At 39.0% G+C, this 141,997-nt stretch overlaps 10 protein-coding genes and 1 non-coding gene across 19 annotated transcripts in view; 4 read left to right on the top strand and 7 right to left on the bottom strand.

Moving 5' to 3' along the window:
• LOC131892253 (uncharacterized) overlaps positions 1-6,202 on the bottom strand; it is a 25,594-nt gene extending 19,392 nt beyond the window's left edge. Inside the window, exons 1-3 of one of the 2 annotated variants that reach the window (XM_059242043.1) lie at positions 5,097-6,202; positions 4,515-4,709; positions 4,169-4,307 (exon numbers count right to left, since the gene is read on the bottom strand). In XM_059242043.1, the coding sequence (XP_059098026.1) occupies positions 4,169-4,307; positions 4,515-4,709; positions 5,097-5,741 (979 nt within the window). In that variant the 5' untranslated portion in view covers positions 5,742-6,202. The remainder of the gene's footprint in view (positions 1-4,168; positions 4,308-4,514; positions 4,710-5,096) is intronic. The other variant, XM_059242044.1, reaches the window with a different exon arrangement.
• Positions 6,203-7,036: 834 nt separating this feature from the next.
• On the bottom strand, positions 7,037-8,165 carry LOC131892259 (uncharacterized). Its single transcript, XM_059242052.1, has 4 exons — positions 8,005-8,165; positions 7,812-7,938; positions 7,319-7,435; positions 7,037-7,250 (listed from the first exon to the last, which is right to left on the bottom strand). The coding sequence occupies exons 1-4, from the start codon at positions 8,106-8,108 to the stop codon at positions 7,083-7,085; spliced, it is 516 nt and encodes a 171-aa protein (XP_059098035.1). The 5' UTR covers positions 8,109-8,165; the 3' UTR covers positions 7,037-7,082.
• Positions 8,166-8,251: 86 nt separating this feature from the next.
• On the bottom strand, positions 8,252-15,632 carry LOC131892258 (uncharacterized). Of its 2 annotated transcripts, none has more exons than XM_059242050.1 (3): positions 15,454-15,632; positions 11,074-11,378; positions 8,252-9,179 (listed from the first exon to the last, which is right to left on the bottom strand). In XM_059242050.1, the coding sequence occupies exons 2-3, from the start codon at positions 11,362-11,364 to the stop codon at positions 8,859-8,861; spliced, it is 612 nt and encodes a 203-aa protein (XP_059098033.1). In that variant the 5' UTR covers positions 11,365-11,378; positions 15,454-15,632; the 3' UTR covers positions 8,252-8,858. The 2 variants fall into 2 exon arrangements, with proteins under 2 accessions (XP_059098033.1, XP_059098034.1); XM_059242051.1 differs by lacking the exon at positions 15,454-15,632 and adding an exon at positions 13,545-13,574.
• A 13,086-nt stretch (positions 15,633-28,718) lies between these two features.
• LOC131892255 (neurogenic locus Notch protein-like) lies at positions 28,719-42,278 on the bottom strand. The gene is made up of 16 exons (XM_059242046.1): positions 42,119-42,278; positions 38,546-38,725; positions 35,909-36,208; positions 35,724-35,829; positions 34,707-34,848; positions 34,213-34,634; positions 33,265-33,352; positions 32,758-32,868; positions 32,512-32,648; positions 32,272-32,435; positions 30,800-30,905; positions 30,618-30,731; positions 30,259-30,507; positions 29,659-29,838; positions 29,459-29,578; positions 28,719-29,362 (listed from the first exon to the last, which is right to left on the bottom strand). The coding sequence occupies exons 2-16, from the start codon at positions 38,645-38,647 to the stop codon at positions 29,208-29,210; spliced, it is 2,496 nt and encodes an 831-aa protein (XP_059098029.1). The 5' UTR covers positions 38,648-38,725; positions 42,119-42,278; the 3' UTR covers positions 28,719-29,207.
• A 5,915-nt stretch (positions 42,279-48,193) lies between these two features.
• LOC131892254 (protein tolkin-like) lies at positions 48,194-67,585 on the bottom strand. Its single transcript, XM_059242045.1, has 20 exons — positions 67,014-67,585; positions 64,068-64,140; positions 62,977-63,261; positions 60,130-60,308; positions 58,970-59,076; positions 58,761-58,893; positions 58,582-58,682; positions 58,018-58,165; positions 57,828-57,950; positions 57,457-57,602; positions 57,189-57,384; positions 56,990-57,115; positions 53,210-53,370; positions 52,280-52,466; positions 52,110-52,196; positions 51,207-51,385; positions 50,915-51,128; positions 49,439-49,558; positions 48,852-48,982; positions 48,194-48,452 (listed from the first exon to the last, which is right to left on the bottom strand). Exons 1-20 carry the CDS (start codon positions 67,216-67,218, stop codon positions 48,294-48,296), a joined length of 3,060 nt encoding a protein of 1,019 aa, XP_059098028.1. The 5' UTR covers positions 67,219-67,585; the 3' UTR covers positions 48,194-48,293.
• On the top strand, positions 53,938-57,143 carry LOC131892257 (glutamate receptor U1-like). Of its 2 annotated transcripts, none has more exons than XM_059242048.1 (5): positions 53,938-54,261; positions 54,338-54,906; positions 54,967-55,143; positions 55,944-56,534; positions 56,588-57,143. In XM_059242048.1, the coding sequence occupies exons 2-5, from the start codon at positions 54,378-54,380 to the stop codon at positions 56,965-56,967; spliced, it is 1,677 nt and encodes a 558-aa protein (XP_059098031.1). In that variant the 5' UTR covers positions 53,938-54,261; positions 54,338-54,377; the 3' UTR covers positions 56,968-57,143. The 2 variants fall into 2 exon arrangements, with proteins under 2 accessions (XP_059098031.1, XP_059098032.1); XM_059242049.1 differs by having other exon boundaries at positions 53,938-54,906; positions 56,588-56,841; positions 56,900-57,143.
• On the top strand, positions 60,763-60,835 carry Trnav-uac (transfer RNA valine (anticodon UAC)). The gene has a single exon. It is a non-coding gene; the product is annotated as a tRNA-Val (tRNA).
• A 3,312-nt stretch (positions 67,586-70,897) lies between the features above and the next one.
• On the top strand, positions 70,898-116,250 carry LOC131891709 (RYamide receptor-like). Of its 5 annotated transcripts, XM_059241335.1 has the most exons (16): positions 70,898-71,216; positions 86,914-87,054; positions 87,179-87,562; positions 98,734-99,121; positions 100,942-101,030; positions 102,936-103,040; positions 104,755-104,857; positions 105,058-105,218; positions 108,866-109,059; positions 110,046-110,114; positions 110,282-110,438; positions 110,744-110,924; positions 111,789-111,992; positions 112,057-112,181; positions 112,251-112,456; positions 115,979-116,250. In XM_059241335.1, the coding sequence occupies exons 4-16, from the start codon at positions 98,967-98,969 to the stop codon at positions 116,102-116,104; spliced, it is 1,875 nt and encodes a 624-aa protein (XP_059097318.1). In that variant the 5' UTR covers positions 70,898-71,216; positions 86,914-87,054; positions 87,179-87,562; positions 98,734-98,966; the 3' UTR covers positions 116,105-116,250. The 5 variants fall into 5 exon arrangements, with proteins under 5 accessions (XP_059097318.1, XP_059097319.1, XP_059097322.1 ...); XM_059241336.1 differs by lacking the exons at positions 86,914-87,054; positions 87,179-87,562; XM_059241339.1 differs by lacking the exons at positions 70,898-71,216; positions 86,914-87,054; positions 87,179-87,562 and adding an exon at positions 89,048-89,395 and having other exon boundaries at positions 112,251-112,532; positions 115,979-116,069.
• Positions 116,251-117,777: 1,527 nt separating this feature from the next.
• Positions 117,778-136,580, top strand: LOC131891707 (cytosolic carboxypeptidase 2-like). Its single transcript, XM_059241333.1, has 13 exons — positions 117,778-118,062; positions 119,166-119,338; positions 119,625-119,794; positions 120,618-120,761; positions 122,027-122,228; positions 123,092-123,372; positions 124,660-124,792; positions 125,657-125,806; positions 132,552-132,694; positions 132,759-132,812; positions 134,654-134,775; positions 134,835-134,997; positions 135,068-136,580. Exons 1-13 carry the CDS (start codon positions 117,942-117,944, stop codon positions 136,239-136,241), a joined length of 3,030 nt encoding a protein of 1,009 aa, XP_059097316.1. The 5' UTR covers positions 117,778-117,941; the 3' UTR covers positions 136,242-136,580.
• On the bottom strand, positions 129,457-130,900 carry LOC131891711 (uncharacterized). Of its 2 annotated transcripts, XM_059241342.1 has the most exons (4): positions 130,617-130,900; positions 130,469-130,541; positions 130,222-130,326; positions 129,457-129,895 (listed from the first exon to the last, which is right to left on the bottom strand). In XM_059241342.1, exons 2-4 carry the CDS (start codon positions 130,527-130,529, stop codon positions 129,702-129,704), a joined length of 360 nt encoding a protein of 119 aa, XP_059097325.1. In that variant the 5' UTR covers positions 130,530-130,541; positions 130,617-130,900; the 3' UTR covers positions 129,457-129,701. The 2 variants fall into 2 exon arrangements, with proteins under 2 accessions (XP_059097325.1, XP_059097324.1); XM_059241341.1 differs by lacking the exon at positions 130,617-130,900 and having other exon boundaries at positions 130,469-130,610.
• Positions 136,581-138,772: 2,192 nt separating the features above from the next.
• Positions 138,773-141,997, bottom strand: part of LOC131891710 (uncharacterized) — a 12,567-nt gene continuing 9,342 nt past the window's right edge. Inside the window, exons 11-12 of the mRNA XM_059241340.1 lie at positions 140,914-141,003; positions 138,773-138,972 (exon numbers count right to left, since the gene is read on the bottom strand). Coding sequence (XP_059097323.1) covers positions 138,938-138,972; positions 140,914-141,003 — 125 coding nt within the window. The 3' untranslated portion in view covers positions 138,773-138,937. The remainder of the gene's footprint in view (positions 138,973-140,913; positions 141,004-141,997) is intronic.

Genomic DNA, 141,997 nt, shown 5'->3' with positions numbered 1-141,997 from the left:
TTTCCGTACCTATGCCTTTTACCGAATCTTAACCTAGTGCTTTTCATAAGTACCACGGAACCAAAATGAAAACATCACAATTTCAGGGAAAATGGGAGGCAATTTGGTGTAGATTCCTAGTATGAGGGATGTTCTCAGTTCAATTACCCACCCCTACAATTCAATTTTCAAGCAAGAATACTAAAGGTGACATTGGTTGTCAGAACTATATATGAAGGATATGTGATGGTGAAGCTCAGCCCTCCCACCCTTGCACCCCAAGTACGAGAAAATAGAGTTTTTCAGACTGGTGAAAAGCGCCCTCTGCCTCGTCTAGATGTTGACAAACAATCTTGAAGAGCTTAAAGGGAAGTAATATATCTTATTATCAATTCTTACTTGACTTTAATTTAAAGAGTTAGATATCATGCTTATGAAATGCACTTGATTGTCTTAAGAAATTTTACAGTTCATTTGAATTGGCAAAAATCCAAACTATGTATCATCTAATAAAATAATTTAAAAAGAAACCACATTTTTGTAGTCCAATCTGAGAAGGAATGAAAGTTGTTAATGCATTTATTGTGTCACAGTGCTTAAACAGTAAGTTGCAAACCAAAGTCAGTTTGTTGTTTCATGTCAACTAAGAGCAGGTTCTATGGTTTCTAGTTTTGTTTGTCTGCACCTAAACAAGGCAGAGGGCGCTCACTACCTCTGCTCAACAAATAGGACAAGTGTATTTTGGGTTTCAGCCCATTTCTTGTCTGGTGACGCTCTTGCAAAGTTCTATGCTGTGGGTTTAGGATATACTTTGCACAAGTAAAGATGTCATCACTGCGTAGTTCATGAATTAAGAGAAGTCCAAGAGGATTGGCAAAACAATTACTTGGCAGAGTCTGGACTTTTTCTCCTGCAAGGATGTAACAGAACTTTTCTTTTTGAACAACTTGGAATAGTTCTAAATAGCAAAATTAAATGCATTTCATCATTCAATCAATTAAAAATGCCAATACTTCCTTTGTAAGGTTTGTATTTTCTTGTGAAACTTTAAAGGAAGACAAAGTTTTCTAGCAATGCAAAATAAATCTGTGTTGTAACTCATAAAGTAAATTGCCAACCTGAAAAATATTACATAATTTCAAAGTTTTGCCAACATGCCTCAAAACAATTAGTTTTTCATATTAAATCAGCATACCATAACTTGTTGTACAAAATGAGCAAATAGAGCACTTGGGAGTGGAGTGGAAATGGAGTTCAAGAAAAACTCATCTAGGGGTAGGGTTGAAACTTATACAATATAGTAATCCATGTTCTCATTATTATAAGTAAGTCATCATAACATTATTCTAAAATTGATCATGGACAATTTTGAGTTAAATTTTTTGTGAACAAGGTTGAAAGTCCCGTTAGGATACAATACTTGTGCAACTATAAGCAATATCAAACTGAGAGAAGACTGCATGGGTTTGTGTGAATTGTGTGGAAATTCTTGCACATTTTGAACAGATCTTGACCTTTATCCCTTCATTACTCAAGTACCTATATAGAGCTCAGCCCTTGTGGCGTTTGCGTTCAAGAGAGGGAGGAGGAGAGTTGATTGATTGACTTACGAATAACTTCAGACTTCAAAGCTTCAAGAAAATGAAAGCCACTTGCATCCGTATTCTCGAACCGCTCATTTTTTTTGAAGTGAGTGCAAATTGGCTCAACTTAAGAGGGGAGAGACTTCTCCGTTCCACCTTTTCGGAATCAAATTCCAATTTGAGATACACGGAAAACACGGACCCATGTTGTTGTTTTCCACGGGCATGGATCTTATTTTTTTTTGCTCTTTGGGAAATTAGATATGATACAATCGCGGACGAAGGATTAGATGGCGTAATACGAGATCTTACGGAGGCATTTTTTGGGTCCAGAGTGCCACTTTTTTGTCCATGTTGTCGGGGCAGTAACTCAAAAATTATTCAGCAAATTGTCAGCCTGCGTGAATAATGAGCCAAGTTCAACCCTAAAACATGGGGAAATTGCCCCCTCTTCGATAGCCATCCTTCTTCCTGGACGAGATTTCATATGTGCTCACACCCAGTTTTCAGTTAAAAAAAAGCCTTGTGACCATCCTCGTTCAGTTTCAACTGTTAATGAACTGTCCAAGACGTGGGTTGAATATGTTACGGCCAAGGCGGATGTAAAAAGCCTTGTGACCATCCTCGTTCAGTTTCAACTGTTAATGAACTGTCCAAGACGTGGGTTGAATATGTTACCATTTTATGGCAGGATTTAATGATTAGTGCCATCGTTGAGGGTCACTTTATGGGCGACGTTAGCGCTGTTTCAAGGCAATTTAAAATCTGTCACCCTGCAATCAGTCCGGGTAATCTCACTCCCATTTCTCATACCGGACGGCGAGATTTCGAATATATTGTACTTTTCGCTCGTCGGGAATGCATTTTCGGCTTTGTTTTCTCAATTAGGAAGCTTTCATCAATGAGGTTCTCTTTCGCTTGCACCGCAATCAGCAATCTCGCCTCGATATTGCCGAACTGAGCGGAGGTCAATGTCGGAACACAAATAACAATTAGGGGAGACCTCGAGTCGACGTTTATCGATCCCGTTTGAAGGATTGATTGGCCGCCGCGATAGCTCCGGCACCCAAAGAGGTCCAAGGGGAAGACTATAAGTAGGACTTGCTAAAAGTCCGCAGTTAATGGCAACTCTTAAACTGTGAAACCTTCAATTAAAGATTTCATGTCAGACACATAGCTTACATATCACTTGGGCCGCCTGACACTTTCGAGAGTTGCGGGCGGCCGGAACTTGACATATTTCATTAGAGGGTGACCAAGGACATTCTACCGTACGAGAAGAACTCAGGGGATGGAGCAAAAGAGACAGATCCATTGACATCACAAATCTCGACTCAAAATTTCGCTCGAAAACGCTAGAAATGTGGAAGAATGTATAGTGACCGGAGTGAGAGAAGAGTTCTTTATCTGTCATGGTAGTGCCTTTCAATCGATCTGAATGCGCCCGCTAGAATGACCGTGCAACATGGGCGTCATGAGAAATAAACGAGTGTGGTGTGTTAGTGGCGTTTTGGATGATGTCTTCTGCTCTTTGAACGACGTTGAAGATCAACGTCTCAAGTATTATATCAATGCTGTTTCATCTATTCATCTTGACAATAAATGAGGACGGCTTGTCCAAAATGTCTTTTGATGGCACATTAATTTCCTTGCAGTCTGTGCAGCTTGGATCAAAGCAAGCGAGGCAAAAGCTTAATCCACTTTTTTCTTTCACTCTCATCTAAGATATCTTTCAGAACAGCATAGCCATTGTTTTGTGGCGCGATGTTTGCTTGCTAAAATGGCCTGCAAATTTGAATGACAACACAAGCATTCAAGATGTTCGTTCATGTTTTGTTATCCAGGATTTTCAGCAAGTTCAGGGAGTTGATTTTCTCCCCCAAATATAGAGCTGAGAAGTTCTATTCAACTTTCCAATGTCTAAGACCTGACAGCATGCTGGAAAGAGGTTGCCAATCGAAGCTAAGTATTGCTCAAGTTCCTGATATTTCTATGATAAAGGTGGAACACTTCAAAAGAAATGCTACTGCACCAAAACACACGCCAAAGTCTCATAAGGACTTAAATATTGCCACACATGCTCTTTACTTTGGAAATGTTATTTGGTTCAATGGACATGGAATGAGTCTAGAGTCTGATCTTGGGTAATTGGAACGGACCTCTTAACATGATATTGGCTGAAATCAGCAGACATGAAATCATGCAAGAATGGCGGTAGTAACTGTTATGTAGTGCTTTACGTTTAATAATTGAAATGTTCTTTGCTATACATACAGTTATCCTTGATAAATGGAGATCCGACGTTCATTTTACACCTCTGAAGGGTTGGAATGTGGGCATTTCGTCCGTGCGATCAGGCCACCAATCTTCAAAATTCTTGCCCGCATTTTGCCAAACTTGTTATAATTTCAATTACGAATGAAGATTTTCCTTTGATCCTTTTAAAGGCAATAGCCTCATCTGACTCTCAACATTTTCATCCAGATTACATCTTTGGAAAGACACACTTTGCGGTCTTAGGCAATTTACGAGTGTATTCTTCCCTCTGATTCTCAATCTTTTTCCGTTCGTTCAAATGGTCAGATTTCAATTCATTTGTCGCTTACCCACTACAGAAACGAGGACTTCGGCCACGTGGCGGGCTTGGGCTCCTCTTCGAACCAACTGGCTTTGAACCATCATCATCTTGGCCAGATTTTCTGCGGTCACCCCACAATGGGCAAGGATTCTTTGACACAGCACCAACTGCGGATAAAGGTCACTTATCATTATTATACCTATATAAACTTACAACTACTTTACAAAAAAGGATATGATGAATCGAGTTAGAACTTTGGTTGGGTTGATGCTAAACAAACCAGGTCATGATATCTGAAGGTGACCGATTAGTGAGCGTCAATCCAATACAATACCAAGGCTGAAAAGGCTCTCGGAAGTGCCCGTATGTAGTACCTTGGCAAACTCTTTGGGCGAGATCTGTGCTTGTTTGAGAGCGCTGTTGGATTGCTTGCTCACGAGCGAGAAGTCGAGCATGGAGCTGGACTTGTCCTCTTTGCCAAAGGCTTTCATGATGGTCTTGGTCTTGTGAAGAATCTCGTCCTCGGTGAGATCGCTTTTGCTCAACTCGTCTTTCATGCATCGCATCACCTTGGGGGATAAACAAGAGGGAAAAAATAGATCGCATTGTGCCCCGCCTTCTCCATCTCTTTTCTACTACAGGAAGACATATAGCAAGCTGATCCCATTGTTCCAATTGTGATCCATGGAGGTCCCCTGACTTGTCAATGTGACACTCATCTATCAACGCAACTCGCAAAGTCTGCTTTCTGTTATTGATGACTTGGCGAGGCATTCTTTACTAAGGGAAAGTCTTCTTAAGAATTATTTGAAGTCGTTTTCAAGCCCGAGCCATGACAGAAAAAAACGCAGCTACGTTGAAGGTTTACTTTGCAATTAGTTCATGAGCTCTCAAGGCCGTGACTGTTGTTGACCGGTCAAGCATGCAAACTCTTGGAAGGTTCGTTTTTTACCAACCTCTTCAATGGTGGCGCCCGCATTAATCATGGACGAGGAACTCATCAGAGCAGCCATCATGTTCTGATCGACTTTGGCACCCATTTCCGGCACCAACAATTGGGCAATATTCTCCCCGATCTGAGGATCGCCGCCGGAGTAGGTCGCAGCTAAAAGAGCCGCTGCCGTGGTTGTGTCTATTGAAGTCCCCTCTTTGCCAAACACGGCCTTCATGAACTTGGTCCGACTGCCTTCAGTCATCTTGTGGAAGCCTTTCTGCCGTCCAGAGAGCTTCCCGGCCGTCTTTTTGCGGCCGGACGCATCTGCGGAGGGCCCGGCAAACATGGTCTCGATCCCGGGGATGCCGGATTTGAGGAGGTTCTTCAGGGCGGTCTTAGCCTCGGCGGCCGTCTCTTTGGAACGCTTGGCCCGATCTTCGCTGTCCTCGTCCAGCATCTTCATCATCATCTCGTCCAAGGCCGAGAACACGGGGCCATCCTCACTGAGGTCGAGGGTGACCTTGAGCGTGTCTTCCTGGGGGATGAACCGGAAAGCCGGACCCTCATTCCTGGAGTCCGTGATGGCATTTTTATTCTGTCCTTTGCGTTTCTTCCGGCCTCTACGGGTCACGGGGCAAAACACGATCTCGACCATAAAGGGACCCATGGTGGAGTTGGTGGTGTCGGTGGTGTCGGTGGAATATCAATGTTAAGGTGATGTCCACTCACTCGAATGTCATTGTTTGCACAGACTAATCCCAATCGATGGTCACTGACATCTCGGCTCGCCAATTAGAGCTCACTCAAATGTGCAATCCGTATCTCTCCTACATTCTACCGAGCCCCTTGAACCTTCCGAAGTAATCACGGAGCTTCGGCAAGCCAAGGATCGCGAATTTCGACGGTTGGAATCCGGGTGAGACGAGGATGCTCAAGTAAGTGTTGCGGGTCGGTAACGTCAGATTTCGGGGCGGCTTGTAATTGGGAAATGCTTCTCGTTCATTGTCAGGACGGCGACTGTTGCAATTCAGGGAATGCAAATGAAAGGCTGAAGGATGGGTCGACAAAGCCATGAACACCGACCGTGGAACATGAAGCAGACATATTAGGACACGAACACGTCGGAGTCAGCCACCGAGCGAGGCTCGAGAGAATGAACAAGAAAAAAAAATAGGTTCGACCCGACCTCACTCAATGGATGGACGGCGAGAGTCTTTTCCCAGTATCGTAGCGTACTCATTTCTTGAGTACGTAGACACCTTATGAATAGGAACGGGATTGTCACGTCAATGGATTCATTGATGGGATAAACGTAGAGAAGGTAGTGTGGATCACTGGTACAGGCTCTTTGATTTGAGCTAACATCTATTTTGATAGACATTATTGGAAGTACGTAATGTTTATCCAACTATGGGAATTGAACGCTGTAAATGCAGGTCTTCAGACTCAAATGCAAACTTATGTGGGAAATTGATTGATGGGATTGGTTTATGATTGATTGTCATGTAGGTAGCCTTTTTTTTAAAATTGAATTGAAAAATCCCCTTGTGAGAGGCGTTTTCTGTGGATTGGTTTTCTTTCAAATCAAATTAGTTTTAACCTATACCTTTTGGACCGCTTGTTCTTAGTCCAGAACTAGCAGGCTTCAGAGTTCAGCTGAATATTTCTTACTTTAGATAAATGGGAAAAAAGCGTCATGAGGTTTCTTAACACACTCGTCCGGGCTCTAATTTTTGGAAATCTCTTTGCGGGCATGAGCTCATTCCCTAAAATTCTGGTGGGAGCAAGAACGCGCTTTAAACCTATTCAAACTGGCTTATCCTTCCTGCCCCATTCAAGAAATGAATCTTGTTTTGCCAAATCAAAAGAAAAATTTCCTTTTACTCCGTCCAATTATTGTCAAGTTATTTCAAAAGATTCATCTTGGGCCTCGCCCAGAGACAAATGAACCAACCCTTATCGTCGCTTCAGGAATTGGGATATATTTCAATTTCAAGACCCAGCGTCGTTAGTAGATGTCACAATCCGCCGACGAATATTGGGTGCAAACAGAATTGGAGGAGGTTTCCGTATATCCGGGATCTTGGGTCAGTCCGGATCCATCCATCAGGTTAAAGACGTTGCAATAATTGGTGCCATAATCCAAAAGCGAAAGAGTTTGGGATTTGCTGTGTCCCTAAAGAAGAGTAACCACTTGGGCAATGATATCGAGTTATCGTTACGGTTATCGAGTCAAGTACTCACATCAATTTGACAGCTGCCATCAGATTGGGGGATAAAAGTGAAGTCGATATCATCCACGTAACGGGCAATGGGAGTGGTGTGAGTGCCATAAGTGTACAATCCATCGGAGCCCCCGTACTAAAATGTGAACAGAACTCTTGAAGTTCTATAATTACACCAGCAGAAAGTATTTCGTGCTTTGGCACTGAATCGCAAACATATGGTTAGAGTTGTTAGTGAGATTTCGGAAGTTATATGTATGCACATAATATTTTTATGAAAATGGGTTCACAAAACCTAAGAGACACCAAAGGTACTGAATTATGGATGCCACTAAGATGGGGCTCATTGTATTAGTCTTCTACGTTCCAGAAGGAGAGCACTTTCAAAAAGCAGGCAAATCCTTCTTTTTTTGTCGTATTTGTGCTTTTTGCGCGTTTGTGAACCTCATTCATTAAAGAAGGCGCTATCGATTTTGGGGGGTTGAGTGATAAATCTGTGACAATTTACGCACCTTGTACAGACACTTCTGTCCGTTTGGTTCCGTGTCTCCTGGTTGGGTTCCACAGTCCTCATTGTCCCAAGCATTGATTTGGTCAATGATCTTTTCTTGAGACGACTCACAAGCCTCATTAACGGTCCTGATTTAGATACGCGTATAGGGACTATCAATACACAAATGTTAGTAGATGAATAATCATGCTTACCACGTGACGGAGCACTCTGCGTGCAAGGCGTCCTTTGGGACCTTCAAGGCCGATGCCAAAGCCACTGAGGCCAATACGAAACAAGTCAGTGAGAAAGACTTCATTTTTAAGTTCTGGATTGTCTAGAAATGCCTGGACAAGTGAGTGGAAGATTTTAGATTGTAGATACTGCAATGTCATTCTTATCAGTTTCTTTGTCTAATTAGGAAAGCACATATTGTTTGACCCCATTCGTATTAGGTAAGTGTTACTTTTTTGAAAATAAGTTTATTCCTCTTTGTTTTAGGGGATACTTCGTAATACATGTTTTTTTCTTTATTTTTGTTCATGGATATGAATAAATTGATTTTTTTTATGGTTGTGACACTATTTTAAAAGGGTGTGAGATTATTTTTTGTTGGTAATGTTGATGGTGTTGGTGTTGGTGTTATTATTGTTGTTGGTGTTGTGAGATAAAGGGCAGATACAAAGTCAATCAACATCACTCTTTGGTTGGTGAGTTTAGTTTTTACATAAGAGCAGCATATCCAGTTCGTTTTTGGTCCTGGGGTGGGCGTGTCAAGCCTGTTCGTTCGCATTAGTACGTGTGTCATCGTCTTGGTGGACATGGAGTCGATAAAAGGCCAGGTTTGTGAATAAGTCGTCACGTAAATATGTTATTGTTCATTGAGATATGATATATGTATGGTCTTGCATGGGAGCGGGGGAGGAACTCCAAAAGTTGTGGAAACCAGAGGAAAAATGAATCGGCATGGTTGGGGAAAGGAGGCTCAACTATCCAGAAAAGGGCGGGTTAATAATCCATCATAAACAAAGTGATCATGATTATGAGTGCTGGGTGTGCCGCCGGTGGATTAACCAATGCTGGCCAAGCCCTCGTTGGCATTCTCCACCTGGGATTGGTTGCGGAGGAGACTCCGACGGGCCAACTCGGCATAGAGCTTCTCTCGGAGCACGTCAATGTTATTGGTGAGCGACAGGCGGAGATGTTTGTTTCGCTTGGCACGCCCACCGACCTCCGGAGTGGCGCTGAGTGAGTTGAACAGGTTGGCTAGAACCTCCGTTGGAATCAGGTCCAAATCCACCTCAGGCATGGTTGGCCCGGCACGAGGAGCGCTCTGCACATGGCCACCCTGAAAGTCCCGGTCTTGGAAGTTTTGCAACAGCTGCAGCTCCTAAAAGAGTGGATAGCACTTTTTTTAACGATGCCTTCCGGATTCTTTAAACATGCTCAACAGTTCACGAGGAACTGGATTTCTGTTCAGACCCTCAAAAAGTAATCACGGGTTTCTAAGGATCCTCCAATTTTTGAGACACAGTTTAAAACCCATTTGAGAGACTTTTTCCCAGACGTTTCATAATGGCTATACATATGCTTTATCAGTTTGAGAACTTTGTGTCAGATTTCCAGATCCTGTTTTTGTTCGGCCACAAGAACAAGATCCCGAATATCTGGGGCACAGTGCTGAGAATAATAAAAAAGTTAATTTTAAACTCATTGCAAGACTCCGGAAAAAGACCCCATGGACCTGATGCGATAATTTCAATGATGTTTTCAAAACTACTATTCCTCTACTCTGCAATAATAAAATTATCATTATTATTATTATTATTATTATTATTATTATTATTATTATTATTATTATTATTATTATTATTATTATTACCATTATTCAGAAATCGCTGAAATTTGATACGCCTATTCACGAATGTCATACTTATCAGCTGAGTCATTCTCATAATTATTGCTCAAGTCCTTTCATGAGCTTGATGTGTGAAATTGAGTAGCTGCAATTATGAAACGCTGTGTTGATGTGAGTGCCCATTAGCTTTTAATTATCGGGTCCAAAGACCCAGTGACTGGGTTATGACCTGCTAACAACTTGGAGGCAAGTCGTGGGGGCCTACTACTGGCATGAATGCCCACATTTTGAACATTTGCCAGTACGTCTTATTTGCGCTGAAACTCCCTTGCTGTTGTTGCTCTTCTTGTATCTTAATCAGAGAAGGATACTTCTAACCACTCCTTTTAGCACCAGAGGAGTAATCATGCCAATGGACGTCCTTATTTAAAATAACTGTCATGCAACATGGATTTTTAACGCAGCTTAGTTCTCACAGAAACGTGTGGGATTGAGCAAAGAGTGTCAAAAGCCAATAATAATAAGCCAATAAAAGCTTACGTACATCCAAAGCAAAGGGTATGTATATCCGCATTCATTTTTCACAATTCAATGCGATGACCCTAGCCTATTCCTGCATCTTGCAGCTTTTAGGGGATGGAAGGCAAATAAATATAAAAATATGAGGCCTGACTTCTGTAATTGGTGCATTATGAAAAGGACCAGGAAAACTAAATTCAGGCTTATTCCATACTAAAAGGACCAAAAAACCTGTGGTCATCATTTTTAGGCAAAGTTTTTTTGCTCATTTTCTTAAGTGATTTTTTTTTTGCGCCCAAACCTCAATTTTGATACCTTTTTTTATGGCCAAACAAATGGTGTCGCTGATTCCTTATTTTGAAAGAAATATGACTAGCCTTATGCCACAAAACGTCTCACGAACAAAAACTATGTTGTTTCGTCGTCTTTCGATATTTTTCTTCGAAAATTTTAATTGATTACAACTGACCTTAAACAATGAGTTTGCCTCTATCTGTAATAATTAAGATGCGTTGTAAAATATCAAATTCCTAAGGAAATGACACTCCTTGTGATTCATACTTATATTTCAAATTGACCCATTGCACCAACATTTTAATGAGATGAAAAAACACTGCTTTGGTTTTCTGCTCAAACAACTGAATCTGGGTCCAATAATATAAAAATATATATATATTTTTTTGTGCACAACTCTCTCACTTCATGACATCAGTAATTCCCACAGGTCACGTTGAAAAAAAAAATTGAAGCAAAACAGAACCCCTAAACCCCTGAACAGTACACATTAAGCAGAATTGAATAAATCCCAAAGGAACATGAACCGTTTTGTAGCTATTTTTTGCTGTTTGGGGCCTTTTTTCTGAACCCTCTACTTAAACGTAAAGTTTGGAATCTTGTCTTGACTCACGTTCACATCTTCTCGGGGGCGATCTTGGAACCACCTGGGTCTAGATGAGGATCGACCCACACCGTAGAGCCCATCCGATGCATATTGAAGCTGTCCATTTACATCATTTTGGTTGGATCCGAGACGTCGAGTAGCCTCATTCTTGCCAAAACTGCTCTGATGCGGTTGAATGGGCGTGCCGCTTGACGAGGACGCCAAACCAATGAGAAGGAGGACGGTGACTTGAAGTGCAGCTTTCAGTGAGACTTGGATGGCCTGGGGGGTACTCAGGGTGGGCTCAGATAGCAACATACCCGACAACAGAACTGGAAAGACAGGTTTGACGTTATTGCATTCGATATGGGTTGTGTGATCTGTACATAAAAGTTGCGGTTTCGGCATAAGTTCAAGTTCATATTCCTAGTTTGAGATACCCGCGTCAACATGAGCTAGCTATGGGTCGAAATGTTCTGCTTTCTATTAACGAAGTGTCAAAACGTGACCCTGCCTTTCTAGGCAGGGATGAAAAATTATTAAAGGCCTTTTTCTACCCCCTGGCAGAAAAAGGTTCAAAATCAGTGGCAGAAAATGGCAAAAATCTTTTATTTACGATAACTTCCGTTAATTTTTAAGCCTGCATGTTTGTAACTTTGACACGTTGGGACGGGTGTTTTCAGGGATGAGAAATTACTTAAAGCCGTTTTTGACCAGGTGTCAGAAAGTGGCAGAAATTCCTTCAAAGTTGAATTTTACCATCTCTGGGTGTTTTGCATCGAATGTGAGATACAGCCACTAAACGTCACTGGAATGTGATTGAGTTTGAATTTTGCACCTGCAATCTATTTGAGCCGGGGCTTCCATTTGATCGAAACTTTTTCAAGTCAACATGACGATCATTGCATTTAAAAAAAAGTTATATCGTATTCAATAACCATTTTGATGACTATGAAAAAAACTGTAATTGTTGTGGCTCTTACTTTCTACCTTTTTCTAGCACTTGTGGCAGTAAGTGGCAGAAATTCGATCAATCTCGATTTTTCCCCATCGCTGTTTCTAGGACTCAAACACACAGGGCTGCTTCAAGAATCGTTCTTGATCTTTGATATCTTGGCAGTACCTTTTTTTGCTCAAGTTGAGAACCCTAACAAAGGTCCCTCAAAATAAATATCTGAGGTGCGTGAGAAGCATATATGACGAAAATAATGACCTAGGAGCTCACAAGTTAATAGACAAAGGCAGGAGGAGTGGGGCTCGAGAAAGAAAATCTCTTTTCAGTGATGATTACAATTCTGCAATAGTGAAATTATGCTTTGGGTTTCGATCAATTATCAATACTAGTTTTGAGAGTGTCGGTACGCTTAAAAACCAGCCACCACAATTTCCAGAGTCCGTTAGATTGTGCTATATCCGATATCAGATTGGTTCTCCGTCTTTAGGTGTGATTTGCATCTAAAAGTCTACTATGGAGGAAGGTCAGGGAAGGGATTTGAACCAAGGACAACTGACACTATTGGACACTGCGCTAACCACTAAGCCACGTCTACGCTGTCATTGTCATTGAGATTTAGGCTCAAAATGTGTTGTTTTAATTTGTTTCATCGAGCATGATTAGCTTTACCATACTACTGGCTGAAAAGTTCACTTCACAATTAGCGAACTCATTATTTGCAATTCCTTGCTCACTTCCTTCCGTTCTAAGGGGAATGGTAACTGGGTTCCACAGCTTAAAAAGTGTACCCTATTGTGCTTGAAAGAAAAAAATGATTTGGTATTCCATTTTCCTCAGAAACTGAGCTGAACTTTTTAGGAGATGTTGGTTGCATTGTTTCCTCCCTCAAGAATGAGGGCAAAAAAAAAACACAGAATCATGCTTTTTGATGAAGGATTGTTATCTTGTTAACGGTCCTCTTTATCATACATACACCTACTTGCTTGGAAAAGTAAGCTCTGGAGGTACCTTTTTCGCCGACAAACTCGGGCACTTATGATTAAAGTGAAAAGTTCGCTCAAAAATCCAGTTACAACCCATCGCGGCGAGAGCGAGCGAAAAGTACCGAAAAGTGGGGAACAGGGAAAGGCACTAACTAAAAAGAAGGGAAACAAGTTCCTTCATCGTTGATGGAGTGCAAGATAAAACACTTCATATGTCACGTTCCTTCATTCAAATCCCTTTTCCTCCCTGGAACGCCGTAGTCGGTAGTGTGAGAAAACTTTTATTGGCTTTTGCCTAGTTTCGCTTTGCTTTGCATCCACCAAAGACGAGTCTATGAAGTGCGGTAGTTCCACATATTTCAGAGATAAAGAGCGGGCAAAACGTAATTTCAGTTAAGCACACTGTTTTTGACAAAAGTCCCCTTTTTGATTGGATTTTTTTCAAATTCATTCTCTAATGCTATCACGGGTATCTAATAGGTATGTAAGCTTAGGACTAACACTGTTCTTGTAAAGGCTTGGATTTAGGGAGATTTGTCAACGGTTTTTATAGTACTTACTCTAAATCATGTGTAGTGTCAAGAGTACTGAGTTAAGGTAGAAAAGAAAATGTTAAATACATCTTTAAGTATTTGCACGGACGCACATGTAGCGATTATACTAGAGAATGAACCAAAAACTTGGATTTTAAACGTTATACTCTTTTTTAGATGAACAGAAGATACTAGGCTGGATAATGTAGCATCAGTAACGAATTAATTGTTAAGAAACATTGCCAAAGCCCAAAGCTCTCCAAAAAGTTAATCCCATCTCAATAACCGCTTTTTGAATCAGTTTGACTTGTAGCAAAGGATGTAAGATGAAGCCAAATCATGGACTGTCAAGGCTCAACCAGTCATTAAACTGAAAAATAAACATGTTTTCAAATCGTAAAACCGTACTACTAGATTAACGGTGTCTATAAATATTAAAACCACGTCAGTAATCATTATCATATTTCTTTCATTCTTTTAGCGATTCAGATGAGGCTTTTAGTGTTACAATAATCTTTAATTGGCTATTTTAGCTCGTAAAGTCTAAAAATGTCTATTCATATACATAAGTGATCAATATAATTCAAAATACGGAAGTAATCAATTCATAGTGTATTTTTTTCTTCTTTATAATGAAGAAACTACATGTAGTTATTTGGGATCTTTACATAAGTAAACAGTTTTTGTTGACAAATTGGCAGGAAAATACAACATTAGCAAGTTACAAATTGTTATTGTGAGGAAGCAAAGATCTGGAAAAAAAATGTCAAAAACAAACTCTCGTTCTTGAACGAGGTTTGAGCTCATTGTGTTGATTTTAGAATGACATTTAGTAGGTTGTCCGAGCTTTCAAAAAGAGCGAAGAGCTGGGCCCATGAAGTATATTGTTGTTATGGGAGTAGGCAATGAACAGAAAATTGGTTCAACTTGAGGGTAGTTCAAAAATGTGCTTCATTTTTTAATTATCTGCCCATTTCCTGAGACAATTACTTTTCACGACTGAATTTGAGCTTGAGATTTCCAGTTTTTTTCAAGGCGGATCATTTTGATCGACTTGCAAAGCAAAAGTTCTTGCTAAATTACAGAACTTTGAAAACAACATATTCAATTGTCAAAATGCGTTTTTTTTGTCAAGTAACCCTTTTAGCCATAAGTAGAAGTAGACGTGTACTGCCAGACCTGAATCAAAAGCAGGAACGTCAAATATTGCTACAGTTATCAAAAGTATGTCTAAGATAATAAACTTGCTCCTTACTTTCAAAAAGTGCCACCAAACGGTACATCTCATTTAAGTTCAGTTTTGTCTTTTAATCCCATAAGATGTGAGACTTTTTTCAAAAAGTGCTCCAGTCTACAATCTTTGAATTTAGATCGACCAAGTGTTGAAGCCAGAAAATTGATTTGTTTTGTTTGAAATGTAGACCAACTTTGGCAACCTAAGAACACTTCATCAATAATCACCCGTTGACATTGACCTCGCTTTTTGCAATTTTTACTCAACTTAACAGTTGTGAACTCAAAAATATGAAAAATAAGCTTTAATTTAGATCACACATAAAATTGGAAATTATTCAAATCAATGATTACTCGGAAGGGAACATCAAAAATCGATTCTCGGAAGAGAGATTGTTCAATAAATCATAAAAATATCCACACTCGCACAGACAGACAGTCAGCAGCCTTGATGATATTGACGCGATTGTGTAGAATATTTACCCTGCAATCCCGTCTCTCATGGCTTGTCGTATAACACCCAAAAACTGATCTTCAAGAAGCATCTATTTCCAGCTTACTAATCTGCCTCACGTTGAGATTATGACTTGATTACCTTGATTACAACAACGTACTACGTATCTCTCTGAATCATCCCTTGAAAACTGAGAGTTCTTGGGGCTCTCATGTAGTCGCTCACCCATTCCAGGACTGAAATTCTTACCTGTTTATTGGGATAGTTTTGGCTCAAGATCAACAAAAGAGACCACAAGGTTGTTGGTCGACTTGGTCCAACTCTTTGAGATCTATCTCCGTAAGCAAGAAGCAAGAAGGCCAGGAAAGGTGCAATGGCAAGCAAGAAAGATGGAGCGAGTCTTGTCGAGAGAGGGACCAATGTGGGACTAAAGGCCGCTAGAAAGAGCACCACTCTATTATAAAGGTGAGCACCGGTCGTGATTGTGCAGTGGAGCGCTCTGACGAGAATGGACCTTTTCTTGACAACCAAGACCGGCCTTGAATGGATCAACAACCAACCCTTCGAAGGGGGATTCTTTGTGTTCCATTTATCCATGGACAGTTTGGGATGAAAAATTTGTCGAAATTTTTGTGGCCTTAGAGACGGAAAAAAAGGCCAATGAACGACAAACAAGTCGAGGTTTGGTTAGGGTTACTTGAAAAATTAGTCTTCTTTGATGATGTGATCAATCTGGGACTCTAAAGTGAGGAAACGTCACGGCTTTCCTTTGTCCGCCAGCTTAGGCCATTGAGTTGAATTAAGACAGCAACTCAACTTTAGTATAAATAAAACAAGATTGCCCATGCTGCATAGTACATTTGAGTGTATTTTTTTAAGTAAATAATGATCTCTTTGATTTACAACTCTGTTCAAATACCAAATATTTCTGAATTAACTTTCAAAGTCAAAAGAATAAATGAAATAACCATGAACATCAAGTAAATAAAAAAACAAGCAAATTGTCTTTAAAATCAATATAATATTGCACAAAATTTGCTCAAAAACATTGATAGAAAGAAAAATGAACAAGAATCAATTCATGCGGAACTTACACTGACAATTAAGAAAAGAAATGTATGAAATGGGCAAAAAAGTACATGGGCATAAATATTAACATATCAGTATATCTATAATGGACAATTGATCATGTTGTTTTAATCCACACATTTGACAAAAAAAGACATCAGGCATTGGTGAAAAATAGATGAGTTGCTTTCGAGTAGAGTTTCAATTTCTACTTATTAGGAAATTTACATAAAAGGCTGGCTTTTTTTAAGGCACACAGAGTAAGATCAAAGTCCAGTCCACTAGATTTGAGTTTTAGACTCTAAAAAGAGTTTTTAGCAAGAGGATCCAAAATATTCAATTAAAAAAGGTGTCGTGTTTGTTGAGATGCATCCTTCTATGATTTTAAAACATTCAAATGAGTTGAAAGAGCAATATGTAGCTCAGAGCTAAAATATACCTTCTTTTGATTTGGGGGCCATTCCCAAATTGAGAACCATGGACTCATAACAAGTGCACCAAATTACTTGAAAGTTGGTCAAGATGCTCCTGAAACAATTTTCTGCAAACAATATTATTGGCAAAAAAAATTTGACTGATTGTGTTTAGAGCAAACGGTTACAGAGTTTATTTATGCTAAAGCCATTAAGCTACATAGGTATCAAAATTGGATGGTTAATGTTCATAGATTCTAGTTCATGGCTAAGTGTACTTAAGTGTAAGTACACTGTGTAAGTGAAAGTGTAAGTGTTCATCGTGTACTTTGATACTTTTGTCTTTTTGCAAATACCTGATGAAATCTGACATTTTTAAAGTCAGATAAATAGATACTCTAGGGCTCTTGTTTGCAACGTCAGACAGCCCAAACAAAGCGGGGAGAGGCACGGTAGATCGCTAAAATAAACTACTCATGACATGCAATGAAAGCGATTTCTTTTCCGGACATCATATTATGTAGGTTACTAATTATACATCAGATTTTGATATAATTAGACAGAAACAATACAAATGCATCATAATTCAATTCAGAGGATTTGGCCCAATCGGCCCTTTATTTGTCGGAGGCTGACTCACAAGCGCCCTCAAAAGTGCAGAAAGTAAACCATATTTTGTGTAGCATAAAAGGGCAATTGGCTTGAGATATTGATAATTCAGATTTTAGGAAAACAATCGGTAAGGAGCAACGGCATTTTTTTTAGGGGGGGGGGGATCCCCAACAATTCGTTGCTGTAATTGAGTTAGTGCTAAACCAAGATTAGCAACCAAAGTGATCAAGTTCTACATATAACGGTAAGTGGCTAAAAAGATTGGGGATTATGCCAATGCTTATGAATCAGATATCCAGCACGTTGGAAAAAGCAGACACAGGATTCCTGGGCTATGTAAGTGTGACTGAGTTCAGCTTAAATGTAATCTTTGGTTCGTTCTGAGACGAAAGACGGATAAATTTGACAAGAGAAGTAAATATGTGTTAGATTAGGGTAGAGTAGTTCAATAAATAAGTTTCTATATGTAACCATTGAAGAGGGCCACTGCCGTCGTCAGTACACACACCTCAAAAGCCGGCTTGTTTGCAGTATAGTACCTACTTGATCCCAAGCCGGTCTTGCTGAGAATTACCAAGACCCCAATAATGGTGTTTTGGGTTTTCAATGTCATTTTCCATAGCCAAAGACCTTTTAGAAAGATGGCTATTTTTTGGTTTGGTTGCGTTTTTTCACGGGCTTTTCTAACCGCTACAGGGAATCTGCTCCCCAGTACTTTCAAAAATGAAGTGTTTCGTAGGGCATACTTGATATGACAAGATCTGAAGGCGTTTGGCTAACTTTTAAAACAAGTATTTAGTGAAATAGTTCGAAGTTGGCATTTCGTGGCTTCAAAACTCTGCATGTTGAGGCAATTATAAATTAAAAAGTGTTGGAATCCCTCAAAAATGCTCTCTAACAACTTTCGAGCAAAATAAAACCTAATTGCAACAAGAATAAGTCCGAAAACGTTTTTTTCAACTTGAAAAAATATTTATTCAAGTTAATGTCTAAAGCTCGAAATGCAATGTTAGGTGAACAATTCCCTACAAGGATACATGACCTGGATTTATGACTTGGTCCTTAAACAAGAAATGACTTAGCCTAAAAGTACCATAATGTGTGCTGACGTCATCAGAAAGTTGTTGCTCAAAGGATCTATGGATTTTCATGAGCTCACCATCTGGTCACCCTGAATAGATCTTAAGACCTCAAATAGCCAATCACGCCGCGTTTGCTCCAAGGGTTTCTTTGCTCTGTTTATAAATTGCCTGAGAATAAATAAAACTGAGAGGCAAAAATGTTGAAGAATGCGGCGGTTAAAATGCCTCATCAAGATCAAGGGGATTTGGGCGTCTTTCTAACTCGTGTGTCATTTTATGGCATTTTAGCTCAGAATAAATACTAGGTAAACTTATTTTAAAAAGCTAGTATAAAAGCGTTGCCACGAATTCTTTAAGATGAAAACTAGATACACATTTAGCCACCACCAAATTGGGAAAGAGGAATATGATTTGCATAGTCGTTACTGAGTGACATGGGCTTTAATGATTATAAATATTCAATCTTAGCTTCATGATGCCCACTATCGCTGACCTCAAACAACCATGCATAGTGATTATTTTGAATTTCAATATGACACAAGTAACAGGCTCTTTCCCATTTCTCTTGACTACCTCAAAGCAGTTAAAGATATATTGTAATCTCAATTAGAATCTTTTAAATGCGTTAATTTTTGGAATCATTTACATCTTGTCAAATAACCAAATAAATTTGCAGAAAATCCTTGAGGCATCATTTCCACTGTTTTTATTTAATATTGAAGTTTTCCACCATAAATAGAAAATTCATTTCAAATAAAGTTATTTGTCTGCTTCTTGCCTGTAATGAGAAACAAAAGGTGAGACAATTCATACTCGTCTATAAATTTTCATGTACTCATGTATTGAATGTATTGAATGTTTTGAAGTGTCTCGTCTTTCATTTATTGTGAATCCAATTTACATGTGCATCTTCCCAGTGTTCCCCACTATTGCCCATCATTTTGCATCCCTTCCTTAAGATCTCTATTAGCTTATCCGCGGCTCCTTTGCCATAAAACAAGAGTTTACAGACAGGCCCACTCTTTCAACACTTCTGTATATCACGTTTAGAGGAAATAACTTTTTATTTTGCCAGACCATTGTTTCAGGACCTCTGGGATTAGAATGGTTGGTTTTGATCCGTCGGGTTTCTGTCCCTTTGCTTGCCGTTCTTGCCTTGGAGACTCCTTGTAAACCATGTGCATCTCCAATGGAACAAGATAGATTGGGGAACAGTGAAAGAATTCAGGGTTAGAGAGACTTTGGTTTCTGATGGATTGCATAGTTCGTTTTACGTGTACGTCAAGAACAAGACTCCCGAAAATCAGCTTAGTGTCCCATTTCAACGATGCAAGTCACTTGTTCCATCGAATCGAAGGATCCAAGGTCTCTGAGCTAAAAGCAAAACCAATCCTTTTGTCTACCTGAAAACATTGATTGAAGAGGTCTCTGGCCCCAAAGATGTGCCCAATACTGGAGGAAGTCTTCCATCATTCATTGTGTCAGACTACTAAAGGTTCTGGGGTTTGAAACTTTGATGCCAAATTGGAACCTGCGTTTTGAGTGATGAACACGGGAAGGACCTTTTTGGTCGGTTCAGAGGTGCCTATGAATTTAATGACGAGGAATTGAGAACTGATTGGGAACTTTGTAATTGAATCGAGTGAGAAAGTTGTTAATCAAGTTTCAAATGTTCATATCCTCGGGGGTGTTCACATTTGCTGACATTCGGGTGTCTAAAACCAGAGGGGAAACACGTTTTCTATTTAATGGTTGAAAGGAGGACGACCATTTTTGTGGCATATTGGATTAGTACATCCCAATAAAACAGCAAGCAGCGACATTTGTGTTTTGTTCATTAAAAGAGAATAAAGCAAGAAAGACATTGGATCATAAATATTGGTTTTCTTTTATACGAATGTCGTAGTACTGGAGGGGTTTAAATATATATTCATTTCTCCTTGCCATGAAGCCAAGAAAGAGTTTACCAACACATCTCACAAATAGATGAAAAAATGGATACGGAGAGTGGATTGAAATAAAAATGATATACTATACATAGGGGGGACTCCTTGCTCCATTTTTGTTTACTAGAAAACTTATGTTTCTGGGCATGGTTTGTGAGATGAACCAATGATTTCCAATAAACATTGCCCAGACAACCACAAACTTAGGGTGACTCTATTAACCCATTTATGTATAACCTTAAATAGGGTTTCCTATATTCACAGACTTTGTACCACAAAACATTGTTTTTTATGATTGATTGATAAATATTGAGCCAGTTTGAAGCTCAAATTTGAGCATATTTTTCCACTACGGCGAGTGAGCATTCGATCAAAGCACTTTTCTTCCATTGATAGCATTCAGCCAAAATTATTGAGTGAGACATCAAGTCATTGTCTCCCTGAATTCAGAAGTTGAACTTCACAATAAGGCACTAAAGTTTTGGCCATTCCTTCAGTCTACTGCATTTGTATTACATAGATGACACAAAAGCTACCATTCCTAAAAATTGATCCAATGATTAAAGATGAAAAGAAAAGGGCGGGAATCTCTTTGAACTAAATATCAATAAATAATTAATCCACAAAATCCAGATAATACAAAATTATCCAGGTCCTCTTTGTATTTGCGGAGAGGATTTTTTCAACATAGATGACCTGAACAGAGGAGGGCAGTTTGTTGTAGAGTTTTGGGCCTCTCTCAAGAAAGGAGTGGCCCATGATTGATTTAGCAGTTGCATTCTTGTTGTAGTTCCAATGGGGTTGGATACATGTAACACGTTCATTGTCTCATTAGACAAAATTTATGTCCATGCTATGGGACAGCTCATGGACACATTTATAGATATTTAATATGGCATACCGTTCGTGCCTTTTTTGCACACAGTACAGGTGTAGATGCAAAAGTTGATCCCAGTAGGAGAGTTTAGACATTCCAGTGATTTGCCAAGTGAAGTGCCAGAGTATACTGTTTTGTTTGCCAACAAGATATGGGCTCCAAATCAATGAGGCATAGTCCAGACGGGTTTGCATGATGGATTTGTAGATGATAACCATAGCTAACCTATCCCTGGTCTTGAAAGTGTGTAAGGCCCAGCGTGCCATCTGAGCAGCTTTAGCTACATTAATCCATGGTCCACCTTATCAAAGGCCTTTGCAAAGTCCAGGTAGATGGCGTCTGCTATATCATGGCTTGTCATTACTGCTCGCACATGTTCCAAGTGCCCAATGAGTTGGGTAGTTGTACTCATTTTAGACAAGAAACCATGTTGATGACTTGCTACATGTTATATTTCTCATCAACATGGGAGCGCTTCCTTTCTTCCTATTTCTACCTTTCTATCAACCATACGCATCTGTTCCTGCATATCTTATCCATGTTTTGGTAACCTTCTAGAACCAAAAACAATCAGCTTGTCAATTCTCTTCATAGAGCTCTACGTAGGTCAGCTTAAATCCCCCGTTTATTCCGAAATGTCAGGTCTTCCTCTCTTAGAGTACACTGCTAATCTCCGTGGAGTCGAGTGGTCTCCTTCCAATTGTTTATGATTTTGGGGGCTTTATCTAGCTATCCGAAAGTTTTACGCATTTGCTGACTTGAATGTCGGTGGGGAAACTTTTGGGACAGTAATGAAATCAGCCTGGAGAACCTCGCGCATCAGATCGCTAATGTTGGAACGATGATAATGAAGAGAGCAGCTTGTTCGAGCAATTTTTCCATGATGAAGGCATATTCTCAAATCTACGATAACAATAGCAAACACCCTTTAACGAGAGTTTTAATGGCCCAATTAAATGTTGGAGTTCCAATAACGCCACAATGCATAAATGTTAATTGAATCGACTGTAAGATTTTGTCATTTGTGGTTGCAACAAGAGAAATGAGACGAATGTAAAGAATGGAATAATGATTCAGCACTTGAAGTCGAAAAATGGCGCTTCAATACAAGGAATTCAGGAATGATTTCTTTGAATGGGGATCTAGTATATATATGCCATCGATTAATTAAATATTTCAAGAAGGCAAGTTAATATAAATTTTCACCTTTTTTTCAAGGTTACATATTTTCGTTCCCATGAAAAAAGTTTTCAAACGAAATTGGAACAGCCATATCGGTTTCTGACTCTGAGAGAGCGAATGAACTACAAGTTAGTTTGTTTGTAACAGGTGACAGATCTTTAGCTCAGCATGACCTCTCATACATTGAGTTAGAAAAAGCTGATGCAAACTAAAATCTTGTCCGGTAAAAAAGTTATGGTCACTTATTGGATATGGCGTGCAGAACAAATGCTTCCAAATATAATAATGTTCATAATTACTGAAGCAAAGAATGACTATTTTTAGTTGACTCGAATACAATGTAAAAAAAGCATGTCTTGGACCGACCTGAAAAATCAAAGTGTTAAAATCATCACGTTGGTTGGAATAGCTCATCAGTCCAACATGTCATCAAAACCAAAGCTGTTCCTTGTGGTTCCACAATTTTAGAAAATGTCCTTTTTATGTAAAACATTTTCTCTGTTCAGGTTTTGTTGTTTAGATCGAGTACATAAATTGATGTGAACTGAAGTTGTCACCTTTATTGATTTAATCAATCAAGTTTATCAAGAGTCGCATCAAAACATTATTATGTGCATATTACTCTATTTGAAAAAAATAACCAATCGTTTATGCTCCTTCTTACTTCTGATAGCTAGCGTTTACTTCCAGATCGAGCACGGCCAAATATGTTTTTCCAGAAACGTCACAAGATTGAGCGAGCTCTCGTATTGGTAAAGACTGGAAAAAGTTGGGACTGTACAGTGTTCAGAGAAGGTACGAAAAGTATCTGATACTTACTGTACGTCTTCAAAAGCATTCATGAGCTTTGTCCCAACCCAGGATTTAGGGTCAATGCTAGTGACCGTAGAGGCTTAATGTGCGTTTTGAGAGCACCTTCAAGCCCTCGAGAATCCAGGCTAGCTAAAACAATGAAATCTTTCATTGTTTAATTTACTTCCCTCTAATATTCGTAAGGAATATGTAGAAGGCCTGATCTGGTTGATCTGGTTGCATCTTTCAAGTCAGACATGGACAATTTTTTTAGATAGCATTCCAGATCAAAGGCTCAGTAGACCAAATATCACAAATAGAGTGAAAGGTAATAAATAGACGAAATACAACTTTTCGTTGTAATAGTACTGGGGATAACATTCCCTGCAGCGGTTAGAAAAGCCCGTGAAAAAACAAACTCAAAAAACCAAGAGGATATTTGTTTATCGTCTTTCAACTCTTAAAACACATAAAGTTGGACCTGTTTTCTACAGTATATTTCTCAAATTCAAGGGGAACAATTTCCACCAAACTGGGTCCCATTATTGAATGACGCCTTCAAAATTCAATGGACAACCAGACATTTGTTGCAAAGCAAGGCTTCTCGCCATTAGGCATCAAACTTGTTCAACCGGATCTTGATCAGAAAAAGGCTGCTTTGAGATTAGAAGAGCCGTTCTTTGTTATGGTCAAAACGAAGGAAGGATCAGCGAAAACCCTCCTGGTACTTTGAAATGAAGGGTAAATCCAGTCTCACTCAATCAAAAACAAGGGGATCACCGCGAGCATGCCATAGACTTAATAATAGCAATACCGTTGAAGTGAGGAAAACCGTTTCTTTTCTAGCTCTGACCTCGATCCATGAACGAGCGGTTTGGTTTCGGCAATAGGTTTTTGTTCGTCATATTTGGAAGTTGAATAACGTCATGTTATAGAGTTAAGATAGGTTGAGAGGTAAAATTTGGAATTGGGACGATTATACACCTTCATGCATCTGTCATATTTCATAAAAAGACGGAGGTCAGCGCCAGCAAATGAAAACTGTCTGTTGTAACTACTAAAGAGCAAATTTGTTTTAATGTTAATGTAGTCGATACTTGATAATCATGGAATCACATAGCTGGTGAGTTTCATGAAATCATACTAAAACAGGCTTTACCCATTTTGATCTTCAATTACCTGATCATATTTGACCTGAATAAATCTTCTTTGTTGTGAAGATGGTTATCGTTTGCAAAATTTTATATTGTGTCAAGCTTCAAACGGTTACAAAAAAATATGTTTCCAGATATTTGACCTATGTAGTGCATTTCTCATTAAATGGAATAGAAAACGGACAGAACTAGGTAAAATCACTGGATAAAATTCACACGCGGGTGCTTGACATTACATCTGCATCATTTTTTTTATATCTTCAAGTAACCTCGATGCCTACATAAAAATTTCAATCCTTTACAAAAAGACCTTTTCGTGGAACTCACTTAAATTCATAAAACCATCATAAATACAGAGACATGAAGTTTTCCTTATCAAGTGACTAGAATTGAGCAACATGAAAAGTTGCAAAAAATTAGCATCTTGCAAGATGCAAATTTTGGCTTGCTCTAGTATTGAAAAAGCGACCTCCCAAAAAGGGTAGAGGTTGCGTGCATTCTTAACGACATTATTCAGATCTTTTATATATCTTTTCCTAAATGTCATTCCTAAATTATAATAATTTGGGTAACGGTTTCAATAGGACATTGATCGGACGTCGTTACTTCTTTGAACAATATCCATTCATTGTTGCTCAGGTTGTGCGATTAAAGTAAATGGCTCATTGCTCTGAAGTCCCAAGTCCAAGACCGGATCAAAGTGGGATTAAGGGCTCACTCAGGAAGGATTGAAACGGGATTGGTAGAAAAGAGTGTGACAGGGTGCATTCATTGTTCACACAATGACCTTGGGCTGAAAGCAAAATGGGGCATCATTTGTTGTTCCTCGTTTTTACCAAATGTATGTGTGTTGTGAGCCGAGAAATATTAAGATGAAATAAAGGTTTTAAAAACCACATACTTTATTCGATCGGAAAGGTCGCTTTCGACAAAAGTCGAAGAAAACACTCGAGGTTTGAAGCTTCGAGGACGGTCCTACCAGAATCGGATGGCGTTTGAAACAAATACTTCTGACCGGATTCACGTGGAAAACATACTTGGTGGAACTTTTTTTTGCCACGTTTGGCGCTAAAAGTTTCCTTTAAAGTGAATACGATGACATAGTTCTTTGAACCTCAGGCTGCTCAGGGCAACCAAATTTGACAACATAACTCGTTTGTTTGTTTATTCGGAGTCAGAGGACTGCTTTCTCGCTTGGCCTGCCATCTGATGATGGGTGTCCCAAATAAGGGATAATCTGGCTCCGTTGTCACAGCCAAACGTGCAACATTAATTATTGCCTCACCCTCGGGAATGATCGCAGGCCCTATATTTAAGTTGTTAAGGCAGCAACTAATGCTGTAATTTGAATACCGAAAAGAAGCTTGGACTCGGTTAGCCTGGGTTCAAACCAAGATTCGCAAATTGGAAAGCGGGTGCCCAACCAATACGGTACCGCAGCCAGCCTAGGATAATGTAACTTGTCATGATGCAGTTGTTATCTCAATATATGGCTGAAATTCGAACATTGCTTTTCTAGCCGTATTACCCTATTTCTAACCTGTTAATGGGCAATTTAAACGTTAATCAAAGTTTTTTCTCGGTTTACTGCGTTTGTTCATGTCCTAAGCAAAGCGTTTGGTCTCTGACAAATCATTAAAAGTTGCAACAGTTTACAAGACAAAATTGCCTGGCTGCCGCACCTGAAATCAGCTGTTTATCGATTAAGTGTGATAAAGTCGGTATCACATAATCGCTTCACTACAGGAAAGCACAATGAGGTAGATAAGCAATAATGCTCTTGGGATGGTTTTGAAATTTATATCCTAATAAAAAAAAAACAATTATTACAAACCCAGTCGCATCCTTGAATAAAAATTCTACTACATTGAATACACCAATCAAGAAGGGCTTTCTATTTTCCAAAACCTTACAAAATCTGAAATTTCATTGCTGTAAAAAAATGTACGTAAATATGTAAAGCAGGTGTCACTTTTTCATGACAAATCCTCTTGTTGGACAACAATACAAAAAAACATAAGTGCAAGGACTCCGAAAAATTTCATTACATGATTGAGTATTTTTAAATATTTTGTCCTTTGGGGGCATTTTTAGATATTCAGGCGTTTTTGGAACAAATTTGCCAAATTTTGACGATTTCTTATTGAAATGGTCTAAAAATTTGAATTTTTCTGCCATGTTTAACTGATGATTGTCGAAATTGAGGCGTGGTTTATATATTTAAAATTCATTGCATTTTGATACTTGGATGAGTCAGCATTTAATGGTGCCTTTTGATCTGGGAAATTCAACCCTTGTCAACAGTACTGCATTTTTGTATCCTGATCGTAACTCCTTCCACAACTTGGAAATTGCTAGCCTGTCAAGTAAGCTTATTGGCTGGGAACTACATGAATTCCTTTCTTGGCAAGGCTTATTAGGCTAGTTGTTTGCAAAGCAAATGGAAATAGGAAAACCTTTCCTTGGAAAGATGGCTAATGGTAAAATGAAATGTACTGCTGGGGGTAATATTCTCTACAAGTAGTTGTTAATAAGCTGCCAAAGATATATTGAAATAGTTAAAAATTTCGTAGTATTTCATTTTTTGACTCTAGGGAGGAGTAGGACACACTAAAAAAAAGTTGAAGTCACATTTTTTAAAATTTGATTTTGGTTTTGAGAATTCAAATTTGCGATTCGGCGAAGCAATATGTGGCGCGATCTACATTGATGCAGAAGTGTAAAAAGGTCCATTTTATGAAGCCCACTTTCCAAAACGTCTTTCCACAAGAAGAAGGAAAAAACAATACTCTAAACATTTATTTCAAAGCACTTCAGATATGTTGAGGTGTTGTAAATTATGTTGTAATATAATAAGAAAGGTGATTTTGCCTCAGAATGCAGGATTCGAGCCCACGCCCTCTGAGAAACCGTATCATACTTCCAACGGGCAATTAGACCACTCAGCTAACATGGTTCGTTTCAATGGCACCATTTTGGCTCAATTAGAAAATTTACCATAAAAATTACCTGGTGACTTTCAGCCTCTTATTTGGAAGTTTTTCAAAGCATTTCAAAAAAAGACAAAAGTCATTGACACGTGATGAAATTTATTCCATTTTCAATATTTTCATAAATGTTTTGGCTATTTTCAAATACTCTTTTTTAATATTTTGCCATTTTAAATGCAATATCAAATAAATATTTTGATTCTAAAACATATTTTTTTCGGAGTTTCCAGTGATAAGAAATCAATCTACAGACAACTACGTATTTGAGAGGGCTCAATACGGAATTCAATGAGTTCAAGTGACACTTGTGGAAAAGCTTTATCTGCTGGTTCCGTTCCAATATCGGCATTTTATATCTATGATTTGTTCCAAACTCTCATAATTTTCATGCAAGACAGGAATAAAGTTGGGAGCTCCAAATCAAATGCTTGCCCTCCCACTGAAAAAATATGCTTCCCGTTTGAAAACTCAAATTGGTTAAGAACTTGGGCTGAGATTTAAGTTCTTTTGATATCATTGAAGGATCAAAACCTTCTTCCACGATTGATCAAAGTACTTGAATTTTTGAGCTCCTTACATCTTTCCTTATCCCTTGCCTTTGACAAGCATTTCTTGTGATTTATGCTGGTCAAAACAAAATTCATCGACAGCAAGAATAACTGAAGAACCTGTCCAACCCTCACCATAATGAGTGACACTTAGAGCTCCAATGACACATCCCGTTCAAACATCAAGCAAAAAAAGAGACCAAATAAGAACAGTATACTACCTGCGAAGAGAAATTCCCCTTGGGAACCACAAACCCATTAAAAGGTGGATCAGACGCTTCCATATGAGCACATTGGAGAGCTTGTGCGCGCCATTTCGGGCAAGCGTCCTCTCTCCTACGCTCGAACTCATTTCTATTTCATGGTCATGCCAATCTGTTGTCGGTCCAGTCTCAGTGGCTGATTCAGTAGATTGAAATTGAGCCAAGGTTTTGGCAGGGGACATTTGTGATAAAACAAATTCAAGAAGCAAGACCTAAAACTAACATGTGACGGAAAGGCTCTCCGGTTTTGGGTCGGTAAATGGAGCTCTAAGCATTAAATCAGAACAGATCAACCTCTGGATCAGCAACGAAGGTCATGACCACTTTGTCGATTGTTTTCTGCCCACCATGCTCTCATTTGCATTGAAGCTTTTTTTTCAATAAGATAAGGCGCCTCAAGTGATAAATTGAAAGCAATTTCTTTGATTACAGCATTGGGGAAACCGGAATGAGCCAACCTGATATCGATCCTTAGCTGATCATTCATGTTTTTCTCTTAAAATGAACCACTTTTCTGATAGCCAAACAAACTTCCCTGATGAAAAACTTTTACTAATATGGAAGGAGCTATTTTGGACAGACAGAGCTTAAGACAGATTTTTATTTATTTCCTTTGAAACTGAGTTTTTTTGGGGCGTGAACAAAAGAGTCAAAAGTGAGTGTGAAATGGAATAAGTGGAAGCAGGCAAGAGGCCGAGAGATAAGGAAGAAAGGGCTCCATTCTGCATCCTCATGATGAATAATAAATCTTTTCCATTGCTCAAAGGCATGCTTTAAGAGCTTCAAACTTGTTGAATAGAGTGAAGTGTGTGTGTAGGGGGGTCTTGGGAACAAATCTGAAACTGGTACATTGCTTCAGCCCAGACGGGTTTGGATAGGGGCCCACAGGCCCTTCTCAACAAAAAATGGAAAAGCCTTTGACAAAATACCTGAATAGAGAGTAAGACGAAAGGCGGAGGGTACCCATCACAGGGGGCCTTTCAAAAAAGGAGATGGAGCTCAATGGGGAGAGGAAAATGGGAGGGAAAGAATGTCTTTATACAAGGATTGAGTTATAGGCCACAAGACATGGGAGGTTAGTAAAGGTAAGAAAGAACGTTGTCCACGAAGCGCTTAAAGCGGAAACGATTACGAGAATTGGAGTGACCAACCACTCGCGTGTTGGCTTGGGTAGGACGGCACGCCTCCAAGGCGTTACCATAGTACCCATCCGGACAACTGCATGCCGCAGCTGAAAAGTGAAAATATTTACATGAAGCTCACACAGGATTTCTAAATCATTGGACCAAATGCAAATGCCGGAGAGAGGTTAAGCCAAAGTACGTACCATGGTTCCGCACTTGACATTCAGCGTTAGGAGCACAGGCACCTCTACGGCAGGGGTCCTCGCAATTGAAATTGTAGCAACCTAAATTGCTTCCACAATCGCTGTCCCGTTCACAATCTCCTACGGAATAGTAGTGGTTTTGTTGTTTGATAAGGAACCTGAGTCTTTGTCGTAAAGAGAAGATACTTTTGAAATATTACCTCGAGTACATCTGACCAAGGGATTGCCTCGGTATCCACTTGGACACGTACATACAGGTTTATCTGAGCCACGGTTGTTATAACCTGGTTGGCAGATGGCATCAACTCCACAAGGATTGGGTTTGCAGAGATCATCCCGGTTGAACTCTCGACAAGACCTGAAAGGATCTCCAGTGAAACCTGGACAAATAGTAAATCCCTGGTTAATTTGCTTTGTTGGTATAGTGAGCCATGTTCCTTTGTGCTCATTCTACAGTACACAAAATATGATTTACGTTCGGCACTTCAGAGGGCGCTTTGTGACCTGGTCTCTACCAAATAAAAGGGCCAATTGGGCCATTTTCTTTTTATTGATCATTAATTCGTTTTAGTTGTTTTTGGCTGATTCTATTAAAACTTTATGTAAGATGATTGATGAGTGATCCAGGTTACATAATGCCCAGAAATAAAATTGCGTTCATAGCATGCTACAAGTAGTTTATGCAACAATTGTCCATGCCTTTTCCTTAATTTGTTTGGGCTGTCGGACGTTGGAAATAAGGGCCCTTATATCCCATTCAGAGTTTGAAGGGGCGCAGGTCTAAAACAGTGGAAACTTACCTCTGGGACAGGAGCAGATGGGTTTATGGTTTTTGACTTCACAATTGGCCGTTGGGGCACATTGTTGTTCAGCTAGGGCGTAGCATGGGTCCTGACATCTGAACTTGATACAGGCAGTGTTCTCAGGGCAATCATTGTGACGGACACACTCAGTAAAGCATCTGGTGTAGGGGTCGCCCTGGAAGTCTTCAGGACAGGTGCACTCGGCTCGGTTATTGATGGCTCGACAGTTGGCGTTCTCTCCACAGGCTGGAAAATGCAAAGTATAGACGCATGTTTTAGTCTTGATTCAGAAAGGGTTTCCTGTCCATTGGTCGATATGTCCACATTGAAGCACACCGAAGAGAAAGGAGACTGACCGGAGGAATCGCAGACGGCCACACAGTTGAAGTTGGAACATTTCTGGGCTGAAGGGCACTCTCTGTCAGACGTGCATTCATATCGACATCCAGTCAATGGGTTGCCAATGTAGTCTATGATGGGAGAAACGGGTTCAGGTAATGAAACGAGCCAAGTGGATCCATCAAGAGTATCTACTCACTAGGCAAGCACTTGCACACGGGTCGTTCATCGGCATTCACTGTGCAGTCGGTATTGGGACCGCAGGCATCTCCACAAATTTCTTCCCTAGTGAAACGGCGGCAGTTCTAAAAGAAGAATGAACATACCGCATCCAAAAAGTTTTTCACTGGAAAATAAGTTAGCGTCTCGTTTCTTCATGCTGGTTCAATTACACCCCTCAAGGATCGGTTCCATTGTCTATTTCCATTGGTGAAAGAAGGGAACCTTCGAGTCTTGTTTACTGTGGCATTGGAAAGAGTGGTTTGTATTTGCATTCCTTCAAGTTCTAAGCAAACGGAACCTTCACGGTGATCCACTATGGTCCATCGCATCATTGGCATTTACGAAAAGTGGCGCAACCCAACCAAACCCCCTGGTCTTCATTATCGTGTTTATAATCTTGTCTTCTGTACTACTACCTCTTTTCCCTTTTAGACACTTCTTAGCATGGATTGAGAGTGGAACACCACGTTCTCGCTCCTCATCTGCGTGCCAAGAAAAGAATCCATTAACACATGAAAAGAGCAGTATGCGTCACATTTCTATCACCTGATATGAAAGGTGGCTCTGACGTACATGCCGGGTACATTAGGGCAGACTAGTTGAAAACCAAAAATCAATTGAAGCAATTTTATGCTTATGCACCGTCCTCAGAATGAGATACAGACTGTGCCCAGTATCTGCATGCTTTTAGTGCCTGAATTGGACGTTTTAACACCAAATAAAAGGAATTCAAAACGATGTTCTAAAATTCGATATTTGATGAGAGTAGATTCTTGCTTCTCATGCAAAACCTCCGGTTGAATCTGCATTCCCGGCCAACGGCGAACATTTCGTTTGGATTTTTGATACCTTTTCCTTGAAAGTCCCGTACATCTTTCCAGAGTTCAACAAAAATATCTGAATTGGTGACAATTTTATTACCCCTCCGGAAGTTTCTTCTTGAAATTAGAATTCAAGAAAACCATGTAGGTACTTGGTTCACACAGTCATTGAGGAACATTCTTTCCCTCACCGTCACTAAAAACACGTTGCCGCATCACCTGATGTTTTATATTCCTTTTTAAGGAAAGGAACATGCCACATAAATATTTATTCAATTTTATTTTACAATTCAAGCCACTTTTTATTAATATTGACACTTGCTGTGGAAAATGTGCGTTGTTGGCAGTATCCTCAATAACTCGAATTTCCTGCTTATATATGCGTATATCACCCAAGTTACAAGGGTTGATTGAGCATAGATCTATGGTAACAGTGTCTCTTCTCGCATTAGGATTTGAAAACCCATTTTTTCAATGTTTGTTGTAACCTTTCGTTGGTCGGGAATGAAATACGCTACTACTACTACAACTACTCCCACAACTACCCGGTTCTCTGCTTTGGTCGTACAAAGCATTCAGGGAATCTGTTTGCTTTTTAGATATACTAATGTCCGCCCTTCCTTGTTACCTGGAAGGGATCTCCAGTGAGTCCTCGTGGGCATCGACAGATGGCAACATGGTTATTCACTTCACATTCGGCCCCGCTTCCACAAGCGGATGCGCAGGGGTCGACACATTGGTACTCTTGGCAAGCCTCTTGGGAACCACAATCGTCATTGGACAAACAATTCCCTAAGTTGACAAGGAGCATAGACGAAAAAGACCTTACCAAACCAATCTATTTGTTCAATTAGGACCTCTCTCCTACCTCTGAAACAGTCGTGAAAGCCATCACCCACATAGCCAGGCGCGCAACTGCAGACAGGTTGACCCCCTTGGTTGGTGCACTCGGCATTTTGATGACAGATTTGATCAATGGAACAAGGATCAGCCAAACATCCGGACCTGTCAAAGAATTGGATGGGAGCGTTCAAGCGGAAACATTCATGCAACTCACATCCTGCCGGACTGCATTGAGCTTACGTCCGACGTGCCACTACCTACTCGTACATACCTGCTGTTCGGACTACCCCGGTAGCCACTGATGCAGCGGCACACGGCTCGCTCGCCGATCACGTTACAATCGGTATTGGGTCCACACGAGGATGTGGCACACGGGTTATAGCTGGGATAAAGAGGAAACGATTACTCTCAATGCATCAAAGGAAAATTCAATTTGGGTACAGCTGCTATGAGGTCTTAAGCCCGTGCGGTCTCTGAACAGCCAAAATCATCTGACATGGTTCGGTTATACCCGACAAAATGTGGTAAAGCAACATCGAGAGGAAATGAAGTGCTTTCAATGACGTGCCTTTTATAGTATGTATATGAATGGGCTGAAAGTAAATTCTCCTTCTTCACATGGCCAAACTAGATCAATTCCAAACACTTTCGACACCAATAGCTTCAAAAGCATCCAAGCCCAGTGATTTGGTCAAATCCGTGTCCAAAACATATGAAATACCTCCTCAGCCTCCCAAATAAAAAGAACTAAATATATAAATGGAGCTCTCGATATTACGTGCAAACGCCGTAGCCGTTGCCAGTGTAGTCGGGCGGACACACACACTCGTATCCTTCTCCTTGCTCATTACATACAGCATTGACACCTGAAATGAAATGAGAAAGCATCATTCATTAACGAAGTATTGGAATCTAGTTTGTGAATTGGAGGAGTATTTCCATCCGGTTACTCCGATACAAGTTTAAGAAAGTTAGATCTGTCGCAATGGTTGCGAGGAACTTTTGATAGGAAGAAATTATCCATATATAGTTCTCATTGTGGGCATAATTAAGACCAAGACGACAAGCAACTAACGGATAAGAAAGTGTGTAGCTAACTATTGGCTCAACGTTTTTGTAAGAAAAGAAAAATAACCCTGTTTTCTTTTTGTTTAACAGTTTTTCTTGGTATGATCTTTCCTCTCGATAACCTGAAGCTTGATTTCGTTGCTTTTTTCTGAATTGTATAAAAGGAAATTTCAACGGAGAAAATTAGGCAAGTGATTTGAAGAAACTTGACCACACAATACTAGAAGTTAATTAAAGATGCAATTAAAAGCATAGGACATAACTGATGTGCGAGAATGTCTTAACTAAAAGCAAAATCTTGCAAAAACGTCCTTTGCATATACTTGATGAATAATAGTTGTTATTGCGACTCTTGGTCATATCAGTGTCTAAAATGTGTGAAAAGAGAAATGCATATTCAACGTTCAACGAAAGCGTCAAAAACTTTTTCAGAGAAAATTGACACGCCAGAGTCACTTATGTTTCACCAAGAGGGCAATTTGCCTTAAAACAACTTAGTTACGCGCTTACAAATTCAGGGGCCCCAACTTCAAAGAACTGGTTTGGTTGCTTTGGTTGAATCGTGACAGCTTAAAACAAAGGCCTGTGCTCTCAATAGATTAAAGTAAGGTTGAGGCTTCTCTCTCCAAGGTACTTAGGTCTTGTTTTCCTTACTTACCGCAAGGGGCCTCAGCACAAGGGTCAAACTTGCATCTTGTATAGGGGTCACCGGTATGAGCTCGGGGACATCGACACAAGGCACTTCTTCCTCTGGATTCGCACTCGGCATTCACGCCACAAGGACCGGTAGAGCACGGCTCGTTGTAGCACCCCTCACGTGAAAGAGGGTCCCCAAGATATCCAGGAGCGCACACACATGTGGCGACATTGCCATTGGGATTGCACACAGCATTGGGACCGCAGGGGTTCTCACCGCAAGGGTCAGAGTTGCAACGGAATTGAGGGTTGCCAGAGTACCCTCGGGGACAGACGCAACGGTATGAGCTTCCTGTGCGTTGACATTCAGCGTTGGTTCCACAGGGATTGTTCAGGCAAGGGTCCAGAGAGCACTCAATGATGCCATCGCCCTCGAAGTTTTGTCTAAAATCAATCGTCAGTTCTGGCCAGGTTAGAGGTCCTAGCTTTGACTTAGATCTGCTGAGCTTTACTTACCGGCATTTACACACAGCCCGAGTTCCCTGGACTTGACAATCGGCATTTGGATGACAAGGGCTGGAGTTGCAAGGGTTGTCATCGCATCTGATGAGAGGATCGCCATTAAAACCGGGCGGGCAGGTACAAATTGCTTGGTTTCCTATTCGGGTACGAGATCAATACATTTCTTGAAAACCCCTGATGGCACGAAATTACAAATTTTGTTCTAGAAATAGTCTAGAAACAACGGACTACGTTTGACATTCGTTTGGGAGGAAGCTGCCAAGAACTAACAACTCCCGAATAATGGGAAAATATTCGTGGGAGAGAAAAATTAACGAGACGATATTCAAAGTTCTTGATTAACACATCATTATATCAACAACTTTAAACAATAAACGGGTACACCAAACAATTGATTAACACGCAGAGTAATAAAAACACCAAGAATTTGGCTCGCCATTCTTTTTGTTTGAGACCAGCATGGTTAGAGGGCAAGGTAATAACGGCAACATAAGCGTTAATTATTCCCACGCATTTGGCCATTATCCGGTTTGCGGAATGAACTCACTGGTTGGAGCTTTTTCCAATTTACAATAACAGATTCATTTTCTTGCGAAATACGACCTTGATCTGTTTTTCGCACGGCATGATGACTTTTCCTTGCGTGTGATTTTTTATACCTTTGTTGTGGCGTATACCTTTTCTTATGTGCTGATTTGAATGTGCAACTTTATGCATTTAATGCGCCAATTTTTTTTTTTTTTGGTGTGCCATGTTCCTTTTTCGGGTGTGCCATGGATTATCTTTTGGGTGTTGACCTCCGGGTACTACGTTTCTCCTTTTTATGTGCTCATTTCTATTCCACCCAGAAAACTTTGTTGTATTGTCTCAGTTCTCATGTGGTTTCTCGATACAAGAAAGCCAGAGAGGTTGCGTGAGCAATGCTAGTAACTGGATTCCTTGGAGGATACTTTGTCATTTCTTCAAACCCATCACTAAAAATCTAATCATATGAAAAATCCCCCTGTTTACCTCGTCTTTCACATTCAGCATTAACGCCGCAACGAGTGGTTTCACAGGGGTCGAGGGTACACTCAATGTTCGGATCGCCTTCATAGCGAGGAGGGCATGAGCAGACCTGCATGGAAAGAAGAATCACTCGTGAACCCCTTTTGACCCGAAAATAAGAGGCAAACAAGAAAACGCGTAAAACTGACAGCTCGATTTCCTTGAGAGGTGCACTCCGCATTGAGCCCACATGGCCTTTCGGCACAGGGATCGCCGCCATCGTTGAAGTTCTGTCTGGAGCCCACTGAGCTTGACCCTGATCGGATCCGGTTGTTACCCAAGCGGTTACTCAGGGTGCCGAAGGAAGTCCGCGGAGGGGTCGCTCGGTGAGAAATGCCAGAGGAGCGCTGTCCATCGCTGATTCTGACTGTGCAACCCTCGATAGTGTTGCCACCAGGGGCGTGATCCCAGCCGGAATTGCACCGACACACGGCCGCACTTCCCTGGACCTGGAATTGAGAATACATATTTAGAAGCAAGTGCAACTGCATTCCAATCAATCGAGTTAGAGATTGCCATGGCCATGAGTCTACGTACATATGGATTTGTTTCAGTCGTTGTTTGTTTCACTTTACAGTTGTGCTTAGTATTGCTTTGGTTTGATTTTATTGCTGTTATTCGTTACATCACTAGTAATGTATTCCAGGATTTGTAAGTGACATTGTTTCCTCCCGCGTTTGTCCAACTAATTACTGAGTCGCCACTTGTATTATTGTTTGCCTTTTCCATATCCTCGAATATAATCTTTTAGATGAGTAATGTGGATATTAATCAAACAGCTAATGAATCGTCAAGAATAATACCTTGAAAAGTGACATAAGAAAGGCACCTTTCCGATATTTCATCAATTGACCCAATTTGGACTATTTAAACAGAAAAAAGGCGCCCTCTGGCGATCAATTTGTGCCAAACATTTCCAAATTTTTGCATGGTTTATGTCTTGCTTTTATCGCACTTTTCAGGATTTGCTTTGTTTGTCTTTCATATCAGAATCAAAGTGAAAAAACGAACCGAACTCCAGAGCTTGGTGTACACGAGTATATCTTTTGGATTGCCAACCCAAAGAAACAAGTTTTTGTTTGGTGTGATTTTGATCCGGTCTTCTCCTCCTCCTCCTCCTCCTCTTTTAGTAGGGTTTTTTCTAAAGGTTTCGCCCACTCTTTTAACTGACCGAAAGTAAAGAGTCAGAAAGAACACGACGAAGCTTTCAAAAGATTTGAATACGGTTCTCAATCCCTTTGTCTGACTGGAAGGAAAAGCTCAGCAAAACCGTTTGATGAACTATCTGAGCAGCATTGAAGCAAAAAGACTCAGTTCAAAATACTACAGAATGAGTTTGGTTGATCTTATGGCTTTGCTTAAGACAACTCATACCAAAGATACCGATTTGACATGATATTAAAACACGGTCATCTCAAACAACCTAGGAAAGCTCTAGTTGACGGTCAGGCCCTCTTGTGCTTAGCGTCAGCACCAGGCCTGTTTAAAACATACAAGTCGCATTAGCCAATTGCACATTATAATGCAGAAAAAAATGTCAATATTTTTGACTGTACTCTTTTCAAAGCGAAATCATGCGCAGCACTAAGAAAGAACAAAAAAAAATGACATTAAGTTGTAATGAAAAAAACACAGCATTTCAAAAAGTATGCATTGCACCTTATTTGACTGAATGATAATAATGGTAATAGCAGGTCATGATTCTCACGTAAACTTTGCTGCGAGCCCAAACGCAAAAGGGTGAAGAACGCTAGCACCGGGGTTAAATTACCTTTTGACAGTTTGACAGAAATACCCTAAACACACTTGTTTTAGCTCGCAAAACCTTAAAGAACAGCTTTGGTTTCATTGTTTGATGGAGTTCTAGCCCAAATAAAAGACTGGCATGCCCTACAATCAATATGAAAACCAAAATTTTTAAAGTCCTATTTACTGAACATTGAGAAAACTCTTAGTTAGCACCTACTTAAAAGTTATGATCTGATCGATTCAAACACTTCCTAGTTTATTGGATTCAATGGCCCAATTTTCATGTTGTTGTTTATTTTGCTCCAAAATGCCCCGGTTATGTCTTAACTTAAATTTCCAAGGAATTGATACATATTTTCAATATTAAAAAAAAAACGCAAAAGATTTGTTTTCTTGCATAATCTCGAAATAGTTTAAAATGCTGTATGATGTCAGTTAAAACAAACTGGTTTGTTTGTAATTAATTACACATTCACTTGAATTCTGAAGACAATACATAAAACAGGCAATCATATAAATTTGGGCTCTCCTTGAAAACTTTGTATGAACTGATTAAAAACTATTTCTAGGGGACTCGAACGAGTCCGACTTTTCTAGGACTCGCCCCCGCATTACCATCTACCCACCTGTTTATGTATGTACTGTGTGTGATTCCCCTCTTCATTTGTTTTTCATGTGCACTAAACCAACTTCCAGTGATTTTTGGAGTGATATCACAATCTAGGCAACTATTCCATCACTTGGAGCATTTTAAATCTCTGTATATGATGCTAACACATACAATCTTATACATTTTACAATCTGACATGAGCAAGGGTGGCAATAAAGGCTATTATTATTATTATTATTATTATTATTATTATTATTATTATTATTATTATTATTATTATTATTATTATTATTATTATTATTATTATTATTATTATTATTTTTGATATGACTAACGGAGCAAATAAATGTGGTAGGCCTAAAAAGAGCAGCGCTGGTAGATGCCGCAATGGTATTGGAGCAATAAGTTTCTGGTGTCAGGTACTTACTCTGCAATTTGTGTTAGGACCACAAGTATCACGTGAGCATTGCGAGACCACTTCTTGAACAGCGATGGCCAAGATCACGACCAAGAGGGTTTTGGACCACATGAACGTCGTGGTCGTGGTCGTGGTCGTTATCCCCAGTGGTGGTCAACAAGGTTTGTTAGCGATTTGCTCCCGGGCAATCTGTAAATAGGAATCCTCTTATTGTCCGACAGGATGGATGATGCTTGCGGCAGAAAATATTGGTCCATTGGTTTTTCGACCAACAGGTAATTCATCATTCCGCCCAAATTACCCGAGCCTCCAATCGTCGGAGAACAATCAACGAACTTGGGGTTTAGAGCACAAATTACGCATTCTCGGTAACTTGGGTGTTATGAGCAGACTCGAGGTTCTAAAATGGGCTTTGAAAGAGGCGAGAAGTGTGGTTGTATAATCAGGTGGGGGGACTTTTTGAATAACCAGAAGATCCCGAGGCGTGATCAACTCAACCATAAATAACCAGAGAACCACTCGCCGTAGAAGGATCGATGAAAACCGTGGTAAACCAATTGACACGCACTACATTTGATTTGCTTGCAGTTTTATTGTAGGGAAGGTTTTTATGATCATCAAGAGACCATTATTCTTCATCGGAGAACTTTTTTTTTCAATCCTACTCAATCCCCAAAGACTATTAAAAGGGATCAGAGAATGTTTATCTTGGTTAGAATTTGAACTTTTTTTTTAACTTTCGCACTTTTTATGTTTTGATATTTTTGAACGACACCAAAAAGCTGAACACAAGCTTGATCACGACTTTTCTAGCATTGCATGCTTGCTTGATCTCCGAGTTATGTGTTCTATCTATTACAATGATTATTATTATGAGTATTGGCACAAGTTCAACTTGTTTTTACAGAGGGTAATAACATGGAAAACTAATTTCAGGACACCTATTTTCAACAGCGGTTTCATTATAAAAAGGCACCATTGCTCAGAATTATTTTGGAAAGAGATGTTTTCATTCTTCGCTCACTACAATAACAATTAGCAAGCAATTGCACGCAACTAACAAGTTCCTTGGCCTTCAAACGAGCAAATAGATGATTTGTTCTCAACGTTATTAAAAAATGTCTTCGTCAATCAACAAATTGGTCGTTCGCTTCATTACCCTTTTAAGCTCGATTTCAATCACATTTTTAAACACTCCCCACTAGATGGAAGCAAAAAAAGGGGGAAGCAAATGTTAGGCGTCAAAATTTTACTCTAAAAAGTTGTATCCCAAATCTTAAGGGTTCCAACTTTTTATTAAGAGTCAAGTTCAAATTTTGACGGCTTGCAAGTCATAAGTATTGAACTTCATAAACTGGTGGTTGCAATTGGTTGCAATCAAAAAAACTCAATAAGGTATGTTTGTTGGCACCAATCTATTGACTCGTCTTGAAAACATACTCAAGTCTGGTTTAAAAAAATGGAGAATCTCAATCCCACGAATATTACTTTTAACTTTACTAGAAAACGCCCAGAGATCCCAACCAAAGGCAAGAAACAATTGACGGATAGCTTTCAATACTTACCATGTATTTTGAAGAATGTTATGCACGTGAATAAGGTACGTCTTTTCCATCAAAGCTGTTCCGATTGGTTCCCTGATTTCAAAGTGTGTTCCCAAAGTGTAATTGTAATTTTGTTTTAGTATTTTTCTTTCACTTCAAACCAAGTGCTCCCCCTGGCCCCTGGAGCCAAGCTTCATTCAAGAGAGCAGCAAAATAAGGAGAGTCGATGGAAGTACAAACCTATCTCGCTCCTAGAGCGTGTCACCCTAAGCATTCATAATATCTGAGAGTGTTTACAATACAAGGATCTCCTTCCAAATGGGCGTCACCAATTGGCCAATGCAATGTCACAGCGATGATGGGTGTGGACGTTTGCGAAAAACCGAATTGTAACACGTAGGTGGGAATCCTACGTTCTTTTTGCAAGCAATGAGGTAACCAAAGGCAGAGCCAACCAATTCAATTTGAGGGCATGTGGGAAGGGTGCTTGCTTGCCAGAATCCCCCGTCAGATTTCAAGTCCTTTTTGATGGAATGCCGTAATAGGCGACTCTTTTTTGACTCGATTTATGATAAGTTCTGAAGCCGTTCGAATTCTTGAGGGGAGTCCTCTGCTCATTCATTGGAAACAAAGGAACCACATTCTAGTGTGTGTTTTGACCAATGTCTATTGTGCTCAAGTTGGTTGTAAGAGTAAAGCACTCAGCAACATGAAAGTAGTAACCAAATGCCGCTTATCATGAACAGTTTAAATAGCTTGACGTGATGGTTTTTGTTTCATTGCCAACGTGGTTCGTTTTTCCAGTGAATGTAATTTCAATATTTGCCATGAGCTTCAGAAAATTCCTTTAGGTACAGATATTAGGCTTTTAATGTAATTTCAATATTTGCCATGAGCTTCAGAAAATTCCTTTAGGTACAGATATTAGGCTTTTTAGTTCCCACTTAGTTCAAGGAATAAACAATGGGCTAAGATATAAAGCGAGAAAATTACATTTTCAGTATTATGTGCCTTTTGCTTGTTATTGGCCAATTAATGCTTCAGTGTTCTTTTATGTCACCATGAAAATTAGATACATCTTTGGTGGCACTTTCCTAGCCATACGGAGCTTTAAGGGAGCATGCCGAACAATGATGATAAGTCAGATTCAGAAATGTCGAATGAGACATTTGCGTGATCGTGTGTCCACGCCATTCCAAGATTGACAAAACTTGTTTGACGACTAGACAATGCAACGATGATGAGAATTGATTTAATAACTCAATAGGTAACATTTGAATTACAGGTGTCAAAAGCAAATCTGAGCAAGAAAGAGAACCAGAATATGGTTTCTTGAAAAGCCATGTTCAGTCTTGTTTCAAAAGGAAACAAAAAGACTTTGAGAGCCATTCAAACCCGAAGCTTATGAATTTTGCAACCGATACGAAGAAGGCAATTCAATATGAAAAATACAATGAAATTTGTCTTGATGTAATGAGGATCATGAACAAGCCGGATGATTAGCATTTTTGTCCATCCATAAGGGCCCTAAAATTAGGGCTGGTCGGGGATTCTGGATAAATGGTGATCCAAATTACCCTCGAACAATGGCATTGGGTCAACGGCTGAAGGATGTCGTCTGAGATCAGAGGGCAGTAAAAGATAAATACGTCGTTGACTAAAGTCGAAATAATGCCTCTCTTGCCATAGTGTGATGTGGTTATTCCCTGGTTGGTTATCGGTTTTTGTTAGTCAATTGTTGACCCTTTTTCATTGAAATTGACTCGATGGACGGGAAATCAGAACTTTGTTTGATCGACGAAACAACTCTGGGTTAACCCTATTCCTTTATACTTAGTCGCCCTTGTACTTCCCTAAACTTTTTAGCCAGATTGTTCCATTTGAGAGGTGCTACCACCAACTTCCGGACTAGTTCCCCAGGAAAACTTGCCCCTAAGTACATTGGCGTGATAAATCAATGGACTCGCCTTTTCCCAAATAAAGCAGAGCTTGGTTTTGAAAGTGAATGAAAATGGTTGGTCGCGTTTTGATGTCTTACCTGAGATGATTGAGGGGAATCCAGTGCGACAGTGATTTTTCTTGCAGAGAACCCCTCACTGAGTACTCAAGTATACATATATGCAGGTCTGAATGAATGGAGTCTTCTTGGCACGGCAGATCTCACTACTGACGTAATGGTGATTTTTAGATTTAGCTTTTGGGTTCGTCCACCCAAGCGTATACTGAACATAACCGTGTGTGTTGGTGCCCATGACAGTGGGCTATTGTTGCCCTCCGAACCTCAGGGAGTCTCTCTCTCTCTCTCTCTTACTATCCGCCTTGGCCGTACAGCAGGGAATCCGTCTCGAATCTACGGAGAATGGGGCTCGTCGAATTTTTGATCAGGCCCGCTCGAGTTCAAGCTTCGCCTCTGCTTCCCCGTGTCTTGCCCTCGGCCCATTCGTTTCTGATTAAGATGCTCGTTTGGCACCTTGAAGCACTCCCTCCCTGCTTCAGTGTTGTTTCTTCTTATACTGTCTTGAACTTTCAGGGGCACCAACCATACACTGTAAAAAACCATTGCGATGAGAGATGGACATCATGCAATGCCGAGGTTTCGTGATTACACACGCAATGTCCTTGCTAGTATTCATTGAAACCTGGTCACTTTGCGCGAAATGGGTTCCATGTTTCTTATTTCTCAGCTGCGCCGATTTATTCTTGGCGGTGTAAGTGTTGCCATTAATAGTCCAAGTTGTTGGCCCCATATCAAGTGATCTTTCTCCTTCGGCAAGGGCCCCCCGAAACACTTGAAGGTCTTTCTTGGCATATCATAAAAACACCGTCGTATATCTTATGAAGTGGATCGTCTAGCTTCATCTTTAAATGACCCCCGGATTCTTCCGATCATGGATATGGTGCAGTCTGTGCAAAGCAAGTGGGCGGATCATGAGACATGAAATTGCAATATTCCATAAGCCTATCTCAACATTGGCAGGTGACATCACCGAAATAGGGTTGAGCTCAGATGTAAGATGTCGCATTATCTGAGGGCAAAAGAGTGCCATTGGTTAAACTGACCTTGAGGAAGTAGGAAAATCGTAAATACTGGCACATCTATTCCTTGATAAAGAGGCAAGAAACCACACTTGACGACCGTGAATGCAACTTTCAGAAAGGGGAAGGCGTGCTTCAAGTGGGTGGTTCAAAAGGCTTCCATGTTTTCGTAGGCGTTGTTCACCTTGTACAAATCAAGTTTAAATGAAAGAGAGGGAAAAAATTGCCAGAAAAGGGTGCTAACTCGAAAAAAAGGTTCTCAAAGGAGTTCACATCAGAATATTGAGACCAAGGCGAGGTTGCAGTGGACATTGTTGAGCAAAGAAGTCCAATCAGACCATGAAAGAGATATAAATCTGCGCAACCAACCAACTTAAATCATTTTGATGCATTCAGATATCACTGAAAATAATATGTAAGATCAACGAAATTTCAAATAAACATATTATCCAATTTTTCGTGCGTCCAATCCCGACATTTCTGCTTTGTGATACATAACCAGCAACCCTAGACATTTTTTTTTAATATTTTGAATTGTTAAGGTTTCGGACTGATTGACGGAAAAAACACACTTTAAAAAAAAAGACTCAACTAGATTTTTTTCGAAACCCTTTACTGATGCTTCGTACATTTTCATATTTGCTCACAGCCGTCGACAGAAAATAAATACTTGAGTTCGGAACTTCTTGACTCCTTTAAGTAGCAACTGTCTGATGATGTCAGCATAAATTTTGAGAAGTCATTGGGTACTTTTCACAAGAGTAGAGGTACTAATCATTTCTAAAAACCACAAGACACATTGCGCAAAATTGGACAAAAGCAACTTTTCCAAGAAAATTCATAAAAAATTCCAAAGAATAAAAACTAAGTCCAAAAATAGCTTTTTTTAGGCCAAACGATATTTTTTAACCATGTTAACGAGCAAAACAATGATAGTGTATTAAACTGCAATGCTACATGAACCATTTCTTTAGTGAATGAATATATTGGAACTCTAATTGAATCCTTTGACCAAGAACTATTGAGCCTCAAAGGTAAGAGTAATCTCTCAAAATCTGATGGTGACGTCATTTTCCTTTCCTGCTTCAATGTCCCTTTAGACCAAATTTCAGGAATGAAAATAGTGCAATTCCCGTCCTACGTACAAAGTCTGATCACATGCAACTGTCATCGCCCAGTTAGTACAGCAATGAAGACCGTTCTTAATTGGGGATCACCTGGGTGGGAAATTGTAATCACCACACCCACTCGAAAAAAGAATCCCACCAACATGCCTACACACGAGACAATATCGAGAAGTGCCGGCCCCAAAAAGAACACCCCAAATCTGATAAGCCTATGGAAATGCAAGTCCATCAAACATGTCATTTGTCATTTTGGGTGTCTGTCTCATTGTACCCTGATGCCCAAATGTACTGTACATACTTCCTCTCATCCTTCCTTGATCGTTCATTACACATACCTTATCCAAGCCACCGCCAGATCATTCATTGCACACCAAACAAACCCCACTTCCTGAAATCGGTAATGGACCTTGGTGAGGATCTGTGACCGAATAGGGCCCTAGCAACCGCATAATCCTTATAGGATGATCTTTTTGTGATCATGTATGGCTGACCGATGCCAGGAAATGGCCACCTTCCAAGAACTTGGTTTTAAAACAGGTAAGATATACTTCACTAGAAACCTGAGCGACGCCGTCGGCTGCGTTCGATTTTTATGGTTTCTAAAAAACCACTTTGTGGAATCTTCTTTCCCACCTGAACACGGTGTTATGAATAGCGTGGTAGGCATATGTTGTGTTTTTATTTTTTAACTTGTCCGAGAACCAAGGTTCTTTGGAGGCCAGAGGAATGAATTTAAAACGTCGAAAGGCAAGGATGGCAGTAAAGGAAGTTTTTCAGTTGAAAAATACTTGAACGTTGTTTCATCATTACATGGGAAGCAAGCCAAACTTTTCCAGACAAGAAGGTAAAGACATTTTCCGTTCGACATTGGCAAGAATGCATCAAGTATCATTAGCAATTCCAATAATCATCTGAAATGAAGTATCTTCTGATATTTTTCTGCTTAAGTCTCTTCAAAGGATGCTCTCATTGAGTTCGACTAAATTAATAAACCCAAGGCAAAAATGTGTCTTCTACATAGAGTTATCTTAGGGAGAAATTTGGCTTCAGCTTTTCATGTGAATTCAGATCTCTCAAGGTGCGTAGGAGGAACCAAGTTGACCAAATTAATGATTGAAAAGTAAGCTCGGGAGCCCAAATGTCCCTTGATAGTAACAGTCCTTTTAATTCTCCTCTCCCTCCTCTTGTTGCGGACAAACAAACGGAGAAATACAAGAATACTCTCTAAGATGCTTGATTTCCTCATCTATTTCCATTCAGTTGTTCTTAAAAAAAGCTATTGGGAAGTTTAGCAAAAGTGATGTTATAAAGTTAATAACCAAAAAACTTGCACAACTGGGCTTTTCCAAGTAATGATTTGTTGGAAATGATGATTACCATTGTCTTGACGCGTTGTCAATCATACAGTATACAACCGCCTGTAAAATGATTACTTTCATGTCATAATTGTTCGGAACTTTACTCAAAGAGAATTTGAGACGTCTCCCAGAGGAGTTGATGGCTTATTCGTTGTCTCACAGTATTTGGGCAAAGAATTGTTCATTTAATAATCTCTTGATAAAATCTGGCATCTTGGAGCGGATTCTCTCGTTTTTACGTTTGTTTGTCCGCACCAAGACAAAGCAGAGGGCGCTACCTTCGTTCAATGAAGAGGACAATGGGGACAATTGCTTGCAGGTATCAGCCGATGCTTCATGTAAAAATAAGTTTTATCACGTTATTCGCTATTTTGATTGTTTATGGATACTCCTTTATCAAAGACAATTAATTTTTGAAAATTGAAATTTCATAAACCAATTTCTTATCAACAAATCCTTGTATAAAGTTTAAAGAACTAACTAACTTCCATTGAATTTTTGACCATTTTATAAGGCTAACCTAATCGGTCTTGTCCATGAATCAAAATTTGAAGACACAAGGGTCACAACTCATTTTTCCTCATCTAATCCACTCCAAAACATCGGTCATCTTCCTTTCAAAATATCGCGGAGCTCTCAGTCTAAACCCAAAGCATTGATGTATGTTACGAGTCTATGCAACCTAATCTTGTTCCGGGGACTCAATCAAACTGGCGACTGATCTACTTTTCGTTCACAAATCCTGTGCTGGGTTGACCTCTTTAACTTTTGCGTGATGGAACAAGGGACCATCAGACCAATGAGAGTGCAGGTTTCAGGGAGAGCAAACATCAATTTTGTTGCCATCGTGAAAATTGCGTCTACGCATAATTGCATTCTCCAAAAAAAAAATCAGGGATCCATGTCGTGTAAATTTGTGCAACCATTATTCAACCAAAAGTTGGGTATGTCAAAGGAGCTTGGGAGGCACGAATAGAATTTGCTATGAATTATCGCATATTCTATGAGCCACTCAACTTAAGTTTGAAGAAATTCAAGTGCTATATATTTTGGAGCAATATTTTTTTGCGTTTGTTGATCGAATGTGATTAGAAAAGCCGCTTACGCAAAATTTCAGTGGAATATGCACAATTTCATACATTTGAACCTAAATTGACGAAAGCGATAAGTGAGAGAAATTAGCCCAATTTCAAGTTAGGATTGAAATATTTATCCAAAGATCATCAGTTGGGGTCGGAGAAATATTTTTTTTGGTTCTATTAGGTTTTACAATATTTTGGGGTTAAAAAACGTTTTCACTAATTTTAACCATTAAAAAAAAATCTAAAACCAAGGATTCTCCGGGAAATTGAACGGTTTATGCTCATGTTTAGGGGAAATATACGTTTCATACAGAGTGGAAAGCAGTGGACCCTGATAAGGAGAAGCTGACGGACAAAGTTTAGAGGATGGCCAGTAGATGGCGCCAGCATCAAAGGGTCATGGATGAAAGCCTAGTTGTACTAGAGCATTGGCTCTTAAGGTCATTAACTTTCAAAATGAATCTAAATTGGTTTTAAAACGTTGTAAAAGTCACACAATATGTGGAACACGTTCTATCGACCCCATAGCGCAAGTTAAAAATAGTTTTAAATCCTCTTTTGCTTTATTTTGAAATTTAGAGACCGTTGCTTTGCCTGTTAACGTTTGTCCCCGCCCAAAGATTTGTTTGACATTGAACCCCAAGCTTTCGTCACGATACATTGTTGAACACATACAGTAGTGCTATCCTGCAAATGATTCAGTCTTAACGTAAAGGCAATTGTTAACAATTCCACCGTTTTCCCCAAAAAAATAATGATCAAAAATGCAAGTGAGCACAGTCTTGATTTTCAGAGCCAAAACCAAGGGCTTACTGAAGACCGCCAAGAGGCCCAGAGATGTGGGTGAGCCTTTTGGTGGCCATCCTGGAACAAAGGACGAGTGGACAATTTCATGCAAGAACAGCTAATCCTTTTACAACAGGGCAAACCTAGGGCAAAGATCTGGGAATATAAGAGACAGTTTTCAGAGGGCCAAAAGTCAGAAGATTGCCAATCTTCCTTAGACTTGTGTAATTAAATTCGATCATTCCTGGCGAAGTGATGGGTTTTTCGATAGCCACTTTCAATGAAAGTTTGAGACTCCGTATGATCAAGCAATTATTTGAGGGCGGGAGAAAGATTTTCAGAAGGCACAAAGAGTGGCCTTAAATCTCTCTTCCCACCCTATTTACATGGCCTTAACACGCTATTTTTCCCTTCAAACTAAAGGATGAAAAAAAAACTATATTCATCTGGCATTCGTTATGTTTCATCTCTTAATGATTTTCTTCGTTTTTGTTATAGCCAATTAATTCTCGCAGAATCATGTTATTGATTTTTAAAGCCTTTCATCTACTTTGTTCTGGACCATGATTTCAAGGAGCTTCAAAATGTGATTTTCGCTGACAAGTCATTGATATGTGCCCATATCAAATTTGAAGTTTGCGTTGACCACATTTTTGAGCCCCTTTTCTCAACCCCTTGACCCGGTCTCACGACTATTTTTTAGTTTAAATGAACCCAAAACGTGTCGACTCGAAACCAAATGATTTTAATCACATTTTGTAGCTATCTTAAACGAGAAATCTTTACATTGACAAATCAATCCAAGAATCGACATTTGAGTCCTATTACAAAATTGATGAGGTCTCCTTATAGTCTTCATAATTAAAGTTTTCGCTAGTGTCAATAATGACAAAAAGTGCAGAGAATCCCTTGGAGTTGATGGTGTCGTCAGATTTGAAACGAAGGAGCAAAGCCTCATCGGCCGAGACTATTTCAGGAGGCACCTAAAACAAAATAAACGTGGATTAGCACGGAACGTACAAACTAACTTTCACCCAGCCTCACTAAATTTGTCACTCGTGCTGGGCCGATTCCGGCAAAAGTCGGACTTTGATTTTTTGACTTGTTGACCGACTCGAGTCTTTTACTGGAGCCATCTCAAGCAAAAAGACTCATCTCGTGAAATTCTGAGGAAAAAATGATTTTTTTTTTCTTGACGAGTCCGGACTCGATTCCGGCCATTTTCTCCAAAATAGAGAGAGAAGCACTCGAGCGCACCCCGACTCGAACCCGGTCTCGCCCCAGCACTATTTGTAACATTGCCGAAAAAAGGCGCTCCGGTAGCAATATCAACATGCAAAAAGAACACAATATTTGCGTTTCGAATACAGTAGATTACGTACTTGATTACCGCAGAACCTTCCGTACGGTGGACCAGCATCGTCGTAACCAGAGAACACCTCCACAAAATCGTAACCACACTCCAGTTCATCCTCCATTTCAAACGTGGTGAAACTCAGGTGGACGTTTTTCCCTATGGATGGTCAACATGATTAGAAATGGGAGGGACATTCTTGGTGTATTTTCTTGATGTACGCACGGATTTCTAGAAATATGGACCAAGTCGGCCAGCTCTTGACCCTAAGTACAATTATGAGTCACTTTTCGAAAGATACTAATACAAATGGGAAACGTAGATCTCTTCAATGGAAGAAAGGTCATTTCTAATGTTATTAACTTTGAAAGTGGTTTGTTTCACGGTTGCGCTACCAAAAGTATTTGTAGCTGACCAGGAGCAGGTCGAAATTTCGAATTTTATGCGGCCACATCTCCTGAGTACCCTAGGCATGGTTTTGGGCTCAGATATGGCCAAGATCTTGGGACATTGAACAGGTCTTATTTTGAATAAAATAAATGGCGCAGGTGATGAGAAATTTTTGCTTCCGTTCCCTGTCCAAATCTCTAGAAGTCCGTGCTTAATGCTACTCACCTCGGGGAGCTTCAATGATCCAATCACAATCAGCATTGTTCTCATAGTTTGTATCGCCGAAGAAGGCATGAGATTTGATTTCTTGGACCATAGACGTGGCCTCCAGATGGCCGCCACAAACTGAGGAAATTGAATTGTTTCGAGACGATTACAAATCATATGTTTTTACAATTCATTTTGAATTCAAACTCATTTCACCATCCTTACGAAAAGACCACAAAGTGTCTGGCCTGAAACCTAGACCTGTGGAGTAAATTGTATTGCAATGAAATGATGTGAATAGTACTTTGTCTGATAAAATGCAAAATCTATGCTGATTTTGAACTTGCAATGTATTACTTTGACGTGTGTTGTTGTACTGAAGAAGGCTCATTCTGAGTGGTGTTTAAGTGTATTCCTCATTCATGGAAAAGAATTTTATTTGGCAGAAGAAATCTTGCGTAGCTAAAACATAGGCATTTTTCTCTTCAGATCCATGGCTTTTCGCAGTATGAGCATAACAATTGGATAATCAGTGAAAAAAAGAACAGTAAGTAACACAATTCCCACAATTATAATGTTTTGACTCAAATCCCCACAATTTGATGTTGTTTTTGTAGTTGCGGCACTAAGGAACAATTATAAATTAATTCAGGAGAAGAAAATCTCAATATTTAGCTCTCAAAAATAGAATATCATTTCGGAAATGAAAAAGTGTCCATGGAACTGATAAAACATAACAATTTTCCATTAAAAATAAAAAGTAAATTCGCTGGGTGAACCATGATTAAGGACGGTTTTTTTTTCAAATCTACCCGCATATTTTGGACAATTTTCCAAAGCGAACCCCCCGATGGTTCTGGAGTTCAATTGTGATAACTAAAAATCGAAAAAGTCGATTTTTATCATTGCAATGTTTCATGTCCGTAAGTTTTACTTTATAAGTAAAGCCAACAGAAAATATTTTTTTTTGTCCAAAGAATGTCAATTTCATCGGTTGGGGTTTTTTTGGTTTGCTTTGATTTTGTAGGGCCTTTTCAGACCGCTACAAGGAAATTACTCAGGAAAAAATGAAAAGTTATAATTCGTGTACTAATTACCTATTAGATGTTCCCTTCCATACCATTGCATTGCCAGGGATTACCTAAATAGCCAAGTCTTTCGTAACAATTGTACTATGGGGCCGTTTAGGCAAGCTCTGGCAGGTTCGTTTGTTTGCTGGTACCAGTGTCAGTGATGCAAGTTTGGGGCTTCAAACACGTTTTTGAGAAGCTGACCCGTCTTTCACATTGCTATATGAGGAAAGGTCATCTTCGTTAAAACTAGTTTGAAACGCTAATTTTGCATCACTGGCATTGGCAGGCAAGTTTGTTTGCTGGTACCAGCTCTTGCCTAAATGTCCGAATTCTAACGTATAAGGAGAGCCAATAAGAAACAGATATGAATGAGATCATTGTACAAAGAACCGGACGCCAAAGGGGCCCGTTTATTGTTTACCGGTTGTGTGGATGGCCCTGAATCCTTTGCGTTGTACGGAGGCATCGGACTTGAACACCAAGAGCATCTTTGAGTGCGTGGCCACAATTGGATGGGGAAGTTTGCTGCCACAAAAGCGACCCAAATCGTGATCCTCCGTGGTGTGACCGTCGTATAAGACCACGTGGTCATAGGCGCACTCCTGGTGAGGCTCCATTTCGAAGTCAGTGAAGATCTGTAATCACGAGAGCTGCTGGTTGTTGTTCCCTGATGCAATTACGGGGAGAAAAGTGTGTCTGAAAGCTGCACTCACCAATTTGATTCGGTGTCCTGGGGTCGTGGAAAAGATCCACACGCAATCCTTCTTGGGTGGATAGTAGTCCGGATAGTGGGGACTCTCAATCTGGTTCTCCTCGCCACTTTGGTGGCTGATCACCTCATGCTTGCAACCCCCTTCCTTGCAATCGTGGTTGTTCTCGTGAAGCACAAATCCTACGGAAAGACATGTCCCCCCCCCCCCATAATGGTTATAATCTTTTCATAGCAAAAAATGGATATAATAAAAATATAATTAATATTAATATAAATTATAATGGTTAAATAGCCAATCTTCCAGGATACAGGGTGTAAAGAAGTTAAGGGCCGCTCTTTGAGGCTTCTGAAAATCCTTTCCCCTTACTTAAAGAATAATTTGATCATATTGAATCCGCAGTTTTCAACGAAAGGGCATATTGAAAAACCTAGCGCCATACCATGAATTATCCGAATTAACTCTAAAGGTCATTGGTAACCCTCTGATGTTTGGCCTCCGAAAGATCGACTCTTGAAATTCCAGATTTCGGCCCTTGGTCCGGTCTGTTCTAAATGAATTCATCGCATTTGCATGAGGTTCTCCACTTTCAAATGGTTTGAGGATAAACTCTGAAAGGCTCACCAACGTCTCTTGGTCTTTGCCGGCCTTCAGGATGCCCTTACCTTTGGTTCTGGCCTTAAGATTGCGCTCACTTGAATTTTCAGACATTGTTTTGACGGCAATCACTCGGATCGCATCTAGGATATTGTTAGGCCATTTGTAATATGCCACTATATACTAAACAGTGTCTCTTAACGAATCCTTGTGGTTTGATAGCAAAGAAATCTTTGAGCAATGAGATATATAGTTAAAAACAGTCCTTAATTTTTTTACACCCAGTAAGAGTAAGAACGATGGTCTAACCTTGTCGACAGGTGCAGTAGTACGCTCCGATGGTGTTCCGGCAAATGTGTTGACATCCTCCATTGTCCGTGGCACATTCATCTTTATCTGTTCAAATGTTCAATGGGAGGGTTGCTCAAGGGTCTGAGTTTCAATTAAAAGCCTGCTATGGTTCCATTTAGAGAGCAAACCTGTGAAGAAAATCGCTCCAAAGCCGGTCTTTTGGACCGAGTTGTCCGAGACGAACTCCAAGCGAAGCAAATTCCCTTCGGAGGTGATAACAGGGGGAAGACGAGAACCACAGAAGAGGCCATGCTTCCTCATCTCACCATCTCCCATTTTGGACGACAATGACAAGCTATCATATTCACAGTTCTCCTGGAAATTGTCAGTCACGAAAAAAAAAGGAAAGAAAACTCATTTAAAAACCTTTCTGGAGTGATGACTGGAAAATGAAATCGTTTCAAATCATTCAAAGTCACACCCAAAGTCTTGATTCAAAAATGGGCATCTTCGAGCATCTGTGTTTATAGATATGTCTATAATATAATAACTCATCTTTGATGTGATTGAGGAAATGTTTAACATTCTGTCAATGACGGAGCTCAAAATGCGAGATTAGAAAGTAGAAAGAACTAAAGTTTTGAAAGTGTCTGTTCATATTGAGCTCTTTTCAATGTAACAAGTCAGCAACAAACGCTGCACTGTAGAACTCAAAACATACTTCTGTAGTATTGAGGAATTTGCATCATTCAATATTATTATTTGCATTATTATTACATTGCTTCTCTAACTGAAAGCATGTTTCATCAAGAAGGTTCGCCAAATGGGAAGGGTCATTCCGAAAGCCTTTCGCCATATGCTACAAAGAAAGCAGAAATTGTCAGACCTCTTTCATTAAATCAAATTTGTCGGAAATGGTCCCATAAAAAGTGCCCTTGCCCTTCAGAGAGACCCGGCAATGCAATGGAATGCAAGGTCGTGTTATAAACGATTTCAACCCCGACGTCAAAGCCCCGGAAAAGCCAATCACAAATCCTTGGTCGGCTCTTTTGGTGGAGTCCAAATCGGTGATCGGCGTTTGTATTGTACTTGTATGAGACGAAACTTGAGGGTCTTACGTTATTGCCCTCAATCTCGAAATGCGTGAAGTTCACCGTGATTCTCCATTGGGGCTTGGCCATAATCTCCCAAATGCACTTCTTGTTGGCCGGATACAGGTCTGGGAACGATGGAGAGGTTATGGTTCCATTGGCCATATCGATAAATCCTCCACAAGTATCTGGGACGAAATAGAGGGGAGCGGATTGATTGGCAAATCGATGGTAAATTTAGGTCTCATCCAATCAACACTTTGCTCTATTGACTTAAAGGGCGAAGGACACCACGTGGTACGACCGGCAAACCGGAGGTACGTACATTGGAACGAGTCAAGTACAGGGATATTGGAGAAAATAGGAGGAAAAGGAATGCGATTCAATTAACAAGTTATACGGGTTCGTTCAAATGTTTTGTTTTACGCTTTTATTTCCAATTATTTTGGTTTGCTAAAAATGCCTTTTTTTTTTTTTGCTCAAAAAGGATATCTTATTTGGGTAGCCCTCAGCTGCTTATTGAAGCTCTTAAGTTTTGAAACAGGTCGTTCAAAGGGATACCTCGAAAAAACGAACCAAATCTAAATTTCGCCACCCTGACATCTCAAAGTCAACTTTGACGTTCACTACTTCTATTTGCACACAGGGGTCCTGCTTCGGTTTTTATTCATTTTTTATGGTTGGGGAATCGAACTTTATTGGTAAAGGTGACAAAAATCGTTCTGAATGCAATTTGTGATAGGTAATGTCTAAATCGGAACAAACAGATAAAGATCATGTACTTCATCATTGGGCAATTTTGCTTTCTCAGCCCAGGACAATGCCTTTGCATTCTTCATTTCAATAATTATTTCCCTAAACACGCCTCTTTCAATTCTTCATGTCAATAACTGTTTCTCTATAAGTGCCTCTATTCATTTTGAAAACCTGTCTGCAGATCCTCGCTTTCATGGCTATAACCAATATGAATTTTGAAGGTTGAAAGGCGTACTTGAATCTATCCGTCTCACTTGTCCTTCGTACGGTTTTTTGATGAGGACATTCATTTGTTCCCAATTGGAATGGTCCACAAAGTAAAGGTATACTCGTACGTATATGGAGTGTTTATTCAAAAAGCCAAACTTCATTATTGGCCTCGTTTCAATTGAATTCAAGGGCGGCCGTTTCCCTCAATCCTTACATTCGAGACCCAACAATGAGGTGGATCACACTCTTGAGCGTCATTGGATCCGTGAAGAACTCATTTCAAATGGAACCTGAAGAACTGGAACTTCTCATAACATTTGATAGCCCCAACACGATTATCATCGTCACTGAAGAGTTCCCTGGCCTTCATTTGAGTGCTTTACTCCGGCATTTCATCACTTGGACCAATTCTGAGCATCTTCACAGGGTCCTGGAGGCTCATACTGAACTGGGTGCTTGCAACCTGATTCTTTTGAGTCATCAGCGAATTCCGCACAATATGACAGTGCCACAAAATGTCCGTGTTTTCACGGAAAGGACGGGCAAATACAAGGCCAGCCGACAACTTTTCCTCGTTCAACGGGAATCTAAGCCCAGGGAACGTGTTGTTCTTCTCAACGGGGAAAGTCTTCGTCTAGTCAGATCCTGGACCAAAATTGAAGGCATTTGGCATCACAACCATCACTCCAGTTTAAATGGTACCGTCATCCGACTAGGGTATATCTCAGCCCCGCCCTACTTCTTCCTGGACGAGAATGGTTTGTACGTCTCTCAGGGTTTGGTAATGAAATAATTCAAAAACTATTCTGTTCAAAAAGATCAGCCCAACGGATTCTGTTACGAAATTTGGCAGATCTTGTCGGAGAACTTGGCCTTCAAGATGGAATTGGTGCCGTCATTTGATGGGAACTATGGCTCGTTGGAAAATGGTTCTTGGAATGGATTGATGAAATTGTTGATTGATGGTGACATTGATTTCACTGGCTCGTTGCTCGGTATTTGAACATTTTAGTTGAACCATTGGGTAATAACGCCGAAACAATGTTGCGCTTTTTCCACACAAGACAAAATACCCTTTTTCATGTTTCTATCCTCATTGAAAGCATATTTCCCCTTGTCAAGATAAGAATGGATCAAAAAGTGCAAGCGTTGGAATACACCCTACAGATACGCTTGCCGGGTGACAAGGACACATTTAATTATTGCACGGATTGACTAATTCGGGTTCGGATCTTTTACTTTATTGTTAAGAAAACAACCAAACCTCCAAGTTCGTTTCAAATCTTGACTCGGCTTAGCTTGATGCTATCTGAAATGAACTATATCTAACGAGCCTTCTAAGAATTCTTTGAATTATTCACTTGGTTGATTTTACTCTTTTAAAAACTTCCTTTACATGGAGCTTGCCTTTTTATACAAGTTAACTTCAACAATTTCAAACAGGAGAGAATTCGAAACTCTGTTGTCGAATAACTTTGGCTCTGAACCATTTGTAGTCGTTCTACTCTCGAAGATTCCAAAGATTTAAGAAAAATTTTATTTTTCAATTTATTGCTTTTTGAATCTGTGACCTCCCAACAAGTCAGAGGTTGCGAGAATAGAGGAGCCCGATCCATGTCCATGTTAGGGAGACTTGGGCTAAACTGAAATAAACTAAGTTTATTCACTGATTCATTGATTTGCACAAATTGCCGTTGTCTGACCAAAGGAGTACTATTTCGACGTTATTAGCCCAATTGACATTAGGAAATCCAATTACGATTATTATTGACGTAGCTCCTCAAATCTCGTTTAGCACTGGGGGAGCATCGCGCCCAACATGGAAGATACCTGGGGGAGGTTCTCAAAGACAAAACAATTTTGTTGACTCATCGAGACGTCCGAATGGAAAAATTCATGATGAGCTCGATTTTGGACCGAGACGTTGTGCTGGCTTGGATTGGCACTGTGCTAGTGGCTTTGCTGGCTACTCTGGTCATGAGTGTCATGGAAGTGAGGAGAACTTGGACGGACGACCTTCTGTCAACCTGGAGTCTGATCTGTCAGCAAAGCATCTGCGTTCAGCACAGTCGACCTTCAAGGCGGATTTTGCAACTAACAGTGGTTGGGTTTGGGTTTCTGTCCTTCAGTGTCTTCTCCGGGGGCATTGTCTCCGTTATTAGTGTGGCCAATGAAGCATCGGACGTTCTCGTCACGTTGCAAAACGTCAGGGAACTTGGCTTTTCCTTATTTGTGCGTGGGGGGACGTTCATGGAGGCGGAACTAAAGAATGCCCCTGAAGGCTCGAATAGACGCCAACTCTGGGAGAAACAGGTGGGAAAGGACCCCTTTTATCGGCCTTCGGACATGGATCAACTGATAGAGAACTTCTTTTCAACCCAAAGAGGTATGCGATCCCTTGCCGTGCCTAAATTAGCCCTAATGCGCTCCATCCTCCAGGAGCTCTATGGATTGATGGAACCTCGTTTGCATATTGGATGAAACAACAAGGTCCAAATTTTGCCCATTGGGGCCTTTTGAAGCCTTCAGTCGTGGATACCCGAAAGCAATACAGTTTCATAACCACGTCAAACTCCATGCTAGCTGATGAGATCTATGCCAAGCTTTTGGTTTTGAGGGAGTCAGGCTTGCTGGAAAAACTGAAAGATAAGTGGCATCTTGATTCTCAGTACAACGGCAAGCCTGGATTGCTCGTGAGCTCAAGTTTTCAGGGTGTCTCATTAAATAGCGTAATGGCTTATTTCTCAATAGTGATCGTAGGCCTATTCCTATGCTTGGCCATTGGGGTATTGGAACACCTTGTGTTTAGCGTGCCTTGAAATCATTTATATACTGACTGACCTTCACATCGCTTTTCATCCGAGTGCAACTCGTATCCAATCTTGCATTGGCACGTGAACCCACCCAGGGTATTGATGCAATCATGTTCACACCCATGAGCGTCCGGTGAGGAGCATTCATCATATTCTGTGACGACATAAAGGTTCCGAATAAATTGTCTTGGCTTTTTGGCTTTTTGTTTACACAAACTTGCGGTCACCTTTCATGAAGCTGGCCGCAAAACCAGCTTTTTGAACAGAGCTGTCGGAGAAGAATTTTATGTACAACTGGTTTGAAGTGGACTGAATGTCAGCTGGCATCTTGTAGCCACAATAAGAGCCTATCAAGGTTGAGTGCTCATTGTTTCCATCCCGAATCTCAAGATAGTCATAAGTGCACGTGTCATGCAGCTCAATCTGAAACAGGGCAAGGCTCGATATTTTCCAAACAAATTCAAGGATTTGATGCAATTCTATAACCGATCAGACCTCAAATGATTGAAACTTGAGGGCCACTTGAAATCCCTCGGGAACGGTGATTTTCCAAATACATTCCTTGTTGGGTTGGTAGTGCTCTGGGTAATAGGGGGACTCCAACTCTCCCTCATCCATGATCAGATCCCCACCACAAACCGCTGAAACAGCACGTTTCAAAATGTCATTTTTCGTCTCTTCCTCTTGGGTTGCGACGTGACTCGGTTTGATCGCAATCAAAAGGAACTCTCAAGTGGCAATAATGAGACTTGGGTGAGTGTTCAAATTTTGGTCACTTTTGCCAGGCAATTATCTTGTTCGAAGTAAGACTGCTGAATGGTAAGTGAAACAAAGGATAGCAACAAAAGAAAAATAGACATATGTACCCTCGTAGCTGATTGTGAAGCCGTTGTGAGGCAAGGCGTTTGTGGAAGTATGGTAAGTCAACAATAACCTGGATCCGCTTGACACAATGGGTTCAGTTGGGATCACATTTCCACACAACCTGGCTAATAAGAACCATACTATGACTGTGGTGATACAATTCCATCGTCAAATGTAGGATCGGATCGTTACCAAGGAGTTCCGATCTGCTCCAATATCCATCCCGAATCTCCAAGTAGTTTGTCTGACATCCATTTGAAGGTGGAATATCAAGAGAGGTCACATTCAACACGATGTTCTCTCCATGGGTTGAGATGATTCTCCACACGCAGCGATCACCCTGAAAACATCTTTTCATCCAGTGATGCCATACTTGTGCAACAAACATCTGATTTTCATAGCGCAATATTTTTGCGATGGCAGAGAGCGAAGCTATTGATTGGTTTTTGCAGAAAAATCTTTCGGTGGAAGCATAATCAATATGGTGACTGAACAAGATCAAAGGGAAGAGATAACAACTGAGATTGCTGCCAGTTCATTATCCCACATGTTGCCAAAGAACAAACTTTACTGATGAAGAAACAAGGGTCTTCACTCCAAAACCATTTCTTTCTTTCCTTTTCTCATTTGTTGTGGTCTCTCAAATTTACAACACTGTCTCATCAACTTGTGAGAAAAAGAGCAAAATGAATCAGAGTGGGAGGCAAAAAGCTCTTTTTAGCACAGAGTTCATCACTACTAAAGTTACTTTGTTACCATCTGGTAGGGCTTTTGAAGATGTCGAGGAGATCCAGTGTAGCTGGGATTTTGAGGCGATCCAAAGACAAGCTTGGTGTCCAAATACGTTCGTCCGCAAACTGATCCAAAACCATAGAACAAATGGGGCTTGCTGGATCAATATCAGGCAATAATAGTCATCACATTACTTAACATACTTGGACAACTGTAGAGATCCATGGTCTGAGCAATGTCACCCAGACTGAGACGCATTCTTTGACCGATCTCTGGAAGATTTTCCGCGTTTTCTGGCAAATCATCACGAGGCAAAATTGTATCCAAATAGGTTCCCTAAGCGAAAGAAGAGAGTCTTGGATATAAGGGTCCCCATATCATTAATGCCTGTGTAGTGTTTGAAATGGTTTACCTTGGAGAACGTGTTCCTGGCATAGTGCATGATACTGTCGTAATCGTATTTGTGCCCCATGGAATTGACTTCTTTTTCTGTCAACTGATTGAAGTTGTATTCCTGGCCTGTTAATCACAAATCAAAGGATCTTAAGCATCTTCAGGCATACAAGCGTTTTTAAGCGCAACCCCAAAAAGAAATAATGTTCACAGAACCTTCTTACATCAGGGTCGTCATCAACACTTTTGTCCACCCCTGTCCAAAAGTGTCCAAAAACGAGGGTGGACAAAAGTGGACAAAAATACGAAACTTTAAAACTACAAATCTAAAAGAAATTCTACTTGAAACCCATTTTTTTGTTTCAAAAATTGCTCATTGATGGTACCGAAAGCAAAATAAGTCTTTAAAACCTTTGCCATATGCCTCCAACATGACCCAAAAAGATAATTGAAAGACACCTTCTCAGCTCTATCTCACCTAAGACAGGAAGCAAGGAGCAAAGCCTCCCTCTGTCATAATACAGAAGGTGCAAAGCATTCAAAAACTGGAAAAGCAACTGATTCCATTTGCTGGTTAACATTTAGATTAGTTAAAGAAATAACATACTATAGGGTTTTGAAATTTTTGCTTGTCAACCCACTTTTGGACAATTGTACGTACATACTTGTGGACACGTTCTGCCCACTTTTGTCTCCTTTTGTCCACTTTTGGACACTTTACTTTTGTCCTCTTTTGGACACTTTTGGACACTTTTGGACACTTTTGTCCACTTGGTGTCCAAAAGTCAAGCTGATTCTCAAAATTGCCAACCCTGGTCGTCATTGGTTGGTAAAGTGGCCTGGAGGGTTTTTGAAGCCTGATCATATCCTTTTTCGCTTAACAATCTTCTTGATAGTGTTCAGCCAAAGTATGAAGCCAATTGAAACGGTTGCGTCTATTTTTAACTAAATCGTATTCAATATTTCAAACATTGTACGGCTCCCAATATCCCTGGAAATTCATTTTCACTATTAAAACGATACACTTTCTTGGACCTATTCCACATTGAATGGTTAGATCATAGAAATAGCAAAGACCAATTACGATTGTTTTAGACAATCCTGATTTAATGCATTCCGAAGCGATAAACGAGCCTTTTTTACAAGTCACAAAATGCGTCTAAATTTTTCCCTCTTTACCCGACATAATGCTGTCACGGTAGATCTGCACCCATTCGTCTCTGTCGGGTCTAGTATGCTCATGCCAGAATCCAACCACATGTCCCAACTCGTGGACCACGATCCCAAACTTGTCGCAATTCTTCCCGATTGAAATGGCTTGAGGCCCGTTGCCTCGTTTCCCAACGAACGAGCAACATCTGCAAAGGGATAAACACAACTGGTATGACATTGAAAATTACAGTGTGACAAAATGCAACAAAACGAAACTTAGTATCATGTAACGAGAGGGCGTAAGCTTTTTTAAATGGTCATTCTCAAAAAACTGGAAATATACTTATTCAAAACGTACTTGTAGTACTTGTACTTGTATTTGAAACACAATTAGGATGTTGAACTCATGTCTCAAAATATCATTCATATTTTCTCTGAAGGCAATGCTCTGGGTTGTTTTATGAAAAAGTTGAAAAACGGAAGAGGCATTTCTCAAATGCACTTTCTTGGCATTCATGCGGTCAATGCTATTTACACTAGCTATAAGATATAGATATTTAAGACTTTACACATGCCTTTTAAACCTATGCAAATGTTACCAGAGAGACAATTTTGTCTCTTGTCTTTAAATTGTTTTAAAAGCACCCTCCCTTCAACCAGGTTCTTGTGGTGTAGTGGTTATCACATCTGCTTTACACGCAGAAGGTCTCCGGTTCGAACCCGGGCGGGAACTGGGCAATTCTTTTGCATATTTTTTCTTTTTCAATATTCTTCTGTTCGAAAATTATCCCTTGGACTTTTTCTTCCAATCAATCCTTTATGAAACCTAAAATATCCTTTTTATTTTCATCATGACAGCTGTCACAGTGTGATATTGGCAGCTGCGTTGTCACATTATGGTCACTGGAAAGAGACTGGATGGGCAGGTTGCGATGCACAAAAAAGAGGAAGAAGCTTTGCAGCGCTCGCCGGCGAAACCTGTTTTCTCCTCTCTGCTCTGATATGTTCTCTGCTTGCTCTCTGCTCACCATTGAACATACACTACCAGCAGTTTGCGCCTATTCTTCCGTAGAGCCAGAAGTAGCTTGATGTCTTATACATTAAAAAAATGAAACACATTCTTGTTCCAATCATTTATTGAGTGTTCTTAAGGCAGCGATTCAATTTTGTGATCACTAAACCTTACTAATTAGTCGAAACCTGGTTTCACTTACAGTTTCTAATCTCTGTAGGTACCTAGTAGTCGCAAAATTCAGTGATTGTCTCAGTCAGGCTTTCTGTTGATACATCTGACTTTTTTGCATGCAATAGAAAATGTGCAATAAAGCAAGTACTTTGATAAGCAATGAGGGTTCAATTAAAGAGTGCTTGGCTCTTGTTTTAAGTATTTCCAGTCATGTTCTAATACTTTGAGCAGAAGAAAAGGAATAAACGGATACAAAGTCAGAGAATGCGTGCTACATGATTGATTGATTGATTGATTGATAGTATATATTTAAGGCTTTCCACAAAAATGAGGAATAGTAGTATTTGTGATTGCACACACATTGTTTACTTTAAAATTATATCTAGTTGTAATCATACACATATTTTTGTCATATCATTTATAAAGGTTCAATTACTTTGAAATTTGTAAACAAATGTCGTATTCAAGGACATACGGTTAAAGTTTTCAACGTTAGTCATGAAGTTGGGGCATTGGTGATTTGGATGATTATTGATCCAGTTTGTTTGTCGCATTGATGCGAAAAAAAAAGATTTAAAAAAATCGAAAAATTTAAGAATTGACTTCGCGGTTTATGCTACCAACCCTTTTTGAAGTAAGGGATAATTTAGTGACTTATATGGACGCTCCATCTATAAAGCTGCACTCTTGCAGAGGTGGCAAGGTCAGTTTAGAGGACAAAACTCATTTTATCAATTCCATAGCAAACCCATCGAGCCGTACTGTGAATACTTGATTCAATCATTAAGGGTAAAAGGAGGAGAAGATTCTAATTCGAATGGAATCCCTTTTCCAATTGCCCAAACTGGAATATCATTGAACGTAAAAGAAAGTCTGAGCCCTGTTTTTTTTTTCCATTTGCGGGGCAGCATCACGTGCAAATGAATGTCATCAAGAAAAACCATTAACTTACTTTCCGTAAATTTCATTTGGGTCTTGTGGGATCATTGATGATTCGTTCTTAAATGTAAAATTCTAGTCTGGTAGTCAATGTAATTTCTCCAACAACTTTTGATTCAAATTTGAAAAGAATTTGAAACCATGTTTTGCCTGTTACTAGGGAGCTAGGAGCACTACTAGGAGTGCTTCGTCAAGGTCATATCAAATTTTGTCACAATGTAATTACTATCAATATTACTAACATTTGTAACTATAAAAGATCACGCACAGTACACCTTATTTCCATATCTTTTTATTTGGTCGCCTTATGTCGTCCAATGCCAATTCATATTGAACATACCTCTCTCTACATAACTCTTCATATTTTGATTGCGTCCAAATATTTTCCAAGGCCCTAACTTAACCTCTGACATGTTCGCAATGTACTCGCATCCATGGAGTACGCTAGTAGTGCCCATCAATTTCAGGTTCAATTATTCTTGGACATGGAGTACGTCGGTAGTGGAGTGGAAAGCTCTCTGAAACCTCGCTAGAAGACGTTTTAGTTTTGCGCTACCTCTTAATCGAGTGCTTGAACATGAAGATGAAATTCATTGAGCACTCTCTCAGGTAACGAATAGCTCTACAAAACCTCGCTCGCTAGAAGACATTCGATCTTTGACTAATGTTTCCACTCCACTACTGACGTACTCCATGTCCCTTCCAGTCAATTATTTTCCTGTCCCCCACAACAACCCCGAGCAACTCACCCACAAGGCCGATCCGTGAACACAATCCAATTGGGATGTTCCTCGGTCCTCTCCACGAATTGGACGCACGTGAAGTTCTCCCAATGACGCATGGCCCTCTTGAACAGGGCCTTGTGCATGCCAGTGAAATTGCCTTCCTCAATCTCGTAGGGAATGACCCCGTGGTCCCAAATTCGTTCGGATACAGCCGTTGCCGCTCGCCGCTCACGGGTCAAGTTGAGGTGAGCTGGGCGCGCATTTCCAGACTTGGGATAAGGCCAGGCCGGAGATTTCATCTTTTTGCGCCTGCAAATAATGAATTTGGAAATGGAAAAGCCATTCCTCCAATCATTCCACAACATTAACTCCAGCGTTCTCGCATCCAATTCCTCTTTCTCTCTTTTAGGTTCGTTCAAGAACCACTCCAAGAGAGGACTGAAAGAACTTGTTACGTCCTTTTTGGGCCCAAATAAAACAGTTTTGCATAAAAGAGGAAAAGTCAATAAAGCAAGGGGGTAAAGAGGGCAAATAGTGGGATCAATGTTGACCAAGGTATGAGTCAGTGCTGAAGTATGCATTTCTCTAAAACTTTTCATTTTTCTAAACATATATTGTTTTCCCCACTCTGATTTTTATACAAAGATATTGCCAAAGTTTCTTTTTGATGCTATGGCCAATCAAACTTATGTCTAGGGACGGTTTTGAGCACCATTATCCATTCAGTTGGAGCATAAACATCTCTGAGCTTTGAGAGTTTGCGTATCTCAATCTACGGTAGTTGAGCAAAAGTATCAAATAGGTTCCATTTGAAGACAAAGCCACCGATTCCTTTTACAAGATCCTGTGTTTTCTCGAAAGTCCCTCATAACTATGTTTTTCACCAATCAGACACAGACAATTGGAAGCAATAACCTTTAGTCATTCAACAGCTGAACCATTGATGACAACAGGATACATCTGTTACCCTCCCTTCTGTCCACTAGACAGTGGTTCTTGCCACTCGAGATCACTCGATTCTCTACAAAGAGTGCATTTTACGTAGTCCTCCAAGAAGGCAACCTCCAGATTTGGAAAGACAAACGAAAGAGACCTCTTTCTTTCAGTTCGCTCACCTCAGCTCATAGAAAGTTTTCCGATCCTCTTCGTATTCCGGCGTGGGTTGAGCAATGTCTTCAATGAAAGAGCCTGAAAAGAAACGATCAGCAGTCAAACTTTCGAACTGACGCTAAAAGAGGTTCCATCCAATTTGTTCCCAACACACGATTTGTCTATCACGTTCTCAAGAACGTAAAGGCCGGATTAACTGGACCAAATATGAGCAGAACAATGTCGACATAAGAAAGTGGGCATTCCCAAATTTATTTCATTTCAACATTGATTCCGAATAGTAAACAATATGTTTTCAGGGTAAACACCGAAATTTGGCTTGAATCCTCAATCGGATTAGATGACGAGACACATTGCAAGATGCTGGAACGATTTGCATGAAACTGAGACAACGCCTGTTGTAAAAGTTGAATTCAAATGAAAATACTCGATGTTTTATTATGGCGATACCTGACACTCGTAGTCCCTTTTAGATTGTATTGAATATTTGTTGAGTTCGTTTTTATTCCCGCTTCATTTAGAGCAAAGAAAGGATTTTTTTGATATCATATTGACCATAAAAACTGTCCCTGTGATTAGAATTTAAAAGATTTTTTCTGCTTTATAAACATGCATTGTACTCTCAACTGGCTTTTGACAATGTGGATGAAGCAATTGGGAATGCCAGGTCAGTTACTACACATTATAGATCCGAAACACGTAGCCATCAGCATTTGGTTATGATTATAATATTTTTGAAAGCAAGAGATTGAAGCCTTGGCTTCAATAGGGTTGCTCGTGACCTAGCGGTTATTCTGACAATGTCTTAAATGAATTGTGTTTTTATTGTAAAAGATATAAAGAGAATTCTCTGAACCTTTTTATCAATTGACAAACTAGATAGTAATAACGTATTGTCATCTATACGTTTGAGCAATATGTTCTTTTGAATATGTTCCTGAAATTGTCTTTGTTAGAAGCACCAATGCAAACCTTTCAGCTTTTGTAAAAGGTTTGATTTTGTGATAAATATTGTTTCATTAAAGGCTAGGGCCTTCAAACGGACCCAAAGAAAATTGTTGTTCTGGTGGGCCAAATGGCATTCCTCGAATGAAGATCTTATTTTGATAACGATAACGAAAGGTACCTGGTACTGTACGTCTTCAAAAGCATCTATGAGCTTTGTCCCAACCCAGGGTCTAGGGTCAATTCTAGTGACCGTAGAGGCTTAATGTGCGTTTTGAGAGCACCTTCAAGCTCTCGAGAATCCAGGGTAGTAAGAACAATGAAGTCCACTTCGCTTCTTTCTCGGGCTCCTTCATTGTTCAATTTGCTTCTCTCTAATATTCGAAGGGAATACGTAGGCCTTGTTAATCCGATGGCATCTTTCAAGTCAGACTTGGGCATGTTTCCAATCAAGATCAACTTCATATTTTAAGGTTAGCCAGATCAGTCAACTCTATTTCGTTAGTGGATCAGATATTACATGAATATAACGCTAAATACCGGTAAGATATACATATATTTCCATCTTGAACAAGAGGGGATCCCATTCCCATAAACAATTAAGTAAATTTGAAGCTCGGGGCTCCTGAGTTGGATCTTTGTTTTTCCAATCATAATGTTGTTATTGCTAATCCAAGCCATTGAGACATTTGCGTTTTAGGCGTTCTTTAAGATGAATTGTGACGCCATGTACGGTACACTTTGCAAAAGGATAAAAAAAGTGGATCTGCAGTATTTGTGTCAGTAATGTCTCACGAAAGAGCCCTTTTAATGATAATTGACAACGAAAACTCGGCATGACTTTTAATCCCAAGTTTGGGTTGGGGTCATGCCATAAAAGTAGTGATTCTTTTGGCCAAAAGCAGGGGCAAAATTTCATTTTTCATCGAACAGAAATCATTAACAATAAAGGTTTATTTTCGTATTGTTGAATGGCATCTTATCCAAATTGAAACTCCCTTCAATTAAAATTTTTAAGGTTATGAAATTTTTCAAGGCTTGGTTCTTAATCAAGCGAGCTGGAGCCATTTCCATTCCTGAACATGTTTGCGAAAGTCGTAACTTTTTATTGCCACATAATAGAATGAATATTAATCAAAAATATATTATTTTTTTTTATGGTCCAACTCTTCCTTGAGAAGTTGGTTTTAGCTTTGAACCGTTACAAATTTAAGCGGAAAATCTCTCTTAAGCACACTTTCTACATCTTCAGTTTATGTATCCCCACATTAGTCGAATATCTCTACGGTTCATTGGTCAAACTCGAAGTCATGCCTTTTTTAAGGTATTTTTTACGAGATTATTTCTCATTGTATTAGTACTATTTAAAAAGTTTTTGATGTACATTGCAATCTGTGTTTCATTTTTTTTAAATATCCTCTTTCTTGCAAGAGTTAAGTCATTGGATATTTATATATGTGTTTTTTTGGTTTGTTTTTTACGGGCCTTTCTAACCGCTATTGGCAATATAATCCCTTGTACTATTGAAATAAAGGGTCATAATTCGTCTATTTATTACCTTTCAATCTTTATATGATATTTGGTCTACCAACAAATTTGAGTTGGCAGACTGCGCTAGTCCTTGAATGTAGTAGGGTTGATTTGGAACGCTGCTTAAAAATTTGTCCAAGTCTGAAAGATGCTACCGGATCAATAAGGCCCACGAATATTAGAGGGAATCAAATTAATCAATGAAAGAGCCCGAGAAAGAAGAGACATATGATTAGAAAATGCTATAGTTTTTTTTCTCTTTCGGTGTTGAGGGCCCATTCTGGGTTTAATGTTTCTTAAAAAACCAAACACTCCAGTAAGATCTTAAGGGGAATGAATGGTCTGAATCCCAAAGAAAAAATCATATGTTTTACTAGCTCATCTTGCGGACAATCTCCCATGATTTTTGAGTTTCATGCCCTTCCATTTCAATTTTTGTAAAGTCCCTATTCTTCAAAAATGGAGCTGATGCTCACCTGCTTTACAGGGATCCATGTCGATGTCGTTGGAAATATTGGGTTCCACTTGAAGTGTTTGCAGCATCTCAATGGGAAATCGGGCCTGTTCCAAGCAGGCTTGAGACGAGTTCCGAGGGCCTTTTTCATCCTGAGCAGCGGCACAGAAGGCATTCGTCACACTAAAGCTGGAAATCACGATCAGCGAGATCAAGTTGTAGTTCATGATGGGGTTGACAAGCACACTGTAGATTGACCAGTTTCACTTGGATGCCAAACAAAGGGGACATGGGGACATATTGTCGCAGCTTCGAAGATATCGTTTTCTCGATCTGCCTTGAGCACTCAGCTTTCGTCGTGATTCAGTTTCTTTTTGTGGCGAGAAGTTGAGACGATCGAGAGAGGAGAAGAAATACCCGTTTTGCGGATCGAATTGAGGTTGGAAGGCTAGGCAAAGGTCAAACTTGGCCTCACTTGTAGGCGCATTATGAAACGATCATCCACGAACAACACCAATTCGTTATTAAACACTTTCCCCATGGCAAAACAAAGAGAGACTCTCAAGCGTCGGGGAGGGCAGCGAGGGTGCTTCTGGGTGGACAATTGGGCATCCATCCATCCACCCGTCTGTCCATCTACAATCTATCCAGTCATGAACATCTCCAATAATGGACCAGCGACATCTCACTGTTGGCATACATATCCCAATTGGCGCATTCATTTCCTGGGAAGCTACCCTTCCTCCAATATTAAATTACTCAAGTCCTTTTATTTTATTCTCCTTCATGGGATTACATCTTGCAACCTTCAAATTTGAAAATGTTTTGGATTCCGTTTTATCAAACAACTTGGATGTGTTTTTTTTGTGTGCATATTGCTCATTAGTTTGTATGTATGAGGGAAAAAAGCCATTGGAATTTAGCCCATAGCCTTGATGTGATGACTAAAGACCTCGAACAAAAATCATTAATTTTTTTGAATATCACTTTGAAATACTTTCCCCTTTTGGAACATTTTGAAATCATCATGTGTTTTGAGCACAAATTGTGGCAAATTGACGATTTTTTTATTCAAATAGGCTTCAAAGTCGACTTTTTCTCTCAACATGTTTCAGTTATTAAGCCTGCTGTAGATGTTCCTAATTTGGTGCATTTAATACTTGAATGAACTGCAGTTTTTGGACCTTTTGTCATGGAGGTTCAGTCCTACTTCTGGAGGCAACATTCTCAACATAATCAGTAAGATGCTAAGAAAATAGTGTAAAGGGTTCGAAGTATTTTAATACTTAGATTAGGGAGGTGAGGACACATTAAAAAAGTTAAAATCACAACCTTTGGTGATTCAATTCACTAAAAATCAACAAATTTGTGATTCAAGATCTCAAGTGTTCTGCATTGAGACCAAAGTGAAAAAATGATCCATTTTATGAAGATTGCTTTTGATGCAATTTTAACCTTAACACAAGAAACCCAACAATGTTAAAATTTATTTCAAAGTATGTAAGATATTATGAAGTTATGTAAATTAGGTTATCATGTAACATCATTTTGGCTCAACAATAAAAATTATCTTAAGAGACTACTTGGTGACCAAAAAGTTTTGTTAAAGGATTTCAAATATAACTAATTTCATTTGGACATCGTTAATTTTTTTGTTAGTTCAAACACTTCTTTAAAAGTAAATAATCCTTTTTAATTCAATACTGTTTATATATTTTGTGCCTAAAAAGCTATTTTTTTAGTCTCTTTTGATCACTAAACCTGTCTAGAATCAACCTGAGCACTCTTGAGGTTTTAATTGAGTTGAAAAATAATGTCGTGTTTGTGTTTGGTTCATTTTTTCTCTGTGATGTCAAATATCTTTATAAACAATAGTTTAATGGTTAGTACAGTGCCCTAGTATGAAAAATGTCCCTGGTTAGATAAAAGAGGCATTTAAACAATAACCATGAACCATGATGGAGAATCAATCTGATGTGAAAATGGCATTGCTCCGCTTATTAAAAATTGACTGGGATGATTGGGCAAGGCTCAACCCTCCCATCCTAAAACCCCAATTACAAAAAGAAATCAAAGGAAATGTTTATTAAACTCAAGGTGTTTCATTGCCAGGTCAGCTGGTTTTAGCGTCTAAGAATAAGGCCTTTGTGTGAGCACTCATATTGAGGTGCTTTTTTTGTAAATTATGATTGATTTCAGTTTTCTTATCTACATTTGAGCAAAAATTGCACTTTTTAGTGAGCCGTCATATCAAAGTGTGACGTTCTTTCAAGTCAGTTTTGGAGGCAAAAACCTAGTTTAATCTACTCTGGCTCACGTCCATGTTTCGAGACGTTCGCGATTTATCCATCCACAGAGTTCCATAGTTTGAGTATGAGTAGTTGTCATATTCGTGCGGCTGTTGCCAAGCTGCACAATTTCCCCCTGCTTCTACCACAGATGTACATATGTATATCTAGTGCAATTCGTTCATAGTCCTCAAAAAAGTAAACCAAATTTAGACCGTATTTCCGATTCATGTGACACAACGATTTGATCATTGATGTCTCGTGGACCAACACCCAGTAACCAGAAATTGGATACTGTTGAGTGTTTTACATCGTTGGATGATAGTGGTACAAAGGCTTTGGTGGGGGGAAAATTCCAAAACAGTAATGCGAGATCAGGGAATCTCTTCCAACAAACTGATGTTAGTATCTGGCAGAGGCACGAACCGCGTTCGTTTGCAGCAACTAGTCTTTTTTGGCGGAATACTGAATGGAAGTGCGATATGGGAAATCGTCAAAGATGGGCATTGAACTTTGAAAAGTGTCTTCAGTAGGAGAAGAATGGTTGAAAGTGTGCGAGTAGTCCTGTTGCTCATTAAAATAGATGGAGTTCGGAGGACCTTAAAAATTGCTTATAAACAATTAACTTTTATTTCTCAATCACCTATTTCTGCCAGTTTATACTTAAAGGAATACACTTAAAAACCCAAATGTTTTCACCTCAGTTCTATTTGAAGTCAGATTATCTATTTGTACAAAAGCACTCTATCTCTTTCCTGGCAAAGGTGGGCATTACATCACTCAACGTGAATCGTTAAGCGGCAGCCTAACCTCTTTTTTGTCAATGACGAGTGAACATTAATTCGTCATTACTTTTAACAGAGTGTTTAGACATTTAAATTGCTAACCGACACGTTGGAAGCTTAAAGGTTCTTTATTTTGTTGGTTTGACATAGTGAGGCAAACCAACGACGATTTTGTCACCAACGTAATTCGTGTCACATGTGCTACATATTTATATGTTACACGTAAGGACACATTATTTTGTCACATACGAGTAATTGGAAAAATTGCCTTTGGTAACCAAGAATAACCTTTTCTTCAAAAAGGAAGGATTCTTCATTCAACATTTTAAGCACATGAACAAAGTCAACTTTTTTTATGACCAATGCCCACCAATCACATTTTGAGCCTTGTCTTTTCACGATCGTTGTCCGATGTTTGAGCACATAATAATGCCCGGAATTAGGCTTAAAAGCTCCCCATTATCATACCTAACTATAATGTGGAATTTTATGAACTCCCTTCAAAAAGCGTGCTAAAAAAAGCCCTCTCTCTCGTTAAAGAAACACTTTCTCTTTCATGAAAACAAGCTCATTACCGAACGGCCTTAATCAATTCATATGTTTGCCATTGAACACATGTTTGCACTTTGATCGGTTTCTAATCTGTTCGCGAATATTTGCAACACAACAAATATTTAGATAAGACCGACCGGCTGCAGGAAAATTAATTTTCTCCCTTTCCGCTCCCTGAATCTAATCGATAACACATGAAGTGCCCAAAATGTGAATCACACTTTTTGTCCCGTGAATTTCACCAAAGTTGATTTGCTCTTGCCGCAATGAAGGAGCGTCCCTTTTTGCGGGCGAGCTGAACCGTTCCCCCAAATCCAAAAGCATCTCGCACATCTCAAGACCAGAGGTGAAGAGACAGACGAGGAACAGCCAACCAGCCAATGGTTGGAAGATACTATGGATGACGGGTTGCTTGTTCCATTGGAAGATTTTGAAAAGCGCCAAAGGAATCACTCAAACTTGGACGAGTGTGAGATTAGGAACGGGGGTCGTTCCACTTGTTCTAAGGCTTTAAGCCAGAGAAACTCGCTTGAAAAGAGAAGACGAGAGCAAAGAAGAACGGATTTGGTGAAGAAAGACAACTTCCGATACATTGGAAAGGTAGGACTCTCATTTCCTTTTCCTTCCCCCTTGTTTATTGTTGAGGCTTTTGTTATAAATCAATAAATGACTCAAGGTTGCAAAAGTTCCTTACCATAAAGAAAACTTGAGAAAATGAATTTTGCAAATATGGAACCAAAAAGGAAACGGGTTTGGGTCGGATTTCCGATAATCCGTTAGATCTCCGTTTGTGGATGTGGGTTTAGCATCTTAAAGTTTCCCGAGAACGTAATTGATTGTTCCGACGCTCTCTATGATTAATAATGATTGCTAGTGGTTAAAGCAATGGACTGGTGCTACGTTACAAACCCTTTCCTCACCTAAGATGAAATATGAAACAATTACCTGACATGCGCCATTGAACAGAGTAAAAGAAATATCGTTTGCTACAAAGGGAGAAAAATGAGAGACACCAAAATCTCTTTTTGACAAAAAATGTCCAATTGGCGAAATATATATCACACAAACTTGCGTATCCAAAAATATCACATTTACTTAGAAAATGGTTCAAATTGGGTTCAAGTAGCTTATTCATCGCTTACTCCAGGGTTTCACTGTTTTCGGGTAAAAATGAACCGGTAAGGCGGTAAAAAATAGGGTTTTTATCCTTTGCCAGTAACCATTCATTACAGTTCATCCCCGTACGCGTCGTAGTTAGACGGCTACATATCCTGAATTACAAAGAAAATAAAAATCTTGTACTTCATAATTTCCCACTAATAGTTTTTTTTTTGATAACTTATCCTTCATGTTCCGAGGTAGGTTCAGTTATTCGGACATTTAGGCAAGAGCTGGTACCAGCAAACAAACTTGCCTGCCAATGCCAGTGATGCAAAATTAGCGTTTCAAACTAGTTTAAACGAAGATGACCTTTCCTCATATAGCAATGTGAAAGACGGGTCAGCTTCTCAAAAACGTGTTTGAAGCCCCAAACTTGTATCACTGACACTGGTACCAGCAAACAAACGAACCTGTCAGAGCTTGCCTAAACGTCCCCATAGGCGTTTAATCGACTGGTTGTTTCATGATCAGCGGAACCACCCTGTGGAGTTTCTGCTAATTGGTCTAACCGTCAATCCATCCATTGTTGAATTCATGTTCATTCCATCATATTTACTGTTATTGTTTATCATCGTACTAGTCTTATTCATATAGATCTATGATAAAATGGTAACTTTCAGGTCGAGTAGAAATTGCGGAAGTTTCAAGGTTTTGAATGAATGATTGAGCTGAACAGAGACCCCATGTTTTAAAGCCCTTAACTTGATCATAAAGACGAAATGGAGCAGCTTTATGGGTTCTTTAGAGGTAGCCCATAGAGGTAAACTCAGGGTTGACAAGTAAATGCACCTTTCTCTATCTAAGACATGTACGAGGTCTAACTTCAATTACATACTCTTCTAACACAACTAGGTAAAAAATACCCTTTAAAGCTTTGACGGAAACACCCGAACACGTCTTGGCATTTTTCTATCGTAGAAAGTCACAAGAAACAATTTTGATTGTATTGCATTATAATATTCTAGCCCACATAAAAACCTACATGGCTATAAACAACATAGAAACTGAAGTTTTCAAAAAACCTCTTCAATGAAAATTGGGAGCACACTTAGTTAGCCCTTGATTATAAATCATGATATCATTTATTCCACCACTACTTAATTACATGGGATTTAATGATCCAAATTTCATCGTTTTTAGCCCTAAAATGTCCAGGTTATATGTTACTTCAATTTCCCACAGAATTTATATGGATCTTCAATATCACAAAAATGAAAGCTTGGTACCCTTTTCCTTGCATAGTCTCGCAATAGCTCAAAATGTTATATAGTGTCACTTGAAACGCATTAGAAGTATGATCTTTGAAAATATGTTCAACAATCGTCATGAGTACACAACAACAATATATGTGTACAACAGATAATGTTATAGATTTGGTCGCTTCTTGAATACTTGGTTGAAACTGATTAAAAATAGCGTTTTTGAGGCTTCATTGACATTTGAAGAAAACAGTGACTGCTCGACTAAATATCCTTTGGATGGTTCTATAGTACATTTCAAAAGTCTGTTATTTTTGTGGAATTTAGATATGATTGTATAACATCTTGAGCTTTTGTGAGCTGAGACTACGCAAGAAAAAGAATAAAATATGTTTCATGTTTGTGATATTAAAAATTGATGGAGGAAAAAGCACAATAAAATCAAACAAAATTGAATAAGATAGCCCATGAACTACTACGCTCGAAATGTGGACTGCAAACGGGCTTCCCGCCAAATTGACCTACTCTTGGTGATAGCAACTCTGAGCCACTTTTCAAATTAAAGTAATGAAATAAGAAACGTAGACATCTTCAATTGAAGGCAAGTTATTTTTATATCATTTACTTGTAAAGAGGTTCGTTCTGAAGTGATATTGTCAAAAGTTTATGTAGCTGATCAAGAGCAGGCCGAAAAATTGAATTATATCTATTGTTTACTGTATAACTTTGGACTTATCTCCTGAGTTCTCTAACCATAGTTTGAGCTCAAACTTGGCCAAGTTCATGTGTCCAAAAAGATCCTGTGGTCTTATGAAGTGATTATTTGGAATAAATTGAACGGTCTTGGAGATAAGAACTTTTGCTTCAGTTCGCAGCCCACCTTTCTAGAAGTCCGTGGCTGCAGGGAAAAAGCAAAAAACAACATGGTTGTAAGATAAACTTGTTACCGCTAGGCCCCTTAATCACTAATGAAAGGGAGGAAAATAATAAAAAAGAGGATAAGCATACCGATATGAAACCATTATGGGAGCAACAAAAATCAAACGTTCGAAACAAACATTTCTGTTTTGGTGCCCGCTGAGATCAGATTAGTTTGCTCTTATTCTTATCTCCCAGAAATTTCGCACCAGTTTATTGCTCATTTATGTTTATATTTAGCTTTAGCAGTTTCTCTCTGATTTGCATTGTAGTATTTCTAGTTCCAAATCGTTATGTGTAGTTCTTTAGTTTGATTGTATTGGTCATTGATAGTTGAAAATTATTGTACATTAATGCATTGTTTGTAGTTTTGTTAGATCAATTTATTGAGTTTATTTCGGTGTTTTTGTGTTGTTTCCCTAGTTTTGGCTCTTGATTCCTTGCTTTACTCTGTCTCTTATCTCTTGATTATCATCTCCATCCTAGATTCGGATGTCCAATTTGATGTTAGGTAGTTCAGTGCTATTTTGTATTGTTGTCCTGTGACTCAAGACGACTTAATTACAACCTTTTAAAGTTCCTCTTTCTTTTTTTGTTCTCTTGATTTCCCTGACAAGTGCATTTGCAACTGATAGCCCTTTGCATTCACACTTGGCAGGGAAGGATCCTTCCTTAGTCAATAAGCCCTTCATCATTCAGGCTTTAGCTGTTTGGGTCAATCAGACCAGGGTGCCGCCTGAGCAACAAATAGGCTCACCCAATTGTTTAGAAATCGACTGATTTGACAAGTGTAGAGGTTGAAGAGGTGTCTCCATTCATAGTAGAGCAGGATAGGATAGTTTAGGAGAAAAAGTCTGTCCAGTTTTTCGAAAGCAGCCATGCCCTGAAGAACGAAAAAGCTGTCAGTTTGACCACCCTAAATGGTGTCAAAAACTTCTCAAGTACGGCCTTGAGAAGTACAATAAGAAGAAGGGATGTTCGAAGGAAGATTGTCCTTTTTTTCACCCGTACATGTGGCGTCAGTCCTTGAGACTTAAGACGCGCTTTAACGTACGGTATACCTCTGTCCACGTACATAGAAGGGACGCAAAGGAGGCAAAGGTACAGACAAGTTCAGTTTCTCAGTCTTAGAGCTAACCCTATTCCTAAACCTAATCCCAACCCACCCCCTACCTTAACCCGTTTAGCCTCCTCCCTCCCCCTCCTCCTACGTGATGAGATACTCACAGGTTCTTGCTCCTGTTTTCTTGAAATTGATGCGTTGCATCTTGGATCAGGGCATGTCTCCATCCTTTCTGAATTTAGCTCATGTTGTTCCAATTTTCAAAGAGGAGATAAATCGCTCCCCAATACTATAGGCCGATTTCTCTCACCTCGAATATTGCGAAGGTGTTTGAGAAGATCATGATGTTCAAACTTGAGGAGTTTCTTGAAGTCCATGATGTCCTTCCACACCTTGCCAGCATGGGTTCCGATCTTAGCACGGTGGCCAACCTGAGGCCTGTTTTTTAATACTCTTACCTCGGAGTTAGGCGCTTGGACGTTGACCGGTGTGAAAATACACTGGGCTAGGTGGTGAGCGGATCCTCATTCTGGGTAACGTCCACGACTTAACTCAGAGGTACGAGCGTTTAAAAACGTCGGTTCAGATTGAACATATAGGTCAGATTTTAGAGAAACTAGAGAGACACGAGTCAGTTGATGTTGCCTCTTGTATTTTGATTTTGCCAAGGCCTTTGATAAGGTTGATCGTGGCCTCATTGGGACGTTTAAGCAAACTCCCGGTACCAGCAAGCAAACTTGCCTGCCAGGACCAATGATTCAAATATGGCACTTCAAACTAGTTTTAACGAGGCTGACCTTTCCTCATCGTACCGTGAAAGAGGGGTCAGCCTCTCAAAAACATGTTTGAAGCCCCAAATTTGCATCACTGGCACTGGTACCAGCATACAAACGAGACTGCCAAAGCCACAGACCATATAATGACTAGACCTCGCATTGCGCGAGGAAAAATACGAACTTTTGCCCTCATGAGCTGGAACATAAATTTTGGTGTACAGTGAATCATGCTTTTTCATCCGCCAGGGTGGCCGGATTCTGAGTGAGTTTGTCACTGATTGCGTTCGTTGAAGACCCAGAGATTGTAGGTCGTTGGTACTGATCAGGCAGTCACCCTCCTCTTTTTGGGGGTACAGAGTTGTTGACACAAAATCCATTTTCCTCTGCACTGAGGTTGGGCCAATGCGACATTTAGTCGTTATATGATCTGTGGCCAGAGCTTGCCTAAACCTTCCCATATTGAATAGACTTTGTGTCATTGGGATCCAAGGCAAGGTTCTCAATTGGATTAGAAGCTTCATAGGAAGGGGGTAAATAGTAAGGGTTGAAGGGTCGTATAGTGAAATTCATGACGTCAAGTCGGGTGTTCCCCAAGGCTCTATCCTAAGGCCCCTCCTTTTTGGTAATATTCATTGATCCGCTTCAAAAGCTTCGTATTACTGCCAGTCTCTCTTCTTATGCTGACGATACAACGTTAGTTTCCGGTAGGAATGGCCAAGATTCCACTAGCCCTGCAAAGGACCTAAAAAGAATCTACTCTTGGGTTACTGAGAGTAATATGGCCCTGAACGGAATAAAATTCAGCTCAATGACCTTCGGGTCAACTCCTTTGAACACTGCACGCGTAGATAATGGATTCTGAATTTCAATGGATAATTAAAGACTTAAAGTAGGGGTAGTCACGGACTTCTAAAAAAAGAGATGGACTCCGCTCAGTCACAGATTCCCTTTCTTGGGTGACCCCCAAGGGAGAAACGACAAAGTAGCAACGCCAATTCAGCCTGTATTATGTCTTAAGGCTGGGTTAGTCTTGACCAGATCGGCTGGGTCAACAGTTTGGCATTAAGTGGTCAAATGGGCTGGAATTTTTGACTCCTCCAACTTGCATTGAAATTGCTCATTTAGGGTGTCTCTTTTCAAATGAGGAGGCTAATGATAAGGTTTAATATATACTTTCCATTGAAGGAAAGCTACCAAATGTCAAATATTTTGAACTCCATTATTGTGGAAATGCTTGTAATTATTTTCAACTTCATTTCATGGTTAAACCATGTCCATGCCCACTAACTAAATACCAATGAAAAGTCAAGCTGGCTTTGGCTATCAAATTTGATTGAACCCTGGTTGCGCTGGAGTCAATAAGTGGCCAGGACGGCAAAAAATTCGCCTGAACTCAGGTACTTCACTAATCTACGTCAATTGAGTGTCAAAATAACATCATTGTTGACCATATTTTGTCTAGGGCACCCTAGGCATGATTATCTATGATTAAGTGAAACTGTTCTTGCAGTGTTTTCAACACGAAGGTATTTCCCATTGGCATTGTGGTCAAATGTGAATTTCACCTTCAATTGCCCAATACCAATATGGCAAAATCACCAATATTGTGTCCATAGGGAAATTCTGAAGGCAAAAATCACAATGAAGAGGTAAGAAAGAATGAGCAGGTAGTGACACTTCTGGTACTTAATGTTCTAAACTCTCATTTAAGTCTAATTGAAAGTGGTAGAAACATGTGCATATCTCTTGTTTTCGACCAAAGTTTCTGTTTGTCAATGCATAACTAATAGAGGACGTGATATGAAGCCAAAGCAAACACTTTTGAAAACATTTGGAATTCCTCAAAAAATCAGTTCGTTTTGAAAATCAGTTCATTTTGAAATTCAGCAAAAGTTATCATACCAATCCAAAAATTTGATGTGCTCACTTCTTAAAATGTAATGATGAACCTTGGTCTTGGGTTTGCGGCGTAATCACCCAAATATCTGATAAGTTTAGACTTTAATCATTGCAAGGATCTCTTATGTCATAGTTAACTATCACCTTTATTAACTCTAAACAACTATACTAAACCAATTGATCTTAGTCCTTTACAATATGTACTGCAGGAATCACTGTCACATCCTAGAATAAGAATAAGAATAACTTTTTAGTACTCTCTCTAACACAGCTAAAGTGAATGCCTATGTGAAAGACAATCAAAGTTACTGATTGTTAATGTTTGTTTAGGAGAATTACAACAATGAGCTGAAAGGTCTTTGAAAATCCTTATGATCAAGAATTGTCCAAGGACAAAGTAAACAAATTTTTAAGTAGCATTCCAGATCAACCCTACATTCCAGGCCTAGCTCGGTCTGACAACTCAAACTCGTTGGTAGACCAAATAACATGGAAAGATTGAAAGGTAATGAATAGACGACTTATAACCTTTCATTTCAATAGCACTGGGGGTTACATTCCTTGTAGCAGTTAGAAAAGCCCATGAAAAACCAAACGAAAAAACAGAAGGATGTTCTTGAACCTCAATTACGTGTAGAAAAACGAATACATAATACCTTCCCCGCCCTAACTATTACATACTTTTTGGATTGTAGGAGTTATAACGCACCTCATGAGCTTGCTGTCATAGTTTCACACCATGCTGTTTCCAATTCAATTCAACATTAAATGTTTTCTACTGAGGAAGACTACATGTGGAAACTGAGAAGCTTATTTTCAATTCATTTACAATTTTGTATAACAGAGTTGATTTGGATCATTAAAATTCGATTGTAATATCCAAGTGGAAGGGTCAATTTATTTTTGAAGTTTAATATTGATTTAAGCTAATGTAACTAGAAGCTCATTTTTGGGTAGAGATGATAGAAGAGTTTTGCAAATATCATACTATATTAGGTATTATGTCTCGCTTTTGCAATTGGCAATAAGTGCCCATTGAAACCTATGTCTTGGGTTTGTCAAGGGAGGAGAGTTTTACTAACACTACTAGAATTTGCATTATTAGCTTTAAAGAAGAATTAATGATAGAAAATTAGGGACTAAAAATAAGGCAATTGTCTTCATAATTCGTAACTATTGATATTTTTGTATTTTCCACGAAGAAAGAAGCACTGAAAATGATGTCAAGGGTGCTCTTTCAAATAAACAGAGAGATCGCCTCTTTCCCCTCTATGGGTCACCTTCTTTTTGCCGTGCGCCATCCAGGTCTTCTAGAAATCCATGGGGTAGTCCTCCAAAATAATGGAAAGTACGATGAGCATATCCAATTGATGGTGGGTAAAGCTTTTCAAAGGTGTGGTTGCATATATCGCACGTTTAAGTCCAGAGATGGCATCACGATGCTAACTCTGTACACAGTCAATTGTACATACAGCCATATCTTGAATATGCTTCACCCATTTGGATTCCAATGAGTTCAGCAGGTTTGCAAAAGGTCGAGCAAGTCCAAAGATGTTTCACTAGGAACATCACGGGTATGACAGAGCTCTCGTATTGGGAGAGGCTAGAAAAGTTGGGATTGTACAGTACTCAGAGAAGGTACGAAAGGTATCTGATATTGTACGTTTTCAAAAACATCCATGAGCTTTGTCCCAACCCGGGATTTAGGGTCAATTCTAGTGACCGTAGAGGCTTAATGTGCGTTTTGAGAGCACCTTCAAGCCCTCGAGAATCCAGGCTAGTTGAAGTCCACTTCTCTTCTTGCTCGGGCTTCTTCATTGTTTAATTTGCTTCCCTCTAATATTCGTAGGGAACACATAGGCCTCTTAGATCCGGTAGCACCTTTCAAGTTAGTACTATTGGGATGAAATATGAATATTCGTCGGTTTTTAATTGGTAATCTTCATACTGAGACTAGTTCTAGAAAGAACAAACGTATGCCAAAATGTATGATTTTTTAAGTAATAATCCGTGCTTTACTACGATACGTGGTGATATGAGTCATTGCAACTGTTTAGAATTACTTTTGGCAAGATATTGTAATTAGACGGTACCCTACGTATCTCCATTACCTTATGCTCATTTAAAAGAAGTAAAAAGAATGACGGGGAAAACATGCTATGAACATCAATCAGCCTCTTTAAGTTCCAAAAAACAGTAAGGTTGTGACCACTTTCAAAAACAATCCAATGTACGCCACATGTCCCAAAAAATGGGTTTCCGAACCCTGTAGCATACCTTTGTTTGAAAACAATTGCTTAAGAGTTGTAAAAAGAAACTATATACATACACTCTAAAACTCATTTAATCGTACGATGCATCAACCCTTTTCGAGTTCGTCCATCCCAGAACCTTTTTCTCGATTTTCCGATTTTGGCGATAATTTAAGACGATGTTCTTGATTTTTTATAGTAAAAGCTCTAGCCTGATGTATTTAGAGGTTTAAGGAAATATTTGCTAATCTTTTGGGCCAATGGATTAGCTCATTGTTAAAAGACCTGAATGTTTATATTTTCGATCAAATGCAAGTCATTTTAACTGCAAAAGCAAGAAATTAAATTCCACCCACTATAGGAAAAAGAAAGATTGTTATGCGTTGGAAGGTTAATTTTTCTTTCCTATGCTTAAAACAAAACAATAACGCGAGATTTTCATATCAAATGCACATTATTATTTGCCCGCATTTTTTTCTAGCGAAAAGATTACCAAGGAACTCGGCCCCACTCACAAAAAATAAAAGACACTTCTTGAACTTCCTCTATATTTTAAGCCTGACGGCTTGTGGCTCTTGAAGCGAGTGAATAGCTGTTCCACCACAATAACACCGTTCTGAAACATTACACTCGAATCCCTAAAGGGCAAACATTCCTGATCCACAAACTTTTCCGTGCCATAATTTTTACGACCCGTCTTCATCCGTCTTTTTTGATTGGTACCGAACAATGCATTCGATGCTGGTTCCACCCTAACGCACTGTTCCTGGAACTAGAACTGGGACTGGGTCCACTCGTGCAATCTGGGAACGATCCATATGAGCCCAAGGGCATACCAAACCTCTTGAAAGGATGTCTAAGAGCCTCCCTATCGATGTGAGGATTCTCCTCAGTGTGCGAACGTGAACTTTTGAGGCCTTGGAAGATACAAAGTACAAGCGGGAAATTGAAAACTTTCCACCAAGAATGACAATTTACGTCTACTGGCGACCAAAATATGAGATTACCTCAACAAACTCGTACATGAAAGCACACCGGATAAGAGGCGGGATGAATATCAATTTTAACTATCAATTTCTGCGGAATATAGAGTAGCTTTAATCAGATGAGGTTGTAAGGGAAGGGAGCGAGAAAAGACAACTCTTGCTTCGTTATAATGGCTGGCGGGAAATTTGAATTGATCATTTGAGCGAAGGCCTTGAAAATCAATCTGCGTACATTTACATGATTTTAAATGGCAGAATATGGAAAAGAACAAAGAGTGGACCATTCTGCAAATAATAGGAGTATACTCGGGGCATTGGATTTGATCAAGACAATTGTATTTGAATTATCAACTTCGATTAGTTTTGGCATTGGATAAGTCATCTTTTATGCTGAATAATCTAAAAGTTATTGTGATCAGTTGGATTTCATTTGGTCGCTATGGGGTTAGCCATGTTGGTTAAAACGTAAAATTTTCTTTTGCCTCACAAAAGCTCATTCATGTCAAGATTCTCGTCAAACATTGAGAGTCGTCATAACCAAGAGAGGGGGCGTTTTATTGACCGCAATAACAATTCATTTTCATCCAATTCAAAAGCTTATGTACACCTTCTAGTAATAAGCAACTATCCAAATCAACTCTCTGTGATATTAATTTCTAGTCAACTATTATATTGCCTTTACCATTTTGACTTTTTTTTATCTAACAATGTTTGTATAATGCCTATACACCATATTTTATATTGATTTTAACGCCATACCATGACCAAGCGCCGCAATAAAGATGTATGTGTAATTAAAAGCATCGCAAAAGGCAATAAGCCATTGGCAAGGGTCTTATTTGAAATATTGCTTATTCTATTTGAGTTGCCCTTCTTATCCCTCACTTCCTATTTATAGAAGTCGTAAAAAGAAAAGTTTTATTCCTTAAAAAAGCAAGCATTCAAAAAATGAACAAACTTGGTAGAGGATATTTTTTATATGTAAATGATCCAGAGACAACCTTCAACCAGGGCATTTGTAACGAAATTACAGTAATTCGTTCCTTTTTTCGGAAAAGCAACTGTAATTGCATTACATTCTAAATTTATATAATTGTAACCACCCCAAAACTAAAAGAATTACTCGTTACTCGTTCCTTTTTAAGCTTCCAGATTGGTCTTTAAATTTTCGTTAATTTCGTGACTGCCGAGGTACCTTAAGGCTCAACAGAAATTGCCATTTATTACTAATTCCATCTGGCATATTACAATCAGAGAAAGTCAGATTTGAAAATCTAGCTCTTAACTACTCTGAGGGTGTCCTTGGTTTTTAAATCTGATATTGTACTCGCTACTTTATTGTTTACATCTTCTCAATCAAATTCCGTTGGACTGAAGAGCTGATTCAGTGCTAATGTCAAGACAGGAAATTCTCTCCTTACATTGACTATGATACATCAAATTTCTAAAGCCTCCTCATTTCCACGACTTCAGCCATAGACTTCTTACAAGGAAGCTTTACCGACTTCACAATGTCTAATACAGTACTGGTTTTCCATCATGACTTTTGCGACATTGTTTCAAACCTTCAATAATCATTATCCCATCCAGTCTTGACTCCTCAAAGCATCATACTGCAATACATTTTGAACAATTATGCCAAGATTAAATGCCAAGGTTCTTTATTAAATAATGTTGACACGAAATCTTCAGATGATACGCATCAGGAATCATTGAGTCAGAAACCCTTTTTTTAGAGAAGAATGGTCTTGATGGGGTAAAACCCGCAAAATATTGATAACTTAAAATGTGAGTAAAAGTAATCGTAACGAGTAACGCCATTACATTTTTTTCGAGGAACGGTTGTGTAACGAATGACTATTTTTGACCAAAGTAAGTGTGACTGTAATTCATTCTTTTTATTGAGGAACGAGTAATGTCCTGACTTCAACATAGATTTTACTTCCAAACATAAGGAGAACCCGAAAGTATTTTTGCTTTGACAAATAAGTCTATGTAGGCTTTGGAAATGAAACAGTTAAACGAGCCCTTTTTCTGGAGCTCTTCATTAGTGTAATATGCGGGGTAGGTATTAATAGTATCTGTTTCCAAAATAAATTGGCACTTAATAATGTCACTCTTCATTGTGATAATTAGTATCTCATTGAACAATGTTAAACACGTACATAACACATTCCCATCGAAAATCTCACTCTGGGTTTCAAAACTTTCTTTAAAAAATCACTCCTCAAAACTCTATCTCACTCCACTCTCTCTGTATAGAGTATAGTATACCTTCGACACAAATTTGAGCAGCACAAGCCCATCTTCTCGGCAATATCCACGTCCAATCAAGGTCTGGGATAGTTCTGAACAATGGTTCTTTTAAAAATTGAGCACTCCTATCCTCTCATACTAGAGGCGAAAAAAACTCAAAGGGATCTTCAATGCCCTCTTTCGAACGCAAAAAACCGTCAAAAATCAGGACTTTCGTTGGAACTCGTTTCGACTGATTGTCGACGTGATTTGAAGCTTTGTGCCTCTTTTTATCAGAGAAATGACTGATTAAAGAGACAAATTTTTTTTCCGTCTCATCCGAACAATTCCGCGACAATTTTTCATCCCACTCAAAAATTGGATGATGCCTTCAATCAGCAATGGACAAGAAGAAAGAAAGAAAGGAGAGACAGAGACGAGCTTCGTTACTTGGGAATCGGCCTAAATATTATTTTCCCGTTCCCCTCGAAAGTTGAGGAAGATTGACGTTTTGTCACAGCTCGGAACGTCATCATTATTGTAGTATTTGCACACCTCGCTTATTCCTCTCGTTGACAGAGCAAATTGTGTAAAAAGCACTAGCAAAATGGCTTGTCACAGCGAGAGATTCGCTCGCCGATTTGGGGCTCGACACGTAAATGAAAATTGGTCTTCAAAATTGGAATGGGATCGACGGTGAAAACTGATCTGCCAGAAGTTTTCGGAATAAATTTATACTCTGCAGAAAACGCGTATTGTGAGAACTTTGCTTGCTCTCTCGTGTTCTACACTCCTTGTTCTTACGAAACGCCTCCCCCCGTGAAAGGTATAGTCTACTGCATACTCTTGTATGGAACAAACTCATGTCCTCACCAGAGATACTCTCACATGCGTAGATACACACTGACCAAGTTCTAGTATCACGACCTCACGAGAAAGGCCATGTCAAAAAGGAACAAAATATATTTCATTATTTTGTATTTGCGATGACTATTCATCCTCGCAACAACAAAAGCTATGTAAAGGAATGTATATAATACATAACATTTTGAATCAGTATTTGTCAAAACATACGCAGAATATGATGAAGAGAAATGTCGAAATCCGTGATGTGAATGAGTAGGATTTTGATACAACCCGAAATTTGTTTCACGTTCTGTCCGTCAGAGTGTGCTTTCCCAATCTAAATTCCAAAACGGGTTGCATGAACTTAAAACTGAAAATAGGAATTGAAGGAAAGCTGTACAATCTGATAACTCCTTGAGCCCCAAAGAGCAAATTAGAATGTGGATAGTTTTTTTAAAAAGTGAGTAAAAGAATTGATTCTTCAAGGACCACCAGTTGGCAGAGATTTGCCCAAAATTTAATCTTCATTCTTTGAAATATTTCTTGATTACGTTTACGGATCGTTGAAATCAGTTGTTCCTCGAAATAGTAAGCATTACGTACACTCTGCATTGAACAAAACAATTCATTTATTCTTGAACCAATGAAAGCATTTGAAAACACCCTTGAAATGTGAATTAATGGCCTTGTAAAATATTGCTTTCATCCATCAATTATCGATGAGGTGAAATACACTTCTGGACAATCGAGGATCAACATTGCGCTCAAGGTTTTACTCACATGGCCACCGCACCAAGTTGTACTCAAATTAGTGTTCATGGTTGTGTTCAACCCAGCAGTTAAATAGAGAAGCCAGCAAAGTAGGTAAGAAATGCCACTACATAAACCTGTAAATCTAGTAAAAGCCCAACGACATATCTGTTGCAATAAAGAATAATAATCTAGCTTCCACACACTTTTTTTTGACCATGGTTTTGATATTCGCAAAGTAAAACAGATAGTGACAAGAAATGGATTGGAAAATAGCAAATGTTGAAAACTGAACATTGCAGTGTAGCAAACACTTTGTTCATTGATTTGCGCTCTCACAAATCAGCTAGATGATAAAAAAAAATTAATAATGGATTGTTATAGAAGAATTCGCAGAACTATGTTTTTTTCCGACTTGTTTCTCAAGATTAAAGTTTTTGGTAGAGCAAAGACAAATAAAGACAAGTAAACGGCAAAAAAGCTAGGAAAAGTCAAATGGACCCCAAATAGTCGAGTACGCCCAAAAAAAGTCGGAAAACAAGTTAAAAAAGTATGTTTTTTTACAGCTATTGTCATAACACAACACTCCAAGTTGTCTATGGAGTGTTTTACCTGTTTCAAGGGCTGTCATACGTTGCGCGCCATCTCTATGGGACAACTCATAACCAGAATTTTTGACGTTAACTTAAACAAGGAGAAACCCCTTAATCATTACCAAAATGACAGAATACCTTACCCTTTCCTGATTGTGGGGAACTGAAATTTGTGGTCCCATAGGCCTACTCTGATGTTATTTCACAAGAAAACCCATGGGTGGGCGTCTCTTTCCCATGGTGTAGCATTGATTGAGACCGCTTTAGCTAAAGCAACAATTAAGTAATAAACATTCTCAAACAAACGGTTTTTTTTGTTCGAGCCTCTTACAAGGTTCCATTTTATGACCCGTGAAATAAAAGTCAATAGATATCAAATTGAACTTCATAACCAGGGCTCGAGAAATTTTTTTTTTGAGGCCATATAATCAAAGGAAAATATTTCAAAAGCACAAACATTGCTTTTTTAATGAAAAAAAAAACTATCTTAAGCAATAATGAAAGCCTGCTTAAAAGCAAAATAAGACAAGTAAAATGACAAATGAAGCAAATTATGCTCAGTTTTTAATGAACAAGGATTTCAACATATTTCAAGACCTTTGAAATCAAAAGCCCTGAAAATGGTATCCTCCCTTGGACCCCCAAAATAATACCCTAAACCATGCAAGTTTCTAGATTTTGGATGCTTAAATTAGCTCATTCTCAGGGTAAAGAGACCTGGGCTAGAAATCAAAGTATTTTCAAATTAGCTCTTTCTGTGTTGTGCTCAAGTTTTCACTTGCATGGGCACCTTGGTGTGCTCAGATTGGTGTTCATAGTTATGTTCAACCAAAAATTAAATTGAGAAGTAGGTAAGAAATGCCACTACGTACAGCTTTAAATCTCTTAAAAATCCAACGACAGGTCTCTTGCAATAAAGAAGAATAATCTAACTTCCAAACACTTTGGACCATGGTTTTGGTATTGGCAAAGTAAAACAAATATTGTCAAGAAATGTTGAAAATTGAACACTACGGTGTAGCAAACACTTAAATCATTGATTTTTGCCCTAACTTATCAGCTAGATTATAAAAAAGTTTTCATAACATATTGATTGAGAGGTCTTCCGAGAACCAGGATCTTTCCCGTTGAGTTCTCATGACTAAAATGTTTGGTCAAGTAAAGACAAATATTTTGTTTTTTGATTCTGGTAACATATTTTTGCAGTAGCATGGCAGTTGCAAATCAGTTTCATATTTATCCACCTTAAAATCTCAGGATGTTGGCTGACACCTACTGATTGATGTTCATCAAACGGTTAAGCGGTGTTATTAAATCTAATCTTCTAGCTCCAGATTATCTTTACTCATACATGAACCCCTGGAATCTGAAGCTTTTTTTGAATTATTTTAACATTTTTATAGTTTTACTTTCAAAAAATGAAAAATACTCGGTTCTCTATCAAAATCAAAGTAAGGTGGGAAAAAATGAGTTTAACTTCACCTCTAATGAATAAAAAACGGCGGCTTGTTTGTCATCCCATCTAAAGCACCACATAAATCCGACCTCAAGACATTATCAATCTATCGCTAATCTTTATTTCATTCTCAATCAAAACAGAGCAATTTACCCTTTTCCAGGTTTGGGGAATGACAAGACAATCTTAAGAGAGCTGGATATCAACAAAAAATAAGCAGCAAAACGGCTTGTCACAATCAATTCCAAGCAAAATTTCCCACATGCGTTCATGGCTTGGATCCATAAAGCCTTTAAAAACGTCTGTGAGTCGAAATGGCATATGATTTGTTTCATTACATACGGCAAACCCGATTGACATCCATTCAAAGCCTTTTAGCAATTTCCATAACCTTTTGACGGTGTTTTCTATTTTTACTCTCTTCCAAGTACAATCTAAACAGAAAACGAAGAAACTATACAACTCACTGTGGACTCGATTGAAGGACTGTTCTAGGTACCTATCTACCACAGGGGCCAAGATCTCTGGTCAAGTTTACATGTATCCATGGAACAAGTCATCAATATGTGCAGTTTCCGCTCGTTTTCGACCCTCGAACGCAAGTTTTCTTGGGTGGGTGAGAAAACTTTGTTCCTTATCAGATTGGGAGAGTGTCCTGCTCCGAATTGCCTTGGCTGAATCACCCCATTCATCATTTTCGGGAACCCCCTTGTGTGTTTGTGATCAAGAGTCAAGGTTTCCTGACTCCGATCTTGACCGACGTAACCTCCAAAAGGCCGAAATGAAGGCCAAAGAGGATCGTGGAAGGAAGGGTGAGTGAGGTGACTGGAAATGCTCGAATCGTTCAGCAGGCATAATTCAACAAGCTCGACGTGCCTGATTTCGCACGATAACGCTTTATTATCCGGGGCAATAAATTGATCTTCAATCTTGGAGATAGCTCGTATGACTCCTTCATCGCTCGTTCCATGCCTCATTTCAGAATGCAGGCCCCCACTCATAAGGGATTTACCAGCCACACCGCTTATGAAAAAAAAAAAAAAAAAACTGAGTAAGCTAAGAACCGAACATTTTCACGAGCGAACTTTATTATTTGTCAAAAGCTGATGACTCATTTATTGATCGTCAATCATTTGTTTAACCTAGCTATTATGCCGTCGAAATCAGTGCAGTAAATGACAACAGTACGCACAACAAAAAGTGCATGTTCGTTATTCGAACAACATTGATGCTTTCTGAGGCTAGATATTCCTGTTTGGGGTCTCTGGTCAAATTTTCTACTACCATTTGTAACATACTTTGTCAATTGTTAGCCAATATATGGCTAAGTTAAAGGGCTCAATATGATTTTTTGTGTAAAAGAGGCAAAAGTATGAACAGTCAGCCATTTATATCTACTTCTCCTCTAGAATGATACGCCAAAGCAATGTGCATTCAAAATTAATCCACTAGATCTCTAAAGGTAGAAACCATTCTTGAAAATATCACTCTGAATGGGAATGACTATATTAGAGTAGACTCCATACTCCGTACCCATTTGTAAATACAATAAGTTACGACCTTCTAGAAATATGGACTGTGAACGAGCTTCCCGCCAAATTGGCTTGCTCATGGTCATATCAACTCTGAGCCACTTTTCGAATTAAAGTAATAAAATAGGAAAAGTAGATAACCTCAATTGAAGGCAGGTCATTTTTTATCATTTACTTGTAAAGTGGTTCGTTCTGAAGTTATATTGTCAAAAGTTTAAGTAGCTGATCAAGAGCAGGCCGAAAATTCGAACTTTATGTAGTGTTTACTACATAACTTTAGACGTATCTCCTGAGTTCCCTAAGCATAGTTTTGGACTCAAGCTTGGCCAAGTTCATCTATTTAACAAGATCTTGTGGTCGTATGTAGTGCTTATTTGGAATAAAGTGAACGGTTTTGGAGATACGACTTTTTTGCCTCCGTTTGCAGTCCACATCTCTAGCAGTCCGTGAATAAGTAGATGGTCTCTTCCCAATTAACCCAAAACCCGGGTAAAGTTTGTACCTACTGTCATAGCCAATCCAAGTCTTTGTCGGTCGACCTCCACATCGCTTTGGCTTTTCTTCCGTATGCATTGAGGCACACAGTGTGGCTGAGGGGGTCATTTCAAGGCATTGCCGTATCAGCGGCAAATCGCGATACGTTCAAGGGACGACGGTCCTCAGATGGCATCGCTCGGACTAAATCCCAAGCCCGTTAGTGGGGGAGCTTTGAGTTCCCTCGTCCCTCTTCGTATCTTCCATTTCGGCACTCCTCTTCGTGTTCTTCGTTTGCTCTTTCTACTATGCCTCTCATGTTCCCTTCCTCTTTCTCTCTCTCTCTCTCTCTCTCTCTCTGGGTTCCCTTATCTTGGCGCCTATGGGTCCAATTTTCTCGTTAGTGTCGTGTAAGCCGTGCTTCGGAGCGGATTCAATTTTTATGACCCACAGCAAACAATGAATGATGAGGATCACAAAAAGTGTTGTGACATGTGAAGACTAATATTGCGATTGGATCGATTGTCGCGGGGGTTTCCGGCCAGAAAACCCGGCCAATTTCCCAAAACTTCCCAGAACCGATCTGTTCCACAAATCATTTGGCACTGAAGGCACTGAAGGCTTTGAAGGACTTGAAGGGTAAGTGCAATTTTGGGAACCTCGGTCGTCCTGGCAATCACTGCACTGGTCTGAATTCGAACCGTGAGCCACTATTTGGCAGTGGGATAAGTGGGAACCTTTCCAATTATTGGTTTTGAAGCAACGCTCACTACTCCGTTATTGAGATGTGCCTACAATAATGAAAGAGACCTGGACGACCTTATGAACGTGGATCTTGGATGTGAACCTACCTCATGTATAGCCTATAATACTGTTATTTACTCGCTCGCTCTTAAGTGATATCGTTAAAAGCTCACGTAACTGCTGACCGAGAATAAGGCGAAACTTTGAATTGTACATTGGCATTAAGAAATGAGTTCCCTATGGCAAATTATGGGCCCAAATTGAACTAAGATAGAAGTTGGTGGCTTATTAAATTTAACTACCATTTACCACCCAAGAGCCATGAGGCTTTTGGAACGAAGATGGATTGCAAAAGACAACCCAGACCCTGCTAATATGGCCTCAAGACACTTGGGACGGGGTTTGAAGAAGCCTGGTGGCCATCAGTCATCGACTTCTTGTCAACGGCAAGCAATGCCAACTATGTGGCTCTTTTTTGTAGAATGCGTAACCCTTCGGAACTTTGTTTGTTTCATGCCATTCATAGTAAACATAAAAAAAGTGCATTATTGAATGTCGCAAGTTTTGATAATACTATTGTTCAAGATATGAATTTGTTTGTCATTTATATATATATATAAAAAAACAATTTGGCATGAGTCATTTTTTAAAGTATTGTTAGAATTCTTTCTTCTTGCCCAAAAGAGACACAGCCCGTTTGTTCGCTTTCTTTTCTGTAATGGTTAAGTTTGCATCCTAATTGTCATCGTTGAGCAAATCAGATACCGAAAAAGTCTTTATGTAGGGGACCCGCTCAAGGAGGTTATTGGTATTGATGTAACGTATTTGTTCGCCAGAATTCAAACCCTTATAACCTTACTTAATTGAAATGAAAAAACCTCTTCTCCATTCTAAGTCAGACTTGGACAATTTTTGACTAAAATGTTAAATCAATCCCTATTTTCAACGGTTAGTCACATCCCCCTACTCCGAATCTTTGATAGATCAGATGTTATATGAATGTAAAGTTGAATGACAATCACATTTTTTTTTGTTAAAGTACTAGGGATTTCATTCTCAGTAACCGATTTAAAACTAACATGAAATCATAAAAACCCTTCGACTATCATTCCCAACAAAAGAACAAAACTGTTTATAGAGCCACACTTTTAGAACCGATTTCAAAACTATGATGCCAATCTCTTCACATACGCAAACGAACTTCTCGGCAAATTAATATTGAGCATGAAATGATATTTGTCAAATCAATTTCGGCGTATTCCTTGCTTTTCAAATTGAATTGAAGAAACTGACTGTCTCGATGTATGTTGATTCTACTTAAGGATTCATTTTCGTAACCTCTTTTTTTGTTTTATAAAGACAGTTATTAGCACTGTCCATGACATCTGCTCCGCCCCTTGATCATTTCCAATTTCATGCCTTTTTCTGTCATGCCGTGAATGTTAATCTTTTCTTTGATATCATTTTTTGTCTTCCTTTCTTAGATTGTAAAGAACGCCACGCACTTCTTGGCACCCTTGCAGCACATACAAAAAACTGTGTTTTTATCCTTATGTATGAGAAGAAAAAATAGCCACTTGCTTCAGTTTGACCATCATGATGAAGATGATGATAAATCTTTGTTTTTCCTTTGATTAGAGAAAGCCTAGATATTTCCGGAGGCTTATACCATATTTACGGTAGGAACAAAAGGACAATGGATATCCAACAGAGGCACCCAATCAATACGCTTCGAGGCTTTGTCCTCAGATATCTGTAATATCCAACTCTTCTTTTCCTATCATCAAGTCAGGAGACTGACTGACCAAGCGTCTAATCATAATAATCATAATAATACCCTTCTCCTCACTTGAAGATGAGATGAGATCGTCATGTTTACCTTCGGCGAAGATCGGATAAAGAGCTCATTCGATGGCATCAAATCAAGGTCAGAATCCATTGAACATAAAACGGGCTGTAGGTGCTTACAATCTAATATAGAAAGACAAGTGTCTAATATAGCAATTCGATTATTCATGTTGCACTATTTCGATTACGAATTATGGGTCCTTTAGTACAAGTCGATGTTTTCTAGCAAGCGTATGCAAATTCTGAGCCTATCACCATCTACCGATCAAATGAGGCATAACTTGAAAAAATGGTCAAAAGGTGGCTTCAAATCTGAAATACAGTTATTTTGGTGATTTCTTTCAAAGCACCCACATTCAAGACAGACATTCAACCTTCATAAGAATCGATCAAACATATCAAGGTTAACTTTAAACAAAAAGACAAGCTTTATTTTATTTTTTGATGGGATTACATTTCCTGTAACGGTTATCAAAGCCTATGAAAAACATGACAAAATCCAAAAAATTGTAGCTTCACAATTGTAAAACGGTATCTGAATCAATTTTGTTTCATTTTCCTGTGTTTATTGTTGAAATTTGGATCAGTTTCAATGTTAAAATGCAGGGCAATTTTTTTTAACCTAAAAGAGTACCTCCCAGAGCCATTTCTGTTCAGATAAAAAAATATATTTGGCAACGCCTTAAGAATGATAGCTGTAGGTCAAAAAAAAGTTAAAGCCCGATTTTTTCTTTCCGGATAGAAAACAGACGAGAAAATGCTGCTAATACCTGGCTGACATGGCAATCGATAACAAAGGTCTTTCGCTAGAAATGTTATTAAAAGCGTCGCTTGACTTGCTCTGACAAATGCGAATTCATTGAAATTCGGTGGTGATGGAGAGAGCATCCCATAAGACCTTTCAATCGCATGCAAAAATATGCAAAGTTAAAAAGCAGGGGGAGCCATCCACTCTTCGTTGGTTTTAGACAATTTTACGATCAGTTAGGTGTGCAACTTAAGTATTTTACGGGTGGGGACATACGACCAGTTTTAGCAAAAAACACCCTGAGCCAAAAACGGAAAGGCGACCTCGCACAGGAGTTGTGGCTTGAAAGCTAAATCCTACAATGTGAGACTTTCATTCCTGAAAGTCGAGCATAGTACGAACCTTTCTAAGAGTGTCTGATAAGAAGGCTCGTCACATATTGGTTTCTCCTTTCTTTCAAGATTGCAAAATCAAGCTTAGATATCCGAATACCTATAACATTTAAAATGGTTGAACCCAAATTCATGGATTATTTTTAGAATTTGCGTTTATACGTGACCTAAAGGGGTTTAGACTGCTTTTTGATTACCCATTTGTTTCTTATTAGGGAATACCGTTTGACTTCAACATTGCTACAACGTGTAGAAAACGAATGGCATTGGTTTATGAAAGGCTACAGTTAAAGACCTTACTCAATGTTGAAACTTGATAAGTTCGCAAGTTATTATAAGCCACTATAATTCTTCAAAAGAGGCAGCAGTGAGGGGAATTTGAAAAAGCTCCTCTATTTTGAAATATGTTGAGAAAGAATATAATATTGAATAAATATAAAAGTGATCGCTTCTTGATATGCCTTGTTTTTTATTTCACATCAAGCTCCAATGTTTATCATGCCTATGAATAGAGGGCGGATTTGAAGGAATTATAATATATTTTAAGTAACGATCAAAGGGTAAGAAATTGACGGGAAGATTAATGAAAAAAGTCTCCGTTTTTTAGGATGCTGAACCAAACAACCTTTGATAGTTCTGTTTCCAAAAAGTAAGGCATCTCAAATGAGAAACGATTCTGTTTGCGTCTCAAGTCATGAAGATATCGAATGATGATTCCAACCTGTTTTACTTTTAGCTCTTAAATAAAGGTACCTGGAACACTGAACCATCAAATTCTCAACTTTGAATGTTTTAACATTGCGTTTACCTTACAATAACTAGAATTAGTTATTGAACCTTTTTACTAACTCATTGGTTTTGCACATCGGCGTTTCTAATGCTTTGCCAAAAATTTCGAACACGAAAAAGCATACCACGAAAGCATTTTACTGTCTTTGGAACTTATTTGTAAACCTTCAAATCGACCAAATCTACAGAATATGAACTTTCTTGAGCTAAAATAAAAGTGCTCTGCGGGTTTTCCTGGTCAATATTTGGGAAAAAATGGCGTTTTAGGAAAATGCTCCAGATTTTTTATATGAGACATATTTTCAATGTGGAAGGCTTTCAAATCCGTCCTCTCACGTTTTAATATGGTTACTAAAGGTCGTCCTCAATTGATTTGAATGAAAACGCCATTTGATATGAATTTGTAGCTGCTGTGTGTGAGAGAGAGAGAGAGAAAGAGAGAGAGAGAGAGCAGGGGTATTTAAATCTTTGTTTGTGTAAAGTCGTTGAAAATCATTTTCCAATGATTTATTATGGGTGTTAACGAGGCTCCAAAGACTAGCTCGGTAGTCACACTTGATGGCGCAATAAATACGGACAATCCATTCAAAGAGGCCTTCAGGTGAGTGTGAACGTCATTGAGCAGAGCAGACTGAGACTCGGAGTCCAATCATGCCTTCAAACGGTTCCCGAGAGACATTTTCTTGCCCATCTCCATCTTCCTCTGGCTGGACGAAGAGCTCCACATTCTTGAGCAGCTCCTTATTAAACCACGTGCCTTTGAGGCACCTCCAACTTTCTCTCTTTTTATTTTACTCGAGGAAAGGAGATGGAACAATTGAGCAAATGAGAAAACGCCATTGAAATCGTCTCACCTTGATAGCGCGTAGTTTGAATGGTCAGGAAAATAATCAGTTCTCTGCTGATGGATTATGTTGATCCGTCAATCCTGGGCCATAAAAATTAATTAGCCTATTGCGATAAAGAACACTTACCTGTGGAGACTTTTAATCCATCACATTCCTGAAAGCTCAACATCAATCACGGACCTCGGACCAAACTCTTTGTTCCGAGAAGAGTGAAGGAAGGCATTTATAATAGGGATCAATTTGTTATTCTTGATGTGGAAAATCATCCATGTTCTGCTGTACAAGGTTCAATTTTAAAAAAGCCTTTTTGCGTTGTTGCCCTCCCGTTTCGTCAAAAACCCGGACTTTTAATCCCAAGTGTTGGTAGGAGGGATTTTCCTGAAAGTAGCACTCTAGATTACCAAGTTGGATAAGAAAGTGACCAAGAAAGACGTCGTTTCGGAATCGTGATGGACACAGCAACCACTGAAGTGAGGCCACATTGTTTGCAGGGCAAATTATATTTGCAATTATGTTACACCAGTCAAAAAATATTTCACGACGCAAATCTTGCAAAAAAATCGAGGTGATTGTGAGGATGCATCCTGTCCAGTATGAGACTTTGACAACTCAGTTCCCCTTTTTTTATTCTCTTACCATACTCATTATGATCATGCGGATGTTTGAATGGTCCAAAGACTAAACATTTGGCAATAAATACAAGGAGCCCTTGTAAATCAAGTTTCTTTTAATGCCATAATATGAGCATTGATAATAAATGCCATGTGTTTTCAATCAATCTTAATTTTCTGTCAGCAGCTCATGGTAACCAAAAAAAGAGTTAGACGTTTTGCACGATTTATCCACTTGATAAAAGCTCATCTACAAAAAAAAAGATCTAGAAAAAAGTGGAATTTGAACTCATGTAGCTATCTATCAATTCATTTAAACCGCATTTTTTTCCTCTTCGAAGCTTAACCACACTTTCTAAAGCGCCATTAGATGGGGTGTTTCTGCATATCGCAGTTTTTGCTCTAGGCTAGACTTGAAAACAAAAACACGTATTAACTTAAGTTTAGGGGGCATTAAGTCATTCAAACTAGAAATGTACTCAAAAACACCTCAAAGCAAGCAGCTGACGTGATTCTATCATTGATGAGAAAAGAAAAAAAGGTAAAATTCCGTTTGTTGTGTCATTTTAGTGCACCCTATACCATTACTGATGTGATAAATCGGCCTGCGCCGCCAACTTTCAAACCAGTTGAAAGATGAATTTCCTACCTAAAGAAACAGGCAGGGATCAAACTTGACAATACTACTAGTTTGAAAGCTTGCTTCCCAAGCAAATTGATCACATCAGTAGCAACCATGCCACAGTCTTACTCCATTGATAAGGGTTGATGGCTGCGCCCTCTACCCTCAGAAACCGGACCAGTAGAGCCTTACAGCTTCTCAGGTGTCACCCATATGTTCTAGAAATATGGATTGCTCGCATTGCATTCTCTTGGCCTTGCCACCTCTGTGATTCATTGGAGCAAAAGTTTAGACAAGGTGCCCAGCCAATCAGCACCATATTTGGATAAAAATTGTCAATTATTTCAAATCAACGACATTTTCGACCCAACGGCATTTCAATATTGATTTGCGATGGCAATGTGGGGTCAAGGCCAAACCAAAAATGACATTTGTTTAAGTATTGTGACACAACTCTTTCGATTACTAGGATACGATCGCAGCCTCAATTTGGTTGTTTTTTTGTTTTTTGTACCCCTTTTTCGCCCAAGCGCCATCTTTCGGATACGTAGTGATGTATCAAACGTGAATATGACACCATTCAAACTCGCAATAAAGATTTTTTTTATTTTTTTTTGTTTTTCCACCAATCGAGCCTATGAATGAAAATTTGATCGTTTTAATCGTTTCTAGCACTATCATTTGGTTTCTTCGTATAACAGCTGTGCTAATTACAACTCTTATGCAATCAACTTGTGCCAGAGCCAACCCTCGACACATCACTACGTCAGTCAAAAGAGGGCGCTGGGGAGCTAGGGGTAAACAACAGCCTCGATGAGCTGCTACCCCATTCATGCGGCGCGTTGGTCGTATTGTTTGTTTTTCCTCTTCTATAGCCCCTTACGCTGAACAAAATATGTTCTACGTTTTGCACTTCACAGGGCACTTTCTTATTCAGCCTCTACCAAATAAAGGACCAATGGGGCCAATTCTTTTTTATTGAATTATAATGCGTTTGTGTTGTTTTTGGCAAATTCTATCAAAATCTTATTGATAATTAGTGCCTCGGGGCACATAATGTCTGGAAAAGAAATTGGGTTCAAGACGAGGCAAGATAAGTTTATTTACCAATCTACCGTGCATCTTTCCGTTTTCTTTGGCCGTGTGACGTTGCAAATATGGGCCCTTATTACAAGGTACGACAACAATGCACAAATTATGAGCGCCAAATTTGAATTTTCGCCGCTTTTCCTTCTCATTACAAGCGTGATACCAATTGTATTATACAATGTACACCCGACTCTTGAAGTAGCACCAACAAAAAGCAATCAAGAATAAACGGCTTTTGAGATTGGACTTGTGTAAGATTAAAGCCATTGTGAGCTTGAACAAATGTCCGAAACGGACTAGGTTACCAGACGGTTGTAGAGTTAGTTGAGCTTGGGATACGTCAAACGATTGATTGAACTCAAAGATGGGCCTTGGGCCACTGGTTTATAAAGTCTTATTCAGATGTGCAGAATGACAATGTGTTAATAATTCCTTCATTATTGGAATTAGTTTCGTTACACTTGTCACAAATTCTAATCAATCGCTTGACTCACACACTGAGGATAGAAGTAATTCATAGGATATGAGTATGACCAGTGTTTGAGTTTGACTTGGCAAAAGGTGCAGGCCTCCAGCCAATCAATAGCCAACATTTGTCAAATCCATCCATAAAAGTCACTATATTGACAAGAATACCCATTGAAAGGAATTAGGACTTATGCAAGGCACACTTACAGATGGCTTTATTGATAGAAGACACCTTCATGCATCTATGATGCAACCCATGCCAATTTCGATCCAGTTAGTACAGGGAGGCCGAATATAACGGCAATGCTTCCATAGACAATCCAAATTGACGTGTTTTTTTGAATTTCTCATGGCTGCCTTGTAAACTCGCTTTCAGGGATTGTCATCTTGAATGAAAATTGGGTCAAAAGAATTTGTGCTGGATCCCCAATGGATCCAGACATTCTCATATTTGGTGCAATGAATGGTCTTGCCAGTTGTGTAAAGTATGCTTGTGAAAATGGAAAACATGATTCAAGATGATTTAAAACAAGTAGACCAAGTTTTAGAATAGATTTACCCAAGACTCCAGTGGATAAAATTTGATGAATAGGTTCTACATATTTGCCAATGCCATCAAAATTCTCCACATAACCAAAGACAGAACCAGGGTTCAAAACTACGTTTGCTAAGCCATCAAAAGCAGTGGTTGGGGCAAAAGTGGGGTAAACTCTTGGTGTAAGCCTCACAATTATAAATTGTGAAGGTCCTACACTTCTCATTTTTTCCACAAAAATCAAATATGAATTATTCAATATTTTGGTTAGAATTAAAATGGGAAGCTGGCGTGCTAAAAGCATTTTTTACCGACATGTTTGAGGAACAATTATTCCAATTTTTAATTATTGGCCACCAAAGCGACTTTCTTCCGATTTTCAGGAGCTCTGTTATTATTGCAATGAAATTGCATCAATTTTCTTTTCAATATCAAGGTAGGAAATACAATCTCTAGTATTATTAAGATCTTACATTGGGTTTGAAATAGTCGTCAATAGATGATGGCAAAACATTTTGAAATTAGAAAAAAGTCATAACTCGCAATCATCAGATTAAAAAACACTCTCATGATATACCGATAGAGGGACGTGCTAAGTACAGGCTCGGATTCATGACTACTTTGGCTAGCCAGGCTGCGCCAAAGTCGCTGCAGGAACTACCATGTTTGCAACTCATCCAGTATCTCTAAATTTTCATGCACAAAATTATACTACATTAGGAGACATCATTCAACAATCATGCAAGAGCATTTAATCCCGACACGTTTTTGCCCTATCACATCAAGGCAAATATAAAAAAAAGATGTGGAAATGGGAACAACAAAATAACTTAAACCAACATATGTTCATGAGTCAAAGGCGTGGAGACACTTACTTAAGAGGGCGACCTAATTAGAACTCCTAGAGCTTCACACCTTTCTATAACCACCCAAAAGAAAGTGCAAGAGCCATAATAATTCATCTTAGCAATAGACAGCATATGATCCCCCAAAGAATGCAATGGAAGATATTCATGTTCAACCTTGCCTAGTCCGTTCATGTTCTAAGAGTTCCGGGTCAGGAATTATTTGAGAGTTACGATTTGACTAAATAACTAATAAACTAATAATAACTAATAAACTAATAATAAAACTAAATAAACCAACGGTCAATCAAAGAGAGCGGAAAATCTGACAGTTAATTCGAAATGCAAAATGTAACAGATCTAATCCAAAAGACGCTATGGCTTGCATCACCAATGCCCACTTCCTCGCACGTACTCCATTATGAACCTCTTTTCCAGATTTGGCATGACCTCATGATCTGAACCGAAGCACTCCAAAACTTCCCCGAGATCAATTCGTCTGCATAACTGAACCAAAACCAGAGAAGGAAAGAGACGGATGGATCGATCCTAGTTGTTCATTGCACTTTGGACTCGGTTCTTAGAGACACACGCAGATAACCATCAAATGAAGCGGTTCGTCAATTCCAATGTGAAGTAGTGACGTTTCCAGAGACGACGGGAATCAAGCGATGAATTCGAGTATGCCTTCGTGGAATGACTCGGGAGTGATTGGCGAGGACCAGGGCTGGCCCAACCAGACCTACTTCTACGTGGACGATTATGATGAATGGGGAAACTTCTCCGGCAACGACACCCAACAGGAAGCCTTATCCAAAGGATTCAAGTAAGTTCATCTTAATTATCGATTGTCGAACTTTCCCTGCTTGAAATTCAGCATGCTCTGAGAGGTGGATGCGTATGTTTCTCTGTTTATTTCTGTGGGATCGCGAAATTGTTGAGCAAAAAGCGTTTCACATTCCAAGTCAATCAAGAAATTGACATTGAATTGCAAACTTGAAGCCGCTGTTAACGTTTTGATCATCACGTACACTCATGAAGGCCAAACATAACCAAGAGTAATAACCTAAATTCGCTGGTGAATATAAAACATGTTTTTGATGATCGGGTTTTATTGGACAAGTTTGTGAATGACATAAATTAAAATCGAAGAAATTGTGGTTCACCAAGAAATCTCCTTTCTTTTAAGAGCTGTTCCATGTAGAGTTCTAAGGAGAGAAACATCCTCCTTCCTCGACAACTGAGCTGAGAACTTCATCAATTCAACGAGAAGGATACACTTACGAAAAGAAATATTTATGCACTTTGGATGGCAAGCTTGTTTGGTTAGCTACTAAAAGGGAGTGGAATGATATTCTTAAAAGTATAAATGTTTTGTAAGTAAAAATCTGCTGATTCTAACCTGCGGCTCATGAATGGTTTTAGTATGTATTAAAAAAGGCGCAGTGCCTGTTTTTAGGTTTTGGTTCTGACTAAAACGAATATTCTTTGCGAATCAAAACATTTTCTTTTGTACTGATTGCAGGTGAGAATTGAAAATAAAATGGTCTACTCCTTTTTATAAGAAAATATGAAGTTAGAAATGCCACTATTTGTTCTGACTCATATCCCTTTGATAGTATGGGTATTATCCATGTAAAGGAAAGGAAATTCAAGGAAGAATATAGAGAGGCACCTATATTTAAGGGATTTAGTAGAAGGACAATTTAGACAAACGTCACAACCAACTCGCACGTTGTTCCAATTGAATTTTCAATATTTGAGTGAAGTTGTGTCACTCCATTCACAATTTAACTCAATCTTAGAATACAGCTTGCTTTTGACAAGCTGGCAAATTGAAATGAATAACAAATCAAAAATAAGCACGGTGCAGATTGGCTGGTCATTTTTTTATAGTTTTGCTCCATTAAAAGACGTCAGTTGCTTATTTTGGCTGATTGGGAATGTGTAGTTTAGGAAAAACCAATATATTGATTCTTAGTTGCCAAAAAACTGAAGGCACTCTTTTCTCAAAAATGTTTTGGAGGGACTCACTTCACTTTGAGAACCTCCAGCGTGATAAAATATGTAGGTAATCTAGTTTGGCAAAACTGATGGAACAATACAACCCCCCCCCCAATAGTGGGTCGGTCATATGATGCCATGAATCGGGTTTTTGGACTACTTATTTTGCGTGTAATCATAGCCTGATGTTTTCCAAAAAGGGAGTGTCAGTACTGTTTGTAGAGCTCTAGCTTTTGGATCAAACGCATTGAAAAAGACCTTGGCCGAAAGGAAAGTGGTTAATGTTCATTAGCTGGGTCTTAAACCATGACGAGTCTTCATGGTTGATTTGAATGGCCTTGAATGAGCGATCAATCAGCAGATCTCCAAATGGAAGTTTGTTCCATTTTTTTGTACGGTCCGAAATCTCTTGCGGTTACAGAAGAGCTAAACAAACACGGGCAAAAGGAAGCGAGATTCAATTTAATGCATAAACATTTTGGGCGGCCTAATGATCCCAGGTGAAGATGGAGGAAGATGGAGAGAACGAAAAGTGAACTTGTTCCTACTCGATGAAGGAGTCGGCCACGTTTTATTTCTGGTTTCTTTTCCCAAATCCACACGTCAACACTCTGAACAATCTTCCATTGCCTTCTCTTTCAGAATCGCCTGCTTCTGCCTCTACGCCATCATTTTTGTCTTGGGAATGGTGGGAAACCTTCTGTTTTGCTATATTGTCATTTCGTCCAGATGTAAGTTGCCACTTTTTCCCACATATGATCATAAGCCACGGTGTAGTTGCCCCCTTGAGATCCATTGTAAGAATAATGTGTAAAACATGGATTCACTAAGCACTAATTGAAAATGTGCTTAAGGTCAAATGTACCTAGTTTCACTGTTATTTTCCACAATTGAGCATTGAATTAACCAAAAACATCCTTTGAATGTATCGTTTGGGTTTTTGAGCTTGACAAAATTCAGAATAAAATCAAAATTTCAAGATGGACCATGTGGCCGCTTCTATTTTTCTCGTGACACACTTTGTTGTCTGATTTGATCAATACATAAGCTCAGTCCTTCGTCCATTGTAAGCGGCTATTATCAATGGTTTTGACGTCTCAAAAGCTCGAAAGGAACCATTGTCAGTGTCAAATTAAGCTCAATGCCTTTACTCTTCCACCACATTCAAAATGGATCCTCCTTAGCGAATGAGTTGGCGATGCAGAAAGTCGACTCCTTTGAGGCTCTTTTCCAACAAAAAAGATGGGCGAAGGAAACCAAGGCAACTTAATTGCACAACGCTCTAGATACAACACCGCATGATGTAGCGGTGGACATTTCCTTCCTGCCTGATCAGGTGAACCAAAAAGCCAGTGCCATAAGTTAGATCAACTTCTGCTTATGACATCAGACAAAGTCTAACCCCCTAGAATCAGTGTGGAGGATAAGCTTGAGGCAGGATTTTCCAAACCGTGTATTTTTGAGCCATGACTTGAGTTTCTTAAGAGCACTCACTGATCAGGGATCAACCAAGGACTTCTACAGATGTGGACTGCAAACGGAGGCAAAAATTTCGTATCTCCAAAACCGTTCACTTTATTCCAATTACGCACTTTATAAGACCACATGATCTTGTTGAATAGATGAACTTGGCCAATCTTGAGTCCATAACTATGCTTAGGAAACTCAGGAGATATGTTTAAAGTGATGTGGTAAAACCTACATATAATTCAAATTTTCAGCCTGCTCTTGGTCACCTACATAAGCTTTTGACAATATAACTTTGAAAGGAATCACTCTACAAGTAAATGACAAAAAATGACCCGTCCCTATTTGAGGAGATCTACATTCCTTATGTTATTACTTTTATTCGAAAAGTGGCTCAGAGTTGCTATGCCCATGAGCAGGCCGATTTGGTGGGAAGCTCGTTCACAGTCCATATTTTTAGATGTTCGTGGATCAACGTACTTGGACGGACCAAAGACCAATGGATATTCACGAAACCTCCTCATCTTTGGGAGGTCACTTTGCTTTACAGCGCGCGGGTTACGGGACAAGTTAGTTTTTCTTTAAAATTAGAAGCAAACCATTAGGTACAGTGGGTCTCGTTTACGTATGATACAATCATATGAGTAAAGCATACAAGTTATGAACATGACGATTATTGTTGTGAACCAAGGCACCTTTGGAAATCTGAGAGATAAAAGTGATCCATTTGCTCCTAGGATAAAGGTGCCATTAGATTTGAAAAAAAAATGATGTAAAATCATGCTCCACAATAGTGAATTCATAATGTTTTCTTTGAGTTATAACATTGAGCCCTTTAGGAACATGGTCCCCAAACTCCAATAAGAAAAAGGCCATGGTTTTCACCTTGCAGGTTTGCCAAACCTTGTTCATTTTTGATAATCATAAAATAAAGGCGTGTCATTTCTCTGACATGTTCTCAAACAGACTTTTTCGAATTAGAAATATGCCATTAGCTTGATGTTGGCAAATCCCGATGACCCATATTTGTTTCGGAAACACATCATTGAGGTGAAAGTCAAGTTGCGGGGAGAAGCAATATATCAGGATATGAGGGGGATGTGTCAGGGACACATACATCTAACTTGTCAAAGTTTGTCACATCAAGTCTGAAAACTTTTGCCTTACAGCCATGAAAAACATCACATATCACCTTCTTGTGAATCTCTCCGTGTCAGATTTGCTCATCACTTGTCTCTGTGGGCCGCTTCAAGTCTCAAACACCTTGGTCTTGGGTAAGCTTCAAACCAATTTCCATCTCTTCTTCTCTTCCATTCTATTGATTTTTATGAACCAAGTCTTGCAAGAATGTATGAGCAACAAAAACATGTTTTTTTTTGTCTTGGAACAAACAATGAAGAAAAAATACCACTGTAAGGATTAAAAAAACGGAGCCAAACTTTAAATTGAGATTGATGTTACAAAATGTCGTGTTTTGTACTTTATCATACAGTTTTTAATGCTCAAACAGCTCCGTAAATCTTAAAAGATTAAGCTCAGGCAGTTGTAGAAATGTGCAATATATTTCATGAACCCAAAATGTGAATAGTGACATCAAACTTTAGTTTGTTGAAAAAAACCTGTCAATTTTGGTCAAAAATCTGACAAAAAATGAAGCCTTGTGTTAAATATTCATAAACTTAGCAGATTATTGGTACCATTAATTTTTGGGATGAGTTAAAGGAACGAAATGATTAGAATATTCTGAATTCCATGAAACTTTGTTGTTTTTGTGGCTTCCTTGGAATTTCCAGCCCTTGAAAATGAAGTGATAACTCGCTCAATCTTGAGCCTGTGCTCTACAAGTGTAATTTATTATGCATCAGACTATATGTTTTTTTTTGTCTCTGTGGCTCACTTGGACGGAATAAGAAGTGCAACGAATGCATTTTTCCCCCGTGCAAGAATTTATCACAGTTGTCAAAGAAAGAGCTTACCATTTGTTTGAAGGGTTTAAGTCAAACTTCTAGCGTTTCTTTGGCATTTCCCGAAAGAAGAATATGCAGTAATTTGATCAGGTTCACGCCTCCCCGTTCTTTGTTTTACTTTGAGCGAAGGTGCTCTCCAAGTTTTTCAGACAACCCATTCTTCTATTCCCTGAATGTACTCCAAGGGAGCTTACTCGCTATTTGCGAGAGATGAATGGCCATGAAGCCAAAGTCGAGGTTTTGTTTACATAGGAATTCTTTCGGACATCACGTTGGCCCCAAAAAGGATGACGTCATTCTTGTCATGAAGAGATTAATGGGCTCTTCAGGCATTGATATCCACACAATCGCAAAATCTAGGGGGGCTGTTCAGGACATAGAACACTTGCTCAAAGTTAGCCATTGCCTCGAGAAATTTGATTTAATTTGATGTCATATCGCGAGAAACTAACGAATTGCCACTAGTGATAGACCGAAACCCGAAACTCAAGCTGGTTGTCAAAATTGATGATTGGTGTTGGAGAGGCGAGTCCTTTGATTTTTGACCTTTTTGTCGGACTCGAGTCAAAAAAAGACTCATCGGGTTTTTATGAAGCTAAACAAGGCAAATAAAAGCATTATTCAACGGCTGGTTTCTTTAAAGGGCAATTCATGATGAAGAAAAGCCAGTTTTCTGACGAAATGTATAGGGAAAAAATGATGCTTTCGACGAGTCCGGACTCGAGTTCGGCCAATTTGTCCAAAATCGTGTGAAAGACTCGAGTTCGGACTCGATCCAACACTAATGATTGGCTTTGTGACACGCTAATAAATAGTGTGATGACAAAACAGCAAATAATCATTAGAAATGATTTTGTTGCATTTTTAGTGCTTGCCCTTTTTCAAGTTCGGTAGACATAAGCGGAACTGGAAGCTTTTGGTCCAGCACTTATTAAAAGCCACGAACGCTTGGATCTTGAAATCTTTGATTATTGGGTTTCTAGCCAACTGATAATAATCATTTTGCCTCGTTCTTTTGCAGGATATTGGCCTTTTGGATGGTTTATGTGTATATGCTTTAGCTACTTTCAAGGGATTTCTATACTCGTCAGCTCTTTCTCTCTCGTTGTTATCAGTTTTGAAAGGTGAGTGGAATCACACTACAGGGTGCATCAAAAAAGTGGAACATTCACTCGGATCTTCAGAATCTCCGTACTGATACATACTAAACTGAAGAAAAAAAAATGCACAAAAATTATTTTGCCACCCTTGTAAAGAAATGAGCCTTTTTCAAACGGCATGATTTGTTGACACATAATGATATAACTTAAACCTGTGCTTTTAGGTACATGTCCATTCTTCATCCTCTGAAGCCTGTCATCCCAAGGGCTGGCTCACTCTATGTCATTGTGGGAGTCTGGCTAGTGTCTTTGGCGGCCTCCATCCCTCTGATCATTCAAACCAAGCACGTTGAAATTGAGATGGGAGTCTGGGTTTGTTCTGCCGGTGAGTAAACTCCAACCAGGAGGTCTGAGAGACGAATGGACATTAGTATTTGTTCTGTGAACCACAGGTTTTCTATTTTTTATATCAAAGGTTGCTAGTTTTTATTGTTATGGTTTTCCGAGAGAAAATAAACGAGTTGAGTAAAAAGACGCCAGTGAAGAAGAAGTATCTCGCTCATAAATTATGGTCCTTCGAGCCGGATATGAACCAGCGACCTATGGATATAAATAATAGAAAACCTCTGGTTCACAGAACAAGTATTGTTCATTTTGTAGACGTTAAATCCCGTAGCAGGATTGATGTTAGACGAAGACAAGGTTCTGACCAAAATGCCCAATAAACCTTATATTCAAAGGCTGGCCAGATCCACCAAGTCTACACTAATTTGTATGTGTATTAGATATCATATTAGACTTTTGAGTTTTTTTTTCGAAAAATACAAAGCCGAAAAAACGAAAAGAAAAAGCGAAACGAAAATTGGATCAAAGTAGGGAAAAGTGTCTTTGGCTACTGGGGGTTCGGCGGGTTGAGTCTCGCCTGGCCAGAGAAGCCAGCCATCAACAACGTCCTTATACTCTTTTTCGATGGGCAGCGTCATGTCTGTATCAGTTTAATTCTCCATGGGTGGGCGTGGATAGCGTCTAAAAGTTTCCATGAGAAAGGTCGGCGAGGAGAATCAAACTGGGGAACTCTCATATCGAAGAAATCTTCGCTAACCACTGCACCACGGCTTCTCCCATTTAAGGGTGACTTTCAAAGGCGAGATTCGAACCCACGTCATTTGGGGAACTATGCCACCCTCTATTGGGTACAATAGATTACTCAACTATCATAGATCCTAAACTTGAAAGCGTATAAAGTCTGGATTCTTTCCGAGCATACTAAGCTTGGGCACTGAAAATTACTTTTAGGAGACAAAGGGCAAATCTTGTTTGGCTTGTAAGGGCTTTAATAGCACAACCATACATGAATTAATGTTCACATGTCAGTCTTTCTGCGTTTAAATCCTTTTTCTAATTTAAATCCTAATCTTTCGTATGAGATTGACTCATCATTAAGGTTCTAAAAATTATACATAAAAAGGACCTCAAGGTGCAAATACGAATGCAAGAAAACAAGCCCAGGATGCAAATAAGGATGCAAATAAACTTCAAAGATGATTCATATTGTTATGGTATACTAAGGTGTTTTAAGCCATTTGTTAATGTGGACACAAATATTCTTATAACAGTATGCTCTGATTCCAGTGGATCAGCATCTGAACAGTGATCCAAGACTCAATTTCCATACAATCATAGATGCTGTCAATACAACAGCTTTGAATTGTCCATCCCCCCCCCTCCCCCAAGTAATCAAAGGCCAGTACGGACACTTCAAGTTTGTAAGGCTGGTGTCAGGGTGTCAGGGAAAGGTACTGGGATCACAGCATGGAAGGAAAATTCGAGTCTCCCCCGGGGATCACCAGTTTATATACCCAAGGAAACCTACTTGTAATTGTTAGAAATCGACTTCACCCAAAGCCATGTTTATGGGGCTTTGTTTGATAAAATATCCTCATGCAACATTTCCAGTATGTTGTACAATCGTTTGTGTCCAAGGAAAAAGAGGGAGATAAAACCCTGAATTATCAAGTTCAGAGATAAATCAGGGGTGCCAATTTCTCATCAAAATAGTGAAAATACAATTTTTTGGCCCCAACAAAATCAGCCAAAAGAAGCCAAAACTGCATAAAAATGTGAAAAAAACGGACCAAAGATGCAAGTAAAGGTTCAGGATGTAAATAAATATTAAATAATAATATAAATGCATGTTTTTAGGAGAAAGATTTTCGAAAAATATTTTTTTGAAAAACGAAGTCTATATCATATGCATTGAAAGCTAAGTAAGATATTCAGGCTTTTTGTTTTTAATTTTGAAGTGTTGGGGATTCCATCCCTAGGAATGGTTAGGAAGTCCGCTATACTTCAATCACGTATTTGGGACCACAGATGACTTTTTTTTCGCGGTCTTCCTTACTGCTACTGGGATTGGTATCCCAGCAGTTCAAAACGAGAAATTTATTCATTTTACTCAACTTTTATTTATGTGTACACGGTGGTTATATTTACTGGTTAAGTGTTTGCTCAAATGCCAAGACATCAAGATATGTTTTGCTTTGTTAAAGAAGCAAAAGGAACAACTTTTGTGCAATACACATGTTTAAAAGTAGCTAGGATAAGTGTGTTAAATCACTTAGAGTACATTAAAATGCATCATTGTCTAAAACGCAGTCAATCAGTATCAAGCATACTCTTAGTTATGTATTGACGTCAAATTTCATGAACTTCTATTTAGAACATGCTTAGTTATTACAACTTAAAAGTTGCTATTTACGCCGTGAAAGATCAAAAAATGGCCTAATTATGCTTCCAGTTATTTCCAAGAAATATCATTAACTTTTTCAATGACACGACAAGAAATATTTTTTCTCCATTTTCTTTAAGATTTCTTTCGAAGCTAAAAGTAAAAGTAGCAAAAAATGATGCTTAAAACTTACAAAAGATGTAAAATTGTCTTTCATTTTGCTTAAGTGCCAAAAACTACACGATCCTATCATGTTCCCAAAATATTTGAACGATACACGTGACAGTTTAATTTTCAAAATTGTCACTTTTTGCAATAATTAACTTGTACGTACTAGGGGGGTTTTTATTCAACGTTAATAGAATTTTGTCAAAGATCAAGATTAAGCTTGATTAAAGTCGCGATTGACAAGTATGGCATCAAAATTGCGAATTATTTTAGTTAAGTAAGTTTTAAGTTATGTTCCAAACTATGTTCGGGTTTTTCTACCTGCTTCAGAAACGTGAAATATTTCCATTTATAATTTAGGCATAGAAAAGGCTTTGTATATCTCTTGGCAATTGATTTAAAATATAACCGGAGCAATTTGTAGTCAAATTTGATGCAAATGCAATCTTTGAAAACGAGATATCTTATCGCTTGCTTCATGGATTTGAATAAAATTCTAGTTGGAAACGCAACTAAGGTTACTCCCCACATCTATTGATTACGTCTTTAAAAATGTTATCTCATTGTAGGTTTTAAGGGGATTAATGTTCTAATATTGGCTAGAATCCAAGATGATTTTCTTACAAAAGTTGTTCCATTTGTTTCAATAACAACGAAATTGTTAATAGAAGGCTTGGCATTTGCAAAAAAAACTTTATCAGTATCGCGGGTACCACCGTATAGATTACTTGATCCACCAACGAATTAGGGTTGGCTGATCTAGCTAACCCTTGAATATAAGGTTGATCAGGGAATTTTGGTCAAAAACTTGTCCAAGTCTGACTTAAATCCTGCTACAGGATCAAGTATGAAACATAAAAAAGTCAATAAAAAGTGATTGAAAGTTTGATCGTGTTTCTGGATTGGCGAGGATATTAAACATTGTCTTTATGTTATGGAAGTTTCCATTTTTTGCTTTGCCTTACTCATAAACTGTTCCAACAACCAATCTGAGCTGGCCTATTGCAATTTAGTGCACTTATTAGCCAAATATACATAGCCTCTGTTATATGAGCATGTCCTCTGTTTTGATGACCTTTGGTCCCATTACAAAAGGACCCCGGCTAGTTGTTGACCCTTTTGTGCTTTCCCTTTAGATGTGGATCTGTTCTTTCATATCTCAAGTGTGCTCTTCACCATCATCCAATATTTCCTGCCTGTGGTCCTGATGACCTATTTCTACTCAATGGTCGCCAAAACAATTTGGTCACGACGAGACATTTGTGAACTCATGGACGGAACCTCGCACAAGGCCGAGAAGGAACTACAAATGCTCAAATCTAAACGAAAGGTACGCTTTGAGAACCAAAATTACTTTGGCTTTGTCGAAAGATCCAATCCCAAAAAAAAAATGCAAAATGTGTGACCAGTGATTGTTCATGAACTCGACAAAGTACCAGTTCAATTTAATTACATTGCACTAAAGCATGATTCATGAATTATGAAAATGCATTTAGAATTAAAAAAAAAGAGCTACAATATAGAACTTAGTAACTAAATTCTGTTTTGGTGCATGTCGAAAGAAAAATCATTGAGTTGAGCTTGAATATTTTTAACGATAATTGTAAACTCTTATTTGTGATAGAAAAACTCGAGTCAAACCTGGATTATATTGCCTTTTATCAGCAACACTTAAGGACGCAATATGCATAAAGAGTAATGGTAAGAGAAAAAAAAAACACATCCGCGTACCTTGAAAGATTCTGAAACGTGAGCACAAGGGATCCAAAACCATATAAATTGAGGGTTTTTTTACTTATGAAGAAAATCAAAGCTGCAATCAACCACAACCTTTCAAATTCCTATCCACTAAATCAACTGATCTCCAGAAGGGATCGCAGGTTATCCTTTTAGTGCCTTGATGTGGCGTTTCAGAAAACTATCACTCCGTTAGGTCCTACTCAAAGTGTTCTATCTGAATATATCCAAACCAATCTCCTTAACAGCACTTTAATTCGGCTATTATGTTTTTTAATAGCAAAAGCTTGGCCCCCATAATTGTCGTGAGTTGATTTAGTACACCAGTTATCGGTTGGTTTGGTTGTCGGGCTGAGGAGAGTGTAAACAACTCGTTAGCATATTCATATTTCATGTTTCATCCTCCCAGGCCCTCTGATAGGCCTCTGATAGGCACCTATCTTGTTTTGATTGACACGCGCCCACGTGAATGTGTGCTTTACCATATCAGATTGAGTTTCATCCGATCGTGTCTCCGGAAAACGAGCGAGCAAATGAGATGGACAGTAATGAAAGGATAAGCTTTTTTTTTTGTTCCAGATGATTAAAATGTTGATTGTGGTGGTGGCTTGCTACACGATATGTTGGATCCCCTTCAATATCTTTTGGGTAAGATATTTGTTGGTTTCAAATCAAAATAGTTTCAACATTACGCGACAACAAAGTGTACTCTCCGCTCGTCAGAGGGCACTTCTAAAGGTCAAATCTACTTTGGCCTATAAAATGATATGGCGTCCTTTACAAGAAGCTTGATTTCAACCTTTGGTTTGCTTCAGGTCCTGTTGCTGATTTGGCCCTCGTTGGAGCAATCCACGTGGTATCCCTACATATTTACCGCGGTCCATATCCTGGCAGTGTCTCACACGTGTATTAATCCTGTTATTTATTGTTGGATGAACCGACGAGTGCGATATGGATTCATGGACATTGTCGGTAAGTGAAGATATGTTGCTTATTGCCTCCTATTCCGATGACGCTGACATCATGTCTTTTCATGTATGAACTAATGGTGTGTTATCGCTTTGTTCCAGGAAACATTGGTATGAACAGACTTTGACAACCCGATTGATCTCTGTAGCATCACGTACATGATAGAAGTAGTTGGACGCATTTTCTAATTGTCAATTGTTGTAGTTAGGTTGATCCGTACACCCTCCAAGCACACCCGCCTACTTGTGTTTGTTGTCAGAACACTCGTCCATGAAAATGGTACAAATTGTGCACCGATTCCATTTCAGGAAAGCTGAAACTGGTTCGAGACTGCTTCCCGAAAATCGACTGGGATGGGACACATTTGACTCGAAATGCCCGACAAACTCAGTTCACAGTGGTTCGCAAACGCCGAACGGGAAATGTCAGTGGATTGAATTCACCCAATACCCTTCAACGAGGGGAAAGTGCGGACACCTTTTCTATCAGGTAACTTTGCTCTCAGACTTATTTTGGATCTCATTTCTTGACGAGGTTATGAAGAACGAACGGAAAGTTCCGAAGTACATTGCCATTCGTCGTTGATTTCAAAGATATTTTTAGGTTTGGTTTGGTTTGGTTTGGTTCTGTTTTTCACGGGCTTTTGTAACCCCCTGCAGTACTATTAAAAAAAAGGCTATGTTTTGCCAATTTTTGGCCGGTTGATCTTTGTATGACATTTGGTCTGCCAACTCAAATTTGAGTTGGCAGACCATTAATCATTATTTTTTGGCAAATGAACTCTAGATTTGATCAGTCTCTTTTCAATAATCAAGTATAATGGTCGGTCTGGCAAGGTTCAAAGCGAGTTGACAGTCCCTTTCCTTGATTCTTTGCTTTTTTTTAAGTTTGAACCACAAAATACAGGCTATCTCTGTACAATGATTTACACTTACATCTTGCGTCAACTGCAACTATATTTGTTAGGAACAAAATAAGACAGCATTGATTTTAAATGAGAATCTACAATTTGAATGATATCCACGAGCCACGCTAATTGATTGATTGAAAGGTGGTAGATTTTGATGACTAGAAATTCATCCGAAAATAATCGTTCTCGAAGCCCAAAATGATACCGTAAAGTCAATGAGAGGCCTAAACATCGTTAATCAAGCAAATGCAAAGTTTTGTGGTTTTACAAAAACGGTTCATGGAAACAATATTAGAACCAAGACAAAGAATCGAACATCATGACTTCACGGAACTTGAGCTATAAAACCGCGCAACCTCTACTTTAATAAAAAAGTTCTTCCTTTCATCTCTGTTTTTTTGCATTGTCTTGACACTGAAAAGTTTAAAACCATCTTTCTTCAGAAGTGGATATGGCAGGGGACAATTACACCATCAGAGTACTGTAAGCCTCACCACCTTGGGTCGAATGGACAGTCGAGCTTCTGGCCTTGGAAGCAGACTCGACGATATCCCAACGCACTCAAACTCGACCAACAACGGGCGTGGACGGCTTCTCCATAAGACCTCCACCGTTTCTTGCAATGGAGAAATGGCACAATTGCTAAGGTACCTTAGAGCATTTCTCTTTCAATGTGATCCGACCTATCTGTAATAGAACTCCTGGTTCCAGAGAGGAGCCTTTGCTTCATCGGGTCCAAAATGCCAAACTCCAGAGACAACAGAAGATCTCTACCATTTCTACCTCAACCAGCGTCACAAACGTTTCCGATGAAGGACCGGCCACTCCCATTTTAGGCAAGCCCCCAGAACCCAATTCCAAGTGGATTTTGGAGCGTTTTAACAATGCTGTTAGTTCTTATTCAGGCGGCAATGGAGGCACCACCACCGTTCAGACCTTTCATTTCCCGAGGCACCACAAGATCTCACGGGAAATGGTCCGTGCTGAATTGGCCGGGCTAAGTGAAGAAGCCAATGAGACTGACGACGAAACGCCCTCGCCCGTGAGTCAGCACGAAATGCGGGAATTCCGCAAAGTGGTCCGAAGGAAGCCCTTGACCAAAAGAGTGGAGGTGAGTGGTGATGGCATCAAGTCTTCGATCATTTCATCGCTAAGTGTGGTGTGTGAGGAAGTATTTATGGCATGAGGTATGCAAGCAAAATACAATCACATTGAGGGATAGATAGAAGGAACGTACCTATGTATAAAAACCTTGGAACACACGCACATTGGGTCGGAAAGATTCATTTAAAGAAAAATGCAACCTTGATTACAACATCACTTGAGGAAACATACATGGACGACGGTTTCCTGATCAAATGTAGTGGAATAATACAACAGAATATTTAGAACCCATTGACATCGATCTCCCAACAAGAAATTCTTGGTCAATCCCTCTATGCCAGTCAGAATCGCGATTCAAAATTGCAGAAAGGAGCCTGCTTCACTGCATGGAGTAATTCCTTCAAACTCTGACTTGTTTTCTGGAATTGAATTCTCTAGCCCTTAAATCTATGTTGAGCTTAGCGTGTGATACAACTATTTATTTCTGTTCCTTTATAATGCTTGCTTGCAAGCACAGCGCAATTGATGCACGACTTTGGCACAAATGCTTTGCCATGACGTAAGCTGAGTTTGGTCAAAGCACATACAATATTAAGAGTTTGTTTTGTAACCTAGCTTCCTTTAATCCATTTTTGGATTTTTGCCCATTTTGGTGTATTTTTAGTTTTTTTGCAAATTTTATTTGCATTATTTGGGCAACCCTGGCAATGACATATTCTACCTTTGCATTTTAATATGTAATAACCTTTATTGCGACTCTTGGCCACGATAGTTTGCAAAAATGATATACAAAAGTATACATATAAATACCGTAAATACGGCTTAAAACAAGAATAAAATAATGAATGGTCAGCAGGATAAAATAGTTGACTAGAGTGTGATATCTAGTGTTCTCGAACTTACGCACATGACATTTGTTTGCATCCTGGGCCCTTAATTGCAACTTTGTGCATCCTGAACCTTTATTTGCATAATTTGCATCTTTGGACCGTTTTCACATTTTTATGCATTTTGGGCTACTTTTGACTGATTTTTTTTTTTTGTATTTTCATTATCTTGATGAGAAATTGGCACCCTTGACGTAAGTCTGCACAAATCAGGATCCATCCTGCCATCTCTTTTCTAGGAAAAAACGATTTTACCGCATACTGGATATATTGAATATAAATATTTTTTCAAACAAACCCCATTAACAGCAACCCACGGAGCACTTTCAAAGAATGGCACTGGCTGAAGTCGATTTCAAATAATAACTGACAAGTCAAAGCTGTTGTTTTGACCACGCCAGTGTTTGTTATGAAAGTTTAGTCTTAGATTACTCTTTAGATGCTGATCGACTGAGATCAAAGCATACTTTTATTAGAATAAATGTGTCCACCTTAACCAATTGCTTTGAATACCTTAGTATGCCAAAACAATTTCAAGCATCTCTGAAGTTTAGTTGCATGCTGGGCTTATTTTTTTGCATCTGTATTTGCATCTTGAGGTCCCTTTTTTCGCATAATTTTGAGAACCTTAGCGGTGATATCACAGAAAAGGAAAATGACCAGAATTGTTCAATGCACATACATAGAAAAAGTGAAAAGCGGAATGACAGCCAATGCATGAACAGGAGGATAGAGGAATATCATGAAAATCTTGGTTATTGCAGTACCTAGAGTGGGTTGGTCAGATTCGAATCAGTTGTGAATAGATACAACTGACCAGTGAGGTGAAATCATACAAGTTCATGACGTGTTTATCAAAAGTATTCAAGCACCCTTTGAAGGTGAACCAATGGATAGTTGCTCCTAGTGAGTGTAAAGGAATCAACTTTTTCATGATTGCCGTCTTCTCAAGACCTGTATTATAAGCTTTAGATAGGGGAAGATCGGGCCAAAAAAAAGGACACAATCAGCAATGGATTCTACAAAGATAAGGCCAAAATCAACGATTTTGCCATGTTTGCACATTGGAACAAGGTCTACCGTGGCATCTGAGGTGACAATTGGATAGACTTCCAGTTAAATTGCGAAGACCATGCAATGTACCACGAATATCTGCGGGACAATGACCTAGATACATCGCCTGATATTTGATTTCAGGAGACCAGTGTGACGTTCTGTGTCATGTGAAAAGAGAGCAAAAGAGTATAGTGTAAAAAAAACTTAATCTCGAAAGTCGCTCTCTTATAATGAGTGTCTAAGAAAGGGTCTATTAATGAGTCATTGTACAAGTATGAAATTAAAGTGACTCAAAGGTAGGCACTGTTGAAGAGTGGAGCATTGTTGAGAACCAAGAAAATATGGGCAAACCAAACTTGGAGACTGAGGAAATGATTCACGTTTATGTGGAAACTAGAAATTCATTAAATTGCAAGATGAGATAGGGAATACTCTTGGGAGATGTGATGAAGTGCTCTGTGACCCGATGAAGAATCCTCTATGACAAGGAACGATAGCAATTTCCGCTTGGTGTACTAACTAGAGCTGAAAACGGTGCAAAATGGTCAATTTCCACGTTATGGTCACACTTCCACTTTTTTTAAAAATTTCCACATCCAACTGATCTATAGCTAATGCATATGACCTTCGACAATAAAAGGCAGACAAGGCTGATCTGTTTTCAATATATTTGCCATCCATGAAAAGAAGCCGTCATCCGAATTTTTGAGAGGCCACTTGAACTTTTGGGACTTCATAGTTTTTTGTTAAGAGATTAGATTACAATTCCAGGTCATTTATCCTTGAAAAGATGTGTTCATCTAGCATTTAATTTTTTATAAGGTGCTGCATTACTCATTAGCATACATATGATATACTTTTTAGCCGGAAAAACTTCTTTGGACTTACTTTTGTTGCCTTTGAAGCTCTTTCTTTTAAAATCTGCATTTCACTTGTTGAAAAGGGAGAAAAGGTTTTTGTGTGATACTGTGACCTGTTACTTTTGCTTTTTTTAGTTCCTCTTCTGCCTGTTTTAATCAGTAAAAAGTATGCTTGTGATATCCCCAAAAATATGCTCTGATATCATCTAGCAGCTGCCACTCAAAAGGATTTTTTGATTTCTGCCTTTTTCACTTATGGGTTTCTTTTTGATTTTATATTGTAATTCCCCATCTTATTGAAAATGATGCTATCTATGACTTTTCAAAAGAATGCAGTGACGTCAGGACGTCTTTCAAATTGCCATCCTGGGTTAGTTTGATAAAAAGTTCTGAGTTATCATGTCTATCACTAGAACGCGAAGAAAAGTTGCCTTTTTATCTGAAATAATGTTTTTAAAGTTGAGAAAACACGAAAAACAGGTTAAGAAAGCACAAAAAGTATAGGTTTAAAATAGCATAAAAAGTGGAAAAAAATGGTTTAAAACGTCGAAAAACGGTCAAAAAGTGAAAATTGGAAATTTGACAACAAAAAAAAAAAATCATTCGGCCCAAAATCCAAAAAGAAGTTTCAAATTTTTTCCCCAAGTTAATACCTCTTTTTCGTGGTCTAGTTATCCCAACAATGCTCCCCCAACTGAAATGGTTTGTTTCCCTTCCCATTTCCAGAGCATCTGTTCCGAGGAAGGCTTCCGGTTGCCCCGAAGCCAATCCGACGAGATATTCGAAACCTCCTTGTGCGTCAAACGAAGGGACATCCTGCCCAAGATCGAGCCCAACTCCAAAGAGATTTGAGTGTTCTTTGTCCCATTGTTCGATGTGTGATTCAACGACCACCACCAAGGCTTTGCATTTAAAACCCCGCTTCGTCCGTGAACAAGACAATTAACCGTTCATGAGCCATGTGGTTCCAAATAAATGTATTCCAAGTTAGCATTTCCCGCGCTATGTCATCATGGTTTATCATCAAACACTATTAGTATTGTTACTTTTACTAGGACTCAGGTAGACACGGCTTTCCTAATGCTAATTGTGACCCAGAAATCCAGGAATAAGAGTCGGAAGGCAACCAATGATATTTCATCGATCAAACAACTTTACACCAACCCCTGTCAGCCGCTCCCTCCTCTATTTATTCACACCAATACCCGAGATCGCCCTCACTCATATTCCAACCGAACTTGTGCTTAGTAGCCTTCAATCCCAAAAGAAAGGATATTTATTTTGTTTGCTCTTTTTGCTCGACCGTTCGTTGCCCAGCAAAAAGGACTAGCACATTCAGTTCAAAAGGGTGGCAGTAATGGCAACACTAAAGATGGATTAGAAGGAGCAAATATGTTTTGCATCGATTTCATGGCCTCTCTTTGTATTCATTGACTTTTGAATTAGACAAGAATCTAAAACATCATCGCTGACTATTTGATAGTCAAGGGTTCGCCTCATGCGTTTGTATATGAAACCAAATCTGTGCATTTAGATAAACGGAAAAGGGTTATGACTTTTGAGAGGTTTCAAAACAATCAGCAAAATCTAAATTGCATCAATAAAAAAAAATCAGGCGAGTTTTCATTATGCCAAACTAAATTTTGGAATTTTGTCCCACAATGTCCACAACATGTGGATTTAAGGTTATTGAACAATCAAGAACATTTAAAGGACCATGTTTCAAGCACAAAAAATTGGAAAATGAAAAGCAAGGCAATTTCGGAGTTTTTTTTCTCAAGCGGCATTGCTTAAGTCAAAAATGTTAAAATTTGAAGAGTCCAATTTACAAGGCAAGAATTTGTTCATGTTTTTAATGATATGTTTCCTAAAATGACAGTATGAAAATTTTCTAGAGCAAAATAGTCAATCAGGTGTGATGCATCAAATGCCAAGTATTGCTCCTTGTTTCATCCTTTTTGCAATGAACATACAAAATAAAATTTCAAATCTTAACCAAAATCCCAGAAAAAATGTTCCGCCCAAAATTGCATAATAGAAAGGAAAAGGAGTGGAAAAACGCCCGCTCCAAGGCCAGATGTGGCGACGATTTCCGTGCGTTTGCTGAAGGATTGGACCAAAGTGGAACGACTTTCAACCGTCAGGGTTGCCACCTCAAATTATCTGTTCAACCTTGCTCCCTGAGTGGAATTTGTTCCAACGATTGAATAAGTCTTGGCCGGTACCAAGGGAATGCCAATAGAGTCAGTTTTGGCAGCCCTTGGAAATGTGTTCAAGTTGTCCCAGATATGGAGTTGCTCCTTGGGAACAATCTATTGTGTTCCAGGATTGATGACGAAAAGCACGATTCATCCATGAGAGCCTCTGTCTGTCTGTCTCTCTCCTCTGCCAAAGGATAGGATATGGTAAGAAGGTGTTGTTGTGCAGTACTTGGTTTGGTATTGTTAGGGAATCAAGTTTGTTCCAAAAGTTCCCTTCCAGCCTGGTTCCTTATGAGTAAGGGACCCAATTGATCCAACTTTTCATGGAAGAAGAGGTCAATTAAGGAATGCATTGCATTTCGTGAGAAAGTCGAGGGCGGCGACCCACACGAGAAAAAAAAAGCATTTTATTATGCACTTCTGAACGGGCGTGATTGAACTTTTACCCGTGTCATTCTCGAGCTTGTGACAGTGTGATGAGGTGATCGATGATTGACTCCAGAATGCACCGAGAGTCCGTGATGGCTTCCGACACTAAAACGCCTTTAAATCAGAATAACACCAGTCGGAGCAACCTCATCAATGCGTTTCCATCATCACCCACATTAGGTATGTCATTCTTTATAATGATTTACATAGGGAAGTGGTAAGCAATAGTTAATGAATCACCATTGGAGGAGTAAAACAATGACGGTTGAAATAGACGGCTCAAGGAAAGGTGGGCGAAAGACAAAATTGGTCCAAAAGGAATAAAACCGGAGGGTCTGAGGTCCAAATCTTTCGCTAAAGGAAAATACCGGGAGCTTGTTTGAAAATATTTGAGTTGTAAAAAACCTTTGGAGAAAGGACGGAATATTGCGTTTGAAAGTAGACATGTGCAACCAATAAAAACGGGGGTGAGAATTTATTTTAGAAACTATGGGTATCTACTTGCAAGCGGCAGCAACCATGAGATAGATGTATAATAATGCCTAAAAATTTCACATTTCATTCCGAAATTTGTTAAAAAATGCTGTTTTGATGTGATCTTGGAAAACGTTACGAATTTTGGGGGAAAATCCATTTCAAAGCTGAGGGTATTATAAAAAGCAACCAAGTTATAGCCTTTGTGTTTTTTGAAGCGACATTATATAGCATTTTGAGCTATTATGAGGCTATCTAGGAAAAAGGAAAAAATCTGACATTTTTTGTGATATTGAAAATCTATATTAACTATGTGTGACATTGATCTAAGATATAACCTGGGCATTTTGGGGCTAAAAACGAGCCCTATGTCTGAAACGTATTTGGTCACTCTGAATAATACCATTTCTGTTGTTTTCGGATATCCTTCCTGCCACTGTGAAAAGCATCCCCAACAGTTCAAGCTGAAAGAGTTATTGATCTGACTTATCATTTATTTTTATTTTTTTAATTGCAAATTGTATGTATGCTTGTATTTGTCTTTTTAGGTGCTTCATTACACTTTTTATGTGAATTATCTTGGCAGGAAAAAACACCACCAAATAGAGGTTTTGAATTGGCAGAGTCGAGGTGTCTACATGAATTTTTATTTTGAACTTTTAATGGGACATCTCCGCCCGCAGTTCATTGCCTCAAAATTTCAATCTTAAGTTTCAATTTAAAACCATGTCTAGATTTGTACCCATGCTAATATAGCAGGATATTGAAACAAGAGAAGCTTCAGCAAGCGTAGAATTTCTTAATTGCAGAGACTCCTTCCATGTTCTCCTCGTCTTCGACCCTTTCAAACACTTCACTTTTCCTCTACGGGAGGTTCCGAAGTCACAGCTTGGGCAAACAAGATCCTCAAAGCCTTCCAAGTTCCAGCTCTTCCAATTGTATATCCAACCACCGCCAAAATGAGTCTTCATCCAACCAGACGGTGAGCAGATTTTCTTTGTTTTTCTGTGGCATTTTACGCCAAGCATAAACGACTCAGGAGAAGAGGCCAGGCGTGACTGTTATTATTACCCTCATGGCATTTAGGCCGTCTGGAAAGCCTTTTAAAGGGAGAATGAATAGCCTTGAAGGCAAAGTGGTTTCCATGCGTGCCAAATACCGAACGATTTATTGACCTTGGAAGGCTGTCCAAGTGGGTGTCTCAATGCACGAGAGAATGAGAAGAAAGAGTACCGTTGAATGTGTCAATTTTGTTTGGATTGTTTCAGAGCAAAACCAATTTGTTGACCATTCCCTCTGCCCCTGTTCTGAACGATTTCGAACCCAAGTTCCGGATTGGAAAGGACAGCTCCAAGGACTTGTATTCCATTGCACAAGACATCAACTTGAACCGATGTTTACCCAGATGGCCCATCGAATGTCAAGTCATCCGAAAGAAGTAAGTTGTTCTTATAATACATTGCACATTCAAGCCGTTGTCCAAGAGCAGTGAGATTTACAGAACAATGAAGGTTTTTTGGGAAACCTATCCTTTTGTTGCCCCTATTCGGACATTGAGGCAAGTGCTGGAAACAGCAAACAAACTTGCCTGCCAATGCCGGTGATGCAAAATTGGCGTTTCAAGCTGGTTTTAACGAAGCTGACCTTTCCTCATATAGCAATGCGAAAGAAGGGTCAGCCTGTAAAAAAACGTGTTTGAAGCCCCAAACTTGCAACCCCGACTCTGGTACCAGCAAACAAAGGAACCTGCCAGAGCTTGCCTAAACGTCCCCATATGTATAGAAACGTGAAAAGAACCGGCTCGGGTGTCAGCTGTGTGGGCTAGTCAGGCTGCGCCACAATCGCCCCATGAACTACCATGATTTTTGCACATCCAGTGCTTCCAAATCTTCATTGACAAAGTTACTCGCCATTTTCATGACATCGTTCGACAATTATCTTAAACCATTTAAAACCAACAATCATTTGCTAGATATGTCATAACATGGCAAGTGACAAAAACATTCAATAACCGCGAATGAAATATTTGGTGCCAACATCTTGTCATCAGTAAGAAGCATGGTGATACTTACTTCATGGTAGAACCAGAGGGTGCACTAGAAAGAAATCCCAAATCTTTACACTTCTTTTAGCAATGCATTATATCTAACTATCCTTTGAACACTTAACTATCAAAATACAATGCCAATCGTATTTTTTGTCTCAAGTTTTGCCAAAAGTTGGTTCGCAAATGAAACATGTGTACTTTCGTCACACCACAGGGTCCAACATATCCGGTCGTTTCCCACAGAACCAGAAGTGTTTTATGAGGTCTCGGGAAAAGAGGCACAACCCAGACCCTTGGGAGAGGATCACGGAGCTGTGGTTTTTGAATACAACGTGACTAGTTCCGTCAGCTATTTCAGGTATGCTATGCAAATCCAAGAACTTTACAAAATGGCCAGGTCAAGGTGAACAATCGGCAATACTATAGACGATTTTAAACTGTCAGCTTCAGTTTCAGAAACTAATGCCATCTACCGTGCAAAGGGATTATTTTTTGGAAAGTGGCTTGTTAAAGGGTCAGGTTTTTGGACAAAGTTGGTATTAAATTCATTCAAAAGTTCAAGCACACATAAGTTTCACTTGCTTCAACAACAGGCCTACTACACCATGCATTCAGTTCAAAAAGTAATGGATTGATGCAGAGTTATGCACGGAGAGTTGGCATGGTGAAAAAAGAGAAACATTATCACTTTGCCATTTTCTTCTCCTGAATACCTTGCCTAACTGGCCTCTTTGGATTGGGCATTTGTTCATAATTAGTAGTTTCACTCTTAGATGGTAGGCCAATTAAATCAAAATCGGCGCCAAGGCGGCCACGTAACTATGTTCTATCATATTGAGGAAAAAATGTACCGTATTATCAGGTGACCTGTAAATTGAAGAAGCAATTTGGAAGCAAGGCTATACATATAGTGCAATGTAAAGTGCCCATTGGGAAAGAGCAGTGACATTGAAGGAACTAAAGGAACTATCGTAACAATTTCATAATCCAAGGCAAGAATACCTGTAAAAGGAGGATTGGCATGGCAACTTTGTGATAACAAGATTTCAGCTCCCCAAAAGTCAAAGGACATGCTACCATATGGTATGAAGAAAAACTATTTAAAAGAAAATTATGATTTTACGAAAAAAAGACTTTGAGCTGTCTTACTTTAAATGAAAATACCGAAATTTTCTGGTTTATTTAGTAAAATGTGTAGAAATTTAGGAATAAGAAATTATGTATACAGTAAAAGCTTTGCAGTTTGGCCTCAAATGGAAGTACCTTCCTGCCTGTTTCCATTCATGCATCCGTCAAAGAGCTTTGACAAAAAGTGAAATCGGCCTAGCTCCGTTGATGTCCACCCCTCTAGTTTAAGGGCTCTCTGTACAACCATACGACATTCCTTACTTTCAGCACTCTGTCATTCATGGAAAGTATGTTACTACAGGAACTACACTTCAGATCTCCTCTTGAAAGCTTTTGCTTGGCAGATTTTTCTCATAAATTTGGGTTTTTTAGAAAATGGAAGGGAAAAGGTGACCAAAGAAGCCCATTCTCATTATTGGAACAAACCCAACTCTGATCAAATTGAAATGTCTTTCAAATGAAAGGATTAGATATTCAATCTTCTTTCTTGACTAGTCGAAGTGTGGCTGCCCCCACAGCCGATTCCCCGTCAGAGTATCCATCGGACTTGCCGAAATTGCCCAACACGCTGAGATTCGAGTCTCGATTTGAAAGCGGAAATCTGGCCAAGGCGATCCGGATCACGGAGAGCTACTACGAACTCTACCTTCGTCCCGATCTCTACACCTCCCGTCATTGTCAATGGTTCTACTTTCAGGTGATATTGGAAAACCCACTTTTGAGGCTTAATAGTTCTTTGCCAAGGGATTAGCTTAGAGTTCCAATTCATTTGTTCATGTAGGTTTTCAATTGAATTAATTGTCAAAATTTTCCTCATTAACATGCTTAGTAATAACTATTTAGCCGAAAAAACTGTTTTTGGACTTACTTTGCCTACATTCGAATTTTCTCTTTTCGCAAAAAAACTTTTTGAAACCCTGGAAAAGGTCTTTGTCCAATGTTTCGATTTGTATCTTGGTTGTTTAGAACCTCTTTTGTTTTGAAAAGTACCCCAGAGACCTCCCAAAATTTGTGCCGACATCATCAGACATCTACCACTTAAAGGAGTCAATATATCCGACGACTTTTTTTATTCGCAGCTATAGAAACGTGTAAAGTACCGACTCGGAGTTCAAGTGGGCGGGCTAGCCAAGCTGCGCCACAATCACGGAAAGAACTTTCATGATTGAAGCTCATTCCGTGCCTCCAATTCTGCATTAACAAAATTGTTCGCCATTTCGGGACATCGTTCAACAATTACTATATTAGTTCAACATTCATTTGATAAAACTGTCATGAAATGGCAAGTGACAAAGATATTCAATAAGTATGAAAAATATTTGGTGCTAACATCTGGTCGTCAGCAAAAGTGTGGTGGCACTAACTACATGATAGGACCAGAGGGCGCACTAGTATGAAATCCCAGATCTTTACACTTCTCTATACCGTCTGCTACACTTAATTCCTTTTGGTTCCCTTCTTTTTTTTTAAGTTGTCACCGAATCAAACATTTATTTCTTGCTTGGCTTAGTTTGGGTTTGAATGTAAACGAGTCTCAATTCAAATCGAGTTCCTTTGTAGGTCAAAAATATGCGAGCCGATATGACGTACCGCTTCTCCATCGTCAACTTCAACAAACCTGACAGTCTCTACACATGTGGGATGAGGCCGGTCCTCTATTCTGAATTGGAGGCCGAAAAGCATTACGTGGGTTGGAGCAGAGTGGGCTCCAACATCCGATACTATCGGAATGAGGCCTACGACGAGGACGAAGGGTGTACCTACACGCTCACCTTCTCCTTGACCTTTCCCCATGACAATGACACGGTCTACGTGGCTCATTGCTACCCTTATTCTTACAGGTGGGACCCAAGCCTGCATTGATAAGCAGGGCTTCCAACAATATGCTGTATCATGAACCACTGTAATATGGACGGGGGTGATGTAGAATCGATTTTGGAAGCGAGTGAATCCATTGCGCTTTCCTTCAAATAAGACCGACCACAAGTCGTTGCAACAACGTATTCTAGTTTTCAGCTTGGTCGAACGATTGGTTCAAAAGTTGTGATTTACATAAGCTTAGTCAACGGAAGCCAAAATTTCGTACCTCCTAAACCGTTCATCTTATTCCAAATAAGCACTTCATACGACCACAAAATATTGTTAAATAGATGACCTTGGGCAAATTTCAGCCCAAACCTATGCTTAGGGAACTCGGGAGACATGGTTTAAGTTATGTAGTAAACACTACATAGGATTCGAATTTTCAGCCTGCTCTGGGTCAGCTACACAAGCTTTTGATCACATAACTTTGAAACGATCCACTTGACAAGTAAATGATAGAATAATGTCCTACCTTTAATTGAATAGATCTACGTTTGTTGTTTTATTACTTTAATTCGAAAAGTGGCTCAGAGTGGCTAAGACCAAGAGCAGGCCTATTTGGCGGGAAGCTCGTTCGCAGTACATATTTCTAGAAGTCCGTGACTTAGTAGATAACAAGGCACAAAGTGAATGGAGTAGCCTCTAGTTATTAATCATAATCATTAGTAGTAGAGATTTGTGGGGGAATCAATTTTCACTCAGTCATTCAATTGAAGCACAAATTCGTGGCGACTTTGGATCAGTCTCATTTTATGAAGACGGTAATGCACGGGCTCGATTCCAAAATGCCAATTCTCAACCTTCAGCATTACTGTTCATGTTCCAGAGGTTAATGAATGCATGGACTAATAATTCATGTTGATTCCTTTTCAACCATTTCAATTTAAAAGCCCGTTTCGAAGCATTCAAAGAATATTTTTAGTTGGTTTGATGAACATTGCATTTAAATCGTGCCTTGATATCAACTATCTTGAAATCCAGATTCCAATTGTGAACTGCAACATTTGAGCAATTTCGACCACCAAAGTTATCAAAATTAGTCAAACCCCGGACAATATTCTAATTCTGACGGTGGCAAACATAATTTTGAAATGGTCTCTTGTTCAAGAACCTTTTAAAAACATTCACGAAAAAAGAAACTAAAATTACAGAAAGGTTGAGATACACCAAAATTTACCGTAAAAAAAATGGGAGAATGCTTGCAAATACCGTGAATAGTCGTGTTCTTTACGCAAAACTCAATATTATTTTGCTTCTCTTATTAGTGACCTCCAAGACGATTTAGGAGCCATTCAGGAGAATGAGAATCGTGCCAAAGTCTGCTCACAGAAGTTATTGTGCAACTCTTTAGCGGGTAATAACGTATACATCCTGACAATCACCGCTCCTGCCCATCAAGTAAGGCCCTACTTCATGAGCGCACTGACTCGAAAATCAATATTTAATCAAAATCAAATGGAAGAGGCAATTGCAGTAAATTTTTAAACTGAGTTCTACTAAAGGTCCCCGTACAAATTTTTAGTTCACCAGTTGCTGAAAAATCAAATCAATCCAATCAAAAAATGAATAATTTGGATGGTAAAAATTGGGTATTTTTTATTTCATTTTTTTGCGGACTTCCTTAATGCTAAAATCAATAAATAACTATCTTTGAATGGTAAAAATTGAGTGTTTTCATTTTGTTTTATTGCGGACTTCCTTAACCTTACTGGGAATGGGATCCCCAGTACTTCAAGACGGAAAAAGGTATCAATTTTACCTGATTTTACATTCATATAATATTTCATCCAGTCGGGGGATTTGGCGAGCCCTTAAATATAGGGTTGATCAGATATTTTGATCAAAATATCGTCTATGTCTGGCTTAAAGGACGCTACTGGTACTTTGCTTGTTATTCTTCCGTAAGTGTTGGATCTTCCCTTTTAGATCAAGCATTGGTCGGTTTCCTGATCGTCGGAGAGTGTCTTTTAAATCCCAGAAATATTTTCTTACACCTTGAACAGCTTTAGAAAAACGTTGAAACAATCAAGGTTTCAACTAATATGTTGTATAGCCACTTGATGAAAAAAAAAATCTTGAGAGGAAATATGATCAAATTCTCATGTCTTATACGCACTCAGCATTTACATTGAGACTTTCTTGGACCTTCTCAAGCGCAAAACTGTGTTGTATGTGTCTCTTCCATTTGATTTTGGCCCAACCCTGATTTTTGGACAGGTGAAGGCCCATTTGGTTCATCTTATAAATGGTCTTGGCCCGCAGGAAGTGTTGAAACAGCGCAGTGTGATCTTTCTAAGTGCCAGGGTTCATCCTGGAGAATCCCCAAGCTCCTGGATCATGAGAGGGATCCTTCATTTCCTCACCGGAGAGTCCCAAGTGGCAGAGGACCTTCGACAACGCTTCATCTTCAAGGTAACTTGAGAGAGGACCAAATAAATAAGGTTGAGCAAACATGCCAAGGAAAATACATAAACAGAGGATGGGGAGACTAAACTTGTTAATAAAATGACAAATTACTCTTTATTCTAATCCATCCCCTTTAAATAATGGTGTAAATATGGAAATGCATTTCATACTCCCAAGAGAATGGCCATAGGCGATAGAAAATAAAAGACCGATGTCACCTTGCGTAGCCAAACAAGGGCAAGTTCGTCAATTATTCACAAAGCGTCACATTTATTTCCCTGCCTTCTTTGAATTTATCTAATCGCACAATAAACAGAGACACGGTTTCACTTCGTCAGCTCTTCAATTAGTCTTTTAATTTACCCGGCATTCTTGTACATTCACATTAGAACATCAAATCTTGGTTCAGAACATTTGACTAACAGGGAGCCATTAATATTGATGACATTCCTGAACGCGACAGCCTTTGTTTAACAGTTCCTTGATTAAAGATTAAACAAATTTCCGGTTATGTGGCCCTTCAAATAACGAGGACGATAAATGTAAAATAACATATTACAGGGTGGACCATTTATATCTGCCGCTGTTTTTCCCTGCCCTATCAAGCAACTCGTATATGAAAAGGAAAATTATATCATAATATCATCCAGCACTGGGATTTGAACCTGCTATCCATAGGGAGCAAATTCTTGCCTTGTCCGTGCTGCTCCCTGGATCAAGCACGGTGTTACTCACAATACTGATAAAGTTTTTTTGCAAATACCAAGACTTCTAATAATGATTTTCGTTGTTATTGAAGCAAAAGGAACAACTTTTGTACAAAATATCATCTTGGATTCCAGCTAAGATTAGAATATTAATCCCCTGAAAACCTAGAAAGAGGTAAAAATTTTGAAAACCTAATCAATAGATGTGGGGAGTAAACTTAGTTACTTTTCCAGCTAGAATTTTATTCAAATCCATGGAGCAAACTATAAGATCTCTCGTTTTCAAAGATTGCATTTTCTGACTACATTTGACAACAAATTGCTCTGGTTAAATCTTAAAGCTATTGCCAAGAAATATAATCAGCTTTTTCTATGCCTTAAATATAAATGGAAATATTTCGCTTTTCTGAAGCAGGTAGAAAAACCCGAATATCTGTTGCAATATAACTTTTAGGAACATGATAGGATAGTGTAGCTTTTGGCACTTAATTAAGATGACAAGCAATTTTACATCTTTTGTAAGTTTTAAGCGACATTTATTGCTAGTTTTAGCTTTTAAAGAAATCTTAAAGAAAATGGAGAAACTTCATTTCTTGCCATTGAAAACGACAATCATATTCCTTGGAAATAATTGGAAACATAATTAGGCCATTTTTCGATTTTTTTTAAAGTTGTAAAACGCAACCTTTAAGTTGTAATACCTAAGAATGTGCTAAATAGAAATTTATGAAATTTTACGTCAATGCATAACTAAGATAACGTTTCATACTGATTGACTACGTTTTTGACAATGATGCATTTTAATGGGCTTTAAGTGATTTAACACACTTATCTGAGCTACTTTTAAACATGTGTATTTCACAATTTTTGTTCCTTTTGCTTCTTTGATAAAGAAAAACATATCTTGATGTCTTGGCATTTCAGCAAGTACTTAACCAGAAAATATGACCACCGTGTAGATTGATCTGCATTTTGCATATCCTTATTTTTTCTTGAAAGATATAAATCCCAATTCATTAACAGAAAAACCACAATGTCAGAGCATAGCAAAGCATTGCAGAACAAATTTGTTGAGAAAATGAAGTTTTTCAAGTTTCTTGAAAGTAACATTAAATTTAATTGTTTAATTTGCTTCCCTCTGATATTCGTAGGGAATACGTAGGCCTTGTTGATCCGGTAGCATCTTTCAAGTCAGACTTGGACAAATTTTTAGATAGCATTCCAGATCAACCCTACATTCAAGGATTAGCTCGGTCTGCCAACTCAAATTCGTTGGTAGACCAAATATCATATTAAAATTGAAAGGTAATAAATAGACGAATTATAATCTTTCATTTTAATAGTACTGGGGATTACATTCCCTGTAGCGGTTAGAAAAGCCCGTGAAAAACCAAACCAAAAAAAAAAAAAAAAAAAAATCTTTCCAAATTGACCATCCAACTCATGACCATTTCCCCCGTAAATCATGAAAACATGTCAAGATGAGCCTGATCTTTTAAGGAGAAGTTCATTGCCCAAACAAAACTGATATCCAACATTTGAAATAGATTATCTGTTAGGGACTCAAGCTTAGTGGACTGACTGAATCCTTTAGAACTTGAATCCTGAAGGTTTTGTTAATAACTGATGTTTATCTTCTTGATTCGTACAAAACATGAACATTATTTTCTACATCATGAATAACCAGCGGCTTCCGGCGTTCAAGCTATTCCTTGAGGAGTGAGATCGGGAGCTCCTACACTCTTCGAAGTTTCGTATTAACTGTATCTTAAAAATATTACAATGAGAAAAGAGCTATTTAAGATGGATGGAATACATGAGCTGGTGGGCGGCAACATATCTGCAAGCTATTTGCAAGTTTCGCGTTTTTCCGTAAAACTAACCAGAACTCTTGAGAATTAAAATGAATTTTCAGACATATTGGTATTTTTTTGCAGAAATGGCTAAAATTGCAAAATGAATTGTAGAAAAATGTTAAATATTGATGTTAAAATTGCAAAATCTGCTGATGCAGTAAATGGCAGATGTGCAAATTTTTTGCAGAATTTGCACAATTTACAGGATGCACTCTTGGGACCTCATGAGTGTCTTGAAACAACTACCTGTGATTTTGACTGCTCCAGAATTGATGTTTGCAGAAGGTTTCCTCGTCAAAAAAGAACCGAATCATTTTTAGTTGAGCTTGTTCAAGAATTTTCTTGCCCTTATATTTTTTTGACTATTAATTGGCCTCTTCCATCTGGTAGCAATGATACCTTAAATCAATCTCGAACACAGAGCCCAATGATCGACAAAGTGCCTTTAAATTCCGAAGAAACGCCCCCGGCAGACATTCTTTGATTCCCATCAACCAAATTGGCAAAATCATCTTGGTTTTTCTTTGCGATCTTTCATAGACTTCTCGGTTGCCCACAGCCCCATAGTCGTAATCGAAGTCATCCAAAGGTTTTTTAATGATCCAAATTATCCTTGAGAGCATATTTATGAGGTCAAAAATTTTAAAATTTTCATTTTCATCGTGGCTTCAAATTAAAAGTGTTTGCTAGTCTTATGATTCTGTCAAGGAGTGCTGGAGCCTCCATATTTGGTATCTAAACTCACCTCTCTAAAATTACCATTTTCATATTTGACAAACCAATCACAAGTAAAGGAACAAGCTTCAAAGTGGTGCCAGATTTCAATGGCCCACCCTGTACTTTCGCATGTTGTGAAGATGCACTCAAACAAAATCTTGGAAAAATGAGGTCGCCTCCTTTAAGTTGGATTTGGATAATAATTTGTTCAAATTCCTGGTCAACCCTATATTCAAGGGCTAGTCAGATCTGTCAACCCTAATTTGTTGGTGGATCAGACATTTTATGAAAATAAAGGTTAGCAAACTGAATAAGTTGTGCGTCTTGAACTGCTGGGGATCCTATTCTCAATTCAATTCTAAGAAAAAAAAAAATATTCGTTAAAAACACCAAGAAAATTTATTGAAGAGTAGTTTTTTTCATAGAATCTGGGTTGTCTGAATTATACTACTCTTGTGAGTTGAAGACCTACATCATTTACAATATTTTCCATTTAGTAACATCAAGATGTACAAAGTATTAAAAGCCAATCCAAGGCAGGTACTCATCCAATTTCCAAATCATTTCCAAATCAATTGTAGGAACGCCCATCCTGGATCGATTTTGCCCTTGGGGGAAATCTTAAAGAAACAAATTCAAAGCCATGACGGTGAAAATAGTCAGGGTTGCCACCATTTTCCGAGATGCAGGGTTGCACTCGGAGGTCTTGCAATAACAGGTGGTGACCTTTTTAGCCTCATTGCTATTGTCCTCAGCGCACTCATCTGTCTGATCTTTGCTGGTTCCACAGGCCTTTGAATACGTGGTTTTTTCATCTGTTGACAAAAGTGCACAATTAGGGATGGACGGTAATATCTCCTTGCTGTCGGTTTGAAAAGGCGTCATTAAAACCAAAGTCTCGGCTGAAATAATGCTTGACCACTATTTTTGTGCATTTGAGAAAGAAATCATGACAAGTATTTGCTAACCAATAATGTTGACAAATTGTATGACCAAAAGAAACTAAATCACCATTGTTTACAGCATCATGTGCGTAAGGTGACTAATTTCATGCAAAAATTGATTTGTACCATTGAGTTTGCCCTAGAAACCCCTTTCAATATCTTTTGTGAAGTAAATTTTTGATCAATATTTTACTTACCCATTACTATGATCGTCTTTTTGCACGATTTAACGTCACTGGAACAAGTCTTGACGGTTCCCATTTCGTCCTTTTCACTTTCGCTTTTGTCATAGCATTTGAACTCTGAAGTCAGATTTTGTAACTAATCATTAATCCTCCATTAAAATACCAAGCCATACAGTCGTGACGAGAGCCATCAATCATGTAGTATGTCAGTGGAAATGATTATGTATATATTTCAACACAATGTTCGATCATTACTCACCCCCCAAAGCCATGACAAAACAGGTTGAGAAAATGAGCAAAATGGCGAGTTGCTTTTCCATGGTGAATTAAACCTGTTTATAAAAACACGTTTCAGACCTTGTTTCTCTCTTGGATGGTCACTCTCAAGTCACATGCAATTATATTACCACAAATAACGGGGAGGGCTCTTGGGTGGCCCCGTTGTAAAACCTATTGGACCCAAAGTTTGACATACTTGGGCACACACGTTAGTCATTGTAGATTTCAATAACCTTTAAATGACAGTCGTCGGATTGGAGAAAGGCATTCAAGCAGAAAAGAAATTCACTTCGAATGTTTCCTGCTTAGATATTTGTTCGATTCTTCTCCAATAAGTGTTTGTGCACAATTTTGTATCCCCATATAATTTATCCCTCATGGTGGTACCATGAGGGACTGGATGGAGAGTCTCTTGAAAAATCGAAGGTTAAACCCCTTGTTGAGGAGGTTCATTGTTCTACCAGCAACATATGGACGTTTCCAAATCAAGTCATTGGACTATCCTTTTGAATATTAAAAAGACACTTGCGTGTCTTCTCCAAAGACATGGGTCAGATGGCGTTAATAGTAGGGACAGGCAAATTGTCTAAAATGAATTTTTGTCACCAAAGACCATTTTCTTACACATTTGCACTTTTCACCTTGATTTGCTCTTTTTTTACACATTTACACTTTTCACCTTTATTTGGACTCGTTTACCCACTTGCACTTTTCCCCTTAATGTGCCCTATTTTTACATATTTGTGCTTTTCACCTTTATTTTGCACATTGTCTCTTTTTTGGCGCCTGTTGCATATTTGGTCTAGAAATGTTGTTTTCTTTGAAACCAGAACTTTCTTGGCGTTATAATTGGTTTCAAAGTTTGACATCAAAGGCTGCCGCAAAAAGAAAGATATGAAAAGCGGAATTTTGAACAAGTGATGTCAATGATGAAATTCTGCAGGCCAAAAGTACTTCACTTTTGGTTGAGAATCAAGGGAAAACAGAAATGAAAAGAGCCATTTTCAAGTTCAAAGAGACAAAATAAGCAGGGCGCAAAGATAGTTCAACAGCTCAAAAAAACGCACCCTAGCTGCTGTCCTTACTTCTTCCATGCTTACTAGCTTCTCTTTTTGAGAAAGAAAAAGTCTAATTTTTTCAGTTCAATCAACAGTGTAGATCTATTGCTTGAAAAAGAGAAAAAAATAAGCAAGGGAAAGCATTCTTTGACCTCATAAAAAAAAAAAAAAAAATGGTCAAAAATTGACACAAAGCTCATTTTTTTAAAAGGCATCTTTCAATTTTGCACTACTGTGAGAAGTAGATTTTAATAAGTCTTCTGTTTTATTTTATTTGTTATTTATGTCACACTTTCGGCCTTTATGCACTTTTTGGCCTATCTTTTTTTTGCACTTTTTTTGTATCCAAAAGGCTTTGCTGTTTTGCATTTTTTGCCCGTCTCTAGCTATAAGGCACATATTACACTCAGGGTACAAGAAATGGTCGCTTACATCGGAAGTATACGTTTTAAATGTAAACGTGATACAAATAGGCACAGAACCGTTGATTTAAAACTATCATTTAGGTACTAACATTATTTTGCAGTCTTTACTTTAACATTAGGAAATTACATCCCTTCAAAATAAGTGTTGAATTTGCATTTATGAGAATGACGCTACAGTTGGATGAGCCTGAAATTTCAATTTTTTGTAAGAAGACAGTGCGACGCCAAATCTCTTTCCAAGCATGATTTAGTCGAGAAAATATCGTTCACCGTTAATCATACCCTTTAAATCAGCTTTCAAAAACGCATCAACAGAATTAGTTGCACTTAAATCCCAATCAAATACATTCGTTTATGGCGTGAATGTAGCTGGAGAAGTGAACCTACTACCTACGTATAAGACCTTCACTTTGTCACTAGAATATGCCATGTAACTTTACCAGAGTTGTTAAAACGTCGATATTTGAGCGAAAGCAGGTATGAATTTAAATACCCTTGGGACATCAATTATTCACCACACGAATAACGATTATCACGTGGGCGTTTCCCGTGATTGTAATCATCTCGATTGTCATTCCAGATTGTTCCCATGATTAATCCTGATGGAGTCATTGTCGGGAATACGAGATGTTCTCTGACTGGACGGGATTTGAACCGGCAATACAAATCTGTGATCAAAGAGGCCTTTCCTCCGGTTTTTCACCTCAAAGCGTTGTTCCGAAGGTGACCTTGGCTTAGCTTAATGATTTTTAAATGCCTTAACAACATGAACTTGTTATTGATTCAGACTTATGGAGGAGCATGGAATAGTGTTCTATTGTGACCTCCACGCTCACTCTCGGTAAGTGAGGGCAGTGACAACGTTTCAGTTTTTCATTTAAGAGCCCAATATTCACCAGCTCGTTTGTTGATTCAAAATTAGAGACTCCGAAAAAATAAATAAGCCATTTACTTTAGATAGTTTGCCATTTTGGGGTATTTTTAAACATTCAGGTGATTTTTAGTTTCAAATCAATCTTAAAACAAGACATTTTTCTGTCGACGTTATGCACCAAACAAAGTCAATAATGAACGTTAATATTGTTATTGCATTTGATACTTAGAGGACTCACTAGTTTTGTGTTTTAGCGCTGCATGTTTTGGCTCAGTTTATTGAGCAAGATGTTTGCAAAGCAAAATGGGAAAACCACTCCTTTTCTAAAGGTCAAACTAGTTCATGCTTACAACTTCATCATTCAAAGTTAATGGTTAAGTGACAAAATGTACACAATTCCTAGAGACAATATTGCCCTAAAGAGCTAGGTTAGCAACTCCTCAAAAATGGAAATAAAAAAGTCTAAATGGTTTATGGTATTTGAAATTTAGACCCTTGAGAGCAGGATATATTTCAAGAAGTTGAAATAACGGTTTAAACTTACAAGACCAAATTTGGGATTTAGAGATAAAGTATGGTGTGGGTTCTGTAGCGATATGTAAGTGCCAAAAAAAACCTAGTAAAGCCACTTTTCAATGCTATTTATGCTTTTAATTCAATAAGGCATTTGATAGTAGATAGGATAGTTTAAATTGGTCAAGATATTGTACACTAAAAACATCTGAAACCCGTTTTGGCTCATTTGAAGAATCAATCAAAAAAGAAATAAGTGGTGGGCCGAGACTTAGTTTTCAAATGTGTTATTCGAGGTTTTTTGGAAATACAAAAAAATAAAGTTGGGATAACTATCAAGCAAAACTTTTAAAATTCTCCTTTATTTTGGCTTGTATTGAATACACTTAATATTTGGCTTTCCATCAGTAAATATCATTTAATAGTTCATCTCTAAATATTAAATGTTGTCGAAGTCTTTACATATAAGTTATGTTCTCAAACTTATGCAAATAACATTTACTTACTCCTCCACCCTTATTTGTATCTTTTTGCATCCTGGACCTAAATTGTACTTACACTCTTTTGATAAGAAATTAGCACCCCTGACGCATGTCTGCACTTGATCGTAACTCTCTGCACTTGACAATTTAGTGTGACGCCGGCTATCTCTTTCCTAGGAAACATATGATCCTACACCAAACGGGAAATATTGAATGAGCATATTTTATCAAATAATACCCAATTAACAGCAGCTCACTGAGCACTTTCAAAGAATGATATTGGTTGAAGTTGATTTCTAAAAAACTAGGTCTCCCCAGGCATAAAAATTGGTGATCTCCGTGAGAGACTTGACTATTCCTGCCAATGCAGCAATCACAGCACCTATTCCGGACACCCTGACCCCAAAGTGCCCTTACTGCCTTTTGATTACTTGGGCGACTGACTGGCAAGCCAAAACCGTTGTATCGGCATTATCTGCGATTGTTATGGAAGCCTTGGATTACTCACAGATGCTGATCCACTAGATTCAGTGCATACTGTTATAAGATTTTATGTGCCCAGCTTAACATATTGCTTAGAATAACATAATATGCCATAACAATACGAAGCATCTTTGAAGTTTAATTGCATCTTTATATGCATAATTTTAAGAACCTTACAGTCTTAAGCCACCGTAATTTGAGTGCGAATGAATTTGACGTACTTACAGAGAAACGTAATGTACTTTAATCACCAATTAGGTTAGTCTCAAAAAGGATTTCCACACTTATTTCTGATAAAGAAACATGATTATCTATGTTTTTACGTTTCAGGCGGTTTAATGTGTTCCTTTATGGATGTGAGAATCGTCGGCACAGTGAGAAATTTCTAAAGGAACAAGTCTTTCCCTTGATGCTCCACAAGAATACCTCAGAGAAGTTCTCCTTTGACGATTGTTGGTAGTTCCTCACACAGAGATCAAAAGACATATTTTCATTCAAATTCTCTCTTTAGGCCGATTTCGAATTCAGCGGCAAAAGGAATCAACAGGTCGAGTGGTATTTTGGAACATGGGGATCACATGCAGCTACACTTTAGAGGCTTCCTACGGTGGAACCAACCTCGGTTCCAGAGCTTACACCCATTTCAACACAGACGACTATGAAGGCATCGGGCGGTAATTCGACTTAAGAAATATTGTCTAGCAATGACATGTATTAGACAGAGTGCCCAACGATTGCTTTCAGATACTTTTGCGAGACCCTTCAGGACTTTTTGAACCCGTGCCCGATCAACGAGCAACTTCGCATGAAGATCGTCTCCAGATTGGTCAAGGAAGGTTCCACGGCCGATGAGCCTTCCAATATCGCTTTGACCGATTATTCCAGTTTGTCCTCAGCCGATTTGAGCTCCACGTGTGACGAGGAGGACACCCATTGCCAACAAGTCAAGAAGAATCGCCGATTGCGATCCCGTCGTGAGCGAGCCAAGAACATGGCCCAAATGACCAAGACCTTGGACCTCCGGAAAGTGGCTAGTTATGTCCATTTTGGGTCGCCGAATCCCTTCCTGAAGAAGAGTGGTAGTGAGCGGGCCTTGGATGAGAAAACGTCCACCAAGGGCAAGAAGAACGAAAGGCGAAAATTCAAGAGGTCATTGACCATGGCCAGTATCCCAACAGCCCTTCTACAGCCGCCTCGTTCCCACACTGGGTTGCCCTTGCCCGATCGGCCTTTATCCCCACGAATCATGGAACTTAGGCATAGTGAGGGTCTGGAGACCAAGTTCACGATTGGGACCTCTGATGAGTCTGAGGACGATGATACCAATGACGATGACCTTCAGAAGCTCTTTTGCCCTCTGACCGACTCCCTTGGCAGCCCGTTTGAGTACCAAGGGACCAAGAGTGAACAACTATCTGCTTCCTCTTGTCGTCGAGTTCAATCCGAGATCTTAGCCTCTGTGTCCAAGATCAAACTCTTGGGCCAAGGCAGAGGCTTGCTGTCCTCTTACAGCTCCTCCTCGCATATCGGGCAGGGTGACTCCAGTGATGGGGAGAGCAGTCGGTGTTTGACCCCTATTAAGATTGTGGCCACCCTCCCAGATGATCTCAATCAGATGACCATGGGAAAAAAGAAGATTCCGTCCATTTCCGTGAGCATTCCGTCCAATGCGGCTCAGGAAACAAAGCCGGAGAAAAAGAAAAAAAGCGGCAAAAAGAGCTGGGAGAAGTACAATCGCATGAGGAAGGCTTGCAAAGTCCTGGAGAAAAGTGGTGATGGTGCCGAGCCTTCGGTTAGAAAGACAGAAGTGACCGAAGTCAAGACCCTTTTGGCCACGGTTAACATGACCCCCACGAATGTGGTGAAAATAAAAAAGCGGAAGAAGAAGAAATCGGTTGTGTCAGTGACAAAGAAATGAAACCAGTTCACTGTTATTTGATATGTTTTTCGATAATAAGAGCACACCATGACTCATTTTCAGTGATGGGTATGATCGTTGAATTGCCAAGCGCCAGGTTTGATAATATATTGTCGTGTCAAATGGACGACAAACAATCAAATGACAATTTTTTAGAAAGGCTTAAGGCAATGAAAAGAAAAAAACTCTAACCGAATGACCAGGGCTGTAAGTAAAATCAAAATTAAGATGGTCGAGGAGACACGTAAAAGTTCTGCTACAAAGGCTTTTTCTACATTGCGCGTTGAGTCAATAACTCAATATAGAGGACGAAACAGGTCAAGGTGGTCAACTAATATGGGATCTTTTAAGAAGGCAGAGTCGAAAAATGCTTTGAGTGCTATTATGAGTAAAATCATTTGAATTGTATCTAATCTAAATTGTTATTTTCTGCCTGAACTTTCAGGTTGACTCTTTGTAAGGAAATATATTTGGGAAAATCATCTAGTGTCCCAGTATGCCGACTTTTTCGACAAAATCGTCGGTTTCCGTCCCTAAATGAATTGAAAATCATATTCAAACTGAAAGTACATGGGAACTACCTAAGCCTAAACGCGTGGTAGCCAAAATACTAGTTGAAATTTTCCTTTTGTTGCGAGATTACACTTCAAAATTTGCGTTTTGCATCGAATTTGATTACTAAGTGCTCTTTTGTTAAATATATTGTTATATTGTCAGAAATATCACATTTCTTCAACTTGAAATTGCAATATCAAAGAGCTTAAATTTTGACACAACGCTATTTATAATTATTTTTTGAAAAGTAGCAGCCAGTATTGTAAGTTTAAAAAGTTGCAAAGAGTAACAAATTTGAAAACTCTACCGTGTGATGGACGTATTGCTACGATATTTCAATGTTTTGCAACGATCATTAGTGGACTAAAAATAGATATATAGTAGAATAAATGCTTAACATCTACCTTTTGCATTTGAAAAGGGGACTAACATTACCAGATACTGTTCATATTTACGTATATGCTTTCATGGCCTGTCCAAATGTAGAGACAATCACATCGTACATTCTATTGCAAACCAAGCAAAGTTTGAGAACCTAGAAAAAAGTGAAAATCCCTGCTGCCAGCATTTGTAAAGATCCACTTCACAAAATTCTATATAGGTTTAGTTTACTGCCCTCTGATCTCAGACGACATCATTCTGTCATTATTCAAGATCCATTTGATTCGTAAAGTGTGGTTGTTGTAGATCATTTAAGTCACTCTGTACGGCTTGGATATCATCTGAGGCCAGTTTTTTAAAGCTCCTACCTTGGAGTTAGGGGCTTGGACGTTAACCGGTATGAAACTACACTGGTCAAAGAGGTGAGCAAATGCTCATTCTGCGTAAGGTCCAAGCCTTAACTCAGAGGTACGAGCGTTTAAAAAACTCGCCTCAGACCCAGCAATGGAATAACGTGGTGTCATCAGCAAATGTCAGGATTTTAGAGCCATGCATGACTCGTACTATGTTATTCACGAATATTTTGAATAGTACGGGCCCAAGCACGCTCCCCTGGGGGACTCCAGAACGCACTTAGACCCATTCTGAACTTGTGGTACTGAGAAGGACTTTTTGTTCCCTAATGTCTAACCATTCGGTACTCCATGCCAGAGCATAGTCTCCAATACCAATTAAGGCAAGTGAACTTGATATGATTTCGTGTGGGACACTATGCCTTAGACAAGTCGAGGTAGACCGTGTCAACGGCCCAGCCTTGATCTAGTGCTTGAGTGACGTAGTCTAAGTAGTGGAGAAGGTTTGTTGATTTAGATTTTTCTTTTACGATGCCATGCTGCTCCTCAGTCAAAGGCAAAGCAAGCGCTTCTAGATACTCTGTAACATTATCTTTCATGATGCTTTCCATCATTTTGCAAGCCACGGATGTAAGTGGTAGGTACATTTCACATGTCCGAAAAGCTTTGTCAACTTTCAATTGGACATGCTCATCGAACTTTCCATTGTTTTGGAGGGCTACACCTAGATCTTTCATAGATGAGACCTGCTCAATATTTTCACCTCCCTTATCTACGAGTGGAGTATTCAAAGGAGTTGACCCGAAGGTCATTAAGCGGAATTTCATTATATTATTATATTATTCTCATTAACCTAAGAGTAGATTCGATCTAAGTCTTTTGCCAGGCTACTGGAATCTTGGCCATTCCTACCAGAAACTAACTTCGTGTCGTCCCTATCAGAAGAGAGACAGGTAGTAATACTAAGCTTTTGATACGAACTAATGAATATGATGAAAAGGAGCGGCCCCAAAATGGAGCCTTGGGCAACAACTGACTTGACATCATCTATGTCACAAAATCCTTTTCAACCTTCTCTTTTTGCTTCCTGTAATGAATAAAGCTTCTTATCCAAATGGACTTAGCTTTTTATATTGTCTCGCTTAGGCTATTAAATCTTTGCACCTTTAAACCTTTTAACACTTTATACTCGGAGGAGATGTATGAATTGACTCAGCTTTAACACAGACTGATATAGACCAATTGACAAAAAGAAATGGCTTTATGTACTATAACAAAATATATATCCACTGACATGTTTGGATGATCTTTTTCACAGAAAACAAAATTTAGACTCGACCCATGGAGTAGTGCTTCAAGGTCAATTTGGCTGTTCCAAGAGTTCACTCAGAGAATGGGAAAGGGTGGTCAGCAAGGAATTTGCATATATTCCAAGCATAAGCCTAGAATTAGAGGAAGAAGAAGTGGAGAAGTCAGTTTGTCATAAATAATATCAATAACTTTTTTTTGCAAATGTGAAGGATCTTTTCTCACATCTGTTTCATCTTTGGACTTGTTTGGAGTTTTGACCGAAACTGCAAATATTTGGACTCGCTAATGATGGCTAACCCTTCGATTATTTGGCACTGCGCCACTGGGTTGTGTTTATCTTTTTAAATTTTCATTACAAGGGTAAATCGATCCATTTTGTGTGATCAAAATACTAGTCAAAGCCTGCTCAAAATATGCAAACAATGGGTAAGATAGGCACTCTAAATTGCAAGAAAAACAAAGACTGCTAGCGATCAGCGCTTGAGTAACGCCGTAACAAGTAACGGCTTTACTTTTAACGCGTTACTTTTCTGTAAAAATGTCAGTAACTGTAACAGAATGGCTTTTTTACCCTCCAATTAACGTTGCTTTTTTTTATAAGCGAGGGAAACAAAAATAAAGAAAGTAGAAAAACACGGCTTTGTAACCGATTTTTTTAAAAATTCCGTCTCAAACGCAATGAATTACTTGCCACTGATGGGAAAAAAATAAATAATCACCGGAGTAATTTGTTTCATGTCATATTTTAACTCCTATTCTATTGCGTTTACCATTTTCAAGTGTTTCGCATGTCAATAGTGCAGGTATTTTTGAAACGACCGACTAACCCTCCTAAATTGAATGATGTCCCTTTTTAAGTCCTTAGGTCCAAAACCGGTGGAGCGAATCGAATTCTTGAAGTGTAAAATACACGCAAGAACACGGAGCCCTATGAAAACAAGCCGACATGGCTTACAAGGTTCCACGGTCTTATTACAGCATCCTATCCCAGGTTAGACTTTTATTTTTTTCGAAAAATACAAAACCGAAAAAACGAAACAAAAGAGTCCTTTTTCGGGTTTTCCGAAAATTACCGAAAAATTCATCGAAGTAGAAGGAAGCTTGTTGGGTACTGCACTGCGACCATATAGTCCTTACCGCTTGAATGAGCACGTCATTTTGTCATTCATACACTATTGCATGCTTTCAAATGTAAAGTTAAGATTGCTGACTCCATCCAAAAAGCATACTAAGCTTGGGCTGAAATAACCTTTCTTAAAACATAAATTATAATTCGTTTGTGAAGGTTTTGTCTTGGATTGCAAAACAATAAATACATTAATGTTTACATTTCTGTCTTTCTTCGTGTTAATCCTTTCTCTAATATTAAACCTCAACCTTTATTTTGACATTTACTTATTAGTGACCTTAAGGAGTGCTTGAGCCCGTTGAATAAGCTGGCAACAGATTGAACAATTTTTCGGTTTTTCGGCGTTGGCAGATTTTTCGAAAAAGGAAGTCCATAACCCACCAATTCAAACGCTTTTACTCCCAAAAAACGAAATGCATACAAATACTTTCAAAACGTACAAAAATTGCAAAAACGTTCTTTTTGCAGTTTTGGACGCTCTTTTTTCTGCAAAAGTAACGGTACTCGTAACGTGCTACTTTTTTTGAAAGTTTTGGCAACGCCACAGCCTTACTTTTTCTACAAGGTAAAGGTAACGCGGTACTTTTTTTCGGTAACGGTTCAAGCCCTGCTAACGATAGAGCAAAAAGGGCAAATATCATTTTCATCTTGTTACACCTTTTTACTTTTCTCTACAAAATCAATTACAAACCTCGCAGTGTTGAGCAAAAAGGCGAAAAATACCAGATATTGTAAATTTGAAGAACAATGCAAAAGATTGAGGAAAATAAAAAGTAAAAGCCAAAAGGAAGTAATATATAATAAAGATATGAAAAAAATGCTACATGCATTTGCATGTTTTGGGCAGCCCTAGTTTTGACTCTTGACGCACTCACCGCTTTACAATTTGAAGCTCACTAACGTCCAAAAATTCGGACATTATCTGACTTTGTTTGAAACTTACCACGGGATTGAACAGGGTTGGCAGTTGCTTGGTCACCCGCGTCCACATCCTCATCTGTGAAGATATCCACAATGAATGGAGCTGTGCAATCTGAAACAATCGTCAAATCAGAAAGTAAAACCAACTTTTTGCTGACGGCAAACCATTTTGAATAAAAACTAGGCGATGGCATTCGAAGTACACAACAAGACGGAAAGTACTTTTATGGCTTGGAACTGAGTGACTTAATGAGGTGGTTTTGCCAATTAAAAAAACCATTCCCTCTTGAAAAACATCGAGTTGCACCAAGTGCTCGTGACGGCGTTATTTTGTTAGAAAGACACTAAAGTCTTCAGTTTATGATAAAAAAATGAAAGTGGTTTGCATCAATGAAATAATGGACCTTTCAGCATCAACTTGTTCCTATTCTTGGACAATGTACCCAGAGAAGTAAAACAAAAGTAATTGTTAGAATATGTTTGTACTTTTGTTAACTACACTTGCCTGTTTAACCACAGTATAGCTGGAATTTAGAAATGATCCCCTTCACAGTTGCTAAAAAATGCGACCTTTAATTCAGAATGCAATAAGTCGTCAAACCTTAAATACATATCCAAATTATGAAAAGTGAAACTTTGGTCTTACATCCAGAAAAGTGGGTGATTTTCAGGCATTCAAAACGAGACTGATGGAATTTGAAAACCCTCTCGGGACAATAATCCTGATCAAAAAAGCATATCAATTTGGACCAATGGTGCTTATTATGCAATATGATTAAACTTTGATTTAATGTCTAAATTTTAAAGGCATTGCATAAAGATTTGAGCCTTTTGATTGCCGGTTCTGATGCGAGCTTCCCATCAAATCTCATTACTACAACGTCCTTTGAGAATTGAATGGGACGTCAAACAGCTGACATCATTCCATTAAGCAAAACTGTGGACATCATGCCCAGCTAACCTGTACCGTGCCTGTATTTAATTTGTTATTTTTCCAATTGGTTGAAGCAAACGGTATATTCATATTGATTCAAGACATTGATACAGTGACAGTTCTACATCAGAAAAACAGCACCCTTTGAGTTTGTGGCACAACTTTGTCAATG

Source organism: Tigriopus californicus, chromosome 12 (genome assembly GCF_007210705.1).
Source record: "Tigriopus californicus strain San Diego chromosome 12, Tcal_SD_v2.1, whole genome shotgun sequence".
Lineage (NCBI taxonomy): Eukaryota > Metazoa > Arthropoda > Copepoda > Harpacticoida > Harpacticidae > Tigriopus > Tigriopus californicus.
This window is presented reverse-complemented; position numbering and strand designations above follow the sequence as displayed.

Coding starts and splice junctions, on each gene's coding strand:
- LOC131892259 (XM_059242052.1), bottom strand. CDS start 8,108: ATGAAGTCTTTCTCACTGACTTGTTTCGTATTGGCCTCAGTGGCTTTG. Junction 7,436..7,811: donor GACAGAAGTGTCTGTACAAG/GTGCGTAAATTG, acceptor TTCACATTTTAG/TACGGGGGCTCCGATGGATT. Junction 7,251..7,318: donor ATGGCAGCTGTCAAATTGAT/GTGAGTACTTGA, acceptor ACTCTTCTTTAG/GGACACAGCAAATCCCAAAC.
- LOC131892258 (XM_059242050.1), bottom strand. CDS start 11,364: ATGTTGCTATCTGAGCCCACCCTGAGTACCCCCCAGGCCATCCAAGTC. Junction 9,180..11,073: donor GCCCCCGAGAAGATGTGAAC/GTGAGTCAAGAC, acceptor CCACTCTTTTAG/GAGCTGCAGCTGTTGCAAAA.
- LOC131892255 (XM_059242046.1), bottom strand. CDS start 38,647: ATGTGGTCCAAAACCCTCTTGGTCGTGATCTTGGCCATCGCTGTTCAA. Junction 33,353..34,212: donor TTGTGCTGAGGCCCCTTGCG/GTAAGTAAGGAA, acceptor ATTTCATTTCAG/GTGTCAATGCTGTATGTAAT. Junction 29,839..30,258: donor CATCTGCTCCTGTCCCAGAG/GTAAGTTTCCAC, acceptor CTATTTGTCCAG/GTTTCACTGGAGATCCTTTC.
- LOC131892257 (XM_059242048.1), top strand. CDS start 54,378: ATGAGGTGGATCACACTCTTGAGCGTCATTGGATCCGTGAAGAACTCA. Junction 54,907..54,966: donor CTTCTTCCTGGACGAGAATG/GTTTGTACGTCT, acceptor CTGTTCAAAAAG/ATCAGCCCAACGGATTCTGT. Junction 56,535..56,587: donor CTTCTTTTCAACCCAAAGAG/GTATGCGATCCC, acceptor TCCATCCTCCAG/GAGCTCTATGGATTGATGGA.
- LOC131892254 (XM_059242045.1), bottom strand. CDS start 67,218: ATGAACTACAACTTGATCTCGCTGATCGTGATTTCCAGCTTTAGTGTG. Junction 57,951..58,017: donor GAGCAGATCGGAACTCCTTG/GTAACGATCCGA, acceptor GGTTCTTATTAG/CCAGGTTGTGTGGAAATGTG. Junction 57,116..57,188: donor TGCGGCCAGCTTCATGAAAG/GTGACCGCAAGT, acceptor ATGTCGTCACAG/AATATGATGAATGCTCCTCA.
- LOC131891709 (XM_059241336.1), top strand. CDS start 98,967: ATGAATTCGAGTATGCCTTCGTGGAATGACTCGGGAGTGATTGGCGAG. Junction 110,115..110,281: donor TCCCCTTCAATATCTTTTGG/GTAAGATATTTG, acceptor GGTTTGCTTCAG/GTCCTGTTGCTGATTTGGCC. Junction 111,993..112,056: donor GAAATGGCACAATTGCTAAG/GTACCTTAGAGC, acceptor TCCTGGTTCCAG/AGAGGAGCCTTTGCTTCATC.
- LOC131891707 (XM_059241333.1), top strand. CDS start 117,942: ATGATTGACTCCAGAATGCACCGAGAGTCCGTGATGGCTTCCGACACT. Junction 132,813..134,653: donor GACCTCCACGCTCACTCTCG/GTAAGTGAGGGC, acceptor TTTACGTTTCAG/GCGGTTTAATGTGTTCCTTT. Junction 134,776..134,834: donor GAAGTTCTCCTTTGACGATT/GTTGGTAGTTCC, acceptor TTCTCTCTTTAG/GCCGATTTCGAATTCAGCGG.
- LOC131891711 (XM_059241342.1), bottom strand. CDS start 130,529: ATGGAAAAGCAACTCGCCATTTTGCTCATTTTCTCAACCTGTTTTGTC. Junction 130,327..130,468: donor TTTTGTCATGGCTTTGGGGG/GTGAGTAATGAT, acceptor ATCTGACTTCAG/AGTTCAAATGCTATGACAAA. Junction 129,896..130,221: donor AAAGACGATCATAGTAATGG/GTAAGTAAAATA, acceptor TTTTGTCAACAG/ATGAAAAAACCACGTATTCA.